This window comes from Cervus canadensis, chromosome 18 (assembly GCF_019320065.1).
Source record: "Cervus canadensis isolate Bull #8, Minnesota chromosome 18, ASM1932006v1, whole genome shotgun sequence".
Taxonomy (NCBI): domain Eukaryota; kingdom Metazoa; phylum Chordata; class Mammalia; order Artiodactyla; family Cervidae; genus Cervus; species Cervus canadensis.
The window spans coordinates 31,040,548-31,184,726 of record NC_057403.1 but is presented as its reverse complement, the minus strand read 5'-3'; positions in this window follow the sequence as shown (position 1 = coordinate 31,184,726).

Below are 144,179 nucleotides of genomic sequence, written 5' to 3'. Positions count from 1 at the left end.
GGTTGCATATGGTGGGCCTAGGTGAAATTTTCTTTGTATTGCTTTTACTTGAAGTTTGCTGAGTTTTCAAGTTCTCAAATCTATCTTTCACCAAATTCAGAAAGATTGGGGACATTATTTTTCTTATATATTTTTGTCACATTCTGACTCTTCTCATGGTGGTATTCCAATTATATGTGTTAGACCATTTTGTATTGTCACACAGATAGTTTAGCTTCTGTTCTTATTTTTAGTTCTTATTTTTATTCTCCCTTTATTGATGAGAAAATTGGTGCAATAGGAGCTACTCCAACATTACCAGAAGCAGAATTCTCCTGTTGGTGGGGGGTGGAAATATATGTTTTTAATTCATTTCATTTTTATTCTTGAAGAATACTTTGGGGGGCACAGAATTCTTATTTAACATACAATTACTTTCAGCATAAAAATAAATATTATTTTATTTTTTTCTGACTTTTTATTTTCTATTTAGGAGTAAGTTTTCAAGTTTATTATGGCTCTTCTGACAATAATCACTTGCTTTAACTGTTTTGTAAAGGATATTTTCTTTGGTTTATTCTTTAGCTTTATTATTTTAGCATAATTATGTGTTTCTCTCTTTTTAAAAATTCTCTTTGATGTTTGTTCAGCTTCTTGAATCTGTACCTGATATCTTTCATCAGTTTTAGAAAATTCTCAAGCACTGCTTCTTCAAATTCCTCTGCATCATTCTCTTTCACCTCTCCTTTTATAATTTCAATTAAATGTTTATTAGACTTCTCACGGTATCATATCTGGCTCTTATTTCCTTTCTATTTTTTTTCCTATCATTATAGGATAGGATACCATAGGTCATGTTTCTGTATATTTCATTTGATACATCTTCCATTTTACTAACTTTTTCTTAGCTGATTGCAATTTGTTGAAAAACTTATATAATGAGTTCTTAATTTCAGTTGGATTTATTGTTCTATAATGTCCCTTTTTATTCTGCTATATCAATTTTTCAGAATTCTACTCTGTAAAAATTTCAGATCATATATTTTTCTCTTTGTATGTAGAAGTTATAATTATTTCACAAAATTATTTTAAAGGCTGTGTCTTCCATTTTCATTATTTGGAGCCATTGGGATCTGTTTCTACTGTCTTATTTCTGTTAGTTTCCTGTCATCTTGTTTTGTCAAGCAATAAAACACAGTCTCCTCTCTTTCCTGTGCTAGGTACCATACTGAATAATATTCATGACCACATTGATATTTATTTATATTGTCACCTCTATTTTGCAAATGAGAAAACTGATGTTCAAAGACATCAGATAACTTCCCAAAGCCACACTTATAAGTAGATCTCCTGGAATTCAGACCCACATCTATCTGCCTTTAAAGCTTAATGTTGGATTTTTACCCCATGGCTACTTAGGAGAGATTGAGCTGGTGAGACCCTATTGTCCCCAAACCAAACCGAACAATTGACGAGGATGGATATAGTGGTCAACTCCAGTGGAATCTTCCTTCTCAAATTTCCTCTGCATGCTGAATCTGTAGCACTACACTGACAGTGAGCAGTTTTTGGTCTATGACCTGGAGCTGGACAGCTGGCTCCCTTAGTGGTGAGTGTAAAATAGGAGAAGCAGCAGTTTTATGATCATTTTAGGGAGGCTTCTCTGAGATTTAGAGCTGAGCAGTGGTGAGGTGCCTATCACCTTCTGCCAAGGCAGAAGGCAGCCAAGAATAGCTAACATAACAGGCCCCAGGGCTTGCTTTCCTGCTATACATTCCAAATCCTCACTATATGGGTGCTTAAACATGCTCACACACACAATAATAGATAACATATAGTGAATACTGTATAAGTCACATGATTCTAGAACTTCACATTTATTAATGTATTTAGTCTTATTCCAATGATATGAGGTAAACCATATCATTGTTGACATTTTACAGATGAAAAATTACATAGAGGTTATGTATCTTTTCTAAAATGGTTCAGCTATTCAGAATTATGCACAAGACCCATTCAGACAGTCTCATTGCAGAACCCATAATCTGAAACAGTAGTTAACTGTTTTGCTGGTAGCCTTTTGTATTGGTAGCTTTTTGATGAGCAGAAGAGTATATATTGACCTAGAAATAAAACATAGGACGTGAATAGGAGATCTGACAGAGGTCAAGTTCTGGCTCAGTTGAGACTCAGGAGCCAGAAGCTGCAGAATAGTGGCAAGCTCTAGGGGTTGACTATGGAGATGAATGTACAACAATAGCAGATTACACCCCAGCGCAAAGAGAAACATTAGAATGGCCAGCAATAACGTCCACGGCTGCCAATAAAATGTGTGTCTATTCTAAGCTGCTTTTCCTACAGATTTTAAATACACCATTTAATAGAAATTAATACTTTTACTTAGATTCTCTTATGCAACAATTCTTCCATGTGTAAAAAAATGTGTCAGAAGAGATTCAAGTGTTTTATTTGTAAAGTATCTCAGGGTCTGAGCAATTTTTACTCTTATGAAAGATGCTATTTTATTATTTATTCATTATTTTTCACTTAATTTCTCATTAGTTTTCTCTCTTTGTATATTTTCTGTAGCAGGCTTGCCCCATACCTTGAGCTCCTTTCAGATGATAATTGTCACTCAGTTCTTAATTACATGGGGTGGTGGTTCTGGGATCAAGGGGCCTAGGTCAACAGCTGAGTAGTGGCAAAAATGTCCTGTGTGTGAGTTGAAGTTCCTGTTGTAAGCTGAGAGCACAGACTGGGCCCAGTTGGGGCCAACAGCCTAATGGGAATGGGGCCACCAAGGGTTGTGCCTTTGTCCAGATCCAGCCTATGGAATCAATGGCTGGATCGCTCAGAGAGAGTCACTGCACTTGGGGCTACCTGGCCATCTTGGCTTTATCATGCAGAGGCTTTGATGGGCCTCAGGCTAGTTGATGGCTGGCTCCCATGCTTTCATCTCCCTGTCTCTGCTAGGTCTAGAAAATAGGAATTAACATAAAAAGTAAGCTGATTCTTATCTAAACTCTCAGGCCCCTCACTCTGCCAGACACATAGATGCCAGATGGAGCCATGCTGGGAAATCTAGGTTGAGGGTCCTACACATTTTGGAGTCTGGTTTAAGACTTCTTCTTGGCTCTGAGTTAAATAGACCTTTGGGTGGAGACGTGGGGTATGGATTGTGCTGTGGATGATGAGGGAAGCCATGTGATCCTGGAGGAGGAGCACTGGGCTGTCAGTCAGGAGATTCAAGTCTTGGCTGACTTGAATCTAAACTCCAGGACTTCTCAAATACTGCACTATTGGAGCCCAAGGGACATCCCCTCTCTTGCCCATGACAGCAGCAGGAGTAGCAAAGGGCATGTCCGTGAGACCCCAACAGACTTGGACAGCATCAAGCTGTGGCCATTACTTTTTTTATGTCTTTGGCCAAATCACTTGAGAGTGTTTCTATGTAAAATACAACTGCTAATGCCTGCCCTTCACCCAGGGATGTCCAACCGGGACTCCCTAAGGCAACACTTCTCTGAGCTTTTGGCCTGATCCTGAAACAAGTGTGGACTCACATCCTAATGTAGTGCCCACCAAAACAAAAGCACATCAAGGCAGCAAGAATGCTGACTGAGCGCCAACTGCACATCCCATTCTCTTCTTATAATTCTGAGGGGAGATGTGATCCTCATTTTCCAGATGAGAACCCTGAGAGTGCATTAGGCTATGAGTACAATCAGGACAGGGCAGGTTATTTCCAAATCTCATTTCTAGCACACAGTAGGGTCTCAGAGGGTGTCTGCCAGGTGAAAAAAGGAACATACTGAGCCCACCCAACCGAGTCGGCTGCCACCCTTCTCCTTCCTTCCTTCCTTCCTTGGTGAGGGCTGTGCAACCCCCGGCCTTTATTCTGCAGTCACTTGTCATGGGGGGTGGTGGTGCCCCCTTTCTGACCTCCTGAGGTTTTACAGTCACCGGTGTGAAAGCCAATCCTTTGCCGCCTCACTTTCTGGCAGGTAGGGACTGATGCCTTTTGCCATTTATGAAAAAAAAATGTAAATGGCTACAAAAGCTATTTTTATAATGTTTTTATCTATTCTGTGACTGACATCAATAACATATAACAGTTTCATTGACATTGTATTGCATCCAATGGGCCCAGTGACCTGATTCAATGTCAGTAGAAAAGCCTCGTACATCATCTCTGTGGCTGAATTGCAACAGATCCATTATTGACGCTTCAACCCCAGAAGAGCCCCAGAACCAATGCCAAGTCCATTTCAAGGGTTTGCCTCTTTTCTGAGCTTCGTTTCTCACAACTGTCTTAGTTCTCTGACCATGGACATGTCCCTGTAGCTCACTCTCTTAAAATGGTCCACTCTGACCTTGCTTTTAGACTTGATGATTCTTGAGGGGTGGGGCAGGTCTGTTCACGAAGCACTTAGCAAGGCACATAGTAGGAGCTCAACTTGTGAATGAGTGAGAGAAAGAGGGAGAGGGAGGGAGGATGAATGGAAATCACAACTGCCTCTCAACTACAGGATAGAGTAAGAGCTTCCTGCCCAGGGATCCACACGCCTCACAGCCCCAACTGAGCTGACACATTAAGGGCTGTTTTGCTAGGGTCCTTGGAGTAATCAAGGTTGTTAGTAGGACAGAAAATAGCAAAGGCTTTAGCATATTTTTGCAAACTACAAACCTAGAGAGAGGGAATGTTCTGACCCAGACTTTAGCCACAGAACCTGGAAGCTGGCCAGCTTATGGAGAAGAGAGGAGGCCGGCTGGCCAGGTCATTGTGCTGGGCACACGAAAAGGCCCTCAACCAGTGAGCCCACCTTTCGTTCTCCTCATTTTCTCAGCCATGGAAAAGAGGAACGAAGACTGACTCCACAGTCTCATGTGGATTTAAGCCAGCCCTCACTAATACTGCAATATATTTGTCATTTGCTCACTGGTAAGCCTGTTTAGTAGTCAAAACTGTAGAAAATTGAATATACACTCACTGTATAAAAATGATATGCTTGGTTAGTGATAGTTTAGAAGAAATAAGTACATCTATCATAGAAGAGCAGGCTGTCAGGTCTTTATATGTAAGAAAAATATTGAACACAAATGTGATAAATGTTGGGCACCGTTTACAAAAGTTGTCCGACAAAGTTGGTTTGTAATAAGTTTTATCCAAGCAAAGGGGGAAAATGAATGGAGAAGAAGGAGGCAATAGGGACCAGAAAGCAAGAGGAAATGAAAACAGGGGTGGAGAAAGAGAAAGAGGGAATGAAGAGCTCGAGATGATCAAAGAAACAGACAAGAGATGCTGCCCTTGCTTTGACATCACAGTAGCCTCTGCCTGCCCATCAATTCCCCAGCTTGGGAAAACTTGTTCCTCAGATAGAGGAGGATAAATCTGCTGCAAAAGATTCCACATCACAGGAAATTGTTGATGAACACTCTCCCAAACCACCAGGAAGTGCAGCTGGGATGAATCTTGCCATGGACCAGAGGGGAGAGGTAGGAGTTTTGAGGTTAGCAATGAACTGATGATAAACTAGAGGACATGGGAGTGTATCCATACATCAGAAAGTGCCAGGTGAGGAGGGACTCTAAGAACAATGCTGCGTGCTCCGGAGGGACCTGGGACAGTAAAGGGGCCAGACGTGTGGCAAAGGACATAAGGCAGGGACCTTGGGAGTGAGCAGGCTGGGTTAGCACAGCCCTCTAGTCTAGACACTGGGACCAAGGCAGGGTCCCTGTCTGGGGGTCATGGGGGGAGGTGGGCGCCGACATGGGAGGAGTGAGGAGGCCGCTGAGGCCGTGGGCATCGGGTCAAGGAGTTAATGGGACAGTGAGTGAGCTGGAAGATGACAGAGGAGGCAGAAGGTACATTCCTGGAGGACGTGGAGAGTGACAGGGCCTTGAGGCAGGAGTGGGCAGGGAGGGCTTTCGGTGGGGAAGAGCCTGTGGTTGCTGTGAGGGTTCCATGTCCATTTTGTTAGGACAAAGGGAGGGTTCATTGGAGGGAAGGGGCTACAGAGATAAGACGGGTGGGAGGCTGTTTGGGAGAAGCTCTTGGCCGGTGGGTAGGGCTTGAAATCAAGTTCAAACTGGTTTCCCTGGGATCCAGTCAATATAGGGAGCCAGTGAGGTTTGGAGTTGGGCAGCATGAGGAAGGAAACCATGAGGAGCAGAGAGGGTGGCTTTCCTTCCCAAGAGAGTAGAGAGATCACAGCACACCTCTGCCCTGTGGTCCTTGCCTTCCAGGGTGCCTTTGCTCTGTCTGGGCTCTGCACTGTGGGGAAGTTCAGAAGGGCTCAGGGGAGGATGGTGACAGGACAGTAGGCGTGGCTTAGGACAAGAGAGGAGGGTGAGGAAGTCCTCTGCCCAGACTCCTCTCACTCAGGAGGAAGGGTGAGAGAAGGAGGTCTGTGACTTGTGTTACCTCTTCCTTCGTCTCCTAGTAGTATTTTTTTCCCCCACTTTAGCCAACTCTTAGATAGATAGTGCTCACTACCTCCAGGAAATTGTTTGAAACCCTTTATGGATATTATTTCATATCACAATAACCCTAATAGTGGCAGGTACTATAGTTAGCCCCATTTTACAGGCAAGGAAACTAAGGCAGATAGGAAAGTAAGCAATGTGTTAAAGTCACCCCACCAGTAAGTGGCAGGGCCAGCACTGGAATGGCACAAGTCTAAATCTTGCTGCACTGGGTCACCCTCCTCCCCCAAGCCACTTGTCAAAGAGACACCAGTCCTTCTCTGGAGAGGACCAAGGTGTTTGGAGAGAGCATTTTGACTGTCCTGTCTGTTCCTTTTTGGAGCTTGCCCTCACTGGAGATGGATAGACGGTCTGAGAAAGGGAAAGAATGGGGCTGAGTTAAGGAGTGTTCCCCGATGGGAGGCAGGAAGACCAAGTTTTCACCCAGCTTCTGCGGCTTTAAACTTTACAACTCTGCATTTGCATTCATGGCTTTCAGCTTGACATTCCTTCTCATTTTCAGAAAAGCCATTGTCTTGCGGCAGCAAAGATGGGCTAGCTTGGCCAGTATCCACTGTCATCATAACTCCTAGCCAGGAGTTTTCGTTTCATGAAAACTGAGCATTTACTGAGTGGGTTTATTCTCAGGACTTCTTTTGAGCCTCTGAATCTAACTATACCTGAAACCAACACCCATGGAATTCCTGCTCCTGTGATCCAACAATTTTTTTTTTTCTTCACTTACTGTAGGAGGAGAGTGTAGGCACCCAGGGAAAAGTAATGGTATATTTTTAAGTACAAAACAAATGACAGAACCAAGATCAGAACTCAGGTCCCCTGGCATTTCACCAGCCTCATAGCCAGGCCATGGTAGCTGAACTATCACATCCCTGAGGCTATTGTTCACTCAGTAGTTGGTCTCCATCCCTCACATCAATCTTTTGGTCCAGCCCTACAAGATACAACATAGCTACTTTATATCCAGACGCGGTCAAGACTTCCATTCTTAGGCTTGCTGAGTGCTTGTGTGTGTGCTCAGCTGCTTCAGGCATATCCAGCTCTTTTCAATCCCATGGGCTGTAACCCACCAGGCTTCTCTGTCCATGGAATTTTCCAAGCAAGAATACTGGAGTGGGTTACCATTTCCTCCTCCAAGGGATCTTCCTGACCTAGGGATTGAACCTGCATTTCCTGCATTGGTAGGCATATTCTTTACGATTGTGCCACCTGAAGCTATATAGGAACTTGGGTAGGAACTCCCTAAAGGAGAATTTAGGCATCTTAGATTTTTCAGATCTGCTACCTAGCACTGGAGCTGAAGTGATGAGATGTGTGACTTAAGGCCTAGTTCTAGTTCCGCTTGATTATGCAATAGCTCGCTGTGTGATCTTGAGAAAAGGCCCTCCCTTGACTGGGCCTATGGAGGAATACTTGCCTTTTTTCTTTCTTTTTAGCCCCTACTCTCCTCCCCCTCAACTAACAGTGCAGCTCTTCCCTTAGATACAAACAAGAGAAGTCCTAACCTTGTAGCTCATTGGCTGTGCCCCTCCCCACAAGACAAGGACAAGTGGCTGAAGCCCACGCCTCCTTCCCTGGACCACACTAGTAATACTGACTTCCTGCCCAGATGATCCTGAAAGGCCAAGTTTGCATTTACCTCTTCCTTGGGTCCCACCTCTCAAGCGCAGACTACAAACCCCAGTTGGAGTTATGACCATGGGTCTGCTCTTTGTGAGTAGAATGGACAGCATGGCATGTAGGCTGGGTGCTCACTTGTGTGAATGGGAGGGCCTTAGGATGCAGGAGAGAGCAGAGTTGGAAAGGAAGTGGTCTGTAAGCTGGGGAGGGGCTTCTGTGACGGTAGGATAGAAATGAGTGTTTTCTATTTATATAAATATCTGCTGCTTCTTCATTAACCACATTAAAGCCACTGACTGTGTGGAGCACAACAAACTTTGTGATCTTAAATTTTTAAAGAGATGGGAATGTCAGATCACCTTACCTGCCTCCTGAGAAACCTGTATGCAGGTCAAGAAGCAATAGCTAGAACCAGACTAGAACCAAAATTGGGAAAGGCATCAAGGCAGTATACTGTCACCCTGCTTGTTTAATTTATATGCAGAATACATCATGTGAAATGCCAGGTTGGATGAAGCGCAATCTGGAATCAAGATTGCCAGGAGACATATCAATGACTCAGATATGCAGATGATACCATCCTAATGGCAGAAAGTGAGGAGGAACTAAAGAGCCTCTTGAAGGTGAAGGAGGAGAGTGAAAAAGTTGGCTTAAAACTCAACATTCAAAAAACTAAGATCATGGCATCCAGTCCCATCACTTCATGACAAATAGATGGGGAAAATGGAAAGTGATAGACTTTATTTTCTCAGACTCCGAAGTCACTGAGGACAGTGATTGCAGCTATAAAATTAAAAGATGCTTGCTCCTTGGAAGAAAAGTTATGACAAACCTAGACAGCATATTAAAAAGCAGAGACATCACTTTGCCAACAAAAGTCCATATAGCCAAAGCTATGGTTTTTCCAATAAGTCATGTACATACATGAGTTGGACCATAAAGAAGACTGAGCACTGATGAATTGATGCTTTCAAACTGTGGTGCTGGAGAATACTCTTGAGAATCCCTTGGACTGCAAGGAGATCAAACCAGTCAATCTTAAAGGAAGTCAACCCTAAAGGTTCATTGGCAGAACTGGTGCTAAAGTTCCAATACTTTGGCTACCTGTTATGAAGAGTTAACTCATTGGAAAAGTCCCTGATGCTGGGGAAGATTGCAGGCAGGAGGAGAAGAGGGTGACTGAGGATGACATGGTTGGATGGTATCATCAACTCAATGGACATGAGTTTGAGCAAACTGTAGAAGATAGTGAAGGACAGGGAAGCCTGGCATGTTGCAGTCCATGGGTTAGCAAAGAGTCAGACACCACTTAGCAACTGAACAACAGCTACTTGTGTAGATAGAATTCCAAGGCATTTGGGAATTCTAAACTCAAATCTGATCTGACAGGCTGTTATAAAGCTATATTTATCCAGGTAGGAGGATATAACATGTTTTATTTAATAGTTCATAACTTAATTTATAACATTTAAAAATAGTGTACTCATATGAGGATTCCTTTAAGTGTTAGGTAGGATTGGACCTGTGACAGAACCCTTGAGAGAAATGTTCTGTCTCTGATTATATGTCATTTGAGGGATACAGAGAATCCAGATTTATTCCTCTTTTACAGAGAAGTAGCAAAAGATCCTTGAGGCTGTTGTCCTGGAATCTTCCTTTTCTTTTCCTTTCAGGGATGAAGGTCAAGCATACGACCTAAGCTCAACCAAACACAATTTTTCTTCCTAGATATGGACTTGGGACTAAGTTAATAGATGTAGGTGATGTTCACTCTAGTAGGAGTGGATCCCGGGGCTAAGCGGTCCCTGTTCTGGCTCCCATCTTGCTGCTCAGCCTTAAACTCCAGGCTCCTTATCCCATAGGTTCTGGAAGCTGCTTGATATCTTTTCTTTAGTGTTTAATTAGGTCAGTTTATTTCTCTTGCTTATTCTCAAAGATCCCTTGGGTATTTCAGACCTCAACTTTCTGTTTTGTCAATGATCTCAAAAAGTCCTTCCAGCTCTGATGTTCAGCAGCCCATGTTCCAGAAGCTGCAGAAGCTACTCAGCTTCCTCCAAATGACAAGTTCATATTTGTAGGTGGGGGTTTCTCAGCAACAGATGTCCTTACAGCATGTAGATATGGTAAAAATGAATACCATATAGGTATGCACTGGATAGGATATAGCATTGGTCTTGGAGGAGGGGGATGCAGATGCATTCAGGGATGTGAAGTAGACCACTGTTGAGGAATTTCTGAATTTGGTCTTTGTACCAAAGGAAACTCTATCCAACCCTACTTAATAAATTCTGAATGACCCTAATTCTCTGCCTACAGGTCAGGAATCCAATTTCAGCTACATCTTTTCATTTGATGATTCAGTTTAGCCCAATCTAGCAAGTTCAGATTAGTACTATATGAGTGCTCTGCAGGTCACTGGATCCTTCAGTATGGGTGTGAATTAGCATCTGCCCTCAAGGAGCTTATAGGCTATCTGCCGCTTCACCAGGCTTTCCCAAAACACCTCTCTTTTTCTTGTTCTGTCTCCTCATAGCAAGAAAGTATTTGAACCAAGATTTACAACACACACATTTTAAGAATTCAAAAAATGATATATGATTTTGCAGAATTCATGCAACCAAAGCTTACACTTCTATTACATCTTCGGCACCACCCCCCCCACCCCGACTCACAAATGTGGAGAGTGATTCAGTAGAACTCCATTTGGCCAAGGCTAGAGTCATGTCTAAAATACTTCTCTGAACTGATGGCAGACAAAAACCTTCTCACTATCCAGATCTGAGACTGCGTTACTGGATTGTAAAGTGGTGGTGTTTTGTGTTGTACCCCTCAGTTCTTAACATTAGGAAGTTCTGAGAGGAAATGGAGTGGGGTGACTGGCAGTGTTGGAGGCTGAGGTGTTTGGGGGCTTGATGCATTTGTTCTTTCATACACAGCTCACTCTGTTCCTAGCCCCCTTTACAGATGACAAGAGGTGCTAGACAGTGGAGAGTAAGATGCGTGGTGCTGCAGGAAGAAACTTGATATGGTGTAATTACTTCACATTAAAATAGATGAAATTTGGATATGAAATCAGAGCAGACCATATCTTACATGATCCTGAGAAGGGAGACGTCACCTCACTCTGTGTGTGCATGTGCCTGAAAGAGCATTCCAGTCTCCGAAAATGGCACACGGGCCAAGAAGTCCAAATAAACACCTCATTGCTGGGAGTGGGTGAGGAGGAGGCTCTCACCATGGCATATGAGTGTAGATGTGAATCAGAAACCACACTCATATGAGCCATCTTTTGGGTTGAACTTTTACTCAAATGTGAGGAATTACGTTTCTCTTTTCAGAACCAAACTAGAGTGATGCCAGTTCCTTTTTGGGGGCCAAGAAAAGCAACTCAATTTCCCAAGACTTTACTGAACAATTGTGCTAGACTAGGTCAAGGGAAAATAGGTTACCATGTGCCCCAAGTAGCTTATTAGTTTATTTGACGGTAAGAATCAATTTTGAGAATACTGAGTATTATTACACATAGATCAACTAAGGATGTTTAAAAACAAAGGGATCAATTACTGGTCAAAAAATTCTTTGGGAAGGTATAACTTGAATTAAGCCTTGAAGAGTGGATTCAACTAGACAAAGGAGTGGAAGAAGTACCATCTAGCTGGGGATGCAAACAGCATGAGAAACAGTTCAGAGGTAAGTACTGAGATCATATATGTGTGAATAGATGGGAGAAGAAAATGAAGGATGCTTTGGATGGTGTAAAACCAAGGGAGCTCAAATTCCAGATAGGATTTGACTAGAATCTAAGGATTTCTTATTACCCTTATCAACCTTAAGACTCTCTGATCATAAAATGTCAGGATAAAATAAAAAGCTAAGCTTCAGAGAGTGGGGTGGTGCCGTGGAAGTGGGGCACATGGGGTTTACTGGAGAAGGTGCCAGAAGAGTAACACTGGTCTGCAACTTTTGACTGGTTTTGCATTTCCTTTTTGATAGCCTTCTGATCACAGCACCAGCCAAGGGAGAGACAGAATAAAGCGGCCTTAATTTCTCTGTGACGGATTACTGAATTTTTAGAAAAGAGGATGTCACATTGGGTGTCCTGCCCACTGGACAGCTGGCTTTCTGTGAGTCTGACATTGATTTTCATGATCTCTTTCCCAAGGGGCAGAGTACAGTTACCACTGAGGTGCACCTGTTTTAGTGATTTTCTAAAATTTCCCTTAAAATACACTTAAATACATGAAAGTCATTCCTGGAGGTATGGTCATTTTGAACATCCCTTGCAATCATAGAGAGAGAGGAATATGGACCAGCTAGTCAAAGCTATGGTTTTTCCAGTAGTCATGTACAGAGTAAGAGTTGGGCCATATAAAGGCTGAACACTGAAGAATTGATGTTTGAAGAAAGTGGAGAAAACCACTACACCATTCAGGTATGACCTAAATCAAATCCCTTATGACTATACAGTGAAAGTGAGAAATAGATTTATGGGAATAGATCTGACAGACAGAGTGCCTGATGAACTATGGATGGAGGTTCCTGACATTGTACAGGAGACAGGGAGCAAGACCATCCCCAAGAAAAAGAAATGCAAAAACAAAAATGGCTGTCTGAGGAGGGCTTACAAATAGCTGTGGTAAGAAGGGAAGTGAAAAGTAAAGGAGAAAAGGAAAGATATACCATTTGAATGCAGAGTTCCAAAGAATAGCAAGGAGCGATAAGGAAGCCTTCCTCAGTGATCAATGAAAAGAAATAGAGGAAAACGATAGAATGGGAAAGACTAGAGATCTCTTCAACCAAGGGAACATTGATGGGCTCAATAAAGAACTGAAATGGTAGGGAACTAACAGAAGCAGAAGATATTATGAAGAGGTGGCAAGAATACACAGAAGAACTGTACAAAGAAGATCTTCATGACCCAGATAACCACGATGGTGTGATCACTCACCTGGAGTCAGACATCCTGGAATGTGAAGTCAAGTGGGCCTTAGGAAGCATCACTACGAACAAAGCTACTGGAGGTGATGGAATTCCAGTTGAGTTATTTCAAATCCTGAAAGATGATGCTGTGAAAGTGCTGCACTCAATATGCCAACAAATTTGGAAAACTCAACAGTGGCCACAGGACTGGAAAAGGTCAGTTTTCATTCCAATCCAAAGAAAGACAATGCCAAAGAATGCTCAAACTACCAAACAATTGCACTCATCTCACATGCAAGTAAAGTAATGCTTAAAATTCTCCAAGCCAGGCTTCAGCAATACGTGAACTGTGAAATTCCAGATGTTCAAACTGGTTTTTGAAAAGGCAGAGGAACAAGAGATCAAATTGCCAACATCTGCTGGATCATCAAAAAAGCAAGAGAGTTCCAGAAAAACATCTATTTCTGCTTTATTGACTATGCCAAAGCCTTTGACTGTGTGGATCACAATAAACTGTGGAAAATTCTGAAAGAGATGGGAATACCAGACCACCCGACCTGCCTCTTGATAAACCTGTATGCAGGCCAGGAAGCAACAGTTAGAACTGGATATGGAACAACAGACTGGTTCCAAATAGGAAAAGGAGTACCTCAAGGCTGTATATTGTCACCCTGCTTATTTAACTTATATGCAGAGTACATCATGAGAAACGCTGGGCTGGAGGAAGCACAAGCTGGAATCAGATTGCTGGGAGAAATATCAATAATGTCAGATATGCAGATGACACCACCCTTATGGCCGAAAGTGAAGAAGAACTGAAGAGCCTCTTTATGAAAGTGAAAGAAGAGAGTGAAAAAGTTGGCTTAAAGCTCAACATTCAGAAAACTAAGATCATGGCATCTGGTCCCATCACTTCATGGCAAATAGATGGGGAAACAGTGGAAACAATGGCTGACTTTATTTTTCTAGGCTCCAAAATCACTGCAGATGGTGATTGTAGCCACAAAATTAAAAGACACTTACTCCTTGGAAGGAAAATTATGACCAACCTAGACAGCATATTAAAAAGCAGAGACATTACTTTGTCAACAAAGGTCCATCTAGTCAAGGCTATGGTTTTCCAGTGGTTATGTATGGATGTGAGAGTTGGACTATAAAGAAAGCTGAGCGCTGAAGAATTGATGCTTTTGAATTGTGGTGTCAGAGAAGACTCTTGAGAGTCCCTTGGACTGCAAGGAGATCCAACAAGTCCATCCTAAAGGAGATCAGTCCTGGGTGTTCATTGGTAGGACTGGTTTTGAAGCTGAAACTCCAATACTTTGGCCACCTGATATGAAGAGCTGACTCATTGGAAAAGACCCTGATGCTGGGCAAGATTGAGGGCAGGAGGAGAAGGGGACGACAGAGGATGAGATGGTTGGATGGCATCACTGACTCAATGGACATGGGTTTGGATGGACTCTGGGAGTTGGTGATGGACAGGGAGTTCTGGCGTGCTGTGGTTCATGGGGTCGCAAAGTGTCGGACACGACTGAGCGACTGAACTGAACTGAACTGAACTGTAAGGATGTAAGAGTTGGACCATAAAAAAGGCTGAACGCTGAAGAATTGATGCTTTCACACTGTGGTGCTGGAAAAGACTCTTGAGAGTCCCTTGGTCAGGAAGAAGATCAAACCAGTTGATCTTAAAGGAAATCAACCCTGAATATTCATTGGAAGGACTGATGCAGAAGCTGAAGCTTTAATATTTTGGCCACCTGATGCAAAGAGCCAACTCACTGGAAAAGACCTTGATGCTGGTAAAGATTGAGGGCAGGAGGAGAAAGGAGTGACTGAGGAAGAGATGGTTGGATGCCATCACTGACTCAAGGACATGAGTTTGAGCAAACTCTGGGAGATAGTGAGGGACAGGGAAGCCTGGGGTACTGTAGTCCATGTGGTTGCAGAGTTGGACACGACTGAGTGACTGAACAATAAAATCAAGAAGGAACTGGAAATGAAGCCCGGCCTGCTGATGCCATAACCAGCCTTTGCAAGCTGAGGTAACAGCTTAGGCTCCATCACTTTTTTTTACTCCACCTCACTGAGGTCTCTACCATGTTTGACTGACGGCAAAATGAAGGGTGGAAAGTGAGCAGATCTAAGGAAGGTCACTTCCCGTTCAAAATAGCATCTGGCTAGAAGACCTTGATTTAGCTTCACCTCCACATTCATCACACATACAAGACACATACACATACACACAAATATTCTGCCCAAGTACTGATAGAGACAAATGGGGAAAAGGCAAAACTCACACTATCATCCAAACAGAAGGCAATACATTAATGCCAGTAGATGGAAAGAATTTTACCCAAGTGACAATGTCTTTAGAAATACAAAGAAAATTGGGAAAAACACAATTATGATTATTTTTTAAAATTGATTTTGTCTTTGTCAGATCAATAGGAAAAATAAGTGAGAAATTCTGAATAATAAACATCACTTTTTAGAGAATATGCCTTATTTTCTGACACCCTATATATAATGTTTGTTAAAAGTTAATCTGTTAATCAACAAAAAACACCAATACATTCTTAAAAATTAGAAGTTTATGTTTCATACTTAACCAAACTATAATTAAAGTAATAATTAATAACATTTAGTAAAAATAACAATTGTCAAAAAATTAAATAATACTCTCTTAAATATTAACTTAAAAGAGTTAAAATTTAATTTATATTTATATAAAAATAACAATGAAAAATCTATATATCAAATATTAAAAATGATCAGTTTGAGATAAAAATTTTAAACATTGCATATTCTCATTTTTGACAAAAATTTTGATGAATTGAGCTTTAATTCAAAGACTTAGAAATATAACAATAAAAGATTCACAGAAAAAGTGGAATCAGTTAAAACCAGAATTTAAAGGAATTAGAAAAAGTAAAAAGGTAGAATATATTGTGTATATGCACATATTGTATACATGCACATGTTGTGTACATCTATGTATATACATAATATTTTAAGATACTTTTTCTTTGAAAGTTCTATACATTGCAAAAATTCTAAAAATACATGACCAGTGTAAATTTGGGGAAAGAAAATAAAATAATTATAATTTACAGTTAGATTATTTTTCCCTAAATGCTAAAACAACTGTGCAATGGTTAAAAATAACAGGAAAGGTGATTGGAATAAATGATGCAACTTTTTTTTTTTGAAATTCAACAAAATGACTTTAAGGTCTACAAAAGAAACAATAAGTTAAAAAGTCAAGAAAAAATTTACATTCAGGAAGTCTTGCCATTTATACATTATATATCTACAGTAATAAAATCAGGGTGGTTTGATTTGCTATGACAAACCAATGGATCAGAAGAAAAATTTCAGAAGCATGCCCACGTTTATGTAATATGAAATTTAAATATGTGGATAAAAGATGAATGGCTCATTCAGTGTGTTAGAATAATGGCCAACTTTTTTAAAAAAGGCCATAATCAATAATTCATATCAATAATCAAAGAAAGTTTCATGTAGGTAAAACATTTAAATGTAAATAATGAAATCATGGAAGTAGTAGAAGCAAACCTGGCAAAAGGGTGGGATGTTTATTCTAAAATATATAATATTTTATCCAGTTTGTTTTTCTGTTTTAACTACAGTAAATTTAAATTATATTTGCTATATCAGTTTCACATGTTAACTCATTTGTGTTGTCTGCCTTTGGTGGTTTGCTTGGAAACTCACGTGCTCACTTGCATGTGTACTTGTGTGTGTGTGTACATTCTACAAGGAGCCCATGAAAATCAACTAGTGTAATATTTAAGAATGCAACAGTGTAAAATAACTATCCTCCAATTAAAAATAAGTTTTAAAATATTTAAGAATGCAGATTCTGCTATGTGGCATACTTAAAATCCAACTTTACATGACCTTAGGCAATTTAACCTTTCAATGCCCCAATTTTCTTATCCGTAAAATGGAAATAATAGCATTACCTCTGGGGTTTCTGGAGGATTAAGTTAGTAAGCATACGTAAAGTACTTAAAACAGCAGTTGACAAATCTAAGCATTACATAATGCTACTATTAAAATAATACTGATGTACATTAAAAGATTATTTAGAACTGAAAAAATATACATAGCTAAAAATACACTAAAATAGCTAAAATTAATTTTACATTTATTTGGCCAAAAATGCAGTTAAAATATTAATGTGTACATATTTTTCACCTATAAAAGTAGCAAAGACAAAAAAATTAGTTCTAAAGTTAGCAAGCTGGCAGAAAAATAAATTGGTATCAAACTTCATAGAGCAATTTGGAAATATATACCAAAATATTATCTATATATAGTTAATATTTTATTATCTATACACATAGATAATATTTTAATCTAGGTATTTCTATCTAAGAATGTATCTTAAGAAAATTATTATACATGGACAAATATTCAACTGCAAAGAAAGTCTTTCTAGTATTGTTTAGAGAGGTGATAGAAGTTCTTTCTTAAATGCTTGATCAAATTCACCTCTGAATTGGTGATCTTTTTGGAAAGGTTGTTAATTATTGATTCAATTTCTTTAATGTATCCATGTATGAGTTTTAATAGATTTTGTCTTTCAAGGAATTGGTTCACTTCATCTAGGGCATCAAATTTATCGGTGAAGAGTTTTTCATAATATTCCTATATTATCCTTCTAATATCCATAGAATAAGTAGTATAGACCCCTTTTCATTTTTGATATTAGCAATTCACGGGTTCTTTCTTTTTTTCCTTTGTTGGCCTGGCTAAAGGTTTACAATTTAATTGATCTTTTCAAAGACAAGCTGTTGATTTTTCTCTATTGATTTCTCATTTTAAATTTCATTTATTTCAGTTCTAATTTCTATTATTTCCCTTGTTATACTTGCTTGGATTTAATTTTCTCTTCTTTTCCTAGTTTCTCAAGGTGGAAGCTCAGATTATTGATTTTAAGTCATTCTTCTTTATTAATATATGCATTCAATCCTATAAATTTTCCTCTAAGTACTGCTTTTACTGCATTTCACAAATGTTGATAAGTTGCATTTTCATTTTCACCTAGCTCAAACTATTTTTTAATTTCTTTTAACATTTCTTTGACTCATGTGTCATGTAGAAATGTACTGTTCCATCTCTAGATATTTGGGGATTTTCCAGCTATCTTTCTGTTATTGATTTACAGTTTAATTTCATTGTGGTTTGAGAGCAGACATTGTATGATTTCTATTCTTTTAAATTTGTTAAAGATATTATATGTTACAGAATGTGGTATATCTTGGCAAATGTCCCATAGAAACTTGAGAAGACTATGTATTTTGCTATTGTTGGATGAAGTAGTCTATAAACGTCAATTAGATCCAGTTGATTGATGGTTCTGTTCAGTTTGACTGATTTTCTGCCTGCTGAGTCTGTCAATTACTGATACAGGGGTGTTGAAGTCTATAACAGTGGATTTATTTATCATTTTATCATTTTTGCCACATGTATTTGACTCACATTAAATATTGCCATGTTTGCTTGAAGAATTTACCCTTCAGTCTTTACGTAATGCCCCATCTTTATGTTTGATAATTTTCCTTGCTCTGAAGTCTGTTTGGTCTGGGATTAATACGGTGATTCCATTTTGATTAGTGTTAGATATATTTCTTTCTCTATCCCTTTACTTTTAATCTATTTGTGTGTCTTTTTTATTGAAAGTGGATTTTTTTTGTAGACAGCATACGGTTTTGTTTTTATCCATTCCAACATTTTCCATCTTTTACTTGGTATATTTAAACCATTAACATGTAAAGTGATTATTGATGTAGCTGGAGTGATAACTACCATGTTTGTAATTTTTAAATTCTTATCCTCATTCTTTGTTTCCTTTTTTCTCCTTCCACTCTGTCTGCTTTCTCTGGTTTTGACTGAGCATTTATATGATTTCACTCTCTCTACTCTTAGCATATCAATCAAACATTCTTTTTTTAGTAGTTGCACTAGAGTTTACAATATATTTATACATTGACAACTAATCTAAGTCTATTTTCAAATAACCTTATACAACTCCATGGTAAGTATAACTACTATATAAGTCCCAGTTCCTCCCTCCTGTCCTATGCAACATTGTTGCCATTCATTTCCCTTATCTATAAGTTGTAATCCCCCAATATATAATCAGTATTATTATTTTGAAAAACTGGTTATATATTAGCTCAATTAAGAATAAGAAAATACATTTTAAAAATGTTACCTTCATTCATTCCTTCTCTAACACTCTTCCTTTTTTCATATAGATCCAAGTTCCTGACCTATATAATTTTTCTTTTCTGTAAATTGGTGTTGTTTATAACAGTAAACAGTTGGAAACAGCAGAAAACTTCAACAATTGGATAAAACTCTGGTAAATCCATGTAATGGTAAACCATGAAGTTGAAAATGATGGTGAACCTGCATCCTTCCCTTGTTGTCCATCTCCTGGTGGCCTACTGATTAATCATAGCTGAGCAAAGTTCATTGGGAATAAATTACAGGCACCCTGTGAGCATATCACAGGGGGAACCCATTGTTTCCTCTTCCTCTTGTATTTCTGAGACTGTCTCCCACTATTGGTGTAGGGGAAGGGACTGCATGGAATGAGAAGAGTGCCCAGCCAGCTGCAGCAGATAGAGAGAGCAGATTCCTGGGCCTGGATGAGAGAGGCCCTGAGAGCAAGGGCCCCCTCTAAGGTTTGGGAATGTGGGGCTAGTTGCGGGAGAGGGGGCTTCCTCCCTGACCTGGTGATTCTGGGGTTTTTACTAGAGGAGTTGGAGTAGGACATCATCCCTCCCCCGCCCCCCTGCCCCATCACCAAGCACCACCTCTGCCTGGCCCTCATTCAGAGAACTAGGTTTTTTATTTTCTCTTGCTTTCATGAAAGGATAAGATCCCAAAAGCAGAGGAGGAAAAGGCATCTCTTTCTTCAGAAGTTCAATACGCTAGGAAGAATTTCAATGCCCTTGGAAAAATTGCAGGACTCTAGGTACAGACAATATTTTAAAAGAAAACATCATGACTGAGAGTCTCCTCCCAAGTCTAGGAAAGGATTTCAGGCTGGAGCCAGGGGAGAGAGATGGAGAAATCCATGTTCCCTGGAGGGATTACTGTGACCTGTATCCTAGGCTGAGCCCCAGAAAGTAGAAAAACAACCCAGACAAGTTTGTAGGAACTCTAAAGCCACAGTGGCCTGCACATTTCCCTGGGAAGAGACCAGGAAAGCAGGAAGCTCAGTGGAGACAGAAATGCTTTGGGCAGTTTAGTGGGTTTTCCAGATAACAGGGAAATGCAGAAGAAGGAAACATTTCAATTCTGGTGTGTTCAAAGGCAGCAAGGAAATTGCTGGGTGAATTGTTCTGGATCTGGGGATGTGAGACATCTCGTAGTGAGTGGAATGGACCAATGACTCAGATTAGACATGAGAATGGGCAACCTGGTAAATGTCAGTGTGGACAAATAACATTGATGAATAGAGTACCTGGGTACTAAATAAGCTTTAACAACTAGAAGCAACTGGTGGGAAAGGGGTTGGAGTAGCCCTTGCCTTTGCTGAAATTAAATTTCTCCAACAACCGTGATAGAATGATTGCTCAGAATAGATGAAAATTGAATTACAAAAAAAAAAATAGTTATATTTATTAAACACTTGTGTTTGTGGACCAAGATTCTTATTTGATCATTTTATGGTAATTTTAGCCCCAGACTTCCTGAGGGTGATGACATGGGAATGAAGAATAAAGGCAACTATCAGCAATTCTTGGGTCTGAAAATACCCTCCCGCTAAGGGTTAAGGCAGGCCATTTCTTACCCACACTGAGGAAGCCAGCAGTCTTAATTGTAAATAAGGAATTAATGTGTGCATCAAAGACAATGTCGAGATTGCATAAAAAATGAGCAGTTCACACCTTTTTTTCAAAGTTAACTTTTCTTCAGCTTAAAAACCTGATAAATGATTTCAATTAACAGTTACAGAAAAAGAAAATTATATTGCAAATTCATGCAAAATCTTCCTACAAAATCACTTGCCTAATTACACAAATCAATTCTTCAGACTGAGAATCCAGCCTCAAAATAGAAAGTATGGAAGTTTCAGCAGCAATTGCACAAGAAAGGTGGGAACCTCAGGGTGGTCTGCTCTGGCCACTATGTCATCACAATAAAATGAGTTAAAGATGACAGAAACCTGGTCTTTCAGGACCCTGTGCTGTTCCATAGAAAACTCAACACAGTGCCTTAGGAGCTGCTCCATATCTAGTTCTTTCTTCTCTTTAGGCAAAATGAATAATGAACTCCTTTAACCATGGGGAGTTATAGAACATGTTGGCTCCGGAGCAACTGAGAATTATCAATCAGTACCAAACATACATGTGTATGCTTTCAGTTACACCATGATCCAAGTAAATCATCATTACCATTGTTGTCATCATCACCATCTAGGAAACTTGTGGTCATTTGGATGGATCCTGACGTAGTAGAAAAGGATTTGGGGTTGGAAGTTCAGAATGCTAGACTGACTCAGACTTTATCTGCTTGTTTCATTTTGGCAGGTTGCTTCCCTGCTCTGGTACTCACTTTATGCATGTAAATCCGAGTGGGTAGTCTATGGACCAAGCATTCTTCTTTTCAGCATTCTTTATTGTTTTACACTTGCCCCTACTTTGATAGTTTGTGAGTCTTTAAGGTATTTGAGGGCAAAGATCTTGCCTTGTTGACTATAACATCCCTCAGAAGATCTATCTGACCTATCTTAGGGTTTGTGCCTAACATCGCTGGTTGAGGTGAGTTAGAGTTTTGTTTTGTTTTCAGAAGGGTCTGAAAGGAAAAGAGAGAAAAGATAGTGGTATATGCTGTCCACTTAGAGGCATTGATTTCCCTCACCCTGTCCCCATCTCAAAGGAGAGAGTGTAGAATCCTGGTATTTTGTCTTCAATGTCTGGCAAACACACAGGAGTCACAGAGCATGTCTGTTTGCATTCAATAGCTCTATGGTTCCATACTTCCCCAGAGAACTGGTGTGGGGAAATTAACAAGAAGGCCCCAAGCAGGTTCTCTCACCCCACACTCTCACGCCCTCTTGCCCCGTGTTCTGTGAACAATGACTTTGCACGGTCATGTAACAGCTGAGATCAGTTATAGCACTGCGCATGTGCATCAAAATGTGCTTGGTTGGCCACGGGCTACTGTGTGGTGCATCGGTGTGAGCGTCACCGTGCAAGCCCTGGCTGTCGCTGCATCGAGGCTACACTGCAGCAGCATCATGGTTGTCGTATGAGGTTATGTTGTGGCTATGTCATAGCTGCTGCTATGGCTGCTGCGTCTGCCAGAAGAGAGGCTGTGTTATGGCTGCCATGCCAGCCAGGAGGGGATAAAAGTGTCTGCAGTTCCCATGGCTTCTCACATTTTCCTCCAGCCTCTTAGCTCACACGTTGCCTACCACGGGTTCAGCGAACAGTGTGCACAGTGAGACACAGAGAGACAATCGGCATCACAAACGGGATCAGCAATGCAACTGGGAATTGCTTTTGTGTTTTATTCCTGAGTCTTGGCTATGCTGTGAAGGTGGAGCTGTCTCCATTTGTTTGATATTTAGTGATGGTGCCACCTCACTAAGTCTGCATTGTTAATGCTATTAATGACTAAAGGATGAACTTAGGACAGGGATTCTGTGAATGATCCCTAGTCCTCCTTGACAGAGATAACATTTTTGGCCCTAACAAACACGCATACAATAAAGCACATTCCAATACACAACAAAAAAGCATCCAGAAGTATAGGAGATAGGAAAGAAGAATGGAGAATGGAAAAGAAGGGGAATTTCCTGGAATACTCCTGACTAAAGAAAACTAAGACTTTTGAGTACAATTCTTGGTCCTGAGCTTCTGGGGATCCCAGGAAACAGAGGGACCAGAGACATGCAGGGTCTCAAAGCAATGTCACAGTGGCACATCAGGAGAAATGCATTTCCAGGTCCTGGGTTTTGAGATGAGCTGGGTTTTAATAAAATGAGCAAGAATCTTCTGCATCAGCTATTGTCACACAATGAATCATTCATTTAAAGCCTATTAATGGATGAAAATAACAACCTAATTTTTAAAAAGCTCTTTTAAGTATATAGGTGCACTAGGCAGTTTTGTTGATCTGGGCCAGACCAGCTAACAACTTCAACCAGGGAAACTCACGCTTCTGTGGTCAGCTGGTGGATCAGCTGTGTTAACTGCTCCTAGCCCCATCTGGCAGAACTATTCTCTGCCGCATGTAGTCTCTCCTCTTCCAGCAGGCTAACTGGAGCCACTCTAGTGGTTACAGAGTTCAAAAGGGACTGGAGAGGTACAAGAGGATTTTAGGGCCTAGACTTAGAGTTGACATAGCCTCAATTCTTCAGCACTCTCTGGGCCAAAAGTGAATCACAGGGACAGCCCAGAGGGGAGGAACAATAGTCTAGCTCTTCATGGGATGACCTATGAAGTCTTATTGCAAAACTCATGAACACAGTCAGGTAAAGAATTTGGGTGATTTGGGCTACTTTTGTAATAATCCTACCACAGTCAAGCCTCTGTCCACAATTATTCACATCTTTCCTTTATACAAAGTACATTACACCCCTATGAGATCCCTACATCCCAACTCCAGTGGTGATATAATGCTCCAAGTCTAAGAACTGTGATCCATTCAGCTCCAGACTCAAATCCTATTGATCCTGAGACCAATAAACTAAAAGCCAAATCTTTAGTCCTCACTCATTGTACATATAATGTTGAAACAAACAGTCAAACCACAAAGAACACTCATTCAAAAGTGACAAGAATGGGAGGTGTACGGCAGGCTTTGGTCTACAGGAGTTCTGAAATCCCGTTGGATAAATGGTTGGATATGTTACTTGATGGAGCAATGTTTCTACTCCCTTGGAGTGGCTGCTCCACCCATTGGTTTTTAAAAGTCTTGGCTTAACTGTTTGAGAATTCTTCCTTTTCTGTCATCCTCTTTTGTTGTTGTCCAGTCACTCTGTTATGACTGCCTTTTTGTGATCCCATGGACTGCAGCATGCCAGGCTTTCCTGTCCTTCACTGTCTTCTGGAGTTTGCTCAAACTCACTTCCATTAATTCAGTGATGCCATCCAACCATCTCATGCTCTGTTGCCCCCTTGTCTTCCTGACCTCAATCTTTCCCAGCATCAAGATTTTTTCTAATGAGTCAGCTTTTTGCATCAGGTGGCCAAAGTATTGGAGTTTCAGCTTCAGCATTAGTCCTTCCAGTGAATACTCAGGGTTGATTTCCTTTAAGATTGCCTGGTTTGATCTCCTTGCTGTTCAAGGGACTCTTAAGAGTCTTCTCCAGCACCACAGTTTGAAAGCATCAATTCTTCAGTGCTCATCATTCTTTAGGGTACAAATCTCACATCTGTACATGACTACTGCAAAAAAGATAGCTTTGGCTATACAGACCTTTGTCATCAAAGTGATGGCTCTGTTTTTAATATGCTGTCTAGGTTGGTTCTAGCTTTTGTTCCAAGGAGTAAATATCTTTTAATTTCATGGCTGCAATCACCATCCACAGTGATTTTGGAGCCCAAAAAAATGAAGTCTGTCACTGTTTCCATTTTTTCCCCATTTATTTGCCATGAAGTGATGGGCCATGATCCTCATTTTCTGAATGTTGAGTTTTAAGCCAGTTGTTTCACTCTCTTCTTTCACCTTCATCAAAAGGTTCTTTAGTTCCTCTTCACTTTTTGCCATTAAGGTGATATCAGCTGTATATCTGAGGTTATTGATATATCTTCCAGCAATCTTGATTCCCACTTGAGCTTCATCCAACCCAACTTTCATATGATGTACTCTGCATATATGTTAAATAAACAGGGTGACAATATACAGCCTTAACATACTCCTTTCCCAATTTGGAACCAGTCCATTGTTTCACATCCAGTTATAACTGTTGTTTCTTGACCTTCATACAGGTTTCTTAGGAGGCAGTCAGGTGGTCTGGTATTCCCATCTCTTGAAGAATTTCCCACAGTTTGTTGTGATCCATAGTCAAAAGCTTTAACATAGTCAATGATGTAGATCTACAATGCAGAAGTAGATGTAGATGTTTTTCTGAAACTCCCATTTTCTATGATTCAATGGATGTAGACAAGTTGATCTCTGGTTCCTCTGCCTCTTCTAAATCCTGCTTGTACATCTAGAAGTTCTCAGTTCACATATTGTTGAAGCCTAGCTTGAAAAATTTTGAGCATTACCTTCCTAGCATGTGAAACACATGCAGTTGTGTGGTAATTTGAATATTTTTTGGTATTTTCCCTTCTTTTGGATTGGAATAAAAACTGACCTTTCCAGTTCTGTGGCCACTGCTGAGTTTTCCAAATTTGCTGGCATGTTGAGTGCAGCATTTTAACAGCATCAACTTTTAGGATCTGAAATAGCTCAACTGGAATTCCATCACTTCCACTAGCTTTGTTTGTAGCAATGCTTCCTAAGGCCAACTTGACTTCACACTCCAGAATGTTTGGCTCTGGATGGTCATCCTCTTTGGTTGTCTGCCTTGGCAGCAAGTTGCTTTCTTAGCCTTTTTTTTGACCTTAAGAAGTTGGAGGCACAGGAGTCTTTAAAATTTAAAAAGAAATCTCAGTCTTTTTATTACACAGGAGTAGCATTTGCCAGTTCAATTGGCTTTAAAACTTTGTGGGTTTCTATGTACCTAACTATTATTTATTCCCTGCGTTGAAAGCCACAACTAAAATAGCTTCTAGACAGACCTCACTTTTTGAAGTCATTTCTAGTTTAGAGTTTTACTTTTATATTCTTAAGCTTCCCTTTAGCCCAGTTGAGAAAGTCTATACAAATTTAACATTCTTAATTTTATTTTTGTACTTATGGCTCATTTTGTTCATTTTTAAAATTAGTTACAATAAAAATGACTTTTACTGTATGTACAGTCCTTTGAGTCATAATATATGGATGGATTTGCATAATTATTATTACTGAGAGTACAGATGACCATCCCATGGTTACTAGTTACTCTAGTAACTCCTCTGTGCTGTCCCTTTAGAGTCACACTTTCCCCACTCCTAACCTCTGGGGACCTCTGATCTGTTTCCCATTACTATATATTGAACTCTTAAGAATGCCACACAAATGGAACCCCATATAGAATGCAAGTTTTTGACACTAGACTTACTCAGCATAATGAGTTCAATATACTGCTCCTATAAATGATGCATTCACTATTACTATTTAGTAGTATTCCAGTGTATGAATGAACCCAGTTTATATAACCGTTCACCCACTGAAAGATATTTGAGTTCTTTCCAGTTTGGGATAAATATGAAGAGAAATTTTTTGAACAGCCTTCCTCAGTGATCAATGGAAAGAAATAGAGGAAAAAATTACAATGAGAAAGACTACAGATCTCTAGTCAAAGCCATGGTTTTACTAGCAGTCATGTATGGATGTGAGCATTGGACTATAAAGAAAGCTGAGTGCCAAAGAATTAATGCTTTTGAACCGTGGTGTTGGAGAAGACTCTTGAGAGTCCTTTGGACTGCAAGGAGATCCAACCAGTCCATCCTAAAATCAGTCCTGAATATTCATTGTAAGGACTGATGCTGAAGCTGAAACCTCAATACTTTGGCCACCAGATGTGAAGAACCAACTCATTGGATAATACCTTGATGCTGGGAAAGATTGAAGGTGGGGGGAGAAGGGGACAACAGAGGATGGGATGGTTGGATGTCATCACTGATGCGATGGACAAGAATTTGAGTAGGCTCCGGGAGTTGGTGATGGGCAGGAAAGCCTGGTGGGCTGCAGTCAATGGGATTGCAAAGAGTCTGACACGACTAAGCGACTGAACTGAACTGACTGAGAGAGCTCCTCAAGAAAATTAGAGATGATACCAAGGGAACATTTCACGCAAAGATGGGCTCAATAAAGGACAGAAACGGTATGGACCTGACAGAAGCAGAAGATATTAAGAAGAGGTGGCAGGAATACACAGAACTATACAAAAAACATCTTCAATACCCAGATAACCACGATGGTGTGATCACTCACCTAGAGTCAGACATCCTGGAATACAAAGTCAAGCAGGCCTTAGGAAGCATCACTACGAACAAAGCTAGTGGAGGTGATGGAATTCCAGTTGAGTTATTTCAAATCCTAAAAGATGATGCTGTGAAAGTGCTGTACTCAATATGCCAGCAAATTTGGAAAACTCAGTAGTGGCCACAGGACTGGAAAGGTCAGTTTTCATTCCAGTCCCAAAGAACGGCAATGCCAAAGAATGCTCAAACTACCAAACAATTGCACTCATCTCACACACTAGCAAAGTAATGGTCAAAAATCAGAAAGCCAGGCTTCAGCAGTACATGAACTAGAACTTCCAGATGTTCAAACTGGATTTAGAAAAGACAGAGGAACCAGAGATCAAATTGGCAACACCCACTGGATCATCGAAAAAACAAGAGAGTTCCAGAAAAACATATACTTCTTCTTTATTGACTGCACCAAAGCCTTTGACTGTGTGGTTCACAACAAACTGTGGAAAATTCTTCAAGAGACAGGAATACCAGACCACCTTACCTGCCTCCTGAGAAATCTGTATGCAGGTCAAAAAGCAACAGTTGGAACCAGACATGGAAAAACATACTAGTTCCAATTGGAAAAGGAGTACTTCAAGGCTGTATATTGTCACTCTGCTTATTTAACTTATATGCAGAGTACATCATGCAAAATGCTGGGTTTGATGAAGCACAAGCTGGAATCCAGATTGCCAGGAGAAATATCAGTAACCTCAGATCCGCAGATGTCACCACCCTTATGGCAGAAAGCGGAGAAGAGCTAAAGAGCCTCTTGAAAGTGAAACAGAAGGGTGAAAAAGTTGGCTTAACACTCAACATTCAGAAAACTAAGATCATGGTATCCAGTCCCAAAACTTCATGGCAAAGACGGGGAAACAATGGAAACAGTGACAGACTTTATTTTCTTGGGCTCCAAAATCACTGCAGATGGTGACTGCAGCCATGAAATTAAAAGATTCTTGCTCCTTGGAAGAAAAGCTATGACCAACCTGAACAGCATATTAAAAAGCAGAGACATTACTTTGCTGACAAAGGTCCATCTCTTCAAAGCTATGGTTTTCCCAGTAGTCATCTTTGGATGTGAGAGTTGGACCATAAAGAAAACTGAGTGCCAAAGAATTGATGTTTTTGAACTGCAGTGTTGAAGAAGACTCTTGAGAGTCTTCTCAAGATTCAAGGGGATCAAATGAGTCAATCCTAAAGGAAATCAGTCCTGAATACTCATTGGAAGGACTGATGCTGAAGCTGAAGCTCCAATACTTTGGCCACCTGATGCGAAGAACTGACTCCTTAGAAAAGACCCTGATACTGGGAAAGATTGAAGGCAGGAGGAGAAGGGGATGACAGAGGATGAGGTGGTTTGATGGCATCACCAACTCAATGGACATGAGTTTGGGTAGGCTCCGGGAGTTGGTGATGGACAGGGAGGTCTGGCGTGCTGTAGTCCATGGGGTTGCAAAGAGTCTGACATGACTGAACAACCGAACTGAACTGAACTGAACTCTAACAACTGCATATATCTTCATGTAGATGTAGGGTTTCTGTTTGTTTTTTTAACTTTTCTGGGGTAAATACCTATGAATGGAATTGCTGAGTCATAGGGAAAGGTATGCTTGCATTTATAAGAAACTACACACTTTTATTTCATGTTTATATAGTTTTGCATTCCTACTATCAGTGTATGAAAGTTCCAGTTGCTTTCCATCCTTGGGAATGCTTAGTGTCCTTAGCCAATCTAACAGGTGTTCATCTTAACTTTAACTTGCATTTCCCTAATGACTAGTGAGAACATATTTTTATTGGCTTACATGACATATATAAATCATCTTCAGTGAAATTTCTATGTCTTTTAACCATTTCCTAATTGGGTTATTTAAAAAAATTTTTTTATTTGTTTATTTAATGAATCTTGGAAGTTCTTCATATATAACTACATATGAAGTCTGTTAAATATGTGGTCTGAAAATATTTTTCCCAAGATGTGTTTTATTTTTCCCATCTTCTTAACAGGATCTTTCACAAAGTAAACATTTTGAATGTTGTTAAAGCCTAAATTATTGATTTTTTTACTTTGATGAATCATGCTTAGACATCATTTCTAAGAACATGTTCACCCACTGCTTTGTCCTGAAGATTTTCTCATGTTTTCTTTGAAATGTTTTATAATTTTACACTTAAATTTATGATTAAAGTTAAGTCAATTTTTGTATAAGAATTTTTGTATAAGGGTTGTGGTTTAGAGCATGGTTTTTTTTTTTTGTCTTTAGTAATAAACAGTCTTTTATATAGGTAGCATACAGTTTGGTTATGTTTTTAAAAATTTATTCTCCCTATCTCTGCCTTTAAATTTAAAAATTAATCTATTTACATTTAAGGTAATTATTGGTACAATAGGATTTACATCTCTCATTTTGCTATTTGTTTTCATGTCTTGTATGGGTTTCTTAATTTTGACATTACTGTCTCATTTTGCCTTAATTATGTATTTTCTTTTGTACCATTTTTTTTATTCTTGTCATTTCTTTGACTGTATGTTTTAAAATTATTTTCTTAGTTGTTTCCTTGGGGATTGCCATTAACATCTTAATGAAATTCTACTTTGGATTAATACCAACTTAACTTCACTCTTGTGCAAACAATGTTGTTGCTGTTGTTTTTCAGTCACTCAGACGTGTCCAACACTTTGCAACCCTGTGGACTGCAGCACGCCAGGCTTCCCTGTCCTTCACCATCTCCCAGAGCTTGCTCAAACTCATGTCCATTGAGTTGGTGATGCCATCCAACCATCTCATCCTCTGTCATCCCCTTCTCCTCCTGCCTTAATCTTTCCCAGCATCAGGTTCTTTTCCAATGAGTCAGCTCTTTGCATCAGATGGCCAAATTATTGGAGCTTCAGCTTCAGTATCAGTCCTTCTAATGAATATGCAAGACTGATTTCCTTTAGGATTGACAGATTTGATCTCCTTGCAGTCCAAGGGACTCTGAAAAGTCTTCCCCAACACCACAGTTCAAAAGCATCAATTCTTCAGTGCTCAGCTTTCTTTATAATCCAACTCTCACATCTACACATGACTCCTGGAAAAACCATAGCTTTGACTAGATGGACCTTTGTTGGTAAAATAATGTCTCTGCTTTTTAATATGCTGCCTAGGTTGGTCATAGCATTTCTTGCAAGGAGCAAGCATCTTTTAATTTCATGGCTGCAGTCACCATCTGCAATGATTTTAGAGCCCAAGACAATAAAGTCTGTCATTGTTTCCATTGTTTCCCCCATCTATTTTCCATGAGGTGATGGGACTGGATGCTGCATTGCTGCAATACAACTCTATTACCTTTCTCTTTTATGCTGTTAATGTCCTAAATTACATGTTTATACATTGTGTAAATACTACATATATTTGTAATTATTGCTTTATGTGGTCATCTTTTAAGAAAGAGAAAAAAATTTACACACAAACATATTTATGTTGTAATTTGTATTTATGGAGATATATATATATATATATATATATACACACACATACACAATTATTGGTTTTTTCGGATATGTGTGTGTGTGCTCATTTGCTTAGTCGTGTCCAACTCTTTGCAACCAGATAGGCTCCTCTATTAAAGGAATTTTCCAGGCAAGAATACTGAAGAGGGTTGCCATTTCCTACTCCAAGATATCTTCTGAATCCAGGGATTAAACCTGCATCTCTTGAGTCTCCTGCTTTGGCAGGCAGATTCTTTACTGCTGCGCCACCTAGGAAGCCCCTTTTATGGATGTAGTTACTTTTAATTGCTGATATATATTCAATATACTGTCGAGTGTCATTTCACTTCAGCCTGAAAGATTCCCTTAAAGTATATCTTATAGGCAAGTCTACAGGAGATGTTCTCTATCTTAATTTCTCTTTCATTTTTGAAGGATAATAATATTATATATATCTTATATATATGTGTGTATATATATATATAAAATTCTTGGTTAACAGTTTTTTTTCTTTCCTTCATATTTTGAAAACGTCAGTCCAGTGCCTTCTGGACTTTGTGGCTTCTGATATGAAATCTGCTGTTAATCTTTTTGAGGATTCATTGTATGTAATGAATTTCTTCTCTGCTGCTTTCAGTATTCTCTTTGTCTTTGACCTTCAATGATTCAATTATGATTTTTGTGTGGATATCTAAGTTTATTCTACTCGGAGTTTGTTAAGCTTCTTAGATGTGTAGATTAATATTTTTAATCAAATTTAGGAATATTTTTGCCATCAAATATTTATTATTCTCCTTTCTCTCACTCTTCCTCTTCCATTTTGAACCGTTAGGTATACATTGGTATTAGGGTGTTGTCTCACAGATCCCTTATGCTCTGTTCACATTTCTTCATTCTTTTTTTATTTTTCAGTTCTTCAGATTGGATAATCTCAATTGGGCTATCTTTAAGTTTACTGAATCATTATCCTGCCTGCTCAAATATACATTTGGGTCCTTCCAGTAAACTTTTATTTTCAGTTTTGCAATTTTCAATTCCAACAATTCTATTTGGTTACCTAAAAATATCTCTTTAGAACAAAGTTACATATAGTTTCACTATATATTACAGCTATTTTAAAGTAGATAAATTAAGATTTTTAGATGGAGTTTCAATATCCAATTCTCAAAAATTAATAGAATGAATAGAAGAAGGGTAGAAGGATATAGTAGACCTGAAAAGCACTATGAACCAATTCAACATAGTTAAGATTTATACAATTTTCACACAACCACAGGGAACAAATTCTATTCAAGTTCCCATAGACTATAAAGCAGGAGACACCAGAATACATTCAGGGATGTAAAACAAGGTATAACATTTCATGGTCTAAAGGCATTGAAATCATTGAGTGTATTCTCTTATCACTGTGGAATTATGTTAGAAATCCATATCAAAAAATATTTGAAAATAACCCACATATTTTCAAATGCAATGTGACATTTACTAAGTGAGATCTTTGACTTACCCACTGAAAGCCTTAATAAAGGTAAAAGACTGAAAAGCACAGAGGATTATTACAGAGAAGAAAGCATTTAAATGAGAGGTTAATATCAAATGAGAAATTAATATCAAAGATACATTTAAAACCCATGTACTTGAAGATTAAATGTATGCTTTTGAATGATGGGTTTATCTAAAAATTGATAACAAGGAAAACTAGAAAATATTTGTAACAGAATAAAAATGATAAGAGAATTTATCAGAACTTGTTGTATGCAGGTGAAAGTTGCTTAACGTAACCAACCATAATGTGGAATCTTGAATAAGATGTAAAAACAAATAATGGACACTAGCATAAAATTCTGTGACATTTGGACAAAGTCTGTAATTAAGTTAATAATACTGTGGATCATAACAAACTGTGGAAAATTCTTCAAGAGATGGGAATACAAGACCACCTTACCTGCCTCCTGAGAAATCCGTATACAGGTCAAGAAGCAATAGTTAGAACTGGACGTGGAACAACAGACTGCTTCCAAATGATGAAAGGAGTTCATTAAGCCTGTATATTGTTACCCTTTTTATTTAACTTATATGCAGAGTATATCATGTGAAATGCTGGGCTGGATGAAGCACAGGCTGGAATCAAGATTGCCAGGAGAAATAACAATAACCTCAGATATGCAGATGACACCACCCTTATGGCAGAAAGCAAAGAAGAACTAAGGAGCCTCTTGATGAAAGTGAAAGAGGAGAGTGAAAAAGTTGGCTTAAAACTCAATATTCAGAAAATGAAGTTCATGGCATCCAGTCCCATCACTTCATGGCAAATAGATGGGGCAACAGTGAAGACAGTGACAGATTTTGGGTTTTTTTGGGTCCAAAATCACTGCAGATGGTGTCTGCAGCCATGAAATTAAAAGATGCTTGCTCCTTGGAACAAAAGCTATGACCAACCTAGACAACATATTAAAAAGCAGAGACATTACCAACAAATGTCAATCTAGTCAAAGTTATGGATTTTCCGGTAGTCATGTATGGATGTGAGAGTTGGACCATAAAGAAATCTGACCCCAGAAGAATTGATGCTTTTGAACTGCACTGTTGGAGAAAACTTGTGAGAGTCCCTTGGATTGCAAGGAGATCAAATCAGTCAATCCTAAAGGAAATAAGTCCTGAATATTCACTGGAAAGATTAATTCTGAAGCTGAAACTCCAATACTTTGGTCACCTGATGCAAAGAACTGACTCATTGGAAAAGACCCTGATGCTGGGAAAGATTGAAGGCAGGAGAAGGATAACAGGGGATGAGATGGTTGGATGGCATCACCGACTTGATGGATATGAGTTTGAGCAAGCTCCAGGAGTTGGTGATGGACAGGGAAACCTGGAGTACTGCAGTCCATGGGGTGGTGAAGAGTTGGACATGACTGAGCAACTGAACTGAATAATGAGTGATGTTGAGCATCTTTTCATGTGCTTACTAGCCATCTGTAGGTCTTCTTTGGGTAAATGTCTGTTTAGGTCTTTTGCCTAATTTTCTATTGGGTTGTTCATTTTTCTGGTATTGAGCTGCTTGTATATTTTGGAGATTAATTCTTTGTCAGTTGCTTCCTTTGCTATTATCTTTTCTCATTCTGAGTGCTGTCTTTTCACCTTGCTTATGTGCAAAAGCTTTGGAGTTTAATTAGGTCCCATATACTTTTATTACCATTACACTGGGAGGTAGATCATAAAGGATCTTGTTGTGACTTATTTTGGAGAATGTTCTGCCTATGTTTCATAGTTTTTGGTTTTGCATTTAGGTACTTAATCCATTTTGAGTTTATTTTTGTGGATGGTGTAAGAGAGTGTTCTAGTTTCATTCTTTTATATGTAGTTGACTAGTTTTCCTAGCACCACTTGTTGAAGAGACCATCTTTTCTTCATTGTATGTCTTTGCCTCCATTGTCAAATGTAAGCTGTTCATAGGTGTGTGCATTTATCTCTGGACTTTCTATTTTGTTCTTCTGTCTTTGTGCCAGTACCATACTGTCTTGATGACTGAAGTTTTGTAGCATAGTCTGAAGTCAGGAAGGTTGATTCCTCCAGTTGCATTCTTCTCTCTCAAGATTGCTTTGGCTGTTTGGGGTCTTTTGTGTTTCCATACCAATTGTGAAATTATTTGTTCTAGTTCTGTGAAAAATACTGCTGGTAGTTTGATAGGGAGTGCATTGAATCTATAGATTGCTTTGGGTAGTATACTTGTTTTCTCTATATTGATTCTTCCAATCCAAGAACATGGCATATTTGTGTTATCTTTGATTTCTTTCATCAGTGTTTTATAGTTTTATGTATAGCAGTCTTTGGGTTTCTTTAGATAAATTTATTCCTAAGTATTTTGTTCTTTTCATTGTAATGGTGAATGGGATTTTTTCCCTTAATTTCTCTTTTTAATTTTTCATTGTTATCATATGGAAATAGAAGGGATTTCTGTGTATCAATTTTATATCCTGTGACTTTACTATATTCATTGATTAGCTCTAGTAATTTTGTGGTGGCATCTTTAGGGTTTTCTATGTAGAGGATCATGTCATCGGCAAACAGTGAGTGTTACTTCTTTTCCAATCTGTGTTTCTGTATTTCTTTTTCTTCTCTGATTGCTGTGGCTAGGATCTCTAAGACTATGTTGAATAGTAGTGGTGAGAGTGGGCACCCTTATTTGTTCCTGATTTTAGAGTAAATGCTTTCTTTCTTTTTTTTTTTTTTTTTTTTTTTTTGCTATTGGGGATAATGTTTGCTCTGGGTTTGTCATACATGACTTTTTCAAATAAGTTCATCTCCACCCTTTTTCTAGATTCCATATATAAGTGGCATTATGTGATATTTGATTTCTCTTTTGACTTACTTCTCTCTGTATGACAATAACTAGGTCCATCCACATCTCGACAAATGACTCCATTTCATTCCCTTTTATGGTTGAATAATATTCCATTGTATAATATGCACTGCATCTTCTTTATATTTTCATCTGTCGATTGTCATTTAGGTTGCTTCCATGTCCTAGCTATTGTAAATGGTGCTGCAATGAACATCAGTGTGCATGCATCCTTTTAAATTATGTTTTCTCTGGATGTATGCTTAGGAGTGGGATTTCTGGACCACATGATAGCTCTAATTTTAGTTTTTTAAGGAAACTTCATACTATTCTCCATAGTCGCTATACCTATTTATATTCCCACCAATAGCCAAGAAGGTTTTCCATTTTTCCATATCCCCTCCAGCATTTATTGTTTGTAGATTTGTTGCTGATGGCCATTCTGACTGGTGTGAGATGATACCTCATTATAGTTTTGATTTATACTTCTCTAATACATTCTTATGTCTTCTTTGGAGAAATGTCTATTTAGGTCTTCTACCCATTCTTTGATTGGGTTGTTTGGGCTTTGTTGGTTGGTTTTTTTTTTTCTTTTGAGTTGCAAGAACTGTTTTTATGTTTTGCAGATTAATACTTTGTCAGTTGTTTCATTTGCTAATATTTCTTCCATTCTGAGCATTGTCTTTTCATTTTGTTTATAGTTTCCTCCACTATGCAAAAGCTTTTAAGTTTAATCAGATCCCATTTATTGATTTTTGCTTTTATTTTCATTACTTTAGGAGGTGAGTTGGAAAAGACCTTGCTATGAATTATGTCAAAGAGTGTTCTGTCTATAGTTTCCTTTAAGGATCTCATAGTGTTCAACCTTACATTTAGGTCTTCAATCCATTTTGAGTTTGTTTTTGTATATGCTGATAGGTAATATAATTTCATTCTTTTATGTATAGTTGTCCAGTTTTCCCAGCACCACTTATTGAAGATACCATCTTCTCCATTCTATATTCTTGCCTCTTTTGTCATAGATTAGGTGCCCCTATGAGTGTGGGTTTATCTCTGAACTTTCTATTCTGTTCCACTGATCTATATTACTGTTTTTGTTTCAGTACCATACTTTTGGATTACTGCAGGTTTGTAGTATAGTCTGGAGTCAGGGAAACTGTTTTCTCCAACTTAGAATTTTTCACAGAACTAGAACAAAGAATGTTAGGCTCTATATTAAAACACAAAAGACCCTGAATAGCAAAAGCAGTCTTGAAGAGACTGTCTTATCTTCACTGTATATACTTAGTTCCTTGTCATAGATTAATTGCCCGTATAAGTGTGGGTTGATTTCTGATGGCTCTATTCTATTTCATTGATCTCTGTGTCTGTTTTGGTGCCAGTATCATACTATTTATGTTACTGTGGCTTTGATAATTTGAAATGAAGAAGTGTAATACTTCAAGCTTTGTCCTTTCTCAAGACTTTTTTGGTTATTCGGGGTATTTGTATTTCCATACAAATTTTAGAATTATTTATTCCAGTTTTGTGATAAATGCCATTAGCATTTTGATAGGAATTGCACTGAATCTGTATAATGCCTCGGATAATATGGTAATTTTAACAATGTTCAGTTCAGTTGAGTTCAGTAGCTCAGTTGTGTACAACTCTTTGTGACCCCATGGGAAGGCAGCATGCCAGGCTTCCCTGTCCACCACCAACTCTCAGAGCTTGCTCAAATTCTTGTCCATCAAGTCGGTGATGCCATTCAACCATCTCATCCTCTGTCGTCCCCTTCTCCTCCTGCCCTCAATCTTTCCCACCATCAGGGTCTTTTCCAATGAGTCAGTTCTTCACATCAGGTGGTCAGAGTATTGGAGCTTTAGTTTCAGCATCAGTCCTTCCAATGAATATTCAGGACTGATTTCCTTTAGGATTGACAGGTTGGATCTCCTTGCAGTCCAAGGGACTCTCACAAGGCTTTTCCAACACCACAGTTCAAAAGCCATCGATTCTTTGGTGCTCAGCTTTCTTTATGGTCCAACTCTCACATCCATACATGACTACTGAACTACCATAGCTTTGACTACTCGAGCCTTTGTCAGTAAAGTAACGTCTCTGCTTTTCAATATTCTGTCTAGTTGGGCATAGCTTTTCTTCCAAGGAGTAAACATCTTTTAATTTCATGGTTGCAGTCACCATCTACAGTGATTTTCAAGCCCAAGAAGATAAAGTCTGTCATTGTTTCCATTGTTTCCCCATCTATTTGCCATGAGGTGATGGGACTGGATGACATGATCTTAGTTTTTTGAATGTTGAGTTTTAAGCCAGCTTTTTCACTCTCCTCTTTCCCTTTCATCAAGAGGTTGTTTAACTCCTCTTCACTTTCTGTCATAAGGATGGTGTCATTTGTGTATCTGAGGTTATTTATATTTCTCCTGGCAGTCTTGAATACAGCTTGTGCTTCATCCAGCCCAGCATTTAGTATGAGGTACTCTGCATATAAGTTAAATAAACAGAGTGACAATATACAGCCTTAACATATTCCTTTCCCAATTTGGAACCATTCTGTTGTTTCACATCCAGTTCTAACTGTTGCTTCTTGACCTGCATACAGATTTCTCAGGAGGTAGGTCAAGTGGTCTGGCATTCCCATCTCTTTAAGAATTTTCTACAGTTTGTTAGTGACCCACACAGTCAAAGACTTTAGTGTAGTCAATGAGGCAGATGGTTTAGTCACTAGGTTGTGTCTGACTCTTGGGATCCCATGGGCTGTAGCCTGCCAGGCTCCTCTGTCCATGGGATTCTCCTTGTGAGAATAGTGGAGTGGGTTGCCATTTCCTTCTCCAGATGATCTTTCCAACCCAGAAATCGAACCTGTGGTCTCCTGCATTGCAGGCAGATTCTGCAATGAAGCAGAAGTAGATGTTAATTCTTCCAGTTCATGAACATGGTATATCTTTCCATCTGTGTATGTCAACTTCAATGTATTTTATCAGTGTCTTATAGATTTCTATGTACAGATCTTTTGCCTCCCTAATTAAATTTGCTTCTAGATATTTTATTCATTTTGATGTTAAATGGGATTGTTTCCTTAAATTCTCTTTGTGGTATTTCTTAGTGTATAGAAATGCAATGTATTTCTGTTTATTAAATTTGTGTCCTGAAACTTTACTGATTTCAATGATGAGTTCTAGTAGTTTGTGTGTGTGTGTGTGTGTGTGTGGCATCTTCAGGATTTTTTATGTATAATATCATGTCATCTGCAAACTGACAATTTTGATTCTTTTCTTTCAGTTTGAATTTCTTTTTCTTGTTTGATTATTGTGGTTGGGAACTTCAATTCTATGTTGAATAAAAGTGGCAAGGATGGCCATCCATGCCTTGTTCCTAATATAGAAGCAATACTTTCCCCTTTTCATAGCTGAGTACAATGTTAGCTGCAGACTTGTTATATATGATCCTTTGGGATGATCATGTGATTTTCCTTCTTCTATGGGTTAATATGGTATATCATGTTGATTGATTTGTGATATTGGACCATTCTTGCATTCTTGGGATAAATCCCACTTAATCATGATTTATAATCCTTTTAATCCATTGCTCAATTCAGTTTGCTAGTATTATGTTGAGGATTTTTGCATTTATATTCTTCAGTGACATTGGCCTTTAATTTTCTTTTTTTGTAATATCTTTGTTTGGTTTTAGTACCAGGGTGATGCTGGCCTCATAGGATGAATTTGGAAGCATTCCTTCCTCTGCATATTTTGGAATAGTTTAAGAAAAATAGGTGTTAACTCTTCTCTAAATGTTTGGTAAAATTTAACTGTGAAGCCATCTGGTCCTGGACTTTTGTTTGGGGGAGGTTTTGTTGTTGTTATTACTAATTCAATTTCATTACTGATAAATCATCTCTTCACATTTTTTCATTTCTTTGTGGTTCAGTTTTGAGAGATTGTACTTTTCTATGAATTTGAACATTTTTTTCTAGGATTTTCCCATTGGCTCAGTGGTAAAGAATCCTCCTGCAATGCAGGAAATTCAGGAGACATGGGTTTGATCCTTGGATTAGGAAGATCCCTGGAGGAGGAAATGGTAACTCCCTCCAGTATTCTTGCCTAGAAAATCCCATGCACAGAGGAACCTGGCAGGCTACAGTCCGTAGACTCACAAAGAATTGGACATGACTTAACGCACATGCATGCAAATATTTTTTCTAGGCTGTTTTATTGGAACATAATTGTTTGTAGTAGTTAATCTTTTATGATCCTTTATATTTCTGTAGCATCAGTCTTGACTTCTTTTTGCTTTCTGATTTCATTGACTTCTGCTCTCTCTTAAGGTTAAATGCGTTGTAACAACTCTGCATTTTTATTCAACCCTCCTCCTCCCAGTTTACTGTTTTCAACTTCATATTTTACATGTTTTTGTGTATTCTTTAACTACTTATTGTTGATATAGATGATTTTACTACTTTATCTTTTAACCTTCCTAATAACTTCATATATGGTTAATTTACAGTCTTTACTGTACATTTATATTTACCAATGAGACTTTTTTCTTTTGTAATTTTTATATTTCCAGTTCTCCTTTTTACTTAGAGAAGTCCCTTTAACATATCTTGTAAAGCTGGTTTGGTGGTGGTGAACTCTTTTAGTATTGTTTACAAAACATTTTTAAAATTTTATTTTTAATTGGAGGATAGTTGCTTTACAATATTGTGTTAGTTTCTGCTATACATAAACATGAATCAGTCATAGGTATACATATGTCCCTCTCTCTTGAACCTCCCTCCCACCTCCTACCATGCCACCCCTCTAGATTGTTACAGATTCCCAGATTTGAGCTCCCTGCATCATACAGCCAAATTTTCACTGGGTATCTATTTTACATATTATAATGTATATGTTTCAATTCATCCCTCCCTCTCTTTCCCCCACTTTGTCCACAAGTCTGTTTTCTATGTCTGTGTCTCCATTGCTGCCATGCAGATAGGTTTGTCAGTATCACCTTTCTAGATTCCATATATATACAATAATATACATTTGTTTTTCTCTTTCTGACTTATTTTACATAATAGACTCAAGGTTCATCTACCTCATTAGAACTGACTCAAATACATTCCTTTTTACGACTAATATTCCACTGTATATATGTGCCACTACTTCTTTATCCATTCATTTGTCAGTGGACTTCTAAGTTGCTTCCATGTCCTAGCTATTGTAAATAGAGCTACAGTGAACATTGGTATACATGTGTCTTTTGATCTCTCCATCAAATCTAAATGAAAATCTTACTGGGTAGATTATTCTTGTAGGTTTCTCCCTTTCATCATCATGCCACTCTCTTCTGGCCTGCAAAGTTTCTGCTGAAAAATCAGCTAATAGACTCATGAGAGTTCCCTTGTATGTAGCTTGTTGAAACCCTGTTTTCCCTGGAGGCTTTTTAATATTCTCTCTTTATCTTTAATTTTTGCTACTTTAATTATAATGTTTTTTGGTGTAGCCCTCTATGACTTGATTCTGGTTGAGACTCTATGTTTCCTGGATTTGGATATCTATTTCCTTTCCAGGTTGGGGAAGTTTTCAGTTCTTACGTCTTCAGATATGTTCTCTGACCCCTTCTCTCCCTCTTCTCCTTCTGGGACTCCTCTAATGTGAATGTTAATATACTTGATGTTGTTACTGAGGCCTCTTAATTTCTCATTTCTTTTATTATTATTTTTTACTTTCAGTGATTTCCACTATGCTATCTTTCAGCTCACTGATGCATTTCTCTGTTCTACTCTAGTGCTGATTTCTTCCAGAGTATTTTTGTTTTGTTTGTTTTAGTTATTGTAATTTTCATCTCTGTTTGGTTCTTTACATTTTCTAACTCTTAGTTTAATCTTGTTCATCCATTCTTCTCCTGAGTTTTTGAACATCTTTATGATCATTATCTTGAATTCTTTACTGGGTAGATAAATCACTTATCTCAATGTTACTTAATTCATTTTGAGGGGACTTTATCATGTTCCTTCATTTGGAATATATTCCTCTAATTTGCTGTTTTTATTCCTGTATATTTGGTATGTTGATTGTTTCTCAACCTTGGAGAAGTGACCTTTAGAAGGTGCCCTATATGCCCCAGAAGCATACTTCTCTCCGATCACCAGAGCTACATGCTCTAGGGGGTCTTCCCATGTAGGCTGCATGGGTCCTTCTGTTATAGTGGACTTACTATTATAGGTGACCTCCAGTCTGGCTGCCTTCCAGGCCTGCCTTCTGTGGAGGTTTCTGACTGTTGGTGGGCAAGGTGGGGTCTTGAAGCAGCTTGCTGTAGAACTCAAGGAACCTCAGAACTTGTGCTGGCCCACTTGTGGGTGGAGCTACCTTTTAAGGTAAGTGGTTGCAGGGCTGGGCATCCCAGATGTGGCATTAACTTATTACTGGGCAGAACCTGTTTTTTTTACAGAACTGTCTGTGGAGTCTGAGTTCTTTCAAAACTGGTGTTGGCCTACTGGTCTGTTGGTCTGGGTCCAAGGTCAGTTTTCTGAGGGGTCTAGAGTCTTAGAACTGGTATTGGCCTACTGGTTGGTGAGGTTGGTGTCCTGGGGGATCCTAGGGCTGATGTTGACCTGCTGGTAGATTGAGGCAGGACATGGGGCCTCTGGCTACAGGGTTCTGGGAGTCCTGGTGGAGCTGGCGTCAGCTCACTAGTGTATGGGGCCAAATCCTGGGGCAGCTGGATGAGAGGCTTAAGGTGTGCCAGGGCTGGTGTTGGTCTGCTCGTGGGAGAGGCTGGGTGATCTTTGGGGTTGGTGCTGACCTTCTTGTAGGTGGGCTGTATCCTGACATGGCAGGCTGGGAGGCTGTGGTGGTACTGGTGCCCACTGGTATATGGGACGGGGCACATAGCATCCTGGGGCTGGTGCCTGCCTCCTGATGGGTGGATTTGGGTACAGAGTTTCTGGTTGCAGGGACCAGGGGCTCCTGGGCCTAGTGCCACTACACTGGTATGTAGGACTATGTTCTGGGACTTCTGATGAATAAGACCAGGTCCCACTATTTCCCACAGTCTTCCGGCTTTCCTTAAAGGAAGTCCCACTGGCCTTCAAAGCCAATTTTTCCAGGACCCCTGGGCTGAGGATGCCTATGTGGGGCTTGGACCCCTTGCTTCTTGGGAAGAACTTCTGTAATTATCATAATTATTGTAACTTCCTTCTGTTTGTGGATCACCCACTTAGGGGTGTGGGTCTTGAATGTACCACATTGCCACCCCACCTACCCATCTCGTGTCTCCTTCTTTATATCTTATAGTTGTATATCTTTTTGCTAGTCTTTCAGTCCTTCTTGTAAATAATTGCTTTGTAAATAGTTGTAGTTTTGGAGCGCCCACTGGAGGAGGTAATCTCAGGGTTTTCCTACTCCTCCATACTGCTGGTCACTCTTTTGTTGAGTGTATCTTTGATTAGCCTTTTTAGTAGTTGTGTTGGTTACATACATATCCAAGTCTACTGATGACTACACTTCACCATTTCAAATTAATTCAAGAAATTTTACCTCCTTTTACATCCCTTTACCCTATCCATTTGTAATAAAATTATCTTACATGTTCTCTCTATATATTAAAAATCACATTAGGCTATTCTTTTCTTCAATGATAAAGCATTATTTAAAGAACACAAGAGATGTAAATTTTGTGTTGACCTATGTTTTTGCCCTTATCATCTTCTTTCTTCCTTCCTGATATTTCAAAGTTCTTTCTTTTGTTATCTCTTTTCATTTTAGAGAACTTCCTTAGCCATTCTTTCAGGATAACTTTGCTGGCAACAAATTCTCTTACTTTTCCTTCATTTGGGAATGTTTTATTCTCTCTGCATTCCTAAAAGATATTCTCACTGGATTTAGAAGTCTGGTGTAACAAATATTTTATTTCAGTTGTTGAAAAATATGGTGTCATTTCCTTCTGGTTTTTATGGTTTCTGATAATAAGTTGTTATCATTTGAGGCTTTTCCCCCTATTGCTGTATTAGTTGCTCAGTTGTGTCTGACTTTTTGTGACCCCATGGATTCTGTCCATGGAATTCTCTAGGCAAGAATACTGGAGTGGGTTGCCATTTCCTTCTCCAGGGGGTTCTTCCTGACTCAGGAATTGAACCCAGGTCTCCTGAATTGCAGGTAGATTCTTTACCATCTGAACCACTAGGGAAGCACTTTTCCTCTATAGGTAATGCATTGTTTTTCCTCTAACTGGTTTCAACATTTTTGTTCTGTCTTTAATTTTCAGAGGCTTGGTTATAATAAGTTTTGGCATGAATTTCTTTGGGTTTACCCTATTTGGAATTTGCTTAGCTTTTTGAATCTATGGTTATGTTTGTCATCAAATGTAGGAGTTTTTCAGACATTATTGCTATGAATACCTTTTCAGCTTTTACCTCTTTCTCTTCTTCTTCTGGAACTCCAGTGACACAAAAGGTGGGCTTTTTGTTTTGGTACCATTCACCCACTTGATGATATTTTGAATGTTAGTCTTTTCCCCAATATGCATAATACTATTTACTTTCAAAGTCATGAAAGAGCTGCTTTGTGCATTTTGTATAGATTTCACACTTGCAGTCAGTGGAAGAAATCAGATGGGATGTGCTTCCTTCACCTTACCTCATAAAATAAAACTCCTCATTTTATTTTGAATCTTTACCCAACTGGAAGGTCTAGAGAGAAAAAAACAATTTTATTTTTCTAATTCTGCAAGTTCTTGCCTTTCTATATTCTGTCTATGTTCTGATTGCAAAGTGGCTAGTGTTTGACTCTTATCTCTTTTTTACTATCTTACCATATACAACTAGATGTAATCAGTCAACACTTTAAAAACTCCTGCTGCAAATCAGTTTTTCAATGTCAAAAGCAAGTTAATTTTTATTCCCTATGTTACCACAGGAATCAGTTTTTAACAACTTCTGGACCATTAGCAACATAAGCTTGAGTTAAGGGTTTCATTGCTGCTTTTCCAGCCTTATTCTCTACCAAGTTCTGAAGCTGATGCTACCTATTTTCAGGGGTTTGTTTCAGTATAGCCCCACTCTTAGGTACTGATTTCTATATCCATTTGCTTTTGAGGCATGACCACTCCAAAATTAAATCCTTTAAAAAACCCAACTATTTGTCATTTTTAATGAACTTAGGGCTCAGCTGCATGGTTTTGCTTAGTGGATTTTAGTTGGGTCTGCTAATGTTTCTGTGATCAGCTAAAGGACCAACCAGAGGCAATTTAAATAGAACATTATTGGTTTTTCAGGACAATAGAGGGACACACAGGAAGAACATGGATGCCACTCAACAGGCTGGCATCCATGGGAATCATGTGGTCATTGAGAATGCAACATCCCCTGGCCCTTTGGAGTTCCAAAATCTTAAATATATTCTTACTTATTATGGGACTCCATTCCAGACTCTTTTGCACCTCTCTTGGTGATAAAACATTCACTGAGACATTCTAATCCATTTCTGGAAGGCTGTTAATTTATTTAGTCTTCTGTGACTCCTGCTAGCTCACCTGGGACTGTTTTTTGAGGCTCCATGAAGGTGAACATGGCAGCTGGATTGCTTTTGTCCTAGTGAGGTCCTCAGTTTCTCTGCCACTGGCTTGAGTTAAACAGCTTCACGTAACAGCCCTAGACACCCTGAGATTGTCAGGTCCTTCTATAGAGATCCAGAGATGATAGAAACACAAAGGGATGGTAGTAGACACGTTTAAGATGGAGTTGAGTGTCAGAAAGTGTTCAGGGCCTTGAGGCAGGGAAGCCATCTCCAGGCAGTGGGCTTAGCAAGCCGCTGTCCTATAAGTAAAACACATTGTCCTTTTTACTTTAATTTGCCTGTTTTTTTTTTCTTTTTTTAAGTGAGATTAGGTCATCGCCTCTGCACTGCTTTCTCGAGAACTGACACTTTCAGTGCGAATGAAGCTAATGATGAGAGACAATATTTTAATGTTAATTAGATATTCCATGTGTCTTAGTTCATCAGATAACCATTGCTCTTTTATGTATCAGATGAAAGCACAGCTCTTGCTTGGAGGAAAACAGAATACACAGAAAAAATATTTTCAGTTTTGTAATTATTCAAATTATTGTTGCTTTTTAGAAAAATTCAGAAGACTTTGAGAGGGCAGAAGGATACTTAGCAATAACATAACTGCATGGCAGGAAGCCACTGAAGAGCCTCAAAGACCCTCTTCGTTCTCTTTCAGAAAACATTGTTAAAAGCTGTAATCTCCAATTAGGAAACAGTCTCTTCAAGAGTTACTCGGAGTGGCCTTGTTAGATGAACGAGAGGTGGTAGGACCAAGCCTCCTTCTGAATGGGCCTACCCAGGAGAAAAGAGCCAAAAAGCATGCAAGAAGTCCCCTGGGTCCTTTGGACTCAAAAGTGTCAACACTCAAGTTGGAAGAAAAACACTGGCATAAACATGGTGAGTAAATACCTCTTTAAGGTCACTTAAAAGTAATGATGGGAAAAATAATGAAGACAATTCTGTTCTCTCTGTGACTTCCATTTTCCCGTCAATAAAATGAACATATTGAACTAACTCAGGAATTCTAAATAAAAGCTGTAGCCTTGTCTTCTCTAACCTCTAAGATATATAGTTCAGTTACCAGGTCAAGGTGGAGGCTTTTAAATTGCATATAACCAAATGATCCTGTTACTGATGGAGTATGTTGCACCCTTCTGGCGGGTTGTCCTGCCAACTGTCCTCCTTCAGTTTTGGAATTAGCTGACCTCACTTGATAGGTGAATGTGTTTTGTCGCTCAGTCATGTCCAATTCTTTGCGACCCCATGGACTATAACCCGCCAGGCTCCTCTGTCCATAGGGATTCTCCAGGCAAGAATACTGGAGTGGGCTGTCATGCCCTCCTTGAGGTGAATAAATGAGTGAATTAATGGTTGACATTTATGGATAAAAGACTTATTTATTGTTTTTATTTTTTACTTTTGAAGTTTTTTGCAAAAATTTGAAATAATTTTGGATTTACAGAACAGTTGCAAAGAGTCCTTTTACCCTGTTTCCCTTAATGTTGATTTTTTGGCATAATTATGGTAGACTTGTTGAAACATTGATGAATTACTATTAACTAATCCAAACTTTATTTGGATTTCATCACTTTTCCCTCTAATGCCCTTTTCCTGTTCCAGGATCCAATGCTACTCTATAGCATTCAGAAAATTTTATTTTTGTGTGTAAATTCCTTATGCCAGGTACTGTTTGGTTGAGTTTATGAATCAAAGAATGGTTCATGGCCCCCACTCTCCAGAAACACATGAGCCTGGAGGTAGAGCCATATGCACAGAAAAAGTCAAGCATCCTTGTTCCTAGATCATCAAGACATAATGCATGAGGTTTGGGGGCAAATGGTTCAACCTGGCCGAGTAAGGCCTTGTATATTGGCAGCCTTGAAATGTGGTGGGTATGTGGACTTCTTCGCTTCAGATTCTCTGACCAGGACCACTAAGTGTATGGGGTCAGTAAGTCAAATTCCTGAAAAATAGCTCAGCAAGTTGCTCTCCACCATGTATCCAATATATCTTTCTGTTGCTTCTTTGCATTAGGCAGACTCAACTTGGAGTGTATGGATAATTACTCATTTTCAGGAAGACTAACCCAAATAAAATTGGCAAAACTTTTTAAATGATTAACATCAGTTGTAGTTAGTGTGGGAAAATGGACACTCCATTGAACTGCCTTTGGAAGAAAAACCTGATGCATTCTTCAAGGGAATTTGTATTTTATGTAATCAAAATATGCCTACTCATTGACCCAGTTAGCCCAAAAGTTACTCAGTATGGTATTGTTTACAATAGCAACACATTAGAGGAAACAAACATTTAGCCAAGATTATTTAGACAAAGTATAGAATACACATATAAAATTAATGCATACTTTAAAAATGAATTATAAAAAAAATATTTCATGACACAAATGGTTATGTAATACTACTTCAAAGAAAGAATTTTACAACTAGTTATATACAGTATTACTTATTTTTATTTATATATATGTTTGTATCTTGAACATTTCTCTTACTAACTATATCAGTAGTACTTTTCTCTGGGAAGTGGAAATTATTAAAACCAGCTTTATTGAGATAAAGTTCACATACCACACAATTTCTACAATTAAGCTTTTCAGATTTTAGTGCAATTCAGATTTTAGTACATTTACAAGGTTGTACATTACAACCTGTAAAACTGAACATACACAGGTTGTACATTTTCATCGAAGACGAAAAGATGGTGGAGTAGAAGGACGTGCACTCATCTTCTCCTGCAAGAGCTCCAAAATTGCAACTCGCCGCTGAACAACTGTAGACAGGAGAATGTTGGATCCCTGAAAAAAGATACCTCACATCCAAGGGCAAAGGAGAAACCTCAACAAGATGGTAGGAGGGAAATTCTAAATGTTCAAGCTGGATTTAGAAAATGCAGAGGAACCAGAGATCAAATTGGCAACATCCTTGGATCATAGAAAAAGCAAGAGAATTCCAGAAAAATATCTACTTCTGCTTCATTGACTACACTAAAGCCTTTGACTGTGTGGGTCACAACAAACTGGAAAATTCTTAAAGAGATGGGAATACCAGACCACCTTCCTTGCCTCTTGAGAAATCTGCAGGTCAAGAAGCAACCAGACATAGAACAATGGACTGGTTCCAAATTGGGAAAGGAGTATATCAGGGCTGTATATTGTTACCCTGCTTATTTAATCTATATGCAGAATACATTGTACGAATTGTCAGGCTGAATGAAGCACAAGCTGGAATCAAGATTGCCAGGAGAAATGTCAATAACCTTAGATATGCAGATGACACCACCCTTATAGCAGAAAGTGAAGAGGCTCTAAAGAGCCTCTTGATGAAAGTGAAAGAAGAGAGTGAAAGAGCTGGCTTAAAACTCAACATTCAAAAAACGAAGATCATGGCATCTGGTCCCATCACTTCATGGCAAATAGATGGTGAAACAGAGAGAGACCTTATTTTCCTGGGCTCCAAAATCACTGCAGATGGTGACTGCAGCCATGAAATTTAAAGATGCTTACTTCTTGGAAGAGAAGTTATGACAAACTTAGACAGCATATTTAAAAGCAGAGACATTACTTTGCCAACAAAGGTCCATCTAGTCAAAGCTATAGTTTTTCCAGTAGTCATGTATGGATGTGAGAGTTGGAACGTAAAGAAAGCTGAGTGCCAAAGAATTGATGCTTTTGAACTGAGGTATTGGAAAAGACTCTTGAAAGTCCCTTGTGCTTCAAGGAGATCAAACCAGGCAATCCTAAAGGAAATCAGTCCTGAATATTCACTGGAAGGACTGAAGCTGAAGCTCCAATATTTTGGTCACCTGATGCAAAGAACTGACTCATTGGAATAGACCCTGATATTGGGAAAGATTGAGGACAGGAGGAGAAGGGGATGACAGAGGATGAGATGGTTGGATGGCATCACTGACTTGATGGACTTGAGTCTGAGCAAGCTCCAGGAGTTGGTGGTGGACAGAGAAGCCTGACATGCTGCAATCCAGGGGCTTGCAGAGTCAGGCAAGACTGAGTGACTGAACTGAGACTTACCATCACAATCTAATTTTAGAACACTTTCTTCACCCCAAAAAGAAATCCTGCAATACAGTTGCTCCCTATTATACTTTCCTACAAGTCCTGGGAACGTGAACCATTAACTTACATTTGTTCCTATTGTTTTGCCTGTTATGGACATTCCAGATCAGTGGAATCAAGATGTGGCCTTTGGGGACTGACTTCTTTCAGTTAGTCAGTTCAGCCATGGTTTAGCCATGTTGCAGCATGTATCAAGTAATATATTCCTTTTTATTGCTGGATTATAATAATACATTTTTTGTATATACCACAGTTACTTTTTTTATTCATCATTTGATAGATGTGGATTGTTCCTTTTTGTAGCTATTGTGAATAATGCTGCTATGAATATTTGTGTACAACATTGTGTTGGAGCTCTACTTTTACATATTGGGTATATACCTAGGAGTGAAATTGTGGGGTCACATGATAATTCCATGTTTAACTTTTTGAGGACTTCCAAACTATTTTGTAAAATGGCTGCAGAGTTTTACATTCACACCAGAAATGCATGAGGGTTTCAATTTCTTCACATTCTCATCAACACTTGGCATTGTCTGTCTTTTTAAATACATTCATTGTGTTATATGCCAAGTGGTTTCTTAGAGTTTTGGTTTGTAGGTCCTTAAAGTCTAATGATGTTGAATATCTTTATATGTACTTATTGGACTTTGTGTATCTTCTTTAGCAAATTGTCTATTTGGATTATGTGGCCAATTTTTAATTGGGCTAGTCATCTTTTTATTATTAAGTTTGTTATTAAGTTGTATGAATTCTTTTGAGCTTCTCTATATATTCTTGATATAAGTCACTTATGAGACATATGATTTTCAAATATTTTCCCTCATTCTGTGTGTTACCTTTTCACTTTCTTGATTATATAATTTGTAACACAGAAATTTTTACTTTGACAAAATCCAATTTATTTATTTTTCTCTTTTGTCCCTGCTTCCCTGGTGGCTCAGATAGTAAAGAATCTGCCTGCAAGGCAGGAGACAGGAGTTCGATCCCTAGAGTAAGAAGGTTCCTTGGAGGAGGTCATGGCAACCCATTCCTAGTATTCTTGACTGGAGAATCCTATGGACAGAGGAGTCTGGAGGGCTACAATCCATGGGGTCACAAAGAGTCGGACACGACCAAGTGACTTAGACTGCATGCTTTGGGTGTTGCATCTGAGAGCATTTCCTAATACAAATCACAAAAATTATTGCATGTTTTCTCCTAAGAACTTTATAGATTTAACTTTTACATTTAAATTTATTACCAATGTTGAGTTATTTTTTACATGTAAATGTGAGGTAGGGATACAGCTTCTTTCTTCCGCATGTGGATATACAGTTGTTCTAGCACCATTTGTTGAAAAGACAAATCTTTCTTTATTGAATGGTCTTGGCACACTTGTCAAAACTCAATGGAATCGTTGCATATATATACAAGGATTTATTTATTGGACTGTCTCTATATCTTATGCCACTACCACACTCTCTTTATTACTGCCCTTTGTAATAAGTTATTAAATAGGTAACCTTGTAGTAAGTTGTGAGATATGTGAGTTCTTTTCTAAGATTATTTTGGCTATTCTTGATCATAAATTTCTGCAATTTCTACAAAAACATGGCTGCATTTTGAAAGGGATTTTATCAAATCTGAAGACCAATTTGGACAGTATTAAGTCTTCTTATCCATGATCATGGGATATCTTTGCCTTTATTTATATTTTCTCTGATTTTTCAACAATGTTTTGTATTTTCCATTACACAAATTTTGTACCTTTTTGTTTAGCTTCTTTCTAAGTAATTTATTATTTCTGATGTTATTGAAAATGAAATTATTTTCTTAATTTCATTTTCAGACTGTCTATTGCCAGTGTATGGAAATTAAGTTGTTTTTTTGTATATTGATCTTATATCTTACAACTTTGCTGAACTCATTTATCAGTCTTAATAGGTGTGTGTGTGTTTATGTGTGTGTATTCCTTAATTGTTTCTGTATACCAATAGAAAAATTTATGCTTTCTCCTTTCAAATCTTGGTACTTTTCTTTTCTTTTTAGTCTAATTTTCCTGGCTAAGACTTGAGTAGAATATGTTGTGAAGTGGCAAGAGAGTCCTTTTTCCTATCTTTATCTAAGGGCAGAATACATTCCTCCTCCCACCATCAATTTTAATATTGTTGAATTTCTAAAAATCTTTCTTCCCTTGCTTACATGTATTTGTTAAATTTTATATAAGGTACTAGCACTTTTGCAATTTAAAAGTTAGTAAGAAAAAGGGATAAATGTCAAAGATCTTAACAGCTCATATTCGGGGTTTGTGGTGGGACAAATATAAAACAAGAGTCTGAATGACCTGCTTTTGTTGTGGGGACCGTGTATTGGTGTTTTCATATTTCTGTTTTCCTGCTGATCCAAAGAAGCCAACCAACAAGCAGTAGGCAGAGAGGAGCAGAAGCTATTCATGAATCTGAGAACCAAGCCACACTTTCCAAGGAAGCAAGGGAGAGATAGTACCAGAGTCAGGAAATACACTGCTAAAAAAATGGGTAGTCATAAGCAAATGAATTGGGTGTGGCCAAAAGGGCTTTCTCTGGTGGTTTAGTGGTAAGGAATCCACCTGCCAATGCAGGCGATGCAAGAGATGCAGGTTCAATCCCTACGTCAGGAAGATCTCCTGGAGAAGAAAATGGCAAACCACTCCAGTATTATTGCCTGGGAAATCCCATGGGCAGAGGAGGCCTGGTGGGCTACAGTCCATGGCTTGCAAGAGTAGGACACAACTTAGTGATTAAATCATGAAAGCAGGTTGAGCTTCCCCCAAAGCAGACCCTGAAACAAGAATTTAAGTGCAAGTCACTTATTGGAGAGATGATCCTGGGAAGATCCAGTGTGGGAAAGAGGAGGTAAAATTGGGGAGGGACGGAACCAATGCAGAGTGTGTCAATGTGTAAGATATGTCAGTGGGCAACTGGGGACTCCAGAAAACTATGAAAACACCTCAGGGTGGTCCCATCTGAAGGTCAAGGAAGCTGGGGTGTTTACTGTCAACTATCACTTGTCCTTTGAGACACAGGAGGCACATACCTTGCCCAATACATCAGGCCTGACTGAGGGGCTCAATGCTCCTGTGACGAGTGAGGACCTGCAGCAGAGTCACAGGGCTGACAGTGAAAGCCCTGTTCCTGTTTGGGAACTGGAAGTGCTGAGGGGATATACCATCTGCTACGGGAGTGAACTGCTTTTATTCAATGGTCCTCTCTGTTGTAGTCAGTTGCTAAGTTGTGTCTGACTCTTTTGCAACACCACGAACTGTAGCCCACCAGGCTCCTCTGTCCATGGAATTCTCCAGGCAAGAATACTGGAGTGGGCAGCCATTCTCTTCTCCAGGGGTTCTTCCCGACTCAGGGATTGAACCCAGGTGTCCCACATTGCAGGCAGATTCTTTATCATCTGAGCCACCAGGGAAGCCTTACCTGGCTCTGGGTCCTCCTTAATCAACTGTCTGTTTAAGGAATGTAAAATATAGTGTGGTTTCAGTAGTTTAGATGATCATACTATGCAACAAACTTTGAATCTTTGGATAAGGGAACCATTTATTATCCAACCCCCCTACCCACTCCCCTTTATTTGCATTTCACCTTGGGTCAGAAATAGAATGGGGGTGCCATAGAGTTTTGTAGACTTGACCAAGAAAACACAAATGTGTCCAGGTTACACCTCTGTAGTTGGCAGGTGTGAGTCTGGGGCCATGTTTAGAAATAATGGGAAAGGTTTTAACTAAAACAAGCCAAGCACTATGTCCCTGCAGCTGAGGTGGGGATGGATACAAGTGGGGGCACAGGCCTTCCAGTCTTTAAGAAAAGAGATCCCTGTGTGCTCTATGACCCTGGGGAACTAGTCTTGTGAAAGATCCCTCATCAAGGCTCTTTCATAAACAGAATCATAACTCAAACTCACCTTGAAGGAAAGGGAATCTGTTGGTTCACTTCACTGGGAAGTTCCAGGGATGCCCTCAGACAGTCATCAACAAAGTCCCTAGGATCCGGAGTGTCCTCCTCTCTGTTCTCCTTGCCTGTGGGCTTCACTCTCAGGCAGGATGTCCTCGGAGGTGTCCCCTGGAGAGTCCAGAATGAGATGCTCCAAGTCTATCAACTCCAACTGGGAAAATGTCTTCCTCCTTAGCTCCAACAAAAGGCAAGTGTTAGGTTACTTTGGCCTAGTTCAGGTCATCTGCCCTTCCTGCAACAGCAACCCTAGGGGGACCATGGTCTGACTGAACAGGACTAGATTCTGCATTCATTCCTAAAGGGAAAAGATGAGGAAAGTTGAATGAAAACTGTGTGGACAGATAAGAGAAGATATCTCCCAACTCCTTACCCCCAAAAAGAAAAAAAAAAGAGAGAGAGAGAGAGAGCTGCTGTCAGATGCACATGTGACACTGAGCCAGCCAAAATGACCAAAGCTCCAGGTTGCGATCAAAGGCAGTGTTCTCTGCCTACGGGCACCATCTTCTGCCTTAAGATCCATTAATCCATTTATTCTTCCTTCTCTATTCTCTGTCTATATAGAGAGACTTAAATTTATATATATATGTATATATATATACATATATATTTATACTTAAACCTATTATGTAACAGGCATTGAGCTAGCCAGAGAACCATCAATCATATTAACACAAGGCTAAGTGTATATTTAAATGCAAATGGTGTGTAGAGACCAGAAAGCTAATCTAACCACTGATCACAGAGGTTCCTCCCTTGTTGCCCATTTACTGATTCAGCTGGTACCAGCTGACTCATCTCCAGCAAGAGAGCTTGTACTCAAATTCAACCTCCCATGGGCCAAAGGTCCCTACGGTCTTCCATGGCTGGGCAGCTGTCATATCCTAGACACTGCTGTAAACAATATAAAATAAATAAGCAAAATATTACTTATAAAGCATTGATGAATATATAATCATAGTAAGCTATTTGATGCAATCTCAATAATTGCAAAGAAAGCAACAAAAAACATTAAGGATGTAGAGCATTTAAACAAAGCTAGTATGATATGCTCATGGTCATATATACAGACAGCCCTAAAACCAACAAAAATAGAACATGTTATTTTCAAGCGTATGTGAAATACTAACCCAAATGACAATATTCCAGTTCATGAAGTTTGTCTCAGAAGATGCCAAAGTGTTAAATATCATAGACGCAACATTCTCTGACTATAAAGGAACCATTTTAAAAATTAGTAACAAATATAAGTTAAAAAAACCCCACAGTTTTAGGGGGAAATATATATGTTTCTAAATAAATCATGAGTCAAAAAAAGTAAAAATGGAAATTTGACAATATTTAAAGTTGAGCAAAAATGAAAATGCTACATACTAAGCCAGAGCAAAATATATACTCTTAAAAACTTGCGGTAGAGAAAGAATCCTGGAACATACTGAAAATTAAAAAAAAAAAAAAGTAGAGTAAATCAAAGAATATAGAAAAATAAGCAATAAAGGTAAGAGAAAAGATCAATGAAACAGAAAACAAAGAAGTGATAAAAATAATCAAATCTTTTTTGTGTTTTTGAGAAGATTATAAAAATAGACAAACCTCTGGCAAGACTGAGCAAGGCAAAAAAAGATCAAGTACAAATAATTTTAGGCCTGAAAAAGGAGCCACAACTACAGATATTGTAGAGATGTAAAAAAATAGAAAATACTTGGAAATTTCACGGCTCTAAATTTGAAAACAGACAAAAAATATTTTTTTAGAAAAAGACTTCTGAAAACTGACTCAAGATGGGGAGAAAATCTTTACTATGTATTTATATCTGTATCTATAAATAGATAGATATAGATAGACAGATATCTGTCAAAGGACTTGTATGAGGAATACACAAATAGCTAACTATCATTATATAAGAAGACAGCTTAATTTTTTAAAAAGGCAAAAGATTTGAACAGACACTTCAAATAAGGAGACATGGTTGCCAATAGTCACATGAAGAGTGCTCAATATTAGTATCTCTGATGAAATGCAAATCAATACAACAACAAAATATCATTTCATACACAGCAGAATGGCTAAAATTAAAATTCCCAAAACATCAGATGCTGGCGAGGATGTGGAACAAAAGAACTCTCTTATATTGTTGGTGGAATGTAAAATGCTAAAACTACTTTAGAAAACTCTTCGGCAGCTTTTTTTTTTAATAAAGTTAATCATGGGCCTATCATAGGACTAAGCAATTATACTTCGAAGTAATTATTCTAAGAGTTGTACACCAGTGTTTACACCAGTTGTATACCAGAAGTACCTGATAACAGCCCGAAACTGAGATAACATAAGTATCTATCAAGAGAGAAATGGATAAACCAATTATGTGTATTCATACAGTGCAACTTTACCTAGCAAGAAAAAGAATGAACCACTGATAAACCAGTAACACGGATAAATCTCAACAAAAATTATTTTGAGTGAAAGAAGCCAGACACAAAATAATGCATACTCTGTGATTTTTTAAGATGATGTTCTACAAGAGGCAAAACTAGCTTGTGATGAAAGAAGTGATAGCAGTTATTGTCTGGGAAGAGAGTGAGGAGCATTAGCTCTTTAGGGAGAGATTTACATGAGGGATTTTTCCATAGTGATGAAAATATTCTATATCTTCATGGGGATGTGGGTTATGTGGGTGTATGCATTTGTCAAAATCTATCAAACTGTATACTTAGAACCTGCATGTCACAATATATAATTTATACCTCAATAAAATATCTTAAAAACGGACTGAACAAAAGAAAAGGAAAATGGTTAAACATCTGTGCACACATATATGCACACACACATACATACTGGACCTTCCCAGGAAGCTCAGTGGTTAAGAATCTGCCTGCCAATGCAGGAGACACAGGAGACTTGGGCTTGATCCCTGGGTCGGGAAGAAGATACCCTGGAGAAGGAGATAGCAACCCACTCCAGTATTCGTGCCTGGAGAATCCCATGGACAGAGGAGCCTAGTAGGCTGTAGTCCCTGGGGTCATGAAGAGTCGGACATGACTGAGCAACTGAGCATTCATGCATGTATACATACATAGAGCTAGCAAATGCGCCTACATGGTTTTACAAAGGTCTACCAACCCTCAAGGAATAGTGTTCTCGGTGGTAATGATTCCACAAGCTGGGGATACTTCCTCCAGGCCAATAGCAAGGATCATCTGCACCTCAGTGTGTGGGATAGGAAGGCTGATGGACCACAGCAATGTACAGGGAGGGTGGACCAGAAGGAAGCTGGAGGACTCCAAGGGCCATCCCTGCGGGGCCCTGGAAGCACATGGGGCAGACAGACATTGGTGGCCGACTGCTGAAATGTCACATCCCCCTAATGTCCCTTCTTTCTTGCTAATAAAACCTTAATTTCATTGAGGTAAGAGTCACCCTCAACTCCAGGAGATGAAGCTTCATTAGTGTAACCAATGGAAACACCATTCTTCTTACCTTGATTGGTTTCAGGGCTGACAGGGGACACGATTCTGGCCAACGGGATGTGAGTGGAGTCTGCTAGTAGAGAGGCAGGAATGGGTGGAGAGGCTTTCAGAAATCTTTCCTGGACTTTATAAAGGATAAGGAAGAGGGATAGTCTGTCCTCTGGCTTTGGGCACTGCTGTGTGTGAATGTGATACTCCGAGTGCCTTCCTGCAGACATCTTGGGCCCTGGGGGACCATCCCCTAGCGAAAAGCCAATGTAGAGGATGCCAGGAAAGCTGGAAGGATGCTACATCCTTGATGACATCACCAAACCACTAAATTAACCAATTCTTTATGGAAGATCATAAATGCTCTTGTTGTTTGAGTCATTTTAAGCTAATTCTGTTACTCTATCACTTGCTGCCCAAAGCATCATAAATAATTCTTCAGAATGAGGATTTAAATACTTATTTGATTTGAGTAACAAGAAACTACTTTTAAATTTTAAGTCCAGGATGGGACTGACATGCTTAGGTTATGGTCTAAAATGATCACTCTGCCTGCAGAGTGGACTGGGGGAGAAGGAAAGAAGAACTGATGTGAATAGCCTCCAGAAGAGATGAGGACGATGACACTTTGGACTTTGATGGTAGAAGTGATAATGGAGAGAAGTGAATGGATTCAAACCTATTTAGGAAGAAAAATGTCCTATGTTGCTTCCTTCAGAAAGCCTCTGACTTTCTCAACCAGATTCTGGTTTTAAACTCTCCTTCCTCTAAGCCCTCCAGTGATGGTGTATGACCTTCTCTTTGGGCACCGGTTTTGTCTTATATGGACTTCCTGGTGGCTCAGACAGTGAAGAATCTGCCTGCAGTGCAGGAGACCCAGGTTCAATCACTGCGTCGGGAAGATCCCCTGGAGAAGGGAGTGGTTACCCTCTCCAGTATCCTTGCCTGGAGAATTCCATGAACAGAGGAACCTTTCTATCTTATTCGAACATGCCCCCCCATCCCCCCCAACATGACCTGTGAATTCTCTGAGGATGGAGAGCCAACCTCTTCCATTTCTTGGTCCCATGTGTGCCCAACACAGTGCCTGACACTCAAGATAAATCAGCCATTGCTCCGCTTGCCTGAAAGAAGACGGGCTCTGTGCAAGCTTCACCTTCACTCTGGTCCACCCACCCCCCCATCCATCCATACTTCTCAACAGGGATCTGTGCGCTGTGAGGCACAGGGCCAACTCAGGGGTGAGAGGAGCAGTGAGAGAGGCCCCCACGCTCCATGCACAGGTCCACGTGGGGAGACCAGCAGTGCCTCTGCAGCCTTGGGAAAATCTTTCCTGTCAAACAGGTGGGGGGCCGGGGTAGGGGCTGATCGCTAAGGTTGAAGGGTGACCTCCTGGGTGAAGGGTGGCCTGCCTTCTTCACAGGCTCCCGATGTCTCACTTTATTCCTGGGAAATGAGTTCCATTGCAAGAGACTAGGAGTGGCAGACTGAGGAACCTGCTCCAACAGAGATCCAAACGAAGCTTTGCATTGTAAAATGTTTCTTTCTCTACAGATTCATATTCTGTGCTTTCAGTGAGAAATGGAAAGCAGGGCTGTTGGCTTTTGAGGATTGTTTATTTCAAGGAAGCAGGTAGATGGTGGCGATGGATGGTGATGGATCCATTCTCAGACAATAGCCATTGTTTGTGGCCGGGCTGAACGCGTGGCTGCACCCCGGGTTCCTGGCCTCCCCTGGGCCCCTCTACACCTGGGGCACCAGAGTGGACAGACCCTTCGCAGGTTGCCCAGCTCCAAGACATACCAGAAGGACATAAATAATCAGCCACCGATCCTTCAGCTCGACTATAAAAAGCATGCATATGCTCTGTGCAGGTTTTCTTAAGGTAAGGGACAGAGCCTGGGCAACGCTGAGCTTCTGGAGCTGCCCATATGGGGAGGCGGTCTTTCACCGATGATTCTGCAGACAGAAATTGCCCATCTGCACTGTTTGCAGGTGTTTTGAATGATTATATTATTAGCTCTGTCTGTTCAACTTTGCTTTTTTATGGTGGCTTTAGTATTGCAGTAAAAAAAAAAAAAAAAGAGAGAAGAAGAAAGAAAAAAAAAAGAAATATAAAGGCAGCCATCTGGTTCTCAGTTTGTGATAGCACTCTGTCAGGGAAGGGGGACGAAGCATCCCCTGCTCTCTGGGGGGTGGGGTACACACAGGGTAGACCCTCATTCTGCCCTTTTCCGAGACAGGAGAATTTGGGGGAAGCGAGGTCTTTCATTACACTGAAGGAAGCTGATTTATTTCCTCATTTCTCTTCTTCCCACCACCTTGATGCTTTGCCATTGCCTTGCAGCTCACCTGGGTACTGGAATTGGTGATCAGCATGTCTCCCCAAAGTCTCAGCCTGGCCACGAGAACTGCCTGGGTATGTCAGTGAGGCCCCAGAGGGCTGTGCTGAGCTGTCCATCCTCCCAATGGTTCTGTATCTTGATATAATCTGTGCTGTTACCTGGGATGCTTTGCAGGGCTCTTCAACTGCAGGTAGAAAGACAAAGATGTATTGGATTATCCGTGTATGGGTAATTCATCAGGGAAATGCTCTCTGTGTCAGATGGCGCTGAGCGGGGTTATTTAGGGTTGAGCAGTCCATCCAGGGCTGGCAGGCTGCCAGGAGCCCTGAGGCCAGCCAGGTCATGGTGCAGCCACACCACAGGAGATTCCAGGCAGATCTCCAGTCACACTTGAGCCAGAGGGTGTCACCCAGTTTTCCACTGCTTTGGATGAAAAGAGAATTCTGTAGATTCCTTCCTGCCCCCCAGACAGACAGAAACAATGCTCTGATGTAATCTGAAGAAGCAAAAAGGAGTCTGACACCCAACCTGCTCTTCCCTCCAGGTGCCCCAGGCCAAACGTGCCTGCATGCTAAATCGTTTCAATAATATCCAACTCTTTGCAACTCTGTAGACTGAAGCCCAGGAGACTCCTCTGCCCATGGGATTCTCCAGGCAAGAATACTGCCATTTTCTTTTCCAAGGGATCTTCCCAATCCAGGGATTGAACCCCCGTCCCCTGTGGCTCCTGAATTGGCAGGCAGATTCTTTACCACTGAGCCACCTGGGAAGCCCCCCGGACCAGACAACCATTGAATTACATGTATCATTGATCCCTGTGGATTCTCTTCTGCAACATGCAGTTGTGCTGGTAGAAGGTGACGGGATTAGGCCATGATGTCTTAGAGATCCAAAAGGAGGAGGTGGGAGGAAGGGTCTAAAGAAGAAAGAGGAGATTCCTTGAAACCATACTTCCTTGATGTTTTGTTCTCAATGAACAGAACCCCACCCAAATGCACCAGAAACAGAGGTTTACTGGGCATCCAATTGGGATGGGAACTAAATTCTGTTCTTTTCACTTTTCTCTCCCCACTGCACTTCACTTCCAAAAACAAACTAAGCACTTTGTCTTTCCCTTTTCGGGTATACATGCAAGTTTAAAGCTATGGGTAATCCCTCTTCCTTTGTTTTATGCAAGCTCAGGTCATGAGGACTGTGCCCGGAGTGGGGGTTCCTTAAGGTAGATGAAGACCCTGGAAAGCAGCTAGGGAGAGAGAGAGTGTCCCTCAGTCTGGAAAGGGGACAGAAGTTGGTGGTCCTCAAGTGGCCAGCGTGACCCCCTTGCTTGTTGGCAGTGCCTGAAGCTGATAAGACCTTGAAGGGGATGACTTCATGGGGCACCTAGTGGGGATACAGCCAAGTCCTTATGGTTCCCAGGCTTGGCAACGGAGCACAGGAGTAGATGAAGTAACAGTAATCAAGGTACCATGCAACGGTGGACCACGGGCAAACTGGGGGTAACTGTTACTGAGGGAAGAAAGAAGGCCCTTTACTGGGATGCTTTGCTTTTCATAACATTTCAGAGGTTTGTCCGACCATGAAGAGGTGGGATAAGTATCAAAGAGCTGTATAAAAATGCCTGAAATGGGGACTCCACCCTTCCAATGCAAGGGCCAAAGGTTTGATCCCTGGTCAGGGAATGAAGATCCCTGCCTGCTGCGTGGTGTGGCCAAATTAAAAAAAAAAACAAAAACAAAACTGAAATGGTGCATTCCTATTGAATGAGGTGATCGAGAATTAAGGGCCTAATATCTTTGATTGGAGTAATATTGAGAAATGAGTTACTTCTGGTTTTTGAGCCTGGAGCTGCAAATTCACACTTGACATTTGAGAGGTGTCAGAATAAAGCCCAGAGAAAGACAAAATCAGGAGCCACAAGAGCTGGGAGCAAGGGGACCCATGGCCTTTGACAGGAGGAGTCTGTGGAGGTAGGCTCCAAGGTCCAAGTTGGATGCACAGCACTACGTTGCATTGCAGAGAACAAAGCGTGAAAGAGCAAGATACTGGCTGACGATTCCATACTGTTGAGAACACCCTTAAGGGGGCAGACTGCCTGGTTTGAATTTTGAGTTTTCTATTTATTAGTTGTGTAACCATGAGTAAGTCCTTCCTTCCTCCCACTCTCTCTCCCTCCTTTCCTTCCCCACTTCTTTTTTCTGTCTTTGATAATAATGCTAGGATTGTTGAGAGGATTACTTATAAGACTTCCTACCATGTGATGACTACTCAATAAAGATTAGCTAGAACTAGTATGATTGTTATTTTCTGCATATCTGCTTCCTGGTGTTGTTTTTTTTTTTTCCCCCCTTTATACTGAGAACAATACCATGTAGAGATAAGAGAACAAACTTTGGAGCCATGCTTCCAGGAATCAAAACAAAATGCTTTAATCATTTAAAGTTATTAGCATCATCATCACGTTCATTGAATGGTTGCCACCCGTCCCAGTCTATGTTCTCATTTTTTCCTTCATCACTCTCTACCTTTGGCCTGCTGGGACCCCAGCTCACCCTCTGGAGTTCACCACTGTAGGAATCTTAGTTCTTTCCTTTTGGCCCCACGTCCTGCCTCCTTGCAGGGCTCAATTTCCCAGTGAGAAAAGGAACCCACATAACTGTCTTCCAGATCAGCTCACCCAGGGCCTGCACAGAGCACGCTTCACTTCCCGGACATGGCTCTTGCCAGGGCAGGTAAATCATGATGTTGACCAAGAGGACAGAGGGTGTCTAGGGGTATAAAGTTTACCTTTAACACAGCCACTCATCCTCAGGTTCTTCCTCATGATACCATTCCCAGGGAGTCTCCCAAGCTTTCCCCAGACCTCCCTGCAGGAGGGCCAAGATGCATGACCGTTTACTCATTGGCACAAGTTTTACTCCTCAGTGTGGGGCTGAAGAAGCAGGAGGTTGTGCGTGCACATGCAGGCCAGCCTCAGGTAAACCCTGTGTGGTGTGGTCACCCCCAAGTGTTCCCTTGACTCCTCTCTCGGCCCAGATGGCAGAGAACTCACGTGGTGCTGTTTCCCCTTCCCCGCATGACCTCCCTCAGTCTCTTCAGAGCCTTTGGGAACCCATACATATCCCCCTGAAGACACCGATTTCAATTATAATTAGCAGCAAAAATTGCTTTAAAAGTTTACCCACCTCAGAACTCTCCCTCTGAACCATTTTATAGTAGAGTGTTGGTCACTCAGTTGTGTCCAACTCTTGCAACCCCATGGACTGTAGCCTGCCAGGCTTCTCTGTCCCCCAGATTTCCCTGGCAAGAATGGGAAACCCACTGGAGTGGGTTGCTATTTCCTTCTCCAGGAGATCTTCCCAAACCAGGGATCGAACCTGGGTCTCCTGCATCACAGGCATATTCTTTACCATCTGAGCCACCAGGGAAGTCCACACACTCAACAATTTTCATGTTCTTGATTTTATATTCCCAAAGCAGAAAATCAGATGGGCCCAACTCATCTATTCCAAGGCCCCCTTCTAGTTTCTCAGCCTCAACTAGGAAAGGGACGGAGGCTCATGGGGCAAAAGAGGTTGCCTCCCTAGAATGCGGATTCTGCTGCAGAGCTGGGTGAGAAGACTTCTCATCTTGAGGACACCAGGAGCTCTGCGGCAAGCCCTTGTCTTAACAGTTATCTTTTTCACATGAGGAAAGAATTATTCCTTTATAAAGGCTAGGAAAACCGTGCCACTGTGCTGTGCAAACTCAGCCAGTTGGAGGCAAAGCTGGTCCAGATTTCTATCCCCTCTAGCAAGTTCATGCCTCGCAAGAGACCCGCACACCCTGAGGTCTTAGAGAGCTCTAGAGCCATTTGTCAAAGTCTAAATGGTGGCCACAGGCTCAGATACCCCAGTGAAGCTTCCTCCGACCCCCACTGCAAGATAGGTTTTATTTTTAATTATAGGCTCTCTTATACCACGATTCTGTCTTTAAGAGCTTCTATGTCTTTATGATTGTATATTCCTCATTTGATTTTTCTTTCATTCAGCACATGCTTATTATTTTTTAAAGGAGTATATTTTCTTTACAATGTCATGTTAGTTTCTGCTATACAACGAAGTGAATCAGCCATGTATAAATATTTATCCCCTCCCTCTTGGACCTCTCTCCGAGCCCACCCTGCAATCCCACCCCTCTAGGTCATCACGGGGCACCGAGCCGAGCTCCCTGTGCTATCCAGCAGCCTCCCACTATTTTACACACGGTTGTGTATATATGTCAATCTTAATCTCCCAGTTCATCCCACTCCCACCCCTCCACGTTCACACATCTGTTTTCTATGTCTGTGTCTCTATTCCTGCCCTGCAAATGAACACACAGGTCTCTGCTCTCATGGAGCTTGTGGTGGAGTGAAGAGTGGAGATGGGGCAACATCACAGCAGGAGGACGGGAGGGCTGAGAAAGGGAGGGCTCCTATATACAGGGCTCAGTGCAGACCTTTCTGACAAGGGGCACTGCAGCAGAGATTGGGATGAACCAAGAGTGTGCTCTATGACAGTATCTGGGGGAGGAGTGTTCTAGGAGGAAGATCACTGTTAGTTGTTATGCGAATGACTATTTGTGATCCCATTGACTGTAGTTCTCCAGGTAAGAGTACTGGAGTGTGTAGCCATTCCCTTCTCCAAAGGATCTCCCTGAACCAGGGATTGATCCCAGGTCTCCTAAGAAAGTACAAAGGCATTGAGACAGGGTTCTTTTGACTCGTTTCGGAAAGAGCAAAGAGGACAGTAGTGTGGAAGCTGAATGAGAGGTGTCTGTAAGCCAGGGAATGGGGCCACATAGGATTTTTCCCTGAGTGAGAGGAGAACTCTGGCAGAGGAGAGCCAGTGGACTCACTCCAGGCTTCAAGGGCCCATGTTGCTTCAGTGCTGAGAACACTAGTTAGGAGACCTTTGCAATTCTCCATGTAAGCAACAATGACTCTGTGTACTAAGGAGGTAGCAGTGGGGGATGATTCTCTTACCATGTTCAACCAATGACTTGGGGGGGGGGTGGTTTGTTTGTTATAGAAGCTAGCATGAATTATCCTGACTAATAAAAGCCCTGTCCATCATAGATAAGGTCCCTGTTTTCAGGGGACTTGCTGCCTAGGTGAGAACACAAACACTAACCAAAGTTCATTTCTTGCTCAAAATCCAGTTTGAGTTAGATAGCTCTGGTGGGAAATTTCTTCCAGGTTGTTACTCAGGAATTCAGACTCTTTCTATATTATGTCTCTACCATATTGAAAATTTTCACATCCAGCCATGAGGATGGAGGAAAGATAGAGAGATCTAAGAAAGAATGCAGCCAGAGGACCTCAGAGACTCAGAGGACACATCTGGGGGAATGAGGCAGTGGTGAGGGGCTGGATATTCAGCCTCTGTCTTTGCTTTCATCAGAACAGTCTCACTTTTAACTGTTCCGCATATCAGGGTTTGGCATACGATTTTCTTTTTTAGATGAATTCTCTTGCTGAAATTTGAAAAACTCCAGATTTCAGGATAATCCCAAGATTCTAGAATTTCCACATATGTGTTGGAGAGGGGGTATGGGGGAGAGTTGTCCTCAAGATCACTTGTTGTTTTTAATTCAGGTTCTAAAAATGATGGGAAAGCTGGTCTCTTTCACTCAAATAGTAATAAGAAGTTTGGTCTCTGTTTCAGAATGAAAGTTTGAAATGGTCTAGAAAATACCAAAGGGACAAGCTAGTGACCAAGCAACCAAGGGAGTGTAACAAAATGCTGCCCTGTGGCTCCGACGCCCAGGACCCACAGCAGGGCTCCATGCCCTGTCCGTCCTCGAGCCCTGGCACTGCTTCTGAGCCATCTCACTCTTCCTGGTCTGCATTCTTCTCCCCCTCCCCTCCCCTCACCAACCATCTGAGCTGTGGGTGGACTGGGGACCACGGGGGGTGGCTGTCACTGGTATCTTGTCTGCCAGAGTGATAGAATGACTAGCGTTTTTCAGCTCATTCCTCCCAAACCCTTACTTGCAATTGCTCTGATGTCTACCTTGGAGAAGAGAGAAGAACTGTTCCTCTGAATCACTGCTCCCTCATCTGTGGATCACTGGCTTGGGGGAAAGTACTGGACCTAAAAAGGATCTTGTGGCTCCACTCCCACCATTATCTGTACAACAGTGGGCGATTCTATTAACTCTCCCCCAAATTCTAGTAGTTGAGAAGGGACCATTTTTCAGCTTCTAAAGATGAGAAAACCAAGGCAATGAAAGGGGAAGATATCTATAAATTCTCTGTGGGAATGATTCTATAGCATATAACTCTCAGATGATTTTATTAAAATCTAATATTGATTTCAAATTTTAATTCATGCCTTCCAAGTAATCATCATTATGTTGAACCTGATCAGAAGTCTTGGTTTGGACTTTCTTCTTTTCTTTAATTGAAGTACAGTTGATTTGCAATGTTGTGTCCATTTCAGGTGTATGGTGGGGGTCTGTCATCCTGGTACTGAGTCTCTTAGAGGGAACACCCACCACACAGACTGCAGCCACATCGGAAGTGCAACTGATAAAGGTACTGTCACCACCACTTTGGACACTTGGAATTAGCAAATGTACAGAGCTCAGAGGTTCTCAAATTGTCCTCAGGACCACACTCAAGGAGTGGAAATTTTCCTGATGATCAGAGTAAAGAAAACAGCCAAGTCCAAGTCCTCTCTCCCAGGGTCCTGAAGTTGAAAGCAGACCAAGGCATAACTAGTCATACAATTTTATACAATGCAATTGTCAAAAACTGTACCATGATTTGTAAAATCCCGTCACAGTAACTATGGCTTTGGATACAATACAGAATTAAAAACTGGGTCAAACATCCCCAGGCCCCACCCTATGGTTGATGCATTCATCCATTTATGTAATCAACAGACACCAGTCAAATATCTATGACATGGAAGTCACCACAGAGAGAAAAGAGAGGGTGGCTGCCCAAGGGACCCCAGCACAATGCCCATCGTGGACCACAGCACAAGGCACAAAGAATAAGGACCAGTGGGAAGTGAAAGGGGATTTGCTCTTCCAATGAGCAGAATTATTTGAATGTATGTTTCACCTAACAGGATAGTCAGATATGACAGTCTGAAAAATTGGGGGTTATCTAGTCTCATAGCACAGAGATCTGACATAAAATCCTCAGTTCTCTTCTGATTATCCATTTGTTTTTAAAGTATCAGCAGGCTATAAACAACAAGGGGTGTTTTGTTTTGTTTTGTTTTGTTTTTATTGTTCTATAACTATTTCTTGCTCTTGGAAGCCCTTCACCTTGTGCATGTAAATTCTTAAAGTGGTTATATTGTTGTTCAGTCACTCAGTCATGTCTGCCTCTTTGTGACCCCAGGAACTGCAGCAGGCCAGGCTTCCCTGTCCTTCACTATCTCCCAGAGTTTGCTCGAACTTCAAACTGACTCGTCCATTGAGTCAGTGATGCCATCCAACCATCTCATTCTCTGTCGCCTCTTCTCCTCTCGCCCTCAATCTTTCCCAGCATCAGGGTCTTTTCCAATGAGTTGGCACTTCACATCAGGTGACCAAAGTATTGGAGCTTCAACTTCAGCATCAGTCCTCCCAGTAAATACTCAGGGTTGATGCCTATGAGTTGAACATTTAGAATGCAATCAACTCTAAGATAGAAGCCCCATTCTCGGGGGTGTCACTAGGGTAGAAAGGCAGGCACATACCTACAGGACCATTCTCTCCCTGGGAACCAGGCCAGAGCTGAGGCCTCTTGGGTTGCCTGTACTGTGACCCTCACCAACTTTCTGAGCCCTTGGAAGGCACAACAATATGCAGAGAGTACTATTACCAAATTGGCAGTTTCGGCTAAAGCTGGAATGTGGGTTGGGTTGGGTTGGGCTTTGCCATCCCAGATTAAAAAAAAAAAAAAAAAAAAACAGAAAAGAAATAGTTAATAGATTAAAGCAGTCCATGGTTTATGTTAAAATTGTTGAACTGAAGCCATGAGACAGACATTGTCTAGCAAGCAGACTCTTTGGGTCTGTTCATTACCGAACCTAATGTGTAACCAATTACACAACCGAATGTCCCAAAATAAGCTCAGATGGAGGATTTTGCCCTCCTCGGCCTGACTCTCCCTTTCTTTTCTTCTCTCTGTCACTTTCACTGTTTCTTTTTTGAAATATAGGTCCAATGGAAAAGTGTATCATTTTGGATGAGGAAAAGAGAAGGGTTCTGAAAAAAAAAAAAAAAAAGAGAAGGGTTCTGGCTTTTTTTGGACCTCAAAAGATATCAAAGGCAAAGCCTAGAACTTTACAAAGGACCATTTGGAAGCCTCCACCTTCCTACTCCCATTAATGCTGTTTCCTCCCCCTCCTCTCAGATCGCCAGCTCCTGTCTCACCTCTGCAGGGGAAGAGGTGAAAGCACCCAGGCAGTGGGGAGCGGGCTGGCAGAGTCCCAGGCTCTTCCACTTAACACAGTTGATACCTTGGTCAAATGCCTGAAGGTATCCGAGACTCAGTTAACCTATCCATAAGTAGGCATAGTGAACTCTACCTCAATAGGTTGTTACAAAAACTAAAAGGCGTGAGGACTCTAAGGCATCACCAGGGTGTCATGTGCCATGCCTCCCAACCTCATGCCTGACAGTATTGGGTATCTGGTAAGGCTTATTGTGGGATCAGAGGACAAATAGGCTCAAGCCATCATTAGCTGGCAGATTTTCTGTGGATGAAATGATCAGCTTCTGGTTGTATTGGATGAGAATGAAGGTGTCTGAGTCATATTCTCCAGCTGGGATCTGAAGAGTGGTCCTAAGTGTCTCCTATCAGATCAGACCCGAGGATGCTCGCTGTTAAGAGTTTGGGCCACATAAGCAGGGCACAGGTACTAGCAGGACTGGAATTTCAGTTTATACTATTCATGTTTTCCAGGGGCCCATTTGAAGTAAGGATGCTATTTGGGATGGGCTTTGGGTTGATTGGAAAAGGAAAGGGACTTGGTTGACAAGAGGGTGTAAGACGGAGCCAAAAGGACCCCTCGCTCAATGTGGCATAGCCAGGATAGTCTGGGGAGAAGATGAAAACACTGTGAGCTACTTACTTTAATAAATGAAAAGTGTCCACACGTTCTAGCTTGCTGGTTTGGAGACACCAGAATCTGCGAGCAGAAAGGCGAGGTGGTTCTATAAGGCTGTCCACCTTGTTAACTGGGCTCCCATGGGTAGGCTGGTCCCGCAGAGGGCTTCTAAGTGCCACCAGTGACTGCTGATCACAGGACGCCAAAGTGAGGCCTTCTCCTTTCCTTCCCTCTGCCACTTAGCCCCATGTGCTGTGGGCGAGCCCTTCCCTCTCTTGGGTCTGTTTTCTGAAGTGTAGCGTGAGGATCCCCACTACACCTGAGGTGGGCATCTTTGCTGGGGGTTGGTGACCCAGCCTTCAAGGGGTAAGCCACCTCTTGAGTCAAATGTTCACAAGAAAACTATGAAGGACCAGGTGGGGTCCCAGAGAGTCTGGGGTGTGAACAGTCCCTGCCACTCTGCCTGGAGTCCTTTCTGGGCTAAGGCCATCTGTGCATTCCTGGGCCAACCATCAGCCCGTAGGCATCCATGCTTCTCTTTCAAGGAGGGACATGGCCCTCAGCTTAACACTGGGCCTGGGTAGCATTCTCCAGTTCAGCTGGCCACATGATCAGATGACTGAGCTGATGGTTTGCCCAAAAGTTCTCAGTACCAGCCTGCCCCTTGGGCCTCCCCTAAGCCCACTCTTCCCATGGTTCTCTAAAGTTTAACCTGCAGAGACCAATGGTCCAATAAGATCCAGTTTGGCCTGGGCTGTGCTTCAGATGTACAAGATAGAAACACTCCAGGATGTTTTTAATGAATTTCCTTCTCCAAGTTACAGTTTTCCCTTGTTGTGTACTAGTTTTGAAAGAAAAATAGAGTCCACACATGCAGGGATTTCTGAAGATTCACTCAGGATCTTAGAGGAGAAAGTAGAGATTCTTTGATAAAACTTTAGAGGGAGTCTCTACATCTCAGGACTTCAGGAAATGGGTATAAACTCCCCTGTGTAAAGGGCTTCCCAGGTGGTTCTAATGATAAAGAAACCACCTGCCAATGCAGGAGACTCAGGGGACCCAGTTTTGATCCCTGGGTCAGAAAGATCCCCTGGAGGAGGGCATGGCAACCCACTCCAATATTCTTGCCTGGAGAATCCCATGGATGAGGAGCCTGGCAGGTTACAATCCATAGGGTTGCAAAGAGTCAGGCACAACTGAAGTGTCTTAGTACATACACACCCTGTGTAAAACCACAGGAGAGCCTGATCTGGAGCTTAATATTTTATGTTCCATAGGATCTTGGAAGAAACACCCAGACAGCTGCAAGAACAATGCCTCAAACACAATACGATCTTGTTACAGCTGATATTTATTTAGTTCTTGCTCTGGGTGGGGCTCTATTTTAAGCACTACTTGCTTATTAACTCATTTAATCCTCATAACAGTCCTCAGAACTAGTTAAGTTATTGGATGCACAAGGCGACTCTTTGCTGCCGAATAAAGATGAGATTTCCATTTTTTTTTTTTTGCAAAACATGCCACTTAGAAGATGTTCCATTTAAACCAATTCAACAACCTCATGCACCACTGCATAAGTTCTGGAAGCAAGCAATCTTTCTCTGAAAGAATGTGACTTCCTATAGGGAAGTAAATCATCTGTCTTTCATACAAAGAACTGAGAGGACACAGAAGAAATACCAAGTATATGAACAAGTGAGTCACCCCTCTGTGCTTCTATGCCCAAAGCAGACATCACTAGTCAGTCAGAAGCCTTCTTTCTTGATGAACCCAGATTCAGCCTCAGGATCCTTCTCAACATCATGTCCCTGGAAGCCACTTTTAGTGATTTCTGTCACTGTTTTTTGACATCCTTGAGATGTGCTTTTACAGAACAAAGGTTTACCTGTATCCTTTCTCAGTATGTCTGCTGGTAGCTCTGGGAAAGATGCAGACAGGATTCATTATCTCCAAAATAGAAGGCAGAGGAGTGATGCCCAGAGAGGCCAAGTGGCTTTCCTAAAGTTGCACAGCCACTCTGGGGCAGTATCTAGTTGGTCTCATTTGGGACACATGTCTACTGCTTGGCCAGTCGAGCTGAGACACCTTAGTGTTCAGCCTATTAGACTGCAGGTGTGGGAGTAGAACTCATTTCTAAAGAGACACCCATGCACTTTTACAAAAACAAAACAAAAAATTTTTTTTTGTTAAATATTGAAGAGTCAAAAAATGTTCTCCTGTACCCTGAGTATGATTTTGATACAACATAGCTCCACAATGTCTTTTTAGCTTGAATTTGAACTCATCTCAAGTTCTCTGTTGAGTTTCAGCATTGGATCTGCTCCTGGTCTTGGCATTTCTACACCAACCATAAAAAAGTCTATTTATTTCATTTTATTTAACACTTATTAAGAATCATGTGAGGCACTTCTGGGTGAGGAAACTGAGACTTAGAGACTTAAGAAATGCATTCAAGGTCACTCACCTAATAGGTTCTAAAACTGGATTAAGAGTCTTCTCAAGGTCTTTCCATAAAGTCTAAGATCCATTTATGTATTAAATAATTAATTCACTCATCATGTGTTCAGCACTGAATGCCCTTTAGACTTGCCTTCTTTTGTGACTTTGCTCATAAAGGCCATCCCTTTAGGAGTAGCTCTATCTCATCTCCATGGAAACCTAACCCATCTTTCCAGACCCACTCTCTGGGTACCATCTTCAGACAGAAAATGATTTTATATTGTTACAGCCTCTGTTTGAGCTCTTCTGGCACCACTCCATCCGGTTAGTGTGAGAATCTTTGTTCACTGTTTCCTCACCCTGTCTCCTCACCCTAAGTTCCTGCAGGCTGCTGCTATGTCCCCCTCGTTAAACACAGAGCCCCACAAGCTGGAAAACTCAGTAATGGGGGCTCATCTAAGCTATTGAGGTGGGACTATTTGAAGTTGCCAATAACGAACCATTTTTTAACCTGCAAAAATTGCCATCTCACATAGTTCAACCAAAATAAATTGCATCTGACCTTATTGGGGTTTATGATTTATCAATAAGCAATTCTGGACTTTATACACTGGGATTTGTGATCTCCTATGCTCAAGATATTTCCTCAATGTAGCACCCTGTTATCAGAGAAGCATAGATTCTACTTTTAGTTTTTCATGTTAAGCATCTTAAAAAGGTAAAGCCATATACAAAAGTAGAGAGAAGAACATACTGAAGACCCAGACACTCCTCAACCAGCTTCAAGACTATCAAATTCATATTCAGTCTTATTTCATTCCCAACACCCCCATCCACTGCCTCCTTTCCCCATGCCAATTATTCTTACTCAACTCCCAGATACCAGGATATCAAAGTATTGGAAAACAGTTCAGCATGTGTTTCTAAAAAACAAGCAATCTTTTAAATATATATATATATAGCCAAAATATTTTAAAATAAATTAGTGACTTTCTTAATATTGTCAGATTTAGTGTGTGTGCACACACACACACAGACACACACACAGAGAAGAGACACTTGACATATATATCCAATAAAATACAGTCAGACAAAAGATAGTTTGAAGCAGGGTCTAAATTAGTTTCACACATTGTGTTTGGTGGACATTCCACTAGGTTTCTTTCGGTCCTTAAGTTTTCCCTCCCAGATATTGCCTGAACCAAACAGTTCTCTAACAGTCTCCATTGACTCAGTGGAAACTGGTGCCCTTGAGGTTAAGCGGGTTGTGTCCAATGTCCCAAACCAAGCCAGTGACACAGGCCAGGGATGGAGCCCAGATGTCGGGCGGTGCGAGCCTCCCCATCCCTCACCCGGAGGCCCCACCCAGGCGCGCTCCGGAGGCGGAGGCCCGTCCTGGGGTCAGCACCACTGCCCCCTACAGATCACCACTTCCTGTTTATCTTTCCAGGAGGCAGCGAGCACTGCTGTGAAAAAGGTTCAATGGGTTTCCTGACACACAACGCCCCTAAAAGGCAATATTTTGATGATTTAAGTATAAATGATCAGAAACATGTGGATTTCATTTCCTTCAGAATACACTTGGGTATGAAAATTAAGGGGAAACGTGCTTGGCAAAGTACAGCCCGGGCTTCCTCAACCCCCTGACGGGGGTTTAAGATGTTTAGCGAATCTGAAGTGTGGTTCCCCTTTTTCTCTGCACTCTCCCACCAGGCTCATGCTCATTTGGACTGGACCTGCTACCGCGCGGGCCGGGACCTTGTTAAGGAAGGCAGAGGAAGAGGAGAAGCAGGAAAAAGAGGAGGCGGAGAGATTCTGCTAACTGGGCTCTGCCTTGCCCAGAAGAAAGCTGACCTGTCTTCAGAATCAGCCCAAGGGAAGTCCTTCCAGGTCCCCCTGCCCTTATGCCCTTAGGGACCAGCCACACTCTGGCCACCTCTTCATTTCTCCTGAGGATTACCATGTGGAATCACACAAGAGGCAAAGCAAACACTTGGGGGATTTCCCCCTTCTTTACTAGGGTTAAAATAGCGTTGATTCTATGACACAGGTAGATGGTCTCCAAAGCTCCAGATAATTCAGGACACTAGGCAACCATACTTTCTGGTTTTGGAAGAGGAAAGGCAGAAAGAGATTCTGAAGAAAGGAGACTGCAGTGGAGAAAGAAAGAAGGAAGGGAAGGCAGAGAAATGGAAGGAGAGGAAAGGGAAGGAGGGAATTTGTGCAGTGTTGAGTGGGAAAGGTGGCCTTGGGATTACCAGTCAGGGTTGCTGACCCTTAGTGGTCCAGCTAAGACTCCACGCTCCGAATACAAGGGACCTGGGTTTGATTCCTGATCGGGGAACTAGATTGCACATGCTGCAACTTAGGATCCTGCATGCTGCAACTAAGACTTGGTACAGCCAAATGAATAAATAAATATTTTTAAAAATAAAATATTGTCTTGGTCAGCAAGTTATTTCCAGACCTCCCTCTTTTGGTGCACACTACATATAATGCAAGGAACAATTTTGGGGAGAAATTTGGGGAGAAATAAACCAGGACAGACTTCCTTTCTCTCTGTTTTTTGTTTTAATCATCACAATCAGTAAAAATGTCTCCAGAGAACTTGCTGCTTGTTCTGAGGAACGTACGCTAGACTTCTCTGTGTCCTGGGGCACTCACCATGGTGAGGGCCATGCAGGATCCCAGAGCAACCACCCATGTGGTCAGTAATCACTGGTGGGGCCTCCCAGGTGTCCCAGCCAGATCAACATAGAGGTGGGCACATCCCATGTGTTAGGCATTGTTGTTGGGGGGCCCAGGGAATGGAATAGAGGATAAGAAAGGCTGGGCTTCCATTCCTGGAGACTTGCATGTGTGATAAGTCACTTTAATCATGTCCGACTCTTGGTGACCCTATGGACTATAGCTCTCCAGGCTCCTGTGTCCAAGGGATTCTCTAGGCAAGAATACTGGAGTGGGTTACCATTTCCTCCTTCAAGGGATCTTCCAGATCCAGGAATCAAACCCTGCATCTCTTGTGTCTCCTGCACTGGCAGGCAGGTTTTTAACCCTTAGTGCCACCTGGGAAGCTCTCCTTGGGGCTTGGGGCTTACATAGGACAAAATACCTTTTTGGTGGGGCAGTGGGAACAGAGCAGAAATGTCATGTTCCCAGTCACATGCTAGCATTAGTCAAGGTGAAAATGACTTGACCTCAGGTTCCCCTGAAACAGATGCCCAGACAAGAGGAGCTTCTGGGGACAAGTGGTGTAGGTGGGATGACTCCAGGAAGCAGGGTGAGAGTGGGCAAAAGTGAGACAGAAAAGCCAAAAAGGCCTTGTCAGTGAAGGCTAGTGCTGTGGGCAGCTGAGGCTCAGTGACATTGGGGTTCCATGGACACCTCTAGAGCACCCCTAGGACGGTCCCACCAAGAGGTGAGCAGCTGGGATGTGTATCCTCCAATTCATTGGTGAGGGGGAACTCCTGGGGCTGTAAACTTTCAGCTCTCTTGTCCTTCCTCCCCAAGGACACTTCCTAGGCCCCTAGAACATCTTCGGGTGGGAAGCTTTGGGTTGGATGGAACGGTCTACGGGTGGCCTCCAGGGTGGGCCCGAGGGAGTCTGAGCAGGGGTTCTATATTAGCTCCAGCTTCCAAGCAGACACCAGCATTTGCCCAGATGAGCAGAGTGGAATCTGGGGGTGGGAGATGGAGGGCGAGTAGCAGATACCAGGAGTCGTGCTTCTCTCAGCAAGAGATGGGGTAGCAGCCCTACCCCTGGGCAGCCGCACACACTGATGGACTTGGCCCCCATTCAAGTCACCGCAGCCCCCTGGACTCCAGCTCTTCTGCCCAGAACCAGGCACAAGAAACAGGAAAGTGCTTTTTCCCTGGGCTCTGGGTGGCCTGGATCAAGTTCACAGTCATTAGAAGGAAATGTGGAGCATAATTGTGTATGAACCTTCAGTGGCCACATTCATGAGAGGAATCACTGGCAGATGTTTTGTTTTTGCAGAATTTTCATGAACGAGGGGCATTACCGTCCATTATTCATTTCCTTTCAATTGCAGTGAATAGTTTCAGTGACAAATATCAAATTTCTGTATTTACAGAAAACCGGCACATGTGTTGATAATGGTGCAATCCAGTATTTACTCTATAAAGTGCTGACTTGTTTTTCATTAATATAGACATTTGGTAATTATTACTATAACTATTCATTAAAATGTGAAAGTAGCTAAATAATAAGTTGATAGGCCATTTATTCTGTGCTCCCACAGGGGGAAAAAGTAGCCAGCTTCTCTTTGATAATCCTCATTTTTTTTAGATTTTGGACAATTCAACTTCTATCTGAATGAGCAATCTGGAGAAAGCACATCCTTGGCACATGGCAGATGATCAATAAAAATACTTTGACAAATGTTTATTGGTTGACCAGGCTCCTAAGAATCGGCTTTATCCTTAAATCCTCTAGGCAGAGTTAATATCAGTCCATGAAGTTTCCACCACAGGTACAGGCACTGCATCCATGCTAGGTGACAAGATGAAGCCTGGATGCACAGTAATCGCTCGATCACATCTTCAACTTGGCAAGGATCTTGAGTAGGATCATTTTAAAAAGCACTTTAAAGGACCGAAGGTAAATAACTTCAGTGTCTCATAAGAAAATCCTCCAAGCTGATTGAATAAGGGCTCCCATGTCTGGGCCTCATAGCCTAGGAAAAATGTACCTATAACCACAGTCCCTTCATTCATTCATTTGTTGGTTCATTCATCATTCATGAATTCTGATGGAGTCTCCTGCAGGAGGGTAGCACACGGGGTGGTAAGGAGCCAAAAAAGAACCACATAGAGCCCTGTCCTCCAGGGACACAGGGCTTAGGGATAGGGGGCCTTCATATTGGAAAGGGTCAGGGATGACAACGGATTCTGAACATATCCCCTCAGCTGAGCAAAGGCAGCTGTGCTGTTGGGCTTAGTCGCTCAGTCGTGTCTGACTCTTTGCAACCCCATGACTGTAGCCCACCAGCCTCCTCTGTCCGTGGGGATTCTCCAGACAAGAATTCTGGAGTGGGTTGCCATGCCCTCCTCCAGGAGATCTTCCAGATCCAGGGATTGAACCCAGGTCTCTTGCATTACAGGCAAGATTCTTTACCATCTCAGCCACCAGGGAAGCAAGGCCCATGAAGACCTGGAGGTTCTGTGCCGGAGGTTGGATCTCTTTCATTCTCCATTTTGACATTGATTTGCTCAGCGCAGTGAGTGCAGGTACATACAGGTGGAGGCCCAAGAGATGGACGTCAAAATGATTGCATCAGTTTCAGGAGTCCAGTTGTAAGTTAGGAACCCTTGTTTACAGATATTTACTCTTGAATCTAAGTAGAAATGAATGATTTGTCCTGTAAGTTTCTGAATTAAAACTCATTTCTCCCAACTTTCTTACATTTTCAAAGTTTATATATATGTGTGTGTGTGTGTGTGTGTGTGTGTATATTTCTATTTGTGCATATGTATATATGTATATATACATTTATTTATAGTGTATGTATGTAGATATGTTTGTAGCGTTTCCTGGGATGCAAGGCCCAAAGACACAACAGCCTTTTCAATTGACCCAAAGGCTTCACCTTGGACTTGGTCCTGAAAATTAGCTTTTTGAATTTTTGTTGTTGTTGTTGTTTAAACAGCAGCTGCTTCCAATGACTTTTCAAGTTTTGCTTCCTGGTTGCTAACACTCCAAAGCAGTCTAAAAACCAATTTTACACTTAATAAAGTTTAACTATTCAATATTTTTCATTTTAAAACTAAATAACAGACATTTAAAAGAATATTTCTTTTTTAATGACACTCATGCCACTATTTTATAAAACCAAATGACATCCACTGTGCATTCCTATCTCTTTAACTGCCAAATACTCTATTAGTCAAGTTTGCTCATATTTACAAGATTTTGGAGCGGGGGGATGTTTTACTGCTATCAGAAGATCTAACATCTGTTTCTCCAGGGATTCTCCATGTGTTCTGTAGTTTGCAACAATTGAAACCACTGTTTTCAAAATGCGTTTGGATTAAAGGCAATGTACTAAGACTGGATTTCACTTCACAGGAGCCTTGCACATACATCTGGGGCTCTCACTTGTGTAATTTTTCTGAATGGCAAGACATTCACTCTGGATTTAGGTAGGTGGCGTGCAATAATAGCAGAGCCCAGTGGAGTGTTTGTGTAAAATAATGTAGGCGAGGGCACTTGGGTGTGGGGAGAGTTTTCTGGGCATATGTTTCTGCCTGGGGCACCACATTGGAAAGGGTGTTCCCTTGGTTTTGTTGCTTTAGAACCCAGAACAGCAGGGGCTCCTCCAGTTCATCTCCTTGCATTCGGGCAGGAAGGAGGTCTTACCTAGCTATTTATCAGCAACACTGTCTAGTAGAATTTTCTGCCATGATAGAAATGGTCAATTATATATTTGCACTGTTCCTTTGATAATAGGATGATGTTGCTTCTAACCCCATGTGGTTATTGAGTACTTGAAATACGGCCAATGAGACTGAAGAACTGAGTTTTTCTAGTATTTAAATTTTTTAAATTTCAATTTAAATTCTAATATCCAGGTGGTGCTAGTGGTAAAGAACCTGCCTGCCAATGCAGAAGATGTAAGAAAGGCAGGTTCGATCCCTGGATCAGGAAGATCCCCTGGAGTAGGGCATGGCAACCCACTGCAGTATTCTTGCCTGGAGAATCCCATAGACAGAAGATCTTCTGTCCTCTGGCGGGCTACGGTCCATAGGGTCACAAAGAGTTGGACACAACTGAAGGGACTTAGCATGCACATGTCTGTTTATAGCTAGTGGCTACCACATCAGACCACGCATAAAGAGCTCGGTCATGCTAAGTCAGCCATCCTTTGATGTGTCTGGACTTAGCCATCAGCTCATGGGAGCAAATAGCACCATTGGCCCAAGATATTTACTACTGTGCCCAGTGCCAGGCTAGGTATCACTTGTGCAGATCAGGAAAGGGGCTCTTCCTAAAGATATTTTTCTCTTATTTGTTACAAAGTGACATCATAATATGCAAAGCTGCCATGTCAAGGCTATGGCAGGCACCCCCTAAGCTTCTGCTCAACCATATGTAAGAGTCTCCTCTCCATGTGATTTCAGATACTTGGATATGGGCATAGGCTGCAGGCTGCTGGCTCCAGAAGAACAGAGGCTAGATGACCCTCACTGCATACCCCAGGACAGTAAGCAGGAATCTAGACAAACCACAAAGAGGGTTGGTAAGAAGTTGACTCTGGGAACTCTTCTTCCTGACCAGAAGCCCATTTCCTAGAGGTCTCCTTTCTATTGATTTTGTGGTGGACTATCATAAACTCTCTCCTGTAGGTTATCCCCACAACCTTTCAGGTTTTGGGAAACAGTTACAAAACACCCCTTTCAGCCTTATGTTCTCTGGAACAGGAGTCCTGGGATAACTTCCTCTGCTCCACATACTTCTCTTCCTCTATCAGAGGAGCCTGGGCTTGTTCCCATGATGGAGGCAGAGGCCAAAGTATGCAAAGCCTCTTGAGGCCTCGCTCAGAATGGACAGGACACCACTTCTATCTTGGGCTTTGGCCAAAGCTGGTCACAAGGGGTGGAGAAATGCATTCTGATCCCTGAAAGGAATTTCAAAGTCACATGGCAGAGTACGAGGAGAGAGGAGATGGGAAGGAGAGAGGAATTGGGCTCTTAATTCGCCTATCGCAAATTCTAAAATAACACTAGTTAAGCTAGCATTATTGAGCACAATTATGGAGTGCTCACTGAGCACGCTGAATATATGCTCAACGACTGAGTACATACTAGTGAGTGTGCTCAGTCATTCTGTCATGTCTGATTTTGTGATCCCATGGACTATAGCCCATCAGGCTCCCCTGCCCATGAAAATTTCCAGGCAAGAATACTGGAGTGGGGTGCCGTTTCCTGCTTCAGGGAATCTTCCTGACCCAGGGATTAAAACTCTATCTCCTGTGCTCCTGCCTTGGCAGGTAGATTCTTTACAACAAACGCCACCTGGGAAGTGTTATCTTTTGGCAATAAGAATATAGGTGATTCTTTTTATCTTTGCTTCATCTGTAGTTTATTCTTTGTTATTGCATTTTTGAATTATATAATAGGTGCATTTTAATGTTTGCTAATAAAGGGAATAGATTTGTGCAAATAAATTGAAAAATATAAACAAGTAGGAAATAAACACCCAAACTGTACTTTTCACCAAGAGTATTACTAGCATTGTGACACAGTGTTTGGTTGGAGACTGTCAGATGTATTGCAGGGTACACATCTTTGACTCCCCTCATATCCAATGATTGCAATGGCCTATGCCATTCTGACAATCAATCCCTCCACAGCAGCCACCATCACTCATGTTTCCAGTGGCTTCTTGGGTTCTTCTCCATGAGAAACATTAAAAGCCACATTTACCCTTTGGGTGTGCTTTTTTTTTTTTTTTTTTGGTATTTCTGTGCATAGCATTAATTCATTCACTCATTTATAATTTTAATGTTTATCTTACTTATTATTATACTTTTTTCCAATGACATAACACATCACATGGTTAATTTTATTACAGTTATTTTTCATTTAATTTGATAAAATGTTTTTTTTTTAACATGCACCCTAGATGCTCCGAAGTCTTTTGACTTTCTAAAGTTATGTTTCCTTTAACTAAAACAAAATTTTTCTAAGGTATCCAATTTGCCACAAGAAGTCAGGTCAATGCCTTCCTAGGGATATTTATGGATTTCTCCATAAATTTCTCTCCACGGGAGAGAGGCACCTGGATTCTCCTCATGGCCGTGACTATAGTCACCCCTTCCCATTGTGTCTTCCCCATCATCCCAGGCACCTCCTGTGCTGCCCTCTTTACCACCACCTTCCAGGGACATTTCTCCTCTCTTCACTTATTTCCAAGGAATGTTTTGCTGAAAGGACCTGTTTGTATACAGTTCTGGTGATAATGGATGGTGACTACTGTTTTGAGTTGGGAACAACTTGGATGTGCATTTCAGGCATCACAGGTGCCTAAGTTCACTGGCCATAAAATGTTTTAGGGCACTCTTGGAGTATGCAAGGAGAACTGCATCATACTCTTCTTGCCTGTAAGTTTTGAGTTAATTGAGAATCAGATGAAAGTTTCAATGTGATAACCAGATAACAGCTAAATTATTGGAGTGAATAGCTTGGATCTAGAGCTGAAGTCAATATTCTGGTATTTTCCCTCAAAGTTTTGTATCGAAAGTTTTGCACCTAAGTTTTGTACCTAAATCTTGCATCGAAAAAGCAAGAGAGTTCCAGAAAAACATCTACTTCTGCTTTATTGATTGCACCAAGGACTTTGACTGTGTGGCTCACAACAAACTAAAATTCTTAAAGAGATAGGAATACCAGACCACCTTACCTGCCTTCTAAGAAATCTATATGCAGGTCAAGAAGCAACAGTTAGAACTGGACATAGAACAACAGATTGGTTCCAGACAGGGAAAGGAGTACATCAAGGCTGTGTATTGTCACCCTGTTTATTTAACTTACATATAGAGTATATCATGTGAAATGCTGGGCTGGATGAAAAACAAGCTGGAATCAAGATTTCTGGGAGAAATATCAATAACCTCAGATACACAAATGACACCACCCTTATGGCAGAAAGCAAAGAAGAACTAAAGAGCCTCTTGATGAAAGTGAAAGAAGAGAGTTAAAAAGTTGGCTTAAAGCTCAACATTCAGAAAACTAAGATTATGTCATGTCATCTGGTCCCATCATTTCATGGCAAATAGATGGGGAAACAATGGAAAGAGTGACAAGCTTTATTTTCTTGGGCTCCAAAATCACTGCAGATGGTGACTGCAGCCATGAAATTAAAACATGCTTGCTCCTTGGAGAAAAGCTATGACCAACCTAGACAGCATATTAAAAATTAGAGACATTACTTTGCCAACAAAGATCCGTCTAGTCAAAGCTATGGTTTTTCTAGTAATCATGTATGAACGTGAGAGTTGGACTATAAAGAAAGTTGAGCGCCGAAGAAATGATGCTTTTGAACTGTGGTGTTGGAGAAGACTCTTGAGAGTCCCTTGAACTGCAAGGAGATCAAACCAGTCAATCCTAAAGGAAATCAGTCCTGAATATTCATTAGAAGGACTGGTGCTGAAGCTGAAACTCCAATACTTTGGCCACCTGATGCGAAGAATTGATTCCTTGAAAAAGACCCTGATGCTGGGAAAGATTGAAGGCAGGAGGAGAAGGGGACAGCAGAGGATGGCATCACCGACTCAATGGACATGAATTTGAGCAAGTTTCCGGAGTTGGTAATCGACAGGGAAGCCTCCTGTGCTGCAGTCCATGGGGTTGCAAAGAGTCAGACACGACTGAGCAACTGAACTGAACTGAACTGAACTCACCAGATGAATGGGAGAATTATGACCCATTTCTCAGGAGAGGCCAGTTGCAGAAAATGTGTTATGGGAACTGAATTAGAAGATGCCATTTAGAGCAGCCACCAAGAAATTTCCCCTTCAACACCTATCCCCCACTCTACACACCTATAAACTGAGCATCCATCAGCTGAATCTGAGAAATGCCTTCTAAGGAAAGAAAACCTCCTGGTAAATTGTTAATAGGGACTCATGGAAGGAGCAGAGGAGGTTAATTTTTGTACAAAATTTCTGTTCAATTGTTCTGTTTATTTTCTGTTGGGCTGTCTTCTATCTATCTATGAAGAAAGTTCTTCACATATTCTGTGTAGAAATAATTTGTTAGTTTTGTGTGTTACAAATACCACCTCCCACTTTGTGTCTTCTAAGTTGTATATGGTATATATAATTTTCTAATTCTGATATGGTATACCAATCTCTTTTCTTTGTCTTTAGTACGTGTTGTGCCTGTTTAAGAAGACTTTTCCAATACCAAAGGTCTTGCACATATGCTCCCATATTATTAATAAATTTTCTAAATGTTTTACAAGTTTTGCTTTTCACATTTAGCTTCATAATACATCCAAAGTTGACTTTTGTGAATGGTGTGAGGCAGGGATCTAATTCCAATTTTCATTTCCATAAAAATACTATATTTTTCTAGAATAATTTACTTAAATATAGATGTCTTTCCCCGTTGCTCTATAGTAATATCTCTGTGGATTTTTCCATTCTATTGTGTTCATTTGGATATCAAAGACTTGTTATAAAACTAATGTGATGCTGGCCACAGATGGATAAATACATTGAGTCCTCTCACCATGTTCTTCCCTTTCAAGAGTGCCTTGGCGATACTCAGCATTCTACTTTTCCATACGATTTCAAATCACCTTGTCAAATTCCACAAACTCATTTTGGGGGAAATTGGCATTTTAAACATATTGAGTTCAAGCACTACCCTTTTGTTCGGCTTTTATTACTTTAAGTATGACTTAACAAGCAGAGTGTCAGGTTTTGTTGGTTAATCCTGAGAGTTCCTGACCGTTCGAGCTACTCCAGCAAAGCTGGAGTGCAGCTGTTTACATTTAGAGGAGTCGTGAATAAATTTAGTTTCATTTCCTCCGTCTGACTTTATGTTTAATGCTGGTTGCACACTGCGGTGTCCTCTTTCCTTTCCCTTATTTAGCCAGTTTGATCATGTTGCTATTCATTTCACTCTTGCCTCTGCTATAAAGAAGATCTACTGCACTTTTCTTTTACACTTATTGCTAATTTCCCTTCCCCTGCTCTTTGATTCAAATATATATTACTTCACCATTATTCAAAAGTCAGTTACCATTTATTTCCTATGTTCTTCCCTCATGAAGCCTTAATTACCCCATTTCAGAATTTCTCAATGAGAGGCGTAATTTCACTTACCCCAACTATTCCCAAGCCTTCCTTTTGTTTAGGATGTGAATTTTGATTTTTTTTTCCCTCCCTCTTCTCTCCCTACCACTCTCACTTGTAGATTTTATTAAAATAGTTCAGCTACTGTGTTCCTTTTATTCTGTATCTTTATAAAAATAATTAAACTTTCTATGTATATGCATGCATTTGTTGAATATTTGAATATTTATATATTTGAATATTTATATATTAGCCAGGTTCATTGTTCATGGCATTTTCCTTTTATCTGCATCTTCCCTCATCTTTATTTATTTTTTTTTTCATTAAAGTCATTTTACAAGTATTCTGTTCAGATAGGATATTTGGGTGATGTACTTTCTAATTTTTTTAGCACATTTCTTTCACACTACTAGATTTGTGCTTTGTCACCAGGCATAGAAATTTCTCATTATAGGTCTTTCTTTATTGATCTATAGAAACAATTCTATTGCCTTCCTGCATTTAGTAGGGCAGATGAAAAGTCTGATGTCATTAGTTTGTGCTGTTTACCTGGAAGCAAGTATAATTTTAATTTTTCTGTGAAATTCAAGAATTTCACCAAGTGGGTCTAGGCATGTATTTGTGTGTATATGTGTTTATTCATTAATTTATTTCAATTTGTTTAAGCACTTTAAATCTGCAGACTTTTCTCAGTTCATGGAATGTATACCTTTGTTAAAGTTTACTAATATCTCTTGTATATCAGCTGCTTCTTTTCCCATAATTTCTGTCATTCACACGTTAGATCTCTAGGATTTATCCCTTAATCTTCTTACCTATTCTATCAAGTTCATAATCTTTTTGCATATTTTTCTGTTCTTTCAAGTATCTCTTGCTCTTGACTAGTGACAGCATTAATTTAATCTTAACAGTGATAAATTGATTTATCACTTGATTTGTTGATTTATCATTTGATTTATTTACCATTTTTTCACTTTATTTTAAGCCCCCCCAAAGTATTTTATTATGAAAATTAACTTCCTTAAATCTTATGCTTCTTTTTTTGTCCAGATATTCACAGCCTCCTCCAGCAGTATTTTTTTTTTAACTAGGTTTGCATACTAAGTGTTCTTCCTGATTCTTCTTATTAAGGTCTCTGGGCTCTTTTAATTAGAATATTATTCTTTCTGGATTTATATAGTTCAGTTAGCTACAGCTGCTGTTTTTTTTTTTTTTCTGAACAGCAGGGGTTGTATGGATGATGGAAAAAAAGTGGTAGTTCCTGGCCCCAAGAGCCTGAAAAGTAAAGGTAATTGTCACCTGCTACTAAGGCACCTGGAGAGATCTCTTGCTCATTAATGTCCCAACACAGGATGTTGAGCATCAGGATCAGGAAAGCCTCAGTTTACCCATTCATCTTACTCCTTGACCTTCAAGAATGTCCCTAGACAACTCTCCCCAGGTCACATTGCACTCCTATCCTGCTCCGGAGCTGCATCACTGCTCTTTGTTTACTTATTCACCACCTATGCTCCCTGCAGGGGCCTTTAGTTTCCAAAGACTCATGCCACTAAGCCAACTCCTGTAGATTCCAGAAGGTCTGTGGTTAGGAGAGCCTGGTAGCATGGATTAGGTTGTTGAGGCAGAAGGGAACTGAGTTCAGTAGAATCTTCTTTATACTGTTGTCCAGGAGAACCCAAATAATCAGAAAATTTGCAGATAAACTTTCAGTGGAGCAAGGTCCATAGACTGTAGGAAAGTAATTTTGAACCTAGAAACCTGTATCCAATCAACTAACATTATTGTGAGGCAACCATGAAAATGTAGTCATCTGATATACCTATAAACAGATGTTTATAACAAATTTTGTTCATAATTGCCAAAACCTGGAAACAAGTCAAATGCTATCCAATTTGTAAATGGATAAACAAATAGAACTACCTCCATGCAGTGAAATATTCTTCAACAATAAAAAAGAATAAGCTATTAATTCATGCAAAAACTTGTATGGCTCTCAAAGGCATTATGCTGAGTTAAAAAGTCAGTTTCATCCAACCTGGGCTGGATCCCTCTGGGATCGGGTGGAGAGGGAGGTGGGAGAGGGGATCAGGATGGGTAATACATGTAAATCCATGGCTGATTCATGTCAATGTATGGCAAAAACCACTACAATATTGTAAAGTAATTAGCCTCCAACTAATAAAAATAAATGGGGTAAAAAAAGTCAGTTTCAAAGGTTACATACTATCTGATTCCACTTAAATGCTATTCTTGAGAAGTCGAAACTACAGTGATGGAGAAGAAATCTGTAGTAGTCAGGGATTAGGATGTGGGGAGTGGATGTGACTGTAAAGAGATAAAAAAAAAAAAAAGGGAGGCTTTGTGTGATGGAATTCTTTCATTATAAGTTGTGGGAGGCATTGCATGAATCTGTGTATGTGTCAGGTTTTTTGGAAATGTGCACAAACGTCAGTTTTACTCTAAATTAATTTCGAAAAGAAAAGGAAAGGAAAGAAAGAAGAAGAGAAAAGAAACGATAGGCATAATGGATCCAACCTGAAGTCATGCCTTTAGACAAATAAGAATTCCAGAAATAGAGAACTGAGAAAACAGAGGGAAGAAAAAATTATATTGAAAACATAATAGATTTCCCAGAACAGAACCTTCAGTTTGAAGTACTCCACAATAAATGAAAATATCACCTCATTTTCCATATCAGTATATTCATAGAAATAAGACATCTTCCACAAAGCATTAACCTGGCATCACATGTCTAATTTTCTCTATGGACACTATGGAGGACACTCATAATTTCACTATGGACACTAGAAATAAAAATGGAGCAAAGCCTTCAAAGTTCTTAGGGTGACTCGGGAATTGACTTTCAAATTGGAAGTGTATAGCCAAGCAAGCTATGAGTTAAGTGAAAGGGAAGAATAAAGATATTTTCAGATGGCACAGACCTGGAAACTTACCTCAAATACGCTTTTTCCTTGGGAATTATTTGATGACTCTGGCAAAACAGAGTAAACCAAGAACCAAAAAAGAGAAAAATATGGAATCCAGCAAACAGTGTATCAAAACTGAGAAATAATGATGTCCTATTTCAGAATCCTTGCAAGCAGCAAGCACAGAGACCAGTAAGTCCAGACCAGGGTGGGAAGGTGACTCAGAATAAAAGAACAGTTGGAGGATTATGTAGAATGATTAGAACATCTCAGGTGGTAAAGAACCCGCCTTCTGACACAGGAGACTCAAGAGAAGTGAGTTCTACCCCTAGGTGGGGAAGGTCTCCTGGAGGATGAAACGGTAACCCACTCCGATATTCTTGCCTGGAAGATCCCATGGACAGAGGAGCCTGGCGGGCTATAGTCCCTGGGGCTGCAAAGGACCAGACACTATGGAGCGAGTAATGGGGTGGGGGTGAGAGTGGGGGTGGGAGGCAGAATGACTGAGACCTTGGAAGAACTATGGGGCTTGCTAAAGACAATTGGTGATGTTAGTTTTTGAGAATGAACTTTAACTTGACTTTCAGTACATTCTTCTTCGAATGGCTTTGTGGTCAAGAGGTTGGTCTGGTGAAAGAAATGTATCCTGTTACCTTACTTTGTTCTTTTGTCAGAAATATTCATATAATCATAATAAAATCAAAATCATTTATTAGCCTTTGACTCGCAAACTCACCCCATAAATGAAACACAGAAGATCCAACTTTTATTACACTGCAAATATTGTAAATCTTGGCCAAATAAAAGTTCATTTGAAAGAGCTTGGGAGGTGGAAATATTATCCTCATTTTAAAAGTTAAAATTCAAAAGATTTAATTCAGAGATTGAAGCTATCATTGGTTAAATAAGAAATAGAGACAGAGAGGACAGGATAGTGGCTAAGAGTATGGGGTCTCTAGGTTTGAATCCCATCTCTGTCACTTATTAGTTGTGTGATCTTGGACACATTACATAATCTTTCTGTACTTCAGTTGCCCCATCTGTAAAATGAGGGTATTAATCATAACCAGGTTAAATGAATAAATCTATCTAAAATACTTAGAATAGTATATATAGCACATAGTATTATATATACATTTGCTACAAACTCAGAGATGAACAATAAAGAAATTAATAAAAGTGAAAAATATTTTTTGAAGAAGGATATATTACTAGATATCATGTAATTGAACAAAAGCATCATTAAAACGTGGCAAAAAGTTATTAGACAATATATATAGCTAACAAGTCAAAATGGTGAATTAAATTTCTAGAAGTAGCAATAAGAAGATTTAAAGAGATTAAAGGGTTTACTTCTGGAAAAACAGGCTGTGATTTGGAAGTATAGGAGCTGAACTTTTTGCTTACAAGAGTAAGGGCTTCTGAACCATTTGATTCTTCGGCCAGGTCCATGCATTATTGTGATCATCTTTTTTCAAGAATATGTCAGACAAAGAAATACAAATATCATATGATATTATGTATTTGTACAATATTTTTTAAAGGGTGCAAATGAGCCTATTTACAAAACAGAAGTAGAGTCATAGATCTACAAAACAAACTTATGGTTTCCTGGGGTTAAGAGTGCATGTGTACGTGCTAAGTCACTTCAGTCATGTCCGACTCTTTGCGATCTTATGGACTGTAGTCCAACAAACTCCTCTGTTCATGGGAATTCTCCAGGCAAGAAAACTGGAGTGGGTTGCCATGTTCTCCTCTAGGGGATCTTCCTGACCCAGGGATCGAATCCACATCTCCTATGTCTCCTGCATTGGCAGGCAGGGTTTCTTTGTTTGTTTGTTTGTTTTACCACTTTTTGCTATCTGGGAAGCCCAGGGGTAAGAGTGGGGAGGGGTAATTTAGGAGATGAGAACTGACATATACACAGTACTAAAACAATGACAGACTTTATTTTGGGGGCTCCAAAATCACTGCAGATGGTGACTGCAGCCATGAAATTAAAAGACGCGTGTTCCTTGGAAGAAAAGTTATGACCAACCTAACAGCATATTAAAAACAAGAGACTTTACTTTGCCAACAAAGGTCCATCTAGTCAAAGCTATGGTTTTTCCAGTAGTCATGTATGGATGTGAGAGTTGGACTATTAAGAAAGCTGAGCACTGAAGAATTGATGCTTTTGAACTGCGGTGTTAGAGAAGGCTCTTGAGAGTCCCTTGGACTGCAAGGAGATCCAACCAGTCCATCCTAAATGAGATCAGTCCTGGATGTTCATTGGAAGGACTGATGTTGAAGCTGAAACTCCAATACTCTGGCCCCCTGATGGGAAGAGCTGACTCATTGGAAAAGACCCTGATGCTGGGAAAGATTGAGGGCAGGAGAAGGTGATGACAGAGGATGAGATGGTTGGATGGCGTCACTGAGTCAATGGAGATGAGTTTGAGTAAGCTCTGGGAGTTGGTGGTGGACAGGGAAGCCATAGGGTGCTGCAGTCCATGGGGTCGCAAAGAGCGGGACACGACTGAGCAACTGAACTGAACTGAACTGAAATATAAAATAGACAACTAATAAGGACCAGCTGTATCACACCGGTGAGCAGAGATACCTCTACTCACTACTCTGTAATGACCTATATGGGAAAAGAATCTAAAAAGAGTAGATATACGTAAGGTATAACTGATTCGCTTTGCTGTACACACCTGAAACTAACACAACATTGTAAATCAATTATGCTCCAATCAGAATTTTTAAAAATTACGTGCATCAAACTATATGTCCAGGTGAATAGCATAAATGTCTATCTTCTAAATCACCTTTGTGATGAAACTGAACAACAAAAAGTTAATCCAATAGAATGCAAGAAAGAAATACAAACAAAAATTGGAGAACATAAAATAAGATGAGAAGAATTAATCTAAGCATTTAATTAACAGCGTTAGGGGACTTGCTCAGATTTCCTGTAATGAGGAACATAGTGGCTGACTAACCCCTCTGGCCCTCTCCAAATCCACCGCTACATTCCCCCCAAGGCTGACCTTGCCCTGGGAAGTCCCCAAGGATACTCATACAAATCACTTCTACAGAACACTGAGCCCTGTTAGATGCAGCTTGGGCTGCGGTCTCATATTAACCAGGTTGGAAATTTCCTGGACCTGTGGACTGAGTCAGAGACTCTTTTCCCCGTATTCTTCTTCCTTCCCCTCTGCTTCCATACAGGGCAGATCTATTTTGCTAGAGAAAGTTTGTCCTTGCCTTTTCCTGCTTATGACACTTTTATCCTTGACCTGCACTCCCCCAATAAAAGTGGTGCAGGTTACTGTCTTTTGTTTGTTTCTTGGAGGATTCAACTGATCTATCAGAAGACAGAGTTCCCAGATTTAGTTATCAAATAAGATGCAGTATGTAGGTGTCCTCAGAGATAGAACTTTACAAAATAGAACAGAAAGGCTGAAAGTAAGGGGTCGGAAGAAGTGCATAAGGTAGATATTTACAAAATAAAGAAATTTAGATAAGGATATTAACCAGAGCAAAACAGAAAACAGATGCAGTCAAACTGGTATTTAAACAAATGAGAAATGGACAAATCCTTGATTACAGATAGAGACACAACTTTCTGAGAAATACAGATCAGTTCAGTTCAGTTGCTCAGTCATGTCCGACTCTTTGCAACCCCACGGACTGAAGCACACCAGACTTCCCTGTCCATCATCAACTCCCGGAGCTTGCTCAAACTACAACACAGATCAAGTCAACCAAGTACAGATCAAATCAACCAAAATATGCAAAATACACAAGGATATGGAGAGTGTGATTAACACAAATAACATGCCTTAGATATGAGTGAACACTCTTCCTCATCCCCCAATTTTTAGTGCCCAAGGAATATTTACAGTTGTGTAATGTATTAATATTAAATAAAAATTTTAATATAAGTTATAAAAAGCATAACTCATTAAAGCCATTTTTCTCTGGCCATAACAAAACTGAGTAAGAAATTAATATCAAAAGAGAACAAGAATGTGGGATGGTGATCAGGAGGGAGGAGAAGCAATGATTCATCTGAAAATTTTTTTCAATTCTTGATTTAAAGAAAACAGACCCCAAATCATGAACAAGTTATAAATGAACAACAATAAGTATTCTACACTTCAAAATAGGTGATCATGACCAAAGCAGAACTCAGGAAAAAACTATAGCCATAAGTGTATTTTAAAAAGACAAAATAAAAAATCTTACATTAAAACAAAGCAAAACAAAAAACAGACATAAATGAGGAAGCAAATAACAGAAAAAATAATTTCTAAAGAAATTTAAAAAAAGATAATAAAAAGTAACGAAGTAGAACAGCAATATGAAAAGTACACTTTATCTATCAGTGAATCTCAAAGCTGATTCTTTCTATGACAACAAGAAAGACAGCCACCAGAACTACATGGAGCCTGACTGCTCATCCACATTCTTCTGGAGTGATTTACTTGTAATAACCTAAGTCATCATCACCTCTATTAATGTGGATGCCTCATGGTGGATACTATTATGTAGCACAAATTCTGTGTGTTTTCATAGTCTTGGTTTCCCTTTTTATTTAGTGATTCATTCATTCATTTATTCATTCAACAGATGTCTCAGTTCAGTTCATTTCAGTGGCTCAGTCATGTCCAGCTCTTTGCAACCCCATGGACTGCAGCACACAGGCCTCCCTGTCTATTATCAACTTGCAGAGCTTGCTCAAACTCATGTCCATCAAGTTGGTGATGCCATCCAACCATCTCTTCCTCTGTCATCCCCTTCTCTTCCTGCCTTCAATCTTACCCAGCATCAGGATCTTTTCCAATGAGTCAGTTCTTCACATCAGGTGGTCAAAGTATTGGAGCTTCAAATTCAGCATCAGTCCTTCCAGTGAATATTCAGGACAAATTCAACAGATGTCTAACACCTATCATGTACTATGGCATATTTGGGGAACTGGAAAGTTGAACTAAAGAATTGTTTCATATAGTCATTTTGGGATTGCACTGAAAAATATTGATCACAGCTGTTATGTTGCTATTTAAATTGTTATTGAAACTCACATGCTTTAACATTTACATATATTTTCCTGTTGATTTTTATTGAGGTGTAATTCATATTCGATGAAAGTCATCATTTTTAAGTGTACAGTTCATTGTAACACATTATGTGTATAGTTGGTAATCACTGTATAATCAAGATATAGAACATTTTTATTCAATCCCCCAAATTTTTCCTGCCTTTTTCAGTCAGGTTTCTCCAGTCCCTGGCAACCACTCATCAGTTTTCCCTAACTATAAGTTTGATTATATAAAATATCATGTGAGTAAAATTATGTAGTGTGCAATCTTTTATGCCTAGCTTCTTTTGCTTAGCATAATGCTTTTGAAATTTACCCATATTGTTGCATTTATCAGTACCTCATCCTTTTTCATTACTGAGTAGTGTTCCATAGTGTGAATTAAACACAATTTGTTCATTTCTTCTGTTGATAGGTGTTTTGGTTGTTTCCATTTGGAGCTATTATTTAAAAAAGTGCTATAACAATAAATGCAGTTATAGGAATTTTGTGTATACATATGTTTTTATTTCTCTTGCAAAAATATGTAGAAGATGAGTGGTAGGTTTAGATAGTAGGTATATGTTTAGCATAATAAGAAACAGCATTTTTTTTTTCAGACATGGGTGTACCTTTTTGCATCCTTACTGCCAATGCATGATGGTTACAGTGTTTTCACATCTTTGGAAACATTCAGTAATTTCACGCCTTTTAATTTCAGCCATTCTAATGAGTGTGCAGTAGTATCTCTGTGATTTTAAATTGCATTTCTTCAATGACAAGTGAGGTTATTGCCTTTTCATGTACTTACTTGCCATTTGCATATCCTCTGTTAGTGAAACATCTTTTCAAAGTATCTTGTATCCTTTTACAATATATTTGCTTTACTTATTATTCACTAGTAAGAGTTTTTTATATATTTAGGATACAAAATATGTTTTGTAAATATTTTCTGCCAGTGAATGACTATAGTTCCTAAAATTTTGGTTTAATTAAAGCGGAACACAAGAAAAAAATGTTTATGCATACAGCTGGTAGTTGTGATTTTCCAGTTACTTTTTGTATGGTCAATATTCTTAGTTGTGAAAACCTCTGGTGTAGATTTTAGGCTGAACTATCGAATCACAGGCTCACCAGGAATTTGTCTTCTTCCCCCTGCCTCTACCCCCCACCCCCCGGCCCACATTCTTAACTATGTCTTTGTGTAAGAGCAATATATTGCAATCTTGACTAAATCAAATTTACCCTCTTTCATTCTTTATTTTATGTTTTTTGCATCGTATCTAATAAAATGTTACATAATTTGAAGTTACAAAGTATTTTACTTATATTTCTTTCTAGTTTTTGTTTTACCTCTTCAGTTCAGTCGCTCAGTCGTGTCCGATTCTTTGTGACCCCATGAATCGCAGCGCGCCAGGCCTCCCTGTCCATCACCAACTTCCGGAGTTTACTCAAACTCATGTCCATTGAGTCAGTGATGCCATCCAGCCATCTCATCCTCTGTCGTCCCCTTCTCCTCCTGCCCCCAATCCCTCCCAGCACATTTAGACAAATGACCTAGTTTGAGTGTGTGGTGTGAGAAAAGGGTTAAATTTTTTGTTTTGTTTTTTCCATATAGATATCCAATTGTTCTAGTATTTTTCTTGAAAGACTATCATCTTGGAGAATATTCTTCTCTTCATCAAATCACCTTAGTACCACTGTAAAAAATCAATTTACCATGTATGTATATGTCCAGTTTTTGCTTCTCCGTTCCCTATTTTGAAGTTCTATTGTTATGTACATAGACATTCAGAATTGCTATGTCTTCTTATTAAATTCACCAAGAATTTTGTAATGTCTTCCTTTACCATTTTGTAATGTCTTCCTTTATCATTTACAATATTTTTTTATTGAAAGTTCATTTTGTTGATATTAATATAACCACTCTACTTTTCTTAAAATTAGTATAGGCGTATTGAAATTTTTTTCTATCCATTTATTTTTAACCTATCTATAATCTTTATTCTTAAAGCAGATTTCTTGAAGACAACATCTTGCTTTTTACCTAATCTGATAATTTTTTTGCCATTTAAATAGGGGAATTAAGATAAATTATATTTAATGCTCTTACAGATATTGTTGGATTTAAGTGTCTCACTTTCCTAGTTGTACTCTTTGTTTCACCTGCTATTTTATCCTTTTCTTTCTATTTTTTAAACGATATTTATTTATTTATGGCTGTGCTGGGGCTTCCCCAGTGGTAAAGAATCCACCTACAAAGGAGGAGCCACAGGAGACACAGGTTCAACCCCTGAGTTGTAACCCACTCCTGGATTCTTGCCTGGGGAATCCGCATGGACAGAGGAGCCTGGCAGGCTGCAGTCCATAGGGTCGCAAAGAGCTGGACACGACTGAGGGGAAGGCATGCATGCGTGGCTGTGCTGAGCCTTCATGGCGGTACACGGGCTTTCTCTAGTTGCAGCAAGTGGTGGATACTCTCCAGTTGCAGTGTACAGGTTGCTTATTGTGCTGGCTTCTCTTGCTGAAGAACAGAGGCTCTAGGGTGCACGGCCTTCAGTTGTTGTGGCACATGGGCTGAGTAGTTTTGGTGCACAGGTTCTAGAGCGTGCAGGCTGCAGTAGTTGTGGTGAATGGGGTTAATGCCCCCATGGCATGTGGGATCTTCCCAGACCAGGCATCAAAGCCATGTCCTCTGCATTGGCAGGAAAATTCTTAACCACTGGACCACAAGGGAAGTCCAGACTGGGTATTTTTATAATTCCATTTATCTCCACTATTGTTAAATTTTCTAGTGGTTTCTCTATGGTTTCAATATACATCTTTAATTAATCACACTCAAATTATTTTATTGTGCCTCATGTATAAAGTAAGAAATTCACATTAGTAGCCTTACAATTCCTCCCTTCCTTCTTTTGTGCTAATTGTTATTAGTAGTTTCCTTTTTATGTTAAGTTCCAACTCAGTCAGGTATATTTTAGAATGATTAAAAATAAGGGAAATGATGTTTTAATTTTTTTTTTGCTGTTTCTAGAGATCTCCATTTCTTTATGTAGACTGAAATTTCAGTCTGATATTGTACTCCTTCTGCCTGTAGGGTTTTAGTATTTTTTTTGGGGGGGGGGGTTTAGTATTTCTTATAGCTCCAGTTGATAAACAGTGAATTATCTCAGTTTTTTTCCCCTAAAAATCCTTTGTTTCACTCTCATTTTGGTAAGTTATCCTAGCTGGATATAGAATTGTGAGTTAGTAGTGTTTTTCCCCAATACTTTAAAGAGACCATTCTACTGCCTTCTGGCTTCCATAGTTATTGACAAGGATGCTGCTTCAGTAAGTTTCTCTTTTTCCTTACGGCCTTCAACATTTTCTCTTTTTCATTTTTTCCTGCAGTTTCACAATGATATACAGAGAGCATTTTTGTTCTTGCTTTTGGAATATATCTTGATTTGTGTTCTCTGAGCTTCTAAGATCTTTGATTTGGTGTATATCACTTGGTGTATATTTTTAAAGAATCTTAGTCATTTTCTCTCTAAATATTTTCTGTGTCCCATTCTCTCTTCACTTTCTGGAAGTCGATTTACATATGTGTGTGTGTGTGTGTGTATGTATTTGATTTGATATTGCCCCACAGCTCCCAAAGAAGTGCAATGCCCAAGAATGTTCAAACTACCACACAATTGGGCTCATTTCACATGCTAGCAAGGTAATGCTCAAAATCCTTCAAGCTGGGCTTCAGTGCTACATGTACTGAGAGTTTTCAGATAAACAAGCTGGGTTTTGAAAAGGCAGAGGAACCAAAGATAAAAATGCCAACATTTGTTGGATCATAGAGAAAGCAAGGGAATTCCAGAAAAAAATCTACTCTGTCTCACTGAGTATGCTAAAGCTTTGACTGTGTGTGGAACACAACAAACTCGAAAATTCTTCAAGAGCTAGGAATACAAGACTTCCTTATTTGTCTCCTGAGAAACCTGGACATGGTTCAAGGAGCAACAGTTAGAACCAGACATGAAACAACCTACTGGTTCGAAATTGGGAAAGGAGTATATCAGGGCTGTATATTGTCATGCTGCTTATTTAACTTATATGCATAATACATCATATGAAATACCAAGCTGGTTGACTCACAAGCTGAAATCAAGATTGCTGAGAGAAATATTAACAACCTCAGATATGCAGATGGTACCATTCTAATGGCAGAACATGAAGAGAAACTATGGAGACTCTTGATGAGGGTGAAAGAGGAGAGTTAAAAAGCTGGCTTAAAGCTTGACATTCAAAAATCTAAGATCATAGCATCCAGTCCCATCACTTCATGGCCAACAGAAGGGGAAGAAGTGGAAACAGTGACAGATTTTATTTTCTTGGGCTCCAAAATCACTGAGGGTGGTGACTGTGGCCATGAAATTAAAAGATGCTTGCTCTTTGGAAGGAAAGCTCTGACAAACCTAGACAGCATGTTAAAAAGCAGAGATGTCACTTTGCCCACAAAGGTCTGCATAGTCAAAGCTATGGTTTTTCCAGTAGTCATGTCTGGATGTGAGAGCTGGACCATAAAGAAGTCTGAGCGCCAAAGAATTGATGTTTTCAAATTGTGGTGATGGAGAAGACTCCTGAGAGTCCCTTGGACTGCAAGGAGATCAAACTAGTCAATCCTAAAGGAAATCAACTCTGAATATTCAGTGGAAGGACTGATATTGAAGCTGGAGCTCCAATACATTGGTCACAAGAGCTGACTCATTGGAAAAGACCCTGATGCTGGGAAAGATTGAGGGCAAGAGGAGGAGGGGCGACAAGGAGTAAGATGGTTAGAGAGCATCATGGACTCAATGGATATGAGTTTGAGCAAACTCTGGGGGATAGTGAGGGACAGGGAAGCTTGGTGCACTGCACTCCTTGGGGTCACAAAGAGTCAGACACGACTGAGTGACTAAACAATAACACAGCTCTTGGATGCTTGGCCCTGTTTTAGCTTTCATGTTATTTTTCTCTTTGTGCTTCAATTGTCATAATTCCATTGAACAATCTTCAAGTTCACTAATTCTCTTTCCCTTGCTGTTTTGAATCTACTGATGGGATCATTGAAGGAATTATTCATCTTTCACACTACACACTTTAAAAAAGTCCAACATATTCATTAGACCTTTTCTTATAAATGTCTTCTTTTTGCTAAATTTCCTCACCTGATCATGCATGAAGTTTACCTTTTCTATTAGATCATTTAATTATTAATTACTGTTTTATGTTTAATTTGTTGTTTGATGATTTCAATATCAGTCATTTATGAATCTGGCCATGAATTGTGTTTTTGTTTTAGATTTTTTTTTTTTTAATTGAGAGAATAGGTTGTATTGCTTTCTTGCATGTCTTGTCATTTTTCAGTAAATACTGACATTGTATGTTGACCGGTAGATACCGAGTTGGGCTTAGGTTTTATGGCTTTCATGATTTACCCTCAGTACCCCATAGTGTTAAATTTCAATTAGCAATGAGCTGTTATAGTTTTATACTCAGGTGAGGCTGAGGGGCCAGAGGCTATTTCTTAGAATCACTGCTCCTTCACCTTCAGATTTTCAGCTCTTTGCTCATTTGTGCCACAGAAGTTTCATTCCAAGCTTTCACTCCTCCAGTGGTAGGTCACTGTTGTTTGATTTTTGTGCTTGCTAAGCAAGCAGTGGGTAAATTCAGGTTTCTCTCTTGTCCATTCCTGGTTTTAGTTTTTAGTCATATAGGAAGGTCCTTTATGCCTGGGCTCAAGGATATTTAGCAAAGAAGATACACAAACAGCAAACAATCACATGCAAATTACTTGACCTTTTTAGTCATTAGAAAAATGCAATTTATTTTTCCAGCTTCACTGAGGTATAATTATACAAAATTTTATGTATAAATGTATAAATAATGCTATTTATTAATGCATAATTATACATAATATTCTTTAAAGTATATAATTTAATGGTTTGATATATATATGTTTACTGTAATCAAGCTAATTAACACATATATCATCTTAAATAGAGTGTATATGGTGAGAACTCCTCAGATCTACTCTCTGAGCAAATTTTACATATATAAAATAGTATTATTAACTACAGCCACCACACTGTACATTAGATCCCCAGAACCTATTCATCTTATAACTGAAAGTTTTGTCCTTTGACCAATATCTCTTCATATCCCTCACTTCTAATCCCTGGCAAGCACCATTCTACCGTCTGGAGAAATGCTATTCAAAACACAATAAGATACAACTGCATGCCTATAGAATGGCTAAAATTAAAAAAAAAAATTTTGTTGACTCATCACAATATTGTAAATTAATTATCCTCCAATTAAAATTAGTTATTAAAGATAAATCAATAAAATTTTAAAAATCTTGAAAATACCAAGTGTTGACTAAGATCTAGAGTTAATAGAATTCTCCTACATTGCTGTTGACAATGCAAAATGATGCAGCTACAACACGAAATGACACAGTTTGCCAGTTTCTTATAATTACCACATAACTGAGAAATTCTTCTAGGTATTAGAAGAATAAATTAAATTAAAATAAATTAAATATAAAATTAACAAATTTATTTAAATAAGATAAATTAAAATATATGTCCACACAAAGACTTTTTCATGTATATTCATAACAGCTTTATTCATAATAGCTCCAAACTGAGAACAATCCAAGTGCTCATCCACTGGTGAATAAAAAACAGTGGTATGTCCATGTAAAGGAATATTACTCAGGAAAAAAGCAGGGATTATCCAACAATATGGAGGAATCTCAAAAGTATTATGCCAAATGAGTTAAACTAGACATACAAAACTGCGTATTATATATTTCTGTTTATAATGTGATTTGAGAAAAAAAGAAAACTAGTTAAAGTGATTACTTTCTGGGGCCAGATTGGTAAAAGACGCTTATTGTAAAGAAGCCTGAGAAAACTTTTAGAATGATGGAAGTATTCTACATCTTGATTGTGATGGTAGTTTCAATCATATGTATTTGTCAAAATGTTCAAACTATGCACAAGGAGTTGGTGAATTTTATTGTATCTAGATTATGCTCAGTATATATGATTAAAATAATAAGATGGAAAAAAGACTTTCATTAATGAAGTAATGAATTGTTTTCAAGAGAAGGGCCAAAATAAGTGAGAAGAAGATTAAATACTGAATGAGAAAGCAGAATTAGAGACATAAAGCTAGAGAACGAGAAGGATGAGTAGAGAGAGCAGTGGGGCCTGAGCATTAAACATCAGAAACAAGGAAGGAAGCCTGAAGAGAGGGAAGTAGGTTTTAGCAGCAGATGCATGGAACAGGCAGAGAAATTGCAGTTCTCTTTCATTTTCCATCCTTGTTAGGAGGCTCCTATTGGCCTCCTCAGCCTTCCCAAGTGGCATAGTTGTAAAGAATTTGCCTGCCAATGCAGAAGATGCAGGAGACACGGGTTTGATCCCTGGGTTGGGAAGATTCCCTGGAGTAGGAAATAGCAACCCACTCCAGTATTCTTGCTTGGGAAATCCCATGGACAGAGGAGCCTGGAGGGCTACAGTCCATGGGGTCACAAAGAGTCGGATACAACTGAGCAACTAAGCACATGAACACTGGCTGGCTCATCTACCAGTCATCTTTCTGGAGTGAAGTGGATTAGGTACTGGGTCTCATTTCATCAATATTAGTGCCGAGTATTATTGAGTCCCTTTTTGACTATCATCCAAATATTCAGTCAAAAAATAAATAAAATGAGTACAAGGAAATGAGCAGAATGTAAATGTGAAAGGTAGGCTTGTCCTAAGACTAGCAATAATCATCATAATAAAGTAGATAGATATACTAGTAAAGTCAGGACACGGTCAATGGAGGCAAGTCTATGCCAGTGCCTTCCTCTTGAGCTGACATGCCTCTGAAGAACCACTAAGCTTCCCTAGATACTCAGGCTGGAAATCCTTCCCTTCCATTGGAATACAGGAAATGAGAGCCAGAGGGGACATGGATTTCCAAGGTCATGAAGTGAAGTGAAGTCGCTCAGTCGTGTCTGACTTTTTGCGAGCCTGTGGATTGTAACCTACCAGGCTCCTCCATCCATGGGGTTCTCCAGGCAAGAATACTGGAGTGGGTTGCCATTTCCAAGGTCACAGAGTTCTATAATCTAAACTCTAAGACTTTAACCAGAATTATGTAAGGAAGGAAAATATTTTTTTACAGAAAGAGTTGATTATTTTCCATGTGTCTCTTTCACCTTCTAGATATTTTTTGAGAATCAACTAGCTACATGACATTAAGCTAGCTACTGGAGTAATACATTAAAAAGTCACAAATCTGACACTCTAAGTAGTTTCTTTTGAGGAATGAAGTTCATGTACTATTTATCTTTTCCAGGAGTGAGTCCATGCCGATATCACAGGCACATCTTTCACTATAGCAGCTACAATACAGAAATTCCACCTCCTGAAAGCCACCCCCTGTTCCAGTCTGCCCTGGACGCAATGCACTTAGGTTATCACTGGGAAAGTACTCAGCGAAGGGGCCTGCATTCCTAGGTGTCGCTGTGAGAACAGAGCATCTGGGCAGGTGTTTGGGATGTGGCCACAAGCCCTGGGGACTTTCACACTGGTGACTGAAGTGGAATTTGGGATTAAGGAAGCTCACTCAAATCTTCTTCCAGGAAGAACCACCATCCATTTTCTGGCATCTCAAGTTTGCCTAGAAAGACTATCATAAATTCAGAACATTGATTTTAAAAGTGGTGATTCTGGAACTCTCTTACCTTTTCCTCTTTAGCCAAGGAAGTCATTCTCAGAGTAGAGGTGCTATCATCAGAATTACTCCTGTTGGTCCAACAGGGCCATGTTTCTATCAACCTCCCACCTTATTTCCTTTGGGCCTTAAGCATTGTATGTCTCATCTCAAGCTCACTCTGTTGCTCTTTTTTTTGTCTCTTTCTTTGCCTTAAAAAAAATTTTTTTTTGCATGCTTTTTTTTTTTTTCCTTTCTGAGGGAGGAGGACTGGGGAGGAGAAAGCCATTGTCAATTAATAGAGAGACATTTTCACCAGGTGTTTCTCAATTATCACATTGGCAGTCAGCCCCTTCTGTGTAAATTGTATTTAAAAAAAAAATCCTTCCAGTGCAGAAATCCTCCTTGGGATTGTAACCAACTCAGTGTCTTATTTTCTCTGAAGAAAGATCGTCCTCTGGGAACAACCCTGCTTAGAACTCTAAGAAAAGCCAAGGTTGCTGCCTCCTGCAACAGCATGATTTAAATGTGTTAAAGTGTGTGATTATCATCAAGTCTTAAACACTCTAGATTTGCTCCTTCATTCTGCACAAGTTTGAGAAATAAACCTGCGACCAGTCTCCAAGAGAGATTGATGCTTATTCTGTGTCAGAGGCCTGGTCTCCAGACGTCCCCATAAATTTGTCTGCTGGAAGACCATAAACATAATTCTGAGCATGGAAGTTATTTCGATTTGAATTAATTGCTTTTTCAGTTTTTTCAAATATGCAAATTGGAATAGCCAAAGAAACATGCTCATAAAAAAAACAGTCCATTCTCTTGGAGAGATTCTGGAGCGTCCTTGCCAAGGTGACCTGCTTCTTCTCAATACAAAAGCAAAGGTGTGTTTAAAAAAAAAAATGATGCATGTGTGTGTGGGTATTTCCTCTTGGTCTGACATTTTCCTCATCATTAAGTCTAGAGTTTTGTGTTTCTCAGAGCCTCTTTGACTTCAACAAGTTACCACAAAATGAAATAAGGCTGTCAAGTCAACTGTGCAGAGAAAAACTCTTAAGGCCAGTCCTTGGAGCCTGCGGAAAAAAATGATTTTGTAGGTAAGGCTGGATGTGAATGCAGAAGACTCATTCATTATCTTAAAGTTACCCTTGACCCAGGTTGGCCAACCACCACTTCTCATCAGGCTCCTCGGTGAGGTTAAGAATGTCATTGCTTATAGCTGCTACAGCCCAGCAGCCTGGCTTCCTTGGAGACCCCAGGAGCCCTCCTGGGGGGGAACATGATGACTCGTCTGGACCACAACTTTTGTAAACATCCTCAGACTGGGGATTTCCCATAAACCTTCTGAGCCTGCAGAGATGCCCAGCTTGTGCCAACTCCTGTATAACAAGCTCCAGGTGCTTTCCTTTCTGCTGTACTGAGTGGAATTCCCTGAGCTTTGCCCTAAAACCATTTCATCAGAGCCCAGACCCAGGGGTGGGAAGACATGGGATCAGGTCCCTAAACGGGGCAGCACGGCTCATGTATTCAGACTCTCCGCTCACAGTATGGATGCCCCATAATCAGCCACAGAAAAGAACTCACCTTCCACCCCCACCCCCCAGCATCACTAGGGAGTAGGCAAAGGCTGCCTGGATGATCTGAGTAGTCAGGTTTGTGAAGACGTGAGTTCAAGTCCTGAACCAGGATATACAGTCAGAGAAGGATGGAACCATAGCTCTACTCGCTGTGTTAGAGCAGGTTTCCTGGAAGCAGATGCTGAGGTGGGGATTCTGGTGCTAATGACTTCCTGGGGGAGTGCTCTCGGGGTTGGTGGGGGGGGGCACCAGTGAGGGATGAGGAACGCAGCTCAGGGAAGGGGACACAACCAGGCAAAGATCTGGTTTTAGCTGAAGAACCCGGCCTCAGCTTGAGCACTTAGGAAGCTCTAGGGTAACTCGGGCTCCTCGGCTCCCCAGAGTTGTCCTGCTCTGACCCCGTGACTTCCCACCCCTGGCTTGGGCTCTAATGAAACGGTTTTAGGACAAAGCTCAGGGAATCCCACCCAGTGCAGCAGAGAGAAAGCACCCCGACCTTGTTACACAGGAGCCGGCACGGGCTTTACACCTTCAATGTCAGTGGCTGACTGGGGACACCCCATCTCCCACTCCTACCCACCCAAGAAGGAGTATGCAGCTCCAGAAACTCCAGACCAGGCAACTCTGAGGGCAGTTCTCTTGAGAAGAGTGCTTCTGGGAACCACGAGCAGGCTGGCTACTGACTGAGTGCTGAACCCATTAAAGGGCTTTTGGGCAAAGCATTAGGACACTGATGATACAGATGTAGGAGAGAACGTGGTCTAGATGCACAGCCACAGTGGGCCTCCTAATATGACTCCCCAAGTCTCAGCCTTGGGGGGCCACAGAGCGTGGGTGGGATGGGATGGGATGGTGGTTTCCCAGGCAGTTCACACAGGACCAGGGTCTGGCTCAACCCAGTAGAGGACAGAAGTGACTTTAAGACTGTCTTGTCTGATGGAGAACCCCCCGGATGGCTGAGTCTTGCCGTGCTCCCAAGAGGATGTCACACCTTCCTTCTGTGTGACAGCTGCCCCTAGAAAAAGAACAGAGGACAGCAGTTCCTACCCAATCATTTGCAAAGGCAAGGGTTGGTCCCTTCAAGGTTGGTGGGAGGGTGGGGTGCGTAGGAAGGGCAGCGATCTGAAGAGAGTGCTGGGGTTGAGCCAGGAGGGAAGACACAAGCCAGGAAGGATAACTGGAGTGCAACTGATGTCCAGCCTACTTCCCTGGCCCTTGAAGCAATGAGATGGCTGCTCTTTAGGCACACTGGGGAAAGGCCAGGCCACGACAGGCCTGGCTTCAGTACTACTTATGCACTGGAGTCTGCAGGCCCTGAACTGAAGAGTCCTCAAGGGATCCTTCTGGAGCAGAGCTGCACTCCGCTGTGAAAATGTGTATGTTTGTGTGTGTGTACATGCTCACTTTAAAAAAAAAAAAAAAATAAGAGAGAAAGAAACCAAAAGCTTGAGACAAAACTTAAAAATCAGAAGATCTCACATAATGCCTAAGCTTTTCTTAGGTGTTTTGCTGTTGCTATTTTATGAATCTGAGTCCTTGTCATGTGGCCTCAGCTTCCCAGTGACTGGACTGTGAGCAGCAGAGCCTGTTACTCAGGGCACTTGCTTCCCAGCTCATCAAGACTCATTGCCTGGGCCCTGAAAGCATCCAAGGGTGAACCCAGGAATCCATGCATGGACTGGAGGCTGACAGACATGCACTGAAGTTTGCAAGCTTATATAGTGAGAGCAACAGAGAAGAACTGGGTGCCCTGAGAAGAGCACCCAGTGTGGCCAGGAGGTAAGACCTAGTCCGATGGATGATCGAAGCCCACATTTTCACTGTTCTGACATGGGGTAGAGAGTGAGAGCAGATGCAGAGCAAAAGGGGTATGGGCATAGCTAAGCTGAGGGAAGTATCAGCCTCAACCTCCATCTCTGTGCTGCTGTCCCTCCTCACCCAGACCGCACGATCACTTACCTGGATCAATGCCCTTGTCCTTGCAGGCCTCCCCACTGCATCATCCTCCTTCCTACCTCCAGCTTTGCCCAGCTCTGTCCCAGCCTCCACTGCTATTTGCTTTCAGCTCAGTCCATATCATATCCCTTCTTGGAAAAAAACCCAAGGACCCCCAAAGTCTGGGGTGTGGTTTGGGCTTCTTAGTCTAGTGGTGAAGAGCCAAGGAAGCTGATAGTGACTCGAGCATGTGTGTGTGTTAAGTCGCTCAGTTGTGTCTGACTCTGCAACCCCATGGACTGTAGCCCACCAGGCTCCTCCTTCCATGGGATTTCTCAGGCAAGAATACTGGAGTGGGTTGCCATTTCCTACTCAAGGAAATCTTCCCAACCCAGGGTTCAAACCTATGTCTCTTGTGTCTCTAGCATTGGCAGGCAGATTCTTTATTCCTGGGTCATCTGTCATCCACGTTCAAGATCAGTCCCGATGTCTCAAGACATTACATGGAGGGAAAACTTCAGGGTCTCAGGTAACCCAGGAAAGTAGAAAGTCTCAGCAAACGCCTGGCTCAGGAAAAGCATCGTGGGGCAAAGTTCAAAGTGGGTTTCACAGAATAGGTGTATTCTTTGTCTGCTTTCTCCACTGAGGGATGGAGGGAAAAAGCAGGTGAGAGAGGTTGGTGAAGAAGTTGGGATCTATCCTGGGAGGAGCCACACCTCTTTACTCAAAGTGCAGGCGCTAGTGCCAAGCATGCTCTGATCCCCAGCCCAGCTCACCTGGCCGCCAAGCACCAAAGCAGAGGGAGACTGTAGCAAATGAGCCGCAAGTTAGAGCCTGAGAACGCAGCTGAGGAGACTTCCTCCAGCACAAATCCACTCTGGTGTGTGCAGCCATGATATTATACAAACTATCTATCTACCTATCTATTTATCTATCATCTATTTACACAGAATATTACTGCCTTCTTTCTGTCGTTGGTGCTTTATGCAAATGTACATTCCCAGATAAGGGTTCATTTGGAAGCTTCCAAAACTTCCCAGTTTTCACTCTAAGCTCAGCCAACTTCAACCACAAGTGCCTGCCTCTGTGATGGAGGGAGCATTGTTTCCAGGGCAAATTTCCCTCCTATCAAACTAGAGAATTTCAGGCACATGCCTTGTCTAAGGTAATGTCAAATGGGCTGAGGAGGGTACAGAATCTCTCCACAAAAGTAGAGTCACTTCCTGGCAGCTTACTGTGGCTCCCTGGAGCTCACTGTGGCCCAGGGGCAATGACTGATCTAAGTTTGGGGCTAAGTACCTAATATTAATATTCCTTAATTAATAGATTGGAGAAGGAAATGGCAACCCACTCTAGTATTCTTGCCTGGGAAATCCCATGAACAGAGAAGTCTGGTGGGCTACAGTCCATGTGGCATGCTATACTTGGGGCCACAAGAGTCAGACACGACTTAGTGACTAAACCACCAATTAATAGATGCTGAAGCTGAAGATGAGGGAGTTTAGGAAAGCTGCTTAAGCCAGAAATCTATACTTCAATGTATAAATTCAGTGTAATCCAAACAAGACTTTATTTTTTGGAAACTGATAAGATGGTTGTAACTGCTGTTTGCAAGAATAAACATAGAGGCTACAATGGTGATTATGAAATCAATCAAAGTGCATAGAAATAAAGATCTGCAATTGTGATTATAGAATTAGTCAAACATGTAATAATATCATGATGGAACAAACAAAAAAAAAAATGATCAGAAGCTTGCTCTCTCACTAACAAAACACACAATGAAGCTACAGTAACTAAAATAGGGTCACACTAGTACAAAGAAGTATTTCATAAGCAAACATAGTGATTTTATCTGTTCATTGGAACCATCTTGAAGTTTAAGAAAAAAGAAATAGATGCCCGGCTCTCACCCCCTGCCAAGAGATGCTGATTTTATTGTTCTAGATGGGGTGCAACCCGGGCTTCCCAGTTTGTGAGTGCTTCTTGAGGTGATTCTAATGAGCATCTAGTGGTTGAGAATGACTGGTCTAAACAGCATCATTTGGGGCTCTTGTTAGAAACGTGTATCCTTGCATTTGAGGTCACAGGTTCAAGATCCCTGAGGAGAGGGTTATATAAGGTACACAACATACACTGAAGCTTTAGAATCGTGAAGAAAATAGTACTGAGATAGTTCCAAGTGCATGGAGGAATTTCGTATGTTATAAAAGTGGCGTCTCAAAAAACTGGAGGAGAGATTATCAAGGATGTGGCTTAATTGATCAACCAATGGTGATTAAGTTGCATCTTGAGTTTACTTCTTTCTACAGAAACCATAAAAGAAATAAGGCTGGCTAATCTATAATGTGGTAAGGTAAGCCCATTTAGACATTCCAAGAAAGTCAGAAACTTTAGAGTAAACAAAAATTTGATAAATTTGACTGCATAAAAGTGAAATTTTTCATAATTTATGAACTGAAAATACATACAAATAAAAGTGACGAAGTACAAAAGATAAAGTTGCCACACACATTACTGAGAAAAAGTTAATAACCCTAATTTGCCAAAAAATAAGCTTATGTACCAAAAGGAAGAAAATATTCAGTTAAAAATTCAGTAGTAACTACAAAGAGACAAATGACAAAATAAAATGTATAAATTGCCAATACATATTGGGTGTTCTCTCTCATTAGTAATCAAAAGTGTTAATAAAAATAAAAATGACTCATGCTTTTTCGCTCATCATATTGTAAAGGAGTAAAAGGTTGGTAAAACCCCAAAATAGCAGGAAATGTGAGAAAATTGAGATTCTCTTGCAAATTGGTATTCTTTTCTGGAGTTTGTCGACTGAAGTCAACTTTTTGTTTTTGTTAAAGAAACACATCCTTGAGCCAGCAATCCATACATTTAGGAACTTATTCTAAGGAGATAATTGCTAAAGGGTGCAAATATATGGGCAAATGGCATCCATTAATGCTTTTAATAATGAAATTCTGGAAACAACGCATCTGTACCTAAGTGAGTATAACAACATACACACAAAAGCCCTCCTATTTGAAATAATACATAATGCTGTAGATTTCCATTTTCTAGAAAGATGACAGTTTTTCACACCTCTTCCTTTTGTATACAGCTATTCCTCCTCCATGGGCTGACACTCTCCTCTACTTCCTTATCTGATTCATTTCTGATTAATTCAAAACTAGCTCAAATTGTCCCTTCCTCTGTGAAGTTCTTCCTGTCCTTCTGAGTCACATGAGTAGCTGCCACCTCGGAATGCTCAAGGCATTCCTTTGCTACTTCCACATTAGCATTGTTTAATCATTTAGTCTACAAATATTTTATTGAGCACCTTCTACTATTTTGAGCACCTCTAATGTAATTGCTTCTTTACATGGCCAACTCTCCCATTGGATTGTGAGTCCCTCCATAGCAGGAGTTGAGCTTGATTCATTCTGTTACCCTGGATTTCAATCTGGAGCTAAGAAGGAGAAATATAAGCTTGTGGAGTTAAAGGAGGAATAGATGGATAGATAGTTAGATAAGTGATAGATGAAGGTGGATAGACAAACAGAGGATGGGTGGATGAGGGATAGATAAATGGAGGTGTGGAGGGATGGATGGATGGAAAGACGGAGTGATTTAAAGTTAGTGATTTAATGAGTGGCAGGCTGGTTAGATAAATGAATGTAGAAAGATGGGTGGTTAAGTTGATGGACTAGGTGTGTGAGTTAATGAATGGATAAGCAGATGGGTGGGTAAGTGGACTGGGCTTCCCTTGTGGCTCAGCTGGTAAAAAATCCTCCTGCTATGTGGGAGATCTGGTGGCTCAGCGGTAAAGAATCTGCCTGCAATGCAGGAGCTACAGGAGACACAGGTTTGATCCCCGGGTCAGGAAGATACCATGGAGAAGGGCATGGTAACCCACTCCAGCATTCTTGTTTGGAGAATCCCATGGACAGAGGAGCCTGGTGGGCTACAATCCATGGGGGTCGCAAAGAGTCAGACATGGCTGAAGCGACTTAGCATGCACACATGGGTAAGTGGACAGAAGGAGTGCAATGTCCCTGAATCCATCTGAAGGGAACTATGAGAAGGGAAAGGTTACCCACTCCAGTATTCTGGCCTGGAGAATTCCAAGGATACAGTCCATGGGGTCGCAGAGAGGCGGACACAACTGAGTGACTTTCAAAAAAAAAAAAAGTCTTGTTTTCTTTGTATTTTTTTAAAATCAGTATTTTAAAAATTATTCTTAATAACTTTTATAATAAAATGGCAATATGCATTTAATGAAACCCCCTCTGACTAGAGCCACAGCTTGGAAGAGGACAAAGGAGTAATAGGATCGCTGAAACTAGGGGCAGATAATGATTAAGGTCCTTCTCTATGCGGTGCTCCGCTCAGTGACTGATGAACTGGACACTCATGTCATGTCATGGCGCTCATCTGTCGGAGCTCACAGACTGGCTGGAAAAGCGGGTCTTCTAAGTTGTGCCTCTAAGTCTGTCTGTGTTCTTCTCTCTGCATGACCCCACTCTGGTGTCATAGGTACAAACCGCCATGATCCACAGGGACATTAAGTCCTTGCATCAGGACCATTCACAGGTATAATTCAGTCACAGGTATACTAGCTAGAGTTCTATTTCTTCAAAGAAATAGAACTGAGATGGAGAGAGACAGGGAGAGAGACATGCATCATAAGGAACTGGTAAACTTGATTATGGAAGTGGTGGGCAAATTCCAAGATCCGCAGGGTGAGTTGGTAAACTGGAGACCCAGAGAAGCTGACAGTTTAAGCCTGGGTTCAAAGGCCTGAGAATCAGGTGAGTCAATAGTGCAAGCTCCCATTGAAAGGCCAGTAAGCCAAAGCCCCAGAAAGAGCTGATCAAGTTCAAGTTCAAAGGTAGTCAAATAGGAAGAATTTCCCCTTACTTGGGGGTAGACTCAGTCTTTTTGTCCTATGTGGGTCTTCAACTAATTGGATGAGTCCCAACCCTCATTGACGGCTTCCCTGGTGGCTCAGACCATTAAAAACTCTGCCTGTAATGTGGGAGACCTGGGTTTGATCCCTGGGTTGGGAAGATCCCCTGGAGAAGGAAATGGCAGCCGACTCCAGTATTCTTGCCTGAAAAATTCCATGGACAGAGGAGACTGGTGGGCTCTAGTCCACAGAGTCACAGAGAGGTGGACACGACTACGTGCTAATACTTTCACTTTCACCATCACTGGGGAGAGCAATCTGCTTTGTTCAATGTTCCAGTTTAAATGCTACTCTCATCGAAAACATCCTTACAAAACACTCTGAATAATGTTTGATCAAATATCTGGGCACCTGAAGTCCAGCCAAACTGACAAAAATAATCATCACAATACCTAGTGTGTGCATAGAAATTTTGTATTTTTTGTTTGTCTTTATTGAATATTGGAGTGGGTTGCCATGCCCTCCTCCAGGGGACCTTCCCAACCCAGGGATCGAACCAGGTCTCCCACATTGCAGGTGGATTCTTTACAGTCAGAACCATTAAGGAAGCCCCAAAATACTGGAGTGGGTAGCCTATCCCTTCTCCAGGGGATCTTCCCAACCCAGGAATTGAACTGGGGTGCATTGTAGGTAGATTCTTTACCAGCTGAGTTACCAGGGAAAGGCAATGCCAAAGAATGTTCAAACCACCACACAATTGCATGCATCTCACATGCTAGCAAAGTAATGCTCAAAATTCTCCAAGCTAGACTTCAACAGTATATGAACCAAGAACTTCCAGATGTTGAAGCTGGGTTTAGAAAATGCAGAGGAGAGTTCCAAAAAGACATCTATTTCTGCTTTATTGACTATGCCTAAGCCCTTGACTGTGTGGATCACAATAAACTGTGGAAAATTCTGAAAGAGATGGGAATACCAGACCACCTGACCTACTTTCTGAGAAATCTGTAGGCAGGTCAGGAAACAACAGTTAGAACTGGACATGGAACAACAGACTGGTTCCAAATAGGAAAAGGAGTACCTCAAGGCTATATATTGCCACCCTGCTTATTTAACTTATATGCAGAGTACATCATGAGAAATACTGGGCTGGAGGAAGCACAGACTGGAATCAAGATTGCCGGGAGAAATATCAATAACCTCAGATATGCAGATGATACCACCCTTATGACAGAAAGTGAAGAAGAACTAAAAAGCCTCTTGATGAAAGTGAAAGAGGAGAGTGAAAAAGTTTGCTTAAAAGCTCAACATTCAGAAAACTAAGATCATGACATCCAGTCCCATCACTTCATGGCAAATAGATGGGGAAACAGTGGCAGACTTTATTTTTTTGGACTGCAAAATCACTGCAGATGGTGACAGCAGTCAAGAAATTAAAAGACAATTACTCATTGGAAGGAAAGTTATGACCAACCTAGACAGCATATTAAAAAGCAGAGACATTACTTTGTCAACAAAGGTCCATCTAGTCAAGGTTATGGTTTTTCCAGTAGTCATGTATGGATGTGAGAGTTGGACTATAAAGAAAGCTGAGCACCAAAGAATTGATGCTTTAGAACTGTGGTGCTGGAGAAGATTCTTGAGAGTCCCCTGGACTGTAAGAAGATCCAACCAGTCCATCCTAAAGGAGATCAGTCCTGAGTGTTCTTTGGAAGGATGATGTTGAAGCTGAAGCTCCAATATGTTAGCTACCTGATGCAAAGAACTGATTCATTGGAAAAGACCCTGATTCTGGGAAAGATTGAAGGCAGGAGGAGAAGGGGATGACAGAGGATGAGATGGTTAAATGACATCAGCAACTCAATGGGAATAAGTTTGAGCAAGCTCCAGGAGTTGGTGTTGGGAAGCCTGGTGTGCTGCAGTTCATGGGGTCACAAAGAGTCAGACACAGCTGAGTGATTGAACTGATTTACCTTTATTTACTTGTTTATTTATTTATTTATTTTGTCATACATTGATATGAATCAGCCATAGATTTACACGTATTCCCCATCCCGATCCCCCCTCCCACCTCCCTCTCCACCCGATTCCTCTGGGTCTTCCCAGTGCACCAGGCCCGAGCACTTGTCTCATGCATCCCACCTGGGCTGGTGATCTGTTTCACCATAAATAGTATACATACTGTTCTTTTGAAATATCCCACCCTCACATTCTCCCACAGAGTTCAAAAGTCTGTTCTGTATTTCTGTGTCTCTTTTTCCGTTTTGCATATAGGGTTATCGTTACCATCTTTCTAAATTCCATATATATGTGTTAGTATGCTGTAATGTTCTTTATCTTTCTGGCTTACTTCACTCTGTATAACGGGCTCCAGTTTCATCCATCTCATTAGAACTGATTCAAATGAATTCTTTTTAACGGCTGAGTAATATTCCATGGTGTATATGTACCACAGCTTCCTTATCCATTCATCTGCTGATGGGCATCTAGGTTGCTTCCATGTCCTGGCTATTATAAACAGTGCTGCGATGAACATTGGGGTGCACGTGTCTCTTTCAGATCTGGTTTACCTCAGTGTGTATGCCCAGAAGTGGATTGCTGGGTCATATGGCAGTTCTATTTCCAGTTTTTAAGAAATCTCCACACTGTTTTCCATAGTGGCTGTACTAGTTTGCATTCCCACCAACAGTGTAAGAGGGTTCCCTTTTCTCCACACCCTCTCCAGCATTTATTGCTTGTAGACTTTTGGATAGCAGCCATCCTGACTGGCGTGTAATGGTACCTCATTGTGGTTTTGATTTGCATTTCTCTGATAATGAGTGATGTTGAGCATCTTTTCATGTGTTTGTTAGCCATCTGTATGTCTTCTTTGGAGAAATGTCTGTTTAGTTCTTTGGCCCATTTTTTGATTGGGTCATTTATTTTTCTGGAATTGAGCTGCAGGAGTTGCTTGTATATTTTTGAGATTAATCCTTTGTCTGTTTCTTCATTTGCTATTATTTTCTCCCAATCTGAGGGCTGTCTTTTCACCTTACTTATAGTTTCCTTTGTAGTGCAAAAGCTTTTAAGTTTCATTAGGTCCCATTTGTTTAGTTTTGCTTTTATTTCCAATATTCTGGGAGGTGGGTCATAGAGGATCTTGCTGTGATTTATGTCGGAGAGTGTTTTGCCTATGTTTTCCTCTCGGAGTTTTATAGTTTCTGGTCTTACATTTAGATTTTTAATCCATTTTGAGTTTATTTTTGTGTATGGTGTTAGAAAGTGTTCTAGTTTCATTCTTTTACAAGTGGTTGACCAGTTATCCCAGCACCACTTGTTAAAGAGGTTGTCTTTTTTTCATTGTATATCCTTGCCTCCTTTGTCAAAGATAAGGTGTCCATAGGTTCGTGGATTTATCTCTGGGCTTTCTATTCTGTTCCATTGATCTATATTTCTGTCTTTGTGCCAGTACCATACTGTCTTGATGACTGTGGCTTTGTAGTACAGTCTGAAGTCAGGCAGGTTGATTCCTCCGGTTCCATTCTTCTTTCTCAAGATTACTTTGGCTATTCGAGGTTTTTTGTATTTCCATACAAATTGTGAAATTATTTGTTCTAGTTCTGTGAAAAATACCGTTGGTAGCTTGATAGGGATTGCATTGAATCTATAGATTGCTTTGGGTAGAATAGCCATTGTGACAATATTGATTCTTCCAATCCATGAACATGGTATGTTTCTCCATCTGTTTGTGTCCTCTTTGATTTCTTTCATCAGTGTTTTATAGTTTTCTATGTATAGGTCTTTTGTTTCTTTAGGTAGATATACTCCTAAGTATTTTATTCTTTTTGTTGCAATGGTGAATGGTATTGTTTCTTTAATTTCTCTTTCTGTTTTTTCACTGTTAGTATATAGGAATGCAAGGGATTTCTGTGTGTTAATTTTATATCCTGCAACTTTACTATAGTCATTGAATGTTTATTTATTTTTAATTTGATACAACTTCAGGACATCTCTGGGTTTCAGTACCTGCTAAGAAAATGTTAAAGCAGAAGGTGGAAGATGAGACTCAGGAAGCTTCAATCAAGTGCTTTTCTGGAGGGTGTTCATGACCTTGGAAGAGCCCTGGGGACCCCCTGCACCTGTCTGGGTCTCTGAGTCTTTTCTATGAAAGAAGGGATTGGCAGATAACCCTGCAGACCTTTCCAGTTCTCTAAGGCAAAATGCATCATCTGGGCCTACATTCAGTTGTAACGGAGATTGTGAAGCAATGATCTAAAGCAAAGGACAGTGAGCTTTTATTGTAAAGGATCGAATAATAAATGTTAGGCTCTGTGGCTCAAATTGTCTCTATTGGAATTATTCAGCTTCGCTCCTGAACACACACAACAAACACAGACAATGAGCAAATAAGTTGGACTAGCTATTTTCCAGGAAAACATTATGTACTAGCAAGATGGGTTGGATTTGTCCTATGGGCCAAAGTTTGCAGACTCCTGATTTAAATAAACTGTGTTCCCAAAGGCTTAATTCGAGACTTTGATAAAGGTGATACAAATTCAGATGATAATGGTGATGAAGATAATACATACCTCTTTTCTTCCTTTTATATCAGGTGTATGTGCATATTCCTCCAATGTTAAAATTATTAACTTTAACTGTGTTCAGCAGAGTAATGCCACCTGCTTCCATTGATGCCCATGCCCTAATCCTCAAAGCCTGTGACCATGTTACCTAAAACATGGCAAAGGAGACATTAGAGATTTGAGTAGGGTTATGACCTTGAGATGGAAGATGACTCTGGGTTATCTGGGTGGATCCCATCAAATCACGAGTCCTTAAAAGTGGAAAACTTTCCAGCCTAGTCCAAGAGATTTGGGGGTAAGAAGGATTCAACCCTCTGTGGCTAAGAAAGGGGCCAAGAGAGCCAAGGAATGCTGGGTCACTAGGAGCTGACAAAGGCAAGGAAAAGATTGCTTCCTTAGAGCCTCTGGAAGGAGCAAAGCCCTGTCCAGACCTTAATCACAGCCCCTTCAGACCTGGAGAACTGTAAGATAACAAGTATGTGTTACTTAAGTCACTAGGTCTATGGTAGTTTGTTCAGTAGCAGTAGAAACCTAAAATGCTAAATCCCCGAGAAAAATTTAGAAAACGCAGAGTCTAAAGTATCACCCATAATACCACTCAAGGACACCCACTACGAACAGATAGGCATTTTGTTTTCAGCTTTTCCTCTATGGATCCAAAAAGTGAGTGAGAGAAAGAGAAATATAAATACCTTAGTTACATTGGCTATAATTTATATCCTACGTTGTTTCACTTAACATTTTAACAGAATTTTCCTGTGCCAATAAATTTTCTTCAAAAACATGTTTTCTAGTATAGATGAGTCATAATTTATTCACTTGCCCCCTTTTAATTGTTTCTAATCTTTTCACCAGAATAAAAATTGCTAAGGAGAAAATTCTTGTACATATTCAAGTGTTAGGATGTTACAAGGTTACTATCTCTTTTTTTGCCGTAAAACTTGAAAATATTTTTTCAGTTTTGTTTGATGTTAATTTATTCAAGATCATTTTTTTTTGGTCATTTTTGACAGATAGAAATCTTACATTTTGTTTTAGTCCAATAGATCAATGCTGCTCCATCATATCTTTTCTTCCATAACTGGAAAGGCAAATTCCCATCTCAGGTTTGTGTTTCCTTCTAGTTCTTTTGAGAGTTTGTGTTTTCCATTTTATCTTCAGTCTGCCTGGTGTTTAACTTCCCAATTAATTAAACGTTACTCAGCAGTGTTTCTCTCACCATCTATTGTATGATTCTTAATTTGTGCATTTGATATTTGATAGCTGTTACTATACCCTGACAGTGAAAAGGGCTTCCCTGATGGTTCAGACAGTAGAGAATCTGCCTGGATTGAGAAGATTCCTTGGAGAAGGGCATGGCTACCCACACTAATATTCTTGTCTGGAGAATTCCATGGACAGAGGAGCTTGGCGAGTTACAGTTCATGGAATCGCAAAGAGTCAGACATCGTTGGATATTTGATAGCCATTAAAATCCCCATGGACAGAGGAGCCTGGTGCACTACAGTCCAAGGGGTCACAAAGAGTCAGACATGACTGGGAGACTAAATACAGCACAGCACCATATTCTACTGCTCCTGAAATGCAGATTTCCCCAATGTTGGCATCACCAATATTTGGAGGACCTTACAGTTACTAGTGTCTGAGGTCTTTGCCAGCTCAGCTAGAAGGCTGGTTGTTCCAGAGGTTTGCACTGGTCTTACGATCACCTGGGGGCACCATGGGCCCAAGACCACATTAGCTTGCAGCCTGAAGTTCTCTTAGGCTTCATTCTGCATCATCAGATGGATATTGGCTCCAATTCTTAGTCTCAAGGGAGGGATATTTTCCTTCTCTGCCCAGGGCCAAAGTTAAGATGCACAAACATTTCTTTCTTGTTCCATTCTGCACAATGGGTTTCTTTCTTTCCTTCTGGTGGGCATTTACAGAAGATGTAGCCCTTGGTGTCAGAGGAGTTCCCCTATTAGATTCACCTTGGGAATTTTTCCTGTTATTGGTACATAAAGTAATGATGTGTCTTACAATCAATAATGCATCTTAGAGTCCAGGAAATATGGTATTTCATACATAACATGTAGTATAATCTTGGGTCCAGTTTCTGAATTATCTAGTTTGTTTTGCTTTGCACCAGTATCATGGTGCTTTGAAATGTTTTTTGTTTTAATGTATAGTAGAACAATTTCTTCCTTAATAGTCATTCTTTCTAAAAATGTTCTTATCTTTTTCATTCCAGATTAATGTTAGAATTAATGCTTCAAGTTTTCACACATCATCCATATCAATAAGTGAATAATTTAAAATTAAAAAAGAAAAAGCTTTGCTGGGATCTTTACTGGATCTTTATTAACCCTATGGATGAATATAGGAAGAACTGATACCTTTACAATATTTAAAAGCTAATATATTTCCTAATCAAGACTCAATATATTTTATTAAAGACTTACATATTTTGTTATCATTAACATTTTATTCATATAAGTTTCTCATAGTTCTGGTTAATAACATTTTTCTAGTTATTATATATTTTAGTGCTACTGAGAATAGATTTTTGTTTTCATTAATTTTCTACTTGGCTATTTTTGGCATACAAGAAAGCTGATTTTTTTGTATTTTGATTTTGTAACTAGGACACCTTTCTGAACTTTCTTAATCTTTTTCAAACTATATTTTCATGATTTTTAAAAACCATCATCTTTTAGATTGATCAAAGTTTTAAATATCAATTCTTTAAGAAAATCAAAGAAACACTGCCATGTTCAATGAATACATTGTTTATTTAAAAATGCATTTTGATGTTCAAAAATTCCTATGTTTGAGAATGAAGGAATTTAGATTTTATAAGCAGAACAATCATATTATTGGCATATAGTGATAGTATCATCTGTTCTCCTAGTTTCCCCTCTTATTTCTCTCATATGTGCTATTTTACTGGCTAATATTAGTGATATTGTTCTTGATTTTAATGAGAAAGCCTCTAGTGCAGTGGTTTATAATTACCTAATTTTTCTTGAGTGTGGGGAAGGTCGTGGACCTTTTGAAAATCTGCTGAAAAATGTGCATTCTGTCCTCCAGATAAAAGTAAATGTGCACCCACACCCAGACTCCAAGTGTCTAAGCTTTCAAAATTCTCCCAGCCCCCATAGATTTTCACAAACCACCAAAGTCCATGAAACCTGATTAGGGACTTATTTTTTCCAAGGTTTTACCTTTTGGAAGAATGTTAAAATGTTAATTTAAGATAGATCATCTTTGCCTGACTAGGATATTATCTTTATTTCTGTTTTATTTTTCCCCCTTAAAGTCAGTTGTTGTTGTCTGCATGCTCAGTCCTATCTGCAACTCCATGGACAAAAGCCTGCCAGGCTTCCCCTGACCATGGAATTTTTCAGGCAAGAATACTCATCAGTGTTAATTCCAGTAAACACCGTCTGGGTGGGATGCATCACTCCTCCCATTTCTCCAGCTTGTCTTGTATTCAAACCTTTGCAATTTTTCCAACTAAAGGAAGAGTAGGTTTCCTTGCCCCATTGTCACTGGGCCCAGACCTGTGACTTTCTTTGGCCAACTGGATGCTAGTTGAATGATATAAGAAGTTCAAGATGTACATGTGTGGTGGATGTTCCATCTTGTACTTCTGATATTATCACAAGAAGAGCATATTCCAGAACAATCCTCTATTATAAAGAGAAAGAGAGACAGATGAACAGACTGGCTCTAAACTTTGGGGTGGAGCCTAGACACAGATCAGGGACCCCTCTCAGCTCCTAGGGATCAGCTTCAGTTCCTTGTTATGCAGCCCTTTCCAGGGAGCCATGTCTCACAAAAAGGGAGCTTCATTCTTCAGGGCCAGCAACAAAGGGTGAGGAGTGGGAAGGAAGAGTCTCTTCTTTTATAAAGGGCTTACCTGATCAGGTCAGGTCCACCTAGGATAATCTTTTCGATTAACTCAACATCAACTGATTAGGAATTCCAATTACACCTGCCAAACCCCTTTATCTTTGCCATAATCTGTTGATTAGAAGCAAGTTACCATGGTGGAAGCTCCTCACTTCTCATCGATTAAAAGCAAGTTGCCATCTCCACCCATTTTCAGGGTATAGGAATTATACAAGTTCATTGGGGATTACTTTAGAATTCAGCCTACTACAATCATATATTTGTTATTTTTATCTATTAATGCCATTGTTTTACTATTTACTATGTCACTAATATTAATATTTTGTTCACTGATACAGCACATAACATAATGAACAGAATTTTCATTAATTAATTAATAATGGCTAATGGGTAACATGTAAAGATTATATTAACACATTAATAAAATTAACCATATTAATAGATGGATAATTAATTAATATGACTAATTATGTTAATATAATCTTTACCTGTTAAACCTCTTTGCATTTCCTGGAATAAATCCTGTTTGGTCATAGTTAATAATTCATTTAAAATGCTGCTCATTATATTTCACTGGTAGTTTCATTAGTTCTCTTATTCTCATATTCAAATAGGAGATTGACCCATAGATTCTTGGCCATCCTTGTTGGGTTTGATAACAAAAATCGAGGATAACATTGTGAAACACATTCAGAAATCTATGGTATCTTTCAGGGCTCAGTAAGAAAAACAGGACTACCATAGTTATTAAGAAAAAATGAAAAGTTATATGGATAGGAAAGGATCAGGGGAAGTGAAGGGTGAAGTGTGGGAAAAGTTGGAGGATTAAAGAGACCATTACTGACCTCTTCAGCCCGGCTGGCTGACTGTACAGATTAGGGCTTGTGGGAAAATCTGAAAAGCCATAATTACCCCTAGCTTGGGCTTCGCTGGTGGCTCAACAGTAAAGAATCTGCCTACCAATGCAGGAGACATGGATTCTATCCTTGGGTTGGGAAGATCCCGTGGAGAAGGAAATGGCAATCCACTCCAGTATTCTTGCCTGGGAAATCCCATGGAGAAGGAGTCTGGTGGGCTTCAGTCCATGAGGTCACAAAAGAGTCAGACACAACTTAGCGACTGAACAACAACAACCCATAGCTTATGTAGAGTATGTGGCCACAGGTGTGGCAGAACCCATGCGATGTTGCATGGGGAGCTCATCGAGAAGTCCTGAAAGAGCTCTTTCTGGGGGAACTGTGCCTCTGCACGCATGTAGCCAAGCAGTACAGTGGTCTTGTGGGTGCTGTGGGAAGATAAGCTAGGCTTAGAGTGAGAGCAGAGGGAAGACACTCCAGTTCCCCCCACCTGCTAAGCAACTCTGCATCAGTCTGTCACATTGCCTACCTCAACCTCCTCCTCCTACCCAGGCTGTTCTGGGAGATGCTTGTCCCAACCTCAAACAGCAGCAACAGAGCCAAGCTGACATCTCACAATCCAAGACATCGCACAATCACAATCTATCCTCATTTTCTGAGCTCAGAAGTGATTCAGATGCCATGGAAATGGAATACTCCTTGAAATATGGAAAGGACTTATTCATAAACCTGTGGATGTTGGACAGGGTGACAAATAGGCAAGAAGCAAGAGACACAGAGGAAACGAGGCTGAGGTCTGGCAGGGGGAGGACAGACTTCAGGCTAACGAGTAGTTCTCTGCATTTTCACAGGAAACACAGATTTCTTATTTTTGGACTGATAGTCAGTGTAATCCCACAGTGGTCAAACTACTCCCTCAAGCAAAAGACAGATAGGTCCATGCTTGCAGAGTGCATAGAATGGGAGCCTTCTTTATAGTGGTGATCTTTGCTTATCAAATTTTAAGCTTTAGTTTTTTAAGTAGAGATTTTAAGCAAAGAAAACAAATATTGTCTTTAATAGGAAATATGAATTCATTTATCTGATTGTCAATTTTTGGTTACCGAGTTAAAGGATCTTCATTCAGTCAATTTGTTTGATGATATACTCTTGCCTCACAAGTTCTTTTATTTTCTGCTTTCTGGACTATATATTATCTTAGTGCCTTTTTATTATTTTAAATGTGTACATGAAGACATTAATTCTAGTAGTGATTTTCTAAAATTAGAGAAACAAGGATTGAAGTATGGTGCTAAATATTAGAAAACATAACTAGACCTGACTTCATACTTGCTGTAAATTCCTTGTCTGATGATTCCAAACTCTGTGTCATAACTGAGCCTCCTTCTGAATCTTGTTTTGTCTCTTTAGATCGTGTTTCACCTTGCCTTTTAGTGTGCCTTGCAATGCTTTGTTGAAAGTCAGGCATGTAATGGGCAGTAGAAGCTGATGTAACTTGGCCTTCAGTGTGAGAATTTATGTTTCTCTAGCTAGGACCTCGGCTGTGGTTAATGTTTGTTCTAGATGTAAATACCTGAAGCTTCACGTTCTTCCAGTGTTCTTGTTTTTGTCTCCCTTCTCAACTTCAGGCTTCCCTATGTAATCCTCCTCAGATAGAGTCTGCATCTTGCAACTCAGAAAGCTATAATCCACTGTTACTGTATTAACCGTGTTAGTACACAGTGGCGGTGGTGGGGCAAGGTATGGGGAAGGGGATCATTCCATAATCTTCTGATAAAATCTCAGGATTGTAGTGTTTGTCAGTGTTGTGACCTTCACAAATATTTCTTGGGTGGCATAGTTTTTCTCCTCTGTGCCTAGTTGCTTCTCTGGTTGTAGCATTTCCAAGCAATTTCCTTGAAGCCTGTCCAAGGCTGGAGGGGCCTTGAGTGGAGAGAAATGCCCTTCCTCCAGCTGCAGTAAAGTTTCAGAATTGTGCTCTGGCCAAGTACTTTCCCCTGGAAACTAGTCCTTTGATATGGAGAAGACTTTGGGAGTATTACACACGGATTAGGATCCCCCCTCCTACTGTCAGAGCCATGAGGGAATCTTTCTCTACTCCCATTCACCATGAGAACTTGGCAGGGTCCCTGGAGATAAAGCTCATAAAGCTGTGGTGGCCTCCCTAAGACTTCAGCCTCAGATATTCCTCACTCTCACATCAGCCCATGCTCAATCTCCAGCAAAGTTGTCACTTGGGGTTTCTACCAGTTTATAGCTCCAGTGGCTTTAGCAGCAGTTAAGCAGGTTTCTGTTGCTGTATCTCTCTGGATGCATCTGTCTCTCTAGACTTCAGAGTGGCTCTGTCCTGTGACCTCATTTCTTTGATTCAAGAAAAGTTGTTTATTTTTTGTTTTTACTCCAACTTTTGCTATTGTTAGGACAGGAACAAGAGCTTTTCATATTGAAGCTGAAACCAGAAGTCTTCAGTACTTTTTAACCTAGACACAAAAAGGAGTCTTTTATAGATTATTTTGATTAATTTTGCTTAATTCTGATGTAGACTCTAACCACTGGCTGGAAAAGTGGAAATAAGCAGCTCGGGGTTCATTGCATCAATTTAGATACATCTTTGTAAAGGTGTTTCTTTTTAGAATGAGAAGATATGCCAATATTGGCCTAGGCGGAAGCATTGCAGACTTTTCAATTGGCAGTCACTGGTCATGTATATTACAATGTAATGTGTGGGTATATCTTCCTTTGTCTGCTCTTAAAGACATCATCAAGCTAGACTTCATGACTTCCTTAACAGAGAAGGAAATGGTGTTATTAGTGATGTCTAATGGCTCCCCTGAAGTCACAGAGCAAAGATGCCCATCTTGTTCCTATGCTCCATGAACCTGGGAGGAGACTATCTTGATAAATAGACATTGCCAAAGGGAAATGCCAGAATTTAATTTCAATAATGATAAACAATAGTTATTTCTCAGAAACAAGTATGAGAAATACGAACTTTGAAATAAATTGAAACAAGATTTAAGATGCAAATGTGCACCGTAAAGGCCTATTGAGATAGAAATTGAAAGGCAAAATGGAGTGTTGTGACCAGAGACCAGCCCACAGTATAGCATGGCCTAGTATTAACCAGACTTCCCAAAGACAGATTAGGTATTTGCTTAATGTGGCAAGAGTAGAGAATTTTAGGAGGAGGAAACTAACTTTGGTTGAATATTTACTGAACCACATTTTATTCACTCATTTATTCACTCCTTTGAATGAATTATTGAGTTCCTATTACATGCCTGCACCATTCTTGGCGCTGCCAATTGAAAAGTCAGTGTGATCTGGTCTGTTCCTTTGGGGAGAATACAGTCCAGTGTAGAAGGGAGTCAGGCAGCCAGGGAATGACATCGCATTATGATACGTGCTAAGAGAGGATACCCCACAGATTTCTCTGGAACACCCCAGGAGGAGTCTGAGCCCTGCAAAAATGGGGGCAGGGGATGACAGGAAAGGCACCCTGCAGCAGGACATGAGATGCCAGGAAAGAAAGTGAGCATGAGATGAGAGGGAGGAATGAGCCTGGCAGAGGAAGAAGGCCTGGGGTGTCAGGGAGCCTGGCTTCTTCAGGAATTGCTGGGTTCAGTGTGGGTACCATTAGGTGCTGCCAGTGGGTCAAGGTTAATGCCTTCATCCTTGCACAAGGGAAGCCAGGAAGAGATTCGAGCAAGAGAGACACATGATCAGATGTGAGCTTAAAGGAAATCTTGGAGGCAAGGAAAAGGTTCAATGTGCATCGGAATGGTGGCAAGGAGGCCAAGTGAGAAACATGCAGAAGTGATGAGGACTCCAAGTTAAGGGTGGAGGTGAAAAGGGAGAGAAATTAAAGGATCAAACAGATATTAAGAAGGTGGTGAAGTGGGCAGCACTCGATGGCTGGTCTGGTTGAGGAGGTGAAGAGAGGGACGCATATGTAGGATCCAGGTCTGAGCTGTAATAATGGAGTGATGGGTGGGTCCTTACTGATGTGATGAGGAACAAAATGGAGTGGGAAGAACAAGAGTAGTTTGGGTTGTGTGGATGGGACATCCAGGGGTAAGTATCCAGAATTGGGAATGGAGAAGAAACCTCCACTTGGCAGTTGCCATAACCTAGACAAGGGGTTCTGAAGCAGACCTTGTCAGTGCCCCAGTATTCTCTAGGCCCACCCACAAGCTGGGTGGTGTGTGCACCTCCCACTCAGGCATGTGGATTTCTCTGTCTCTTTGCCTGAGCTCTGCTCTGGCCTGGGGCACTGCCTGGCTCTTGCATAAAGTAGACCAAAAGGACAGGGATGGAGGGAGTGGAGGTGCATTGTGTCAGGGGTTAGCCCATGTTAAAACTCAGATTCCTGGGCCCCCACCAGAGACTCTGATTTACTGGATTTGGTGGGGAGAAGGAAGCAAGACTTGCATTTCTAACAGGCCCTCCTGTACCTCTCTGAGATGTGTTCATGGCACTGTTCCCAACTGTCCTGATCGTAACCTTTCCTTAACACTCTCTATTGTTTCCCTCCCTTCCATGGCTCCTTTCCTTCTTCTCCTTCCTAGGATCACATCCCAATGCCTTGCTGGGGGTCTGTTTTGGTCAAATCCTACCTAAAGCCCCTGTCTTATAGATGATATTCAGTTCAGTCACTCAGTCACGTCCAGCTCTTTGTGACTCCATGGACTGCAGCACATTGGTCTTCCCTGTCCATCACCAACTCCTGGAGCTTGCTCAAACTTGTGTCCATCAAGTCAGTGATGTCATCCAACCATCTATCCTCTGTCATCCCCTTCTCTTCCTGCCTTCAAATTTTCCCAGCATCAGGGTCTTTTCCAATGAGTAAGTTCTTCACATCAGGTGACTAAAGTATTAGAGTTTCAGCTTCAGCATCAGTCCTTCCAATGAATATTCAGGACTGATTTCCTTTAGGATAGGGTGGCTTGATATCCTTACAGTCCAAGGGACTCTCAAGAATTTCTGCAATACCACAGTTCAAAAACATCAACTCTTCAGCACTCAGTTTCATGGTCCAACTCTCATATCCATACATGACTACTGGAAAAACCATAACTGACTAGACAGAATAGATGATATTGGTGGGGGACAACTGTGATAACTATCTCAGAACTGTCATCAGAATTAAAACAGTGAAGGCATGCATGAGGCATCCTTAGGTTAAAATGGCCATTCGTGGGTTGTACCTGATTCCTCTCACCTCTCTTGAAATATCCTGAAAATTTCCATGATAAAAGAAGGAAAGTTTCAACAGACATGGACACTTGGCATGTTAGTCAAAGATATTAAGGACCCTAGGAGGCACTTCTATCAGCCACATGAGAATGGGGCCTATCTGGGCAAGGAATCTGTGGAGATTATTTGGTCATCTATCAAACACCAACATTTGACATAAATAAAAATTCATCCAGTCTGTAATTCACTCTCATATACTCGTTCCCTGGTGGTTCAGATAGTAAAGAAACTGCCTACAATGCAGGAGACACGGTTTTGATCTCTAAGTTGGGAAGATCCCCTTAAGACAGGAATGGATACCCACTCCAGTATTCTTGCCTCAAGAATCCCATGGACAGAGGAGCCTGGCAGGCTATAGCACATGGGGTCTCAAAGAGTTGGACATGACTGAATGACTAACACTTTTTCTCACATGTCCAAACCTTAAGTTTAACCTGTTGGAATATTCTATCCCAAGTAGTATGCCATTCAAGTGGTATACATTCAAGTAGTATACCTTTCAGAAGCAAGGCGTGGATCTTTAGCAAGGCAAAAGTCACTGTCTTTGACAGTCCTTCTCTGGATATAAGTCAAAGAAGTACTGAGCAGTTCCAGGGAGTCAGAGTCAAACTCATAAAGCCAGACTCATAAAAAGTCTGCATGGTGGCTTCCTGTCTAAAAGGGAATGGCCACGCCTTTTTAGACCACGCCCTGACGAGGTCTGATCTGCTTTTACCTAGCTACCAGGTAGGTGCTCAACAACTAAGCAGTATTAGTTCTATTTTCACCTACATTTTCCTTACAATTTAATCATTAGCAAAGTTATCTTTTAACCATTTATTTTAAAGCATAATAGTAAAGCATTAAACCTGATTTTAATACTCATTTCTGTCTAGTTTGCAATTTAAAAATAAAATAACAAAAACCATAATTGTAAAAAAAAGAGCTAAAATGAGTTAAACTTAAAGCAACGGGCTTGATAAATTTTGTATGCCATCACACTAAGGGGAAGGATCCAAATTGAGATCAGTTGGGGTGAGGGTGGAGTAGATATACAGAGTATGTGTGCCCAGTGGTGTCCGGTTCTTTTGCAACCCCATGGACTGTATCCCACCAGGTTCCTCTGTCCATGGAATTTTCCAGGCAAGAATACTGGAGTGGATTGCCACTTCCTACTCCAGGGGATCTTCCCGACCCAGAGATCAAACCCACGTCTCTTGTGTCTCCTGCGTTGGCAGGTAGAGTCTTTACCACTAGCGCCACCTGGGAAGACTCACGAATATACAGAAGGGAAGGGATACTGGTTGGAAGAGAAAGCTGCCCCTCGATGCAGCCAAAATGATGCAAGGGACTGTGCCCATCTCTCTGGGCATTTTTCACTGCTTCCCTTCCCCCCCCCCCCACAGCCTCCTGGGCAGGTGGGGCAGAAAGAGCGGCTTCCATGGACCCCTCCCATTAGTGATCCCTCGACCTTTCTTCAATTGAGCTCCCCTGCCCTCCCCAGGTTCTCCTGAAACTGACACAGAGACAAAAGAAAACATGATTTTCATTCAGATTAATGCAACAGTCTTTTTCTGTTTCTGAATGTTGTATTAGGAATTAGGAGCTCTTAAAATTAAATTTAGCCAAACATACTCACTTTCTCCATTGTCATCGTGTTCATGTTTTCGGTCTGCTTCTGTCTGCTCTCACTTCCTGAACAAGGGGAGAAATATTAGTTCAGTTTAAAAAGTGAAAAAAATAAATAAATAAAACCACGGACAGAAGTATGCCCTTCTTCTCTGGTTCTTAGCATTCTGGAACGCACCTGTGTTAAAATATGAAGAAATAAAACAAATATAAATTATGCATTTTCCAACTTAATTTAAAATGCATTATGCTCTGCTTTGTTCTCCGGAATTAGTCTTATTAAGGGGACAGATCTGTATGGATTAATTTTGAGTCAGTTTATTCACTTCTTTGTAATTCAGTGGCAAGGATTTTTGTCCCCAGGCATCAAATTAATTTTTTTTTTTTTTACTGTAAGTAACACATACAAAATATAGACCTCTTTGTGTTATTTCTTTGTTTACCTAGCAAGCAACACATTCCCATGTTATGTTTCCACCAAATCTTAAATCTCTCCTTTTATAGAGCGAAACTTTCCAAATGATTTTTAAAGCAATGGAACCGTTGTCACAATATTTGAGCTGGGCACAGTCATACCATTATCCTCTTCCTGGTATTAATTTTTAGAGAGATCCACATGGCCTCCCTCCAATTCAAACTCCGAGGCCACCAGCCCCCGGCCCCTGCTTTCCCAATAATTTTGGCAGCATGTGAACTGATATTTTATGATGATTTAAAATATGTACCAAATCATCATTTTTAAGTATTGTTTGAGTACAGTCATTCTTTGTTCCGCTTAGACGTTTTAAATCTTTATTTTTTGCCCCCTTATACTGAGCGAGAAAATCGTCTGAATTCTTAATTAGTCTTCTTTAAACAAAATATCCTTTCATATGCACTAATAAAGACTAAGGATCGTTCCCCTCTTGTTTAAATAACTGCTTGCTGTAGTATAAAATTGTAAGAGACACGATGCAGATCAAGTTACGGGCTTGAAGTGGGGAAGAGGAACAAGCCGTGCCATAATAAGCAGATTTTAATGATTTACTATAAATCAGCATTTTTGCCCTGTCAGTGAGATTGAAGAGGCAGACAGCTCCTCACATGTCTGCCGAGCAAATGTCTTCCTGATGAATCATGTGCACTGAATCACTGATCACAACATTCAAACGGCACATCCAAATAATGAGGGAAACATATACACAGCCTCCCGATGGCTGCTCCAAGGCAGCAGGAATATATGTTTTTTCGTTGTGTGGTAGTTAAACCCTTACATTGATCCTCGGAGGGTTCCACGGAGGGTGATGGAAGTGTATATTACCGGGTTAACCGTGGATGCCCTAACATAGACTCATCTGCATAAACGCTCTGCCCCACCCCCCGACTTTTGATGAGAATCTAATCTAGTCTGCAGGAGAAGAGGAGGGGGGGTCAGTAGAAAGACAGGCTGCAGTAATGAACCTAAATGTAAAGAATCTGGCCACAGAAACCAGGAGAAATCAGAACTAATTTCTGTTGGGTCAAAGGCTCATTCGGTCTGGGGGCAGCTTTCTCGATGCCCCATCTCTGCCAGACTCCCTCCTGCTCCATGAGCCATCTCATCACTTGCTCTACCAGTGTCTGATATTTCCCCCAAAGGCAGTGCTTTGGTGCTGGGACCCATCCTTGGCAAGAAGGACTTATACGGAAATGGTGTGCTGGACCCCCAGACTAGTTCAGGAGGCCAAGGGAACCAGGCACAGATGCCTCTGGCTCAGACACAGAGCCCATCATGGACCTGGATCCATGGATCTCAGGAAGCCTTTTCAGCTGACACATCTGGAAGCTCTCCCTGACTGCCACCTTCAGGCCTCATTCCCCACCCCTGCAGCCTGCCATCAGTATCTCACTCCTATGCTGCTTGTTCCTTGTTGCACTTATAACAGACACCCATCCCAGTCCACTGTGGCCCCCTCAGTTGTAAAGTGAAGTTGCTCCGTCGTGTCGGACTCTTTGCAACCCCGTGGACTGTAGCCTACCGGGTTCCTCCGTCCATGGGATTTTCCAGGCAAGAATACTGGAGTGTGTTGCCATTTCCTTCTCCAGGGGATCTTCCTGATCCGGGGATTGAACCCAGGTCTCCAGCATCACGGGCAGATGCTTTTGCCTTCTGAGCCCCCAGGGAAGCCTCAGTTGTAAGGTCACTATATTTCCTTTTTTTTGAAGCCATCATAGGATCTTGCACAGAAAGCAGGCTTCATCATAACTCACCCAGCCCCGTGAGGAGTGAATGAATGAGTGACGAGGTCTTATTACCAAGCTCAGCTGGCAGCACGGCACACTGAGGCCCCAGGCTCTTACAGACAAGGAGACAGAGTCCTGGGGCCACGGATGATCAGCTTCCTCTTGCCGAGTTCTAACCCCACCCCCTCTGGCTTCAGCTCTTTGTGCCACATGAGAATCCCCAGAAAAGTAGAAGATGGGCAGAGAGAGACTTTTGAAGGGGCCCTATGTCCTGGGTACTCAGAGTCATTCACAGAGGATCATGTCCTCAGAGATGTTATTTCAAATATAAACCCGAGAATAATTCAAAGCTACACCCCGCTCCCACCCCTCGGATGCGTAAGAACCTAATTAGAACTCTGAAGCTTCTGTCCTTCCTGTGAATGAGTGGACCTACGAGGTCAGTTTTGGAATGTCTCACTTTACCACCCAGGACTTCATACAGAGTGCCTTCCTATCTTCAAATGCCTTTGGAAAAGTCAGAGATGTTGCAACTTGCCCATGGTGGTGCCCTCACCCCCGGATCATTTCACCCGATTTTCCCCTAATCATCCTCCTCAGACACCCAGGTTTCTAGACAGGCCAGGGCATCCGGGGCCTCTAACCTCCAATAGTCGGTGCCCAGCTGGGTGCTGGTTCGGAGGAGGCCAAGGCCCCATTCACACCCAGCAGGCTTCTGGAGCTCAGCATCTGGCCTGCTGGCTTCATCAGAGCAACCTGGTTCCACCCCTGGATTGAACCTGCCTCACACTGCTATTGAGGGAAGTCCTCCCAGGGAGCCTCAACTCTGCCTGGAGAGGAAAGGAGGGGCTGGCTCGGAACACAGGGGCACCCCCACCACATTCCTGGCCAGGGTGCTCCCTCCACTCCCTGAGCACAGCTGGGGTTCCATGCTCCCACCTCTGTCTGGAATGCCCACTCTCTCCTACTCCAGTCCACTCAGGAGTCCCGCCTCATCTCCCACTGTGGAAATAACCTCTCCCTTCTCTGAGCCCCACAGTGCTTTGGGTACTGTGGACATTCACCCATTCATTGATTCATTCATTCATTCAGCTAGTATCTAATAGAATGCACTCTGCCTCAACTTGGGAGATCCAGTGGTGGTGGGAGAAAGACCTGAATTCTGCTCTCATGAAGCATCTATCCCATGGGTTTATCCTTTAATCCAGGCTTCTCTGCCTGGTCCTGTCAGTTAACGAGGAAGGCAAGCGTGCCACTGGTGGGGTGGGTGATGCCACTATGCACGGAGCTTTTGCTGTGTGCCAGGGCCCAGCTGTGAACTAGTCAGGGCTGGACAGGGTCCCATCGAAGGTAGCTTCAAGGACCTGTGACCTATATTGTCATACAGGACCCCTACTCAGAAGGGTCCCTCACTGGTTTAACACTCTAATGTCACCATCTTAAAATTCTTAATAATTTTTAAACAAGGGGCCCTGCATTTTCATTTTGTGAAATCATAACAGTCCTGATCCCTTCTTTGAAGGGTTTGCAATTCTGTGCAGGGAAGAAGCAGCAAACAAGTAAACAAATGAACAAGGAATTTAAGGTGTTATAAGTGATGAGATGGCGAGCTGGAAGAGGAGCTACTTCAGACTGGGGGATTCAGGAAGCCTGGGATGAGGGAAACCATATGTGGTGGGAAGGCCAAGGACCTGCAGGAGGAGATGCACCAGTTAACCCCATTACTGAGATAAGCCAGTTAGTGCCATGGCATGCATAGGCACCTGCTCAACCATTTGTTATGTTTAGGATGTGTTGGGGGTCAGGGACTTTGCCCTTCTCTGACCCAGGAAGGAAATCGGGAAGTCAGGAAGGGACCTTCAGTTACCTCCTCTCCCAGCCATCAGCACACAGGGAGCAACCCCACCCTCCTCCTCCTGCCCTGGCCCCCTGGGTCCTCTTGTTCTTAGATCCTCATTATTTATTTGCCTTAGCAAGCCTCCATGGGAAATGTCGGGGATCCTACAGAGAACTTTAAAGACTGGCCACCACTAGGCATCTCAGTTCCTGGGGATGTCCCTTGGGGCTTTTTGATGTAGGTGATGTGGTGCCCTGGCCTGAGGGTTGGAGAAAGGCCAGTCTCAAAGCAGTGCTCATCTACTTAGGTCTCCAGCCCCAGAACCGGTGGATCCTCAGCTTTCACTGTGGCCTCCAGAGATCCCTAAGTTAAGTGTGAATTCTTTCACCCAGGGCGAGTGCTTTCTCTGGGTTTGTGGAAGGGTGTGGAGCATGGAGCCCATTGATTGGCAGTTCGAAGCCCTGTTCCTTGACCCCTCCTCCTACCAACCCGGCTGCAGCCTGCCTTCCTTACAGGGAAGACAGAGCATAAAGTTCACAGCAGATCAAAATTCAACTATGGTGACCATCCAGAAGAAAGCTTCCCGTGGGCAGAGCCTTAGGGCCCACAGAGATTCGCAGTGGATTGCGTACACAGCGCCACCAGCCGGCCAGGGCGGGATATGCAGCAGGTGTGCAGACAGAATGGAAGGGATGAGGGGTCGGGACAAGGGGAACCTCGGTTTGGGGCGGTGATGTGCAGAGGAACCTGCAGGAGACTTGTCAACACAACAAGGGATGACACTGAGCGCTGTGCAGTTGAAAGCAAATTTCAGCCACAATGTAATTATCCACCCAGGAAAAGAGGGGTCCCCTCTCCTGGGACAGCCATCCAAGTGAGGAGAAGGAAAATAAACTCGTTCTAGGTCAATTTAAAGGTTAAATGGAGGTCAGCGAGAGGGAACCGAGACTGTCCCCGACTAGGGAGGGGTTCTCTGGTCACTCGCGCAGGCCTTTAACCTTTGGTTCTAATATTCGTCTGGGGGAAAAAAATGTGAAGCAGATAATTGGATATTAGCAGACATACCATTTCCGTAATCTTAGAAAATAAAAAAAAAGAGTGATTGCAAATTCAGAGGCAGTTACTTTAGAAAGATAGTAACGTGTAATTCCCAGTTTCTGAGACTGTAACTTTTGCACTTACCACTAATTTCTCCACTGCGCCAAATGCAGTGTATACATTTAGTTTAGAATTTATCATCACCGTTTGTGTATATTACGCCAGCAGCATAATCCATCCTCATGAAGCTAATGCTCGGCATTAGGAAAATGGACTCCGTATGGATCCTGCCAGCCTCTGGCCTCAAACACACCCCGAGGAGACACCGCGGGTGTGCGCTCCCCGCCCCTCCCCCAGGGCGCGCGTGGCTTCAGGTTTTGCGCAGTGTCTCCAAATGGCACCGTCTGATTTCTGCAAGTTGCTGGTGTCCATTGTCTGTGGATGTAAAAATCAATGACCTACATAAGATTTTGATTTTACACTGGGAACTGAGAGAGAAAGAGACTGAAGCTCAGATAGAAAATAATGAAACATGTTAAAAAATAAAAGCATATTGAACTCGAAATACATATTTTCTGGAGGATATCTATATTTTTTTGTTCCTTTGAACAGGAACATATTTAATGTCATGGTCATTGATTAAAACAGTTAATTGTATTAATGTATCACTGAGCTGAGAGTGCTGGTCATTCCAAGATGGACCCTCGCCCCGACACAGAGAACAAAAACCCCTAATTTCAAGGCTGCGTGGAACCAGGAACTGCTATTGAGACCTCTCGGTGTATATGCAATCCTTGTTTTTATTTTCTTAAAAGAGAGGGGAAAAAAGCCTCAAACTGCTGATTTCTGCAGAAAAATCTGCAAATGAACTGTTCTATTAGCACAAACATACCAAAGTCTTTAGAACCCCTCTCTTCAAAAGCATAATTAGGTATTTATTTCAGACAGACTAACATCTTTGCAGTAGCTAATAAGATGCAGCCCATTTGAATATTAATATAATAAATGATTAAATTAAACAGCAAGATTCAGACTCAGAAATAGCCTTTATAGGTCCCAGGGGGTCACTAAAACTGTTTCCATTTCTTCCTACAGTTAACATAGTGCAAGGGACATGAATGCATAGAGCAATATTTGTCTTATGAAACGCAGAGTTTTATATGGTGCTATTCAGTTTTATTACTCCACAGTTTGAATCTGGGCCCCGAGTGAAGTCACCATGCTGAGGCCTGACAACCCTTCTTCCTGTCTCACTGCTCACTGGCATTCCAGAGATGCTCCACTGCTTGGCAAAGGGTTCCCTCTGATTGTCCCCATACCAAGAGGTGCCCATGCAGGCGATCACCAGGTCTGAAAGCGATTAAAAAAGCAAAAAGAAATGAAAACTCGCTCTGCATAACAAACTGCCAGGTTCATTTTGTGTGTCTGTGTGCTATTTCATGACTCTCCATGTTGTGCCTGTTGTGTGGCTCAAAAGTCACATCCAAAGTCGAGGTGCTGCTGGGGCCAGCTGCGCCAGGATACACCAGACACTTCATCTCTTCACCAAGAGGTAATCACCACCCCCGTCAGCTCCACTGGCACAAAAAAGAATAGGCAAAGTCGGCAATTATAATTGGCCATTATTCCAATAAAGGTGTTTCCCTTTTTAAATTAGTCCACGAAAACTGCACACTCTCCAAATCCCATGAACCTGAGAAGTGTTAATAAACATCTGGCCATGGTTTTTGCTTAATTAGCATTCCTTAGTTTGGACGGAAGTCTGTTTATGTAAAACAAAACACACACACACATGCACACACAGATTCTGCTTTATAAGTCACAGCCCCTCAGACTTCCAAAAGCAGCCATCCCTAATGGTTGCTGAGAGATTTGGGTCTTTCCAATACTCCTATTTGTCAACTGAGCATCAGAAGAGAAGAGATATTTGGATCTGCATGCTTAATTTTATTGTGCAAGTCTCAAATCCAATATCTAATAACTTGATATAGTCATGCCGTTGGAAAATATTCACATTTCCAAAACAGCAAAGAGATTGAAGCTTGGAGGTCAGCTTGAACAAAGTAGAAAACAACGCAAACCAACCTCAAGCATGCCACGGGCCACATTATTATTATCCACAGTCTAAAATCTCCCAGCCATATCTCTCTAAGGAGCAGCATTGGCAGAAAGGTAATGGATAAACTGTAACCCAGCTTGCAAGACTCTACTGTCTAAATTAGATAAAAGAAAACTAGGAAGAAAACTCAAAGATAAGTGGTACAAAGTAAATCAAAACAAATCATCTTACCAAACTTTATTCACATCTGATACCATTTTTAGAAATTAAGGTCAGTTTTGTGGAACTAATAGGGAGTTATACCTATATATCTTGGACACCGTGACAATGCTGGAGGGGAAGATTTATACTCCATGGTTGCAGATGCAGAAGAAAGATAGGCGAGATCAAATGGAAGTGCATGATAACAAATGAAAAATGGTCCCCACAGCCCATAAATTAATTGAGAAAAGAAGGTTGTCATTATTTGAACATGCTTTAAAATAAGGTATGGGGTCCAGATGGCTGAGGATAGATAGGCCCACGAAGTTTGAGTAATTGATGACTTAAAAATAAAACAAGATCTTAAAGAAATGAATCACATCAGGCAACTTAGAGGAGGAATATTATAAGAGAAAGGAACAAATTAAAAAAAGCACACAAAGCCAGAGATGAACCCCACATCTCCTGGACCATTAAAACTAAACAAAAGCATGCAAGCAAGCGTTAGTGAGAATTCAAAATGGGGAGGGGGGGGTCAGAAATAGAGTCTTAATAAAGGGGCATTTTAGATATTACTTTATTAACCTATTTAGATTTGCTTGGGGTTTTCTGCTGCAAAAGCACTCCTTTTCCTTGTTTTTTTTTTTTTTTTTTTTTTTACACGGTTTCAAAATAGGGCCACACTGAGGTGGGCCACCAACCTTGCAAATAATAGTTTTCTGCTGCTTCCTTTTGTGTTAATTCCCCACTGGAAAATTCAAAAATAATTTGTCTTTGGGGAATACTGAGGGGTGACTGGCAGCTTGGGAATTTTCTTTGTGGCCGACGGTGGGAGGGCAAAAGAGCAAACCCGATTGATTTCCCACAGCTGTAGAGGACCAGACCTTTCTTTCTCTAAGCAGGGGCCATCACTGCCTAAGTAAACCCATCTCCTCCCTCTCCTTTTGCCAATGAGAAGACGGTGATTGTCCATTGGCTCCTGTCCTGGAAATAAAATTGCTGGGGCAACTAGATGCTACGAGTTCTAAGCTAAACACCAAATTCTTCCTTCCTCCCCCGTCTTTCCCTTCCTTCCTTTATTTCTTCCTTCCCTGCCTTTCCTCTTTCATCTTTTGCTTGTTTCTTTTCCTTCTTTTATTTTAATTTTTTACCAGAACTCCTTTCTTCCTTCCATGTTACATTTCTTTCTCCCTTTTTTCATCACTACTTATACCACCATCTGTAATTCCACCCATATCCTTGAAATACAGGAAATAGAGCAGCGGTGCTGTATTCCATATTTATGACTTCTCAGTACATCAGAGCATTACTGACTTCGGAGAGCCCCCATCTGAGCACAGCTCGGTGGAAACACTCCCTGTAGGAGCTGAGAAAGGATGGCTTGGGGCAGAGCCGCCCTGGGAGTGTTCCCATCATGTCTCTCCGTGCTCCCCAGCAACACTCTGCTTGCTTCCTGCTTCTTTTTTTTTTTTTTCTCTCTCTCTCTGCTTTTCTTCTTTACACACATATATATTTTTGCCCTCAAAGCCATGGGTTTGCTGTTCATGCTAAGAGAGTATTATGAATATTCTGAATGAAAATAGAACTCTGGGAGAAAAAGCTAGGCACACAGACCGGTGTCAGTGCGGGCAGTCCCTGGTTCACAGGGTGGGCAGGCAGATGAGTGCCAGCTTTCTCATGATGCTCCCTTCCACAGCACAGCCCAGCCTTCACACTCTATTCCTGGCCACTGATTACTGATGACTCAAAAAATACATATAGCAATGGAATTCCACTGCCTCTGGAAGTGCATGGCTATGGGCTACCTTTGCCTCAAGAAACAGACCCAGGCATGTGCGCATGAATGTGTGTGTGTGTGTGTGTGTGTGTGGCAGTTGGAGCTGAAAATGTGCTGTTGTGCCAAAATTAAGGCAGAGTTAAGAAGTCTCTCATCAAAGTCCTCTCTCATGTGATTAAAGGTACACTGATCTCCAAGGAGAGACACACGTGGGATAAACCAGAATATGGCCCTCCGCGCTGAAGGCAAGCCAAAGGACCTGAAAATAATATGAAGACAGAAATATAGAGGCAGCAAACATTTCAAGAGAAGGAGACTTGATTTGAATACTCTGCCTGGAGATTTATTTGGCCTTCTTGTCATAAAAGGCAAATGCCCCCCTCATCCCTAGATAGCGAAGGAGGGAGGATAAAACCTCTTTGCCCGAGTGGCAATGGCTATGTCTTAGTAGAGGCTAAAAATGGATGAGAAGTATCAGAGAAATGAACTTCTGTGGTTTTCAAAAAACGGTTCAGAATAGATGAGCCAACTCCTTTACATGTTCAAAAGAAAGAGGGAACAATTTTGTGAAATGCTAAGGCAGTGCAAAGTGAATGTTAAATAGTTTTTATCCACAAAAAAAAAAAATAGACTTATTCAAATGCATGTCTTGCTTGTCTTTAACTAAAGTGAAATTTCTTAAATCCAGCTGTAGTCTTATGGGTGGCGGGAGAGCGTGGGGGGCAGGGGGGACGATGGAAGCACAGAACATCTTCCCTGAACCCAACAGCATGTCGTTTTAAAAGCAGAAGCACACGCTATTGATTTTTTTTTTTAAATACAAATTTGGCAGATTTCACATGATCCATTACATTTCTCAGGACTGTTAAGATGCAGCTTGCATGATTTATTCAGAATAAGGTCCATTTTTAGCTATATTTAAGTCTCCTATTTGTTATTTAACATGTGTTTAATGTTTTCTGTCCCTGCTGTGCACAGCTGCAAGCTGCTATTTTTTGGCAATTTTTGTGACTGGGAAGTGATTTGTGTCTTTGCATCTCACCTTTCTATTCTATGGCCTGCTGTTTTGATTTTCTCCTAAACTTTGAGAAATAAGTTACTCCGTGTCATGACCTCTGCTTCCCTTTGCTGGGCAAACATGAGGGCTTGAAGGACACAAGCAAACATGACAAACCTCTGATATGTTTTTCAGAAAGACATTGCTGGGGAGCTGGGGTGAACTGAAATTTCAAAAAGTTTATATTTAAACAACAAAGTTCTCCCATCTTAACCTCTCACCAGAGTGGATTGAAGCTGGTGATCTGAAAAAAATGTACGTCCTCCCTCAAGAATGTGTGTTGAGATTTAATATGATGCTGACATGATTCTTGAGGACTTAGCCAGGTAGGAAGCAATGTCTCATCCATCATCTATAGTTGGGAGGGGGCAGTCTCCCCTCCTCCCAGCTATTTTAGAAAATATATTCTATGGTTCTGGAGGCACTGGGCCCCCAAAGGGCTTGCTAGAGCTGCCTTTAAAAAGGAGAGTGCATCTCAGGACTTCCCTGGTGGTCCAGGGGTTAAGACTTCATGCTTCCAATGGGGTCTTGGAAGGGGACATGGGTTCGATCTCTGGTTGGGGAACTAAGATCCCACATGCCACATGGCAGAGCCAAAATATAAAATAAATTAGTAAATGAATTTTTAAAAGAGGAGAACATGTCTGAAGTGATGGTGGCAAGCCAGAAAGGTCATTGCAGCCACTGCCTAGACAGACCCAGGAAGTCAGCAGTCGGCATCCACTCTGCAAAGTACAGAGCATCAGGCCTGGATAAACAGCAGTTTTGCCAGCCCAGTTGGATAGATCACATATAAGTAAAAAGTCTGTAAGTGTTTATCTGATTCAGGCAAACACGGTGATGGCATCGAATGGCTTGGTGATTTATTTTCCCAAAGCCTGAAGGATCTTGCTTAATATTGCTTGATATATGCTAACCTTCCCTTTATAGGGTCTGCAATTGAAAGCCATGTTGCAGTGGTTTAATCCTGGCCTCCTACTTATCTAAAACACACTCTCTGACTGTGCTGTGAAAATTGAATCTTTTCCTCACAATCTTACTGACATGAAAAATATATAATACAGTAAATGATTAATGCAGTTATAAACTATACCTGAGATAAGATTTAAGTATTCATATTTCTATCATGTTAATACAACACGATAAACCCATGAAGCAAACTTGACCGGGGCATTTGTTATTCTGTCCAGTGTTCAATTATTCTTTGTCCAAATACAATTTAGGGGCTTGCCGTAATGCAGTCACTCGCTGCAACACATTATGTGCTTCTAGGAGATAATAAGCTGCCTCGATGGTCAGCCTGGGAGACCCCGCTTCATAAAAGGCCCCATGGAACACAAGGGGATGTACAGATGCTGAGGATGGGCTCTGGGCTGGGGATGGGCTCCCTGAAAAGATCTTGTGCTCCAGAAGGCCGAGTTCACTGTACTCACCCTTCCTCCCTTTTATAAGAAAATCTCTCATTAAAGGAAAACTTATTTGCCATAATCAAAAGGAAGCTTACAGCGAGTGTGATTACTTAAACACCGCCTTCCCCTAACACTGAAGAAGGCTTTTTATCTGCGACTGGAGAAAAGCCATTTCATTGTTGGCTCTAAATGGCCCCTCCTTTCGTTGTGCAAATGGCTCACACACGCCGTGTGCCGGTTCCCACCCACCTCATTATTTTTATACTTCTGATGATGTCGATTTTGATTTTCAAATGCCAGCCATTTATAGTTCGTTCTAAAACACACAAAATTAAGTGATTCAAGATCTCTGCCATTAGCTGGGCTTTGAGGGCCTCCCATGAAGTTCAGAAAAGGCAGGATCCCACCGTGTTCACACCCCCAGTTTGGCATTCTGGATCTGTCCCTGATTAGCCCCGAGACCTTGATCAAGTGACTTCCCCTCCACAAGCCTCGGCCCCCTGCCTGTCAGGATAGAATGTTGTTGCTTCCTACCACTTAGGGTGGATATGCAACCCCGAACAGAATGTAGCCTATGTGAAGTTTTCGATAAATGCCCATGATTATGCACGCTTGCGTGCTAAGTCGCTTCAGTCGTGTCTGACTCTGTGCGACCCTATGGACTGTAGCCTGCCAGGCTTCTCTCTCCATGGGATTCTCCAGGCAAGAATACTGGAGTGGGTTGCCATGCCCTCCTCCAGGGGATCTTCCCGACCCAGGGATCGAACCTGCATCTCTTACCTCTCTTGCCTTGGCAAGCAGGTTCTTTATCACTAGCGCCACTTGGGAAGCCCTTCCATAATTACGGGTCGACATTATTTCCAGGTTTCTCAGGACAGCCAATCAACTGACACTGGACCGCAGGGTCATGGTTACTACCTCTCTGCTCCAAGCAGGACAGGAGCTCTCAGTACCACATCTTGATTCAGGTCTCCAGCAACTGCTGTGGCTTTGAAAGATGCTGCCACCCTTGGCATTCTGACTGCAGAATGTGCCTGAGGGCCGGCACATGTGGGCAATACTCTGCAGGAGGCTCATTCAGCACCCAGCACAGGTGGGGCTCATAGCAACCTTGGAGTCTAGGTGTGGGGAGTGCCAACGGGTGTGATGCAGTGTGCACACAACTCTCCTGTGAGTGTCTGCACATAGATCCTGTGAGCCACTCTTGATTATGACCCAGTGGTAAAGGAGAACTTACCTGACTGACTGCTCAATATCCTCAATAGGGTAGAGTCCATGTCAGGAAGATAGGAGAATCTAGGTCTCCCTGAGTCTCTCCCTAGCCTCAAGCAATCTGTCATGCAGTAGACAAGTTATAAGAAGGAAAGAGATCTGCTTGTTTGAAGCCAGGATGAGATGGACCATTGTACTGGTTCATGGTGGCCAAAGAAAAGATGGCAGCTAGAGTCCCCTGGTCTCAGGGTGAGAGGGAAGTTGGGAAGGCCATATGCTAGATAGAACCAGCCTCTTGAGACTGGACCACAATTGCTTTATGGTGGGAGTCCAAGTGGGGGGAGGCAGTCTTTAACCCTCCTTTTTAGAAATTGACATATTAACACTTATTTCACAGAGCTTAATGAAATCAGTTGTGTCTGTCCAATTGCTTTTCTGGAACAAACAACCAGGTTCTTGATGGATGTTCAATAAACATTACCTTTATCAGAATAAAAGGCCTTTGCTGCAACTGTGGGGTCAGAAATTTGCACTTGGAAAATCATGTCATGGGTAGGATTTTTGACTGCACATTGTTAGGGAGGGCGCTGATGGGGCAGAGCACTGAGAGGAATCAGAGGCTGGCCTCTTACTAGCTGCTCACCACTCCCCAGACCTGGCAACCTTGACATCTCTCTGCATCTGGCATTCTCCCTCCCTTGCTTAGACCTGGAAAGGAGCAGATCTGTGTTTTCTTTCCATGAGGCAGTTTGGCTATTCCTGTAGAGGGGCTGAGCTTTGCATGGGCTGCCAGCTTGCATAGGAGGGCTCACATCCCCCCAAGCCTTCCCTACCTGCTCCTTGACGTTGAAAACTTCTTAGCGAGGAAAGGAGTCTTTTAAGTTGAGATAGTTGCAAATGATCTTAGGTTTGAAAGGGTTTCTTCACCAAAACTGAAAGCAGATTTTCTTCTAAAAAGTTTTTTAGCAGGAAAAAGAGGAAGGCTATAAATCCCATGAAGGCTGTCATATACCTGGTACCAGAAAAATATTTGCCTAATGAATGAATAAGTGAAGATTGCATGAGGAGCTGGATGTCTGGCAAGGAAGGCACCGCAGATTCTGAAAAGTACCTTCTCAGAGACACTTATTTTCCTCTCTACCTCCAGCAACCAGCAAAGTGCCAGGCATAGAGGAGGCATCCAGTAAATATTTGCTGAAATGAAAATGATGAAAAATCGAGACTAGCATGGGTAAGTACACTTACTTACTTAAAAAACTGACACAAGTCTTGAAATCAGCTCAAACATGCTTCCCTATTCTTGGCCACATTGACTCTGGCTTCATGAAGTAGCAGAAACCAGAACCTGCCCTCTTCTGGTTCTGATTCTTCTGACACTGTTCCTTTGTGTAAAAATCTTCCTTGTATTCACTGGTCTCTGTGACTTTCATTGCATCCCCTCCTTAAACCCCCAGTCAATGCCTTCAGAATACAATCCATGCAAACTCACCATGGTAATCTGGATAGACCCTCTTCTTTTCCTCCCTTAATTTTATATCAACCTATGTTTAAGGGGTTACAATCATCAGAACATTTTAGCAAATAACAGGTGCAGAAATGTCTTGTGACCCAGCCATCCTGACTTGTCCAAGACTGTCCTGGTTTAGGAATGGAAGTCCCACTTCCCAGAAAACCCCTTGGTCCTAGTCAGACCAGGATGATTGGTCACCCTACCCAGCGATTTCGTCTAACAATTAGCTCTAAGAAAATAACCATAGATGTGTGTCAAAATTTAGCTACTAAGCTTTTGCCAGAGCCTTATTTATAATATTGAAAACTTGCAAATGAGCTCAATGTCCAACAATAAAGAAGCAGTTAAGAATGATCCCCTCTTTGCATACGGCAGGCTGCCCTGCTGCCATGACAAAGAATGTGCTTTAGGAACTTGTGGAGGCATGGGGAGATGGAAAAGGATGCGTGATACATACGCATATATAATGCAGATTTATGTAAATGCACACATTCTACATAGGTAGAGTATGCATAGTACTTAGGGCTCTAGAGCCAAACCAGCTGGTGAAATCCTGGCTTCACTGCTTACTAGCTATGTAATGTGGGGTAAATGACTTAACTCTACCATGCCTTGGTCCCCTCCTCTGTGAATGTAAGTAGTATCAGCCCCTTCCTTGTCAGCTAGGAGTGAGGATTTAATGAGTTAATACAGGTAAAGCATTTGGAACAAAGACCAGTACAGGGCAGGTCCATCATAAAATAACCACTGCTGCTGCTGAAGAAAGTGCTTGCTGATTCTTTGTGATGCGCCAGGCTCAAGGCTAAACTGTCATGACTTAGCTTCTCATAGAATCTCCATAAACTGGTGTGGAAAGTAGCTAAAGGTCTCAGACCAGCGAGTGGTCAGCCAGGATCCAAACGTGGGCTTTCTGACTCTCACAGTCAGCGCTGAGAGCAAGTCTGGTCAGTACCTTGCGACGTGGTTGTCATTAGGTATGCACAGGCAAACTCAGCTTGGATAAAACTGTACCTGTTTTTCCAAATCTCACCTCTGCGGAGTCATTAGCACTGGAACATCATGAAGAGAGAAGGGTAACTTAAAATTGGACCTCTGGTTTTCTCTCAAAATTTCTTTAGAAAGATGCTGCCATGAATCAGAATGAAACCAATGTTTTAATGTGGACCAAGAAGACTGACCATCACATGCCTGATGACACAATTACAGATGGTGGAAACCCCCAGGTTCTTAGGGATAGAGGAAAGAATTTCACAGTTAGGAGACAACTGGGTGTCTAACTCAGGGAGGACTCTTTTAGTACTGAACATTTATCTTCTTAAAGCTTCCAACTGACTTTCAACAGAACACCCTTGTCTTCAAAGGATCAGTTCAGTTGCTCAGTCATGTCTGACTCTTTGCAACCCCATGAACTGCAGCACGCCAGGCTTCCCTGTCCATCACCAACTCCCAGAGCTTGCTCAAACTCATGTCCATAAAGTCGGTGATGCCATCCAACCATCTCATCCTCTGTCGTCCCCTTCTCCTCCTGCCTTCAATCTTTCCTAGCATCAGGGTCTTTTCCGATAAATCAGTTCTTCCCATCAGGTGGCCAAAGGATTGGAGTTTCAGCTTCAGCATCAGTCCTTCCAATGAATATTCAGCACTGATCTCCTTTAGGATTGACTGGTTTGATCTCCTTGCAGTCCAAGGGACTCCTCACTTCTATCTGACTCCAAGAGTCTTCTCCAAAACCACAGTTCAAAAGCGTCAATTCTTCGGCCTCAGCTTTCTTTATGGTCCAACTCTCACATCCATACCTGACTACTGGAAAAAATCATAGCTTTGACTAGACTGACCTTTGTCAGCAAAGGAATATCTCTGCTTTTTAATATACTGTCTAGGTTGGCCATGGCTTTTCTTCCAAGGAGTAAGTGTCTTCTAATTTCATGGCTGCAGTCACCATCTGCAGTGATTTTGGCACCCAAGAAAATAACATGGTTTCCATTGTTTCCCCATCTATTTGCCATGAAGTGATGGGACTGGATGCCATGATCTTAATTTTTTGAATGTTGAGTTTTAAGCCAGCTTTTTCACTTTCCTCTTTCACTTCCTCAAGAGGCTCATTCATAAAGGTGGTTCAAGGTGGCAGAGTAGAAGGAAGTGTGCTCATCTTCTCCTGTGAGAACTCCAAAATTGCAACTTGCTACTGAACAACCATTGACGGGAGAATGTTGGATCCCACCAAAAAAGATGCCCCACATCCAAAGGCAAAGGAGAAGCCCCAACAAGATGGTAGGAGGGGCAAAATCACATTTGTAATCAAACCCCATACCTACCAGAGATGCCTGGAGGGCTCAAATAAAACCTTGTGCACACCAGGACCTGGAGATCCCACAGGTCTGAGCCAGACCTGCCTTTGAATGTTTGAGTGTCTCCTGTGGAGGCATGGGTCAACAGTGATCTGCTGCGGGGACAGGGGCACTGGCTGCAGCAGACCTGGGAAGTGCAGCATGTGGCATAAATCCTCTTGAAGGAGGTCACCATTAGCCCCACCATAGAGCCACCGAGCAGACGACCCACAAACTAGGGAACAATTATACCAAGTAAGTTCTCGTACCATTGCAAAAGTTCTAGGGCCCACAATAGGTTCCCCAACCTGGGTATCCGCCAAAGGAACTGAGAACCCCCAGGGAATTTGACTTTGAAGACCAGCAGTATTTGACTACAGATCTTCTACAGAACTGGGGAAAGAGACTCTTGGAGGGCACAAACAAAACCTTGTTCACACCAGGACCCAGGAGAAAGGAGCAGTGACCCCACAAGAGACTAAGCCAGACTTGCCTGTGAGGAATTTAAAGAATACACATCTGAAAAGGATGGGAGGGAAGTTTATTTAAAAGTTTAATCGAATAAGAAATGCAGACCAAGCCCTAATGTTCTATAATGTGCTTCAAAGATAGACTGTCAATCATAAAAGTGTTTGAAAATATCAGAATCAAGATCACCAATGTGGGTTTTGAAAAAGCAGCACTCCATGAAGTGGGACATCACCACTTATGGCCAAGAGTAATTGAACCTGAAGAAAGCATAGATTCAGGATATATATGTATATGGATCACTGATTCACTTCACTGTATACCTGAGGCTAACACAACATTGTAAATCAACCATACTCCAAGAAACATTTTTAAAAAGAAAGCATAGAGTCCAATTTTGATAACTTTGTGATTTAAAAGAACAAACCAAAATGAAATGGAATGGATAAATGAAAGTCTTATTTCTGAGTCAAAGCACTTAACATAGCACCTCGCTTTCCAAATAAAGAAGCTATATGGGCTTCCTTGGTGGTCCAGTAGTTCAGAATTTGCCTTGCAGTGCAAGGGTCACTGATTTGATCCCTGGTCAGGGAAGATCCCATATGCTGCAGGGCAGCTAAGGCCCTGTGCCACAGCTACTGAAGCTCATGAGCCTAGAGACTGTGCTCTGAAAGAAGAGAAGTCACTACAATGAGAAGACTACACACCTCAACTAGAGAAAGCCAATGCACAATGACAGAGACCTAAAGCAGCCAAAAATAAAATAGGATCAATCAATTTAAAAAAGGAAGAAGAGAGTCCCTTGGACTGCAAGGAGATCAAACCAGTCAATCCTAAAGGAAATCAGTCCTGAATATTTATTGGAAGGACTGATGCTGAAGCTGAAACTCCAATACTTTGGCCACCTGATGTGAAGAACTGACTCACTAGAAAAGACCCTGATGCTGGGAAAGATTGACGGCAGGAGGAGAAGGGGATGACACCGGATGAGATGGATGGATGGCATCACCAACTTTGTGGACATGAGTTTGAGCAAGCTCTGGGATTTGGTGATGGACAGGGAAGCCTGCCATGCTGCAGTCCATGGGGTATCAAAGAGTCAGACACAACTGAGTGACTGAACTGAACTGAACCGATGGTGTTTATTCTGACTGATGGTTTTATTAAACTTAGGGGAAAAGGTGTGTGCATGTGTGTATAAAATATTATACTACATTGTAGTATGTATTTACTCTATTATCTCTCACTATGGTCTTCCTGGATAGCTCAGTGGATAAAGAATTTGCCTGCAATTCAGGAGATGCAGAAGATGTGAGTTTGATCCCTGGGTCAGGAAAACCCCCTGGAGAAGGAAATGCAACCCACTCCAGTATTCTTGCCTGAAAAATTCCATGGACAGAGGAGCCTGGCAGGCTACAGTCCAAAGGTATATTTATTATAGTATATTATATCTTAATATGCATGTATATTTAATCTATATGTATATAGATCAAAGGATTTAAAACAAAAAATAATAATTATATTTGGGTTGCCAGTTATAGATGTTTTCAAATTTTTCTTTGTCTCTTTCATCTGAATTTTCTACATTATCCTCAATGACAATGCCCTATTTTAGCAATAAGAAAACTCACACAGAAGAATGCAAAAATATCTGAAGCCAAACCTAGGCAGTCCAAAGCCGTCTGTTTCTAGTTTCTATGCTAAACCCAACTTACACATTCAGAGAACACTATTCCTGTTACATGCATGCAGTAATGTTTCATCAGAATTGCATCTGGAGTCACATCCCTGGCCACTGGGCTGTCAGGGATGAAGATGGGTGCTTCTAAATTCTGGGGGACTGGCTACCTATTGAGCTGTAGGTGGTGCCTGCATTTTGTTACCCACGGTGACAGCTGCCAATGTGTGACTGAATGTGAAATGTCAAGTTCTCTGGCACCATTCCTGGAAGAATCTGTAATTTACTGGCTCCGTCATGTCACTCTCTGAAGTATTGCCTGGGAGACAGGCTATGACCCACCCAGGATCTTGGCAGAGTTTTCTTTGGGGTCCTTTGAAGGCCACTCTCCCATCAGGGTACTTGGGCGGGGACCTTCCCACCCATTTCCTCTGGCTTCGGATTTCTGCTGGGGAAGTGAAAGGGGTCTTTGGCACCTTCCTGTTTTGTGTTTCTTTAATTCCTGTATTTCTGGGTGAAATCCCACGAAGGCACAAAGTGTGGAGCGGGGGATGCTGTTCGCCCCATCCTATTTTAAACCGTGATAAGGTGGCAGGAGCCTCTAACAATCAGGAAGGAAGAGACGCCTGGGGAGTGGCAGGAGTGAGCTGAGCTGACTCCAAAAAGGCTTTGGTATTTGCTGGAGGACTCACAGACAAGGTGACGGCCAGTTCCATTATACTTTTTATTTTTTAATACCAGTTCAGTCACCTGAGATAACCCAAGACAGCGTGTGGTGATTGTTTATTTTCATTGCTGTAAATAAAATGCATAATTAGATGTCATTAATTAAAAACTGACACTGGACTGTCTGATTACATCTGATCAAACAAGTCCCCCCAAAATATAGGGAAAGCAGCAGATCCTTCCATAGGTGAATATCACAGACTTCTCATTGAGAGGGTGTGTTCATATCCAGTGCCTGACAGGCTGCCTGCAAACCACTGCAGCTGGGACAACTCCTTGGTCCCCATGCCTGTGTGTTCTGGGGGCGGGGGAGAGCAGATAGGAAACCCACATGCTGCAAATAGTCACCTCCCAAGCAAAGAATCACCCTTCTCAGACATGAATGACTGGTCAGCTTGATCAAACAACTGGATGGAAGAATGAAGTGGGAGTGGAGTGAGTTATGAGTCTAGAGTTTAAACACAGCTTGTCACACAACAGTCTGAATGGGTGTGCTTGATGTGAATTAGTGTATTTCCATTTTGAGTAACTGACTTAACCCAAAACATCCAGACACACCTCATTATTTAATAGACTCTGAAGCCTCTTCAGCCCTGATCTTAAATACTAAATTCAAATTTCATTTGGATGTGTTCTCTTGGGTGCTCCTTCAACACCTGAGTCGACACATTATGACCAAACTCATTGGCTGCTGACCTCGCTGATGAGAGGCGGACTTAGCCGAAGCATCTTCCGTGAGCCCTCCCATTCACTATCCATCTCCAATACCAGCAAACAGCAAGTTCACAGAGCAGCCAGGGTGTTCATAGGACCTTCTGCAGTCTTGCCTTTAGTTTATCTCCTCTTCGATTGGCCCTCCATACTACAACAGAGATGGTGTTCTAAATATGGGCTGGCATATACCACCCTCTTCCTTGGAAGAGCTTACTGACTCTCCGCTGGTTGTAGGATAAGTCCCACAGATTTTAATATGTCCTTCCAGAACTTTCTTGATCCCCCAGCCTGGTAATGTTTGAGTCCCTCATGCTATCGCATCCCTCTGCAGACCTGACATAGCTGTGATAGAAGTCACCATGAAGGAGCTACACTTCTTGAGTTTGAGGGACCCACCTAGCCAAAGACATGGATGAGAGGAAGTGCATTTGCCTGACATTGTCCACCCCTCATCTTGTTCTCTCTGAGCTCAGCTCCCATTCACAGTCTGCATTTGTGCTGTCACAGCCCAGGCATCACCTGCAGGAGGACCATTCTCTGCTGCCAGGGTTCTCTGGTTTAGTTCCCTAAGCATCTGGAGGGTAAGGACCAGTACTTTTGCATCTTGTCATTATCCAGCATGCAAATCCTGAAGACTCAAGAAGTGTTTGTGAACTTATCACAAAACTGAAGCAATTATTCAGGCAACGTAAGCCGGAAAAGGTTCTACTTCTCAAACACATTGCCAGTCGAGGCTCTATTCTGAAATGAGAGTCCTGGATCTTTGCCTCCCTTCTCTCACTTGCTCACCTGGGTGCAAACAGGATGCTGTAAACCCCAAGTGTTTGGAGAAACTTGACGCTGTCAGTCTGTGGCTCCGTCAATCACAGGCCTTTCGAAAAGGCTCAAACTCATTAGGAGGGTAAAAAAGCCTTTAAGAAAATGTTGTCAGAAAGAATCAATCAATTTAAACATTTAAAAGTAAAATGTGCGGCAGTCTCTAAGGTGGGGCTCTCATAATGCA